The sequence below is a fragment of the Hyperolius riggenbachi genome, chromosome 1 (genome assembly GCF_040937935.1).
Source record: "Hyperolius riggenbachi isolate aHypRig1 chromosome 1, aHypRig1.pri, whole genome shotgun sequence".
Lineage (NCBI taxonomy): Eukaryota > Metazoa > Chordata > Amphibia > Anura > Hyperoliidae > Hyperolius > Hyperolius riggenbachi.
The window spans coordinates 586520951-586665129 of NC_090646.1; the positions used below are offsets into that span (position 1 = coordinate 586520951).

At 46.4% G+C, this 144179-nt stretch overlaps 1 protein-coding gene across 3 annotated transcripts; it reads left to right on the plus strand.

Annotated features, from left to right (window-relative positions):
- Nucleotides 1-14786: 14786 nt before the first annotated feature.
- On the plus strand, nt 14787-94017 carry LOC137558120 (beta-1,3-galactosyl-O-glycosyl-glycoprotein beta-1,6-N-acetylglucosaminyltransferase 4-like). Of its 3 annotated transcripts, none has more exons than XM_068271717.1 (3): nt 14787-14863; nt 57645-57749; nt 92465-94017. In XM_068271717.1, the coding sequence occupies exons 2-3, from the start codon at nt 57685-57687 to the stop codon at nt 93774-93776; spliced, it is 1377 nt and encodes a 458-aa protein (XP_068127818.1). In that variant the 5' UTR covers nt 14787-14863; nt 57645-57684; the 3' UTR covers nt 93777-94017. The 3 variants fall into 3 exon arrangements, with proteins under 3 accessions (XP_068127818.1, XP_068127821.1, XP_068127819.1); XM_068271720.1 differs by having other exon boundaries at nt 92468-94017; XM_068271718.1 differs by lacking the exon at nt 14787-14863 and adding an exon at nt 44973-45102.
- Nucleotides 94018-144179: the final 50162 nt, after the last annotated feature.

Sequence of the window (144179 nt, forward strand, 5' to 3'; positions counted from 1 at the left end):
GCTCAGGTGGCCATCCCATTGCTGTTTGTGCCTTTTCTGCAGGTGCCTTCGTAAGGCACTTGTTCCTACGTGAGTGTTGGCCTTTCCACGGCTCAATTTTTGTTGGCAGAGCGAACAGATGGCTTTGGTCCGATCTGAGGCACACACATAAAAAAATTTCCACACCGCTGAGCCACCCTGGGATGTGGGCACTATGGGGACCTCAGCAGCTGATGCTGAAGGGCAAGTTGGCTGGCTGTACATAGGTGGCGATACATGGTGCCGGACACTGCCACCAGCTGTTTCTGATGAAGAGCTGCCCCAGCTTCTTTCAGCAACTTCTCTCCTCCTACTACTCTCTGACTCCCCCTCTGAACTGTCCCCCTCTTCATCTCCTCTATTGGGAACATACAGAGGATCCCTATCATCGTCATCATCCTGCCCGGCTTCGCTTGCCTCAGAAAAATCCAAACGTGTAGGTCCATCATCCTCCTTACACGTTACATCCATAGTGTTGCCGCGTAACGCAGACATATGAGCTGGCGAAAATTCATCTGGCTGTAACAATGGCTGTGCATCAGTGATTTCACCACCACTAAATAATTCTTGCGAAGTGTCAAATGCAGCGGAAGTGGTGCTAGTAGTAGCGCTGGTGGCTGAGCAAGATGAGGTGTTCTGTGTCGCTAAATACTCAACCACGTCCTGACAATCTTGGGAGGTGATGGGACGTGCCTTCTTCCGAGCACTGTACTGTGGGCCAGGTCCACACGAAATTACATTTACACGACCTCGCGCAGACCTGCCGGGTGGCCTTCCTCTGCCTCTGGCACTACCTCTTCCTCTACCTGTTTTGTCCATATCGGGTATGCACGGAGTGGTATATCACACTGCGTGCACTCACGTAGGTAGGTGGGTTCACTTAACTGCACAGGTATGCGCACTGATGCGGTGGGTTCACTGAACAGTACAGGTATACAGTGGCGGGTTCACTGAACAGAACAGGTATACAGTGGCGGGTTAACAGAACAGGTATGCAGTGGCGGGTTCACTGAACAGGTATACAGTGGCGGGTCCACTGAACAGAACAGGTATACAGTGGCGGGTTCACAGAACAGGTATGCAGTGGCAGGTTCACTGAACACAACAGGTATGCAGTGGCGTGTTCACTAAACAGGTATACAGTGGCGGGTACACTGAACAGAACAGGTATACAGTGGCGGGTTCACAGAACAGGTATGCAGTGGCGGGTTCATTGAACAGGTATACAGTGGCAGGTCCACTGAACAGAACAGGTATACAGTGGCGGGTCCACTGAACAGAACAGGTATACAGTGGCGGGTTAACAGAACAGGTATGCAGTGGCGGGTTCACTGAACAGGTATACAGTGGCGGGTCCACTGAACAGAACAGGTATACAGTGGCGGGTTCACAGAACAGGTATGCAGTGGCAGGTTCACTGAACACAACAGGTATGCAGTGGCGTGTTCACTAAACAGGTATACAGTGGCGGGTCCACTGAACAGAACAGGTATACAGTGGCGGGTTCACAGAACAGGTATACAGTGGCGGGTCCACTGAACAGAACAGGTATACAGTGGCGGGTTGACAGAACAGGTATGCAGTGGCAGGTTCACTGAACACAACAGGTATACAGTGGCGTGTTCACTAAACAGGTATACAGTGACGGGTCCACTGAACAGAACAGGTATACAGTGGCGGGTTCACAGAACAGGTATACAGTGGCAGGATCACTGAACAGGTATACAGTGGCGGGTCCACTGAACAGAACAGGTATACAGTGGCGGGTTCACAGAACAGGTATACAGTGGCGGGTCCACTGAACAGAACAGGTATACAGTGGCGGGTTCACAGAACAGGTATACAGTGGCGGGTCCACTGAACAGAACAGGTATACAGTGGCGGGTTCACAGAACAGGTATGCAGTGGCAGGTTCACTGAACACAACAGGTATGCAGTGGCGTGTTCACTAAACAGGTATACAGTGGCGGGTCCACTGAACAGAACAGGTATACAGTGGCGGGTTCACAGAACAGGTATACAGTGGCAGGATCACTGAACAGGTATACAGTGGCGGGTCCACTGAACAGAACAGGTATACAGTGGCGGGTTCACAGAACAGGTATACAGTGGCGGGTCCACTGAACAGAACAGGTATACAGTGGCGGGTTCACAGAACAGGTATACAGTGGCGGGTCCACTGAACAGAACAGGTATACAGTGGCGGGTTCACAGAACAGGTATGCAGTGGCAGGTTCACTGAACACAACAGGTATGCAGTGGCGTGTTCACTAAACAGGTATACAGTGGCGGGTCCACTGAACAGAACAGGTATACAGTGGCGGGTTCACAGAACAGGTATACAGTGGCGGGTCCACTGAACAGAACAGGTATACAGTGGCGGGTTCACAGAACAGGTATACAGTGGCAGGATCACTGAACAGGTATGCAGTGGCAGGATCACTGAACAGGTATGCAGTGGCAGGATCACTGAACAGGTATGCAGTGGCAGGATCACTGAACAGGTATGCACTGGCAGGATCACTGAACAGGTATGCAGTGGCAGGATCACTGAACAGGTATGCACTGGCAGGATCACTGAACAGGTATGCAGTGGGCTGAGGGCTCACTGAACAGAACAGGTATGCAGCCAGGAAAAGCTAAGCCTAACTAATCTTTCCCTAGAGACAGACAGCAGCTCGCCCTACTCTCTCTAATGCAGGCACACGAGTGGCCGTAATGGCCGCCGCTGCCTGCCTTATATAAGGGGGGGGTGGGGCTCCAGGGGCTAGTGTAGCCTAATTGGCTACACTGGGCCTGCTGACTGTGATGTAGAGGGTCAAAGTTGACCCTCAGGTGCATTATGGGGCGAATCGAACTTCCGCAAAACGTTCGCGTGCGGCACCCGCACGCGAACCACCTAAGTCCGCGCGAACCACGTTCGCCGGCGAACCGTTCGGCCCAACTCTACAAAGAACCCTGCGCCAGCGGGCGACCGGGAAGGGCGGATGAACCCCTTGGCTAAATTTTCACGAATGTACTCCTGCATGGCCACTTTCTCTTAACCCTCCCTAAACACTGCTGAAAACAATGAGTTGACCAGCTAGCTAGCTGACCAGTAGCCCAATCAATCTGTGGAGAGTGAAGGTGCAACCATGGCATGCCAAGGATGACTGTGGAGGTGGTCATGTGTAACACAAAAAACTGCAGTTTCTCCTTATGTAGCACCCCTATAGTGACTTCCACCTCTGGTGTCTGAGACAGCGGATGATTACATTGCAGGGGGGAATCATCTACTGCTGTAACCTGAATGGGTGGTTTTACCGGGGTGAGCGGAATACCCAATTTCTTTGCAAATTCGAAATCCATAAAATTAGCTGCAGAGCCTGAATTAACAAAAGCCTCAGAAACCTCAGTTTTATCTTCCCACGTAACAGTACAAGGAAAAGTAACGGTTTATCTTCTAGGGGTAAAAGTCGCGCGCCTAGGGTGTTACCCCCTACAATTCCTAGGCGGTAGCGTTTCCCGACTTGTTAGGACAATTACGTACTCTATTACCCCCCTCTGCACAGTAAAGACACAGCCGCTCAGACATCCTACGTCTTCGCTCCACTTGGGATAGTTTCGACCAACCAATTTGCATTGGTTCGGGTGGAGGCGAGACAGGAGGAGGTGGAGTTACCGGAGGCGCAGCGTAGGACACCATTCTTACATGACTACTATCCCGGGTCTGTTTCTGATAGCGCAGCCTGCGGTTGACTCGAATGGCCGATGAAATGGCCTCATCGACTGTTTTAGGTTCACGCAGACTTAACATGAGATCTGAGACCTCATCTGACAACCCTGATAAGAAACAATCTAAGAGGGCATAGGTGTCCCTCCTGGCTGAAACTGACCACCTCCTAAATTCGGCTGCGTAATCTTCGACTGGACCCTTGCCTTGACGCAAAAGCTTGAGCTTCCGCTCAGAAGTCGCAGCAAGGCCTGGGTCATCGTAAATTACTGCCATAGCTTTAAAAAATTCATCCACTGATGAGAGAGCTAAGTCTCCGGTGGGCAAACTGTACGCCCATGTCTGAGAATCGCCTGATAACAAAGTCTTGATAAATGTGACCCTTTGGGCCACAGTTCCAGAAGATCGGGGTCTCAACTCAAAGTAAGATAACACTCTACTTCTAAAATTTCGGAAGTCAGATCTGTGACCAGAAAATTTCTCAGGTACAGGCAAACGTATGTCAGAGCTAGGAGGGGATCGCACCTCATCCACTGCTGTCTGGAGGGTTTGTAAAGAACCAGACAAGGCTTCAATCATAGTCTTGTGACTACCCAGCACTTGGTTAATGTTTTCCACCGAAGTGGCAAGTGCGCCCAGACGGTCAGTGTGTGCGTCCATTTGCATTTTGGTCTGGTGTTCTGTAACGATCGGTGTAACACAGAGAGGGTCTGATAACCAGTGAACTGCAGTATCACCGAGAATACAGAATATACCCGATTATTGGTGATTTGCAGTATCACCGATAATCAGATATATCTACTAACCTCTGGACACCTGAGATAACAAGTGAGTGTTAGATGCAACAGTATACTTTGAGTACTGCACAGAAGTATGTTCCTTCCGATGGCCTAGATTCTCCCGGGGGAGGAGCTAGGCTGAGAGTAGGAAGGACAGAGCGTGAGTGACACCAGTGAGAGGGTGTCACTAACAGGTCTGGGAACTGCCTCTAACAGTAAGGCCAGTTCTCAAGGTCGGGCAAGCCAGGTCGTTAACACACAGACAGATAAGGTACAGATTCAGGAGACAGATACGGAATCCAATAAACAGGCAGGGTTCGGCAACGGAGTATCGGAATAGCAAGGTACAGAATCAGGAGGCAAATACAGAGTCCAGGAACAAGCAGAGTTTGGCAACAGGATATCAGAAATAGCAAGGTACAGAATCAGAGTTCAGAGGAATAGTCAGGCAGGCAGAAAGTCATAACAAATAATACAGTTCAATATTCCTAATGCTAAGGTGTGAGTTCCTTGATAATCAACAACTTTAGAAACTATGCTAGAACACAGATACAGACAAGGTCTGAGTGCTACCATGTAGTGACCGCAATGCCAGACACCAGAGAAATGACCAGCATCCAGTATATATACTATAGCGCTCACCAGCGCCACCCCTAAGTGCTGGACCAATGGAAGGTGGTGAAAATGTCAGCTGACCCGCTTGGTCAGCTGACTCTTCTCTGGCTGTCATAGAAGCTCTGCCTCTCAGCGCGCGCGCGCGTCCTTCTGAACCTGTGTGGACTAGCAGTCCCAGCCACACCAGACATGTCTTGCAATGTATCCGCTGACTCGGGCGCTCCAAGCAAGCAGCGGCGCGTCCAACCACAATGTCAGTAGTATTGCTATGCGCGCAATCCGCAGCATCCAACGCGGACTCCGCCGCTCTGCCCATGCGTTGTGCCGCCATGTTAGACGCGGAAACAGCCGCCTCACTCTGAGCACTTGCGGCGGCTTTTCCGCGTTTCCTCACATGCACGTAATAAGAGACAGCTTTTCACCAGTAAATGCACATAATAAGAGACAGCTTTTCACCAGTAAATGCACATAAGGCAGCTTTTCACCAGTAAATATACATAATAAGAGACAGCTTTTCACCAGTAAATGCACATAAGAGACAGCTTTTCACCGGTTAATGCACATAATAAGAGACAGCTTTTCACCAGTAAATGCACATAATGGCAAACAGCCAGCGTCCTCAGTATATGTAGCCAGGGATATATGTGTAGCCAGAGGTATATGTCCCCAGTATATGTAGGCAGGGCTATATGTGCCCAGTATATGTAGCCAGGGGTATATGTGCCCAGTATATGTAGGCAGGGGTATATGTCCCCAGTATATGTAGGCAGGTGTATATCTGCCCGGTATATGTAGGCAGGGGTATATGTGCCCAGTATATGTAGGCAGTGGTATCTGTGCCCAGTATATGTAGTTGGGTATATGTCCCCAGTATATGTAGGCAGGGTATATGTGCCCAGTATATGTAGGCAGGGTATATGTGCCCAGTATATGTAGCCAGGTGTATATGTGCCCAGTATATGTAGCCAGGTGTATATGTGTCCAGTATATGTAGCCAGGAGTATATGTGCCCAGTATATGTAGCCAGGTGTATATGTGCCCAGTATATGTAGTCTGGTGTATATGTGCCCAGTATATGTAGCCAGGGGTAAATGTGCCAGTATATGTAGCCAGGGGTATATGTGCCAGTATATGTAGCCAGGGGTATATGTGACCAGTATATGTAGGCAGGGTATATGTGCCCAGTATAAGTAGCCAGGGTATATGTGCCCTGTATATGTAGCCACAGGTATATGTCCCAGTATATGAAATCAGGGTTATATGCGCCCAGTATATGTAGCCAGAGGTATATGTGCCCACAATAGGTAGCCAGGTGACCCCCCCCCCCAGCAGGAGGGGAGCAGCGCAGTGGAGACAGAGCTGTGGCATCAGCGGTGGAGAAGGGGGGCAATCTCCCCCCCCCCCTTCTCTCACGTTAGTGCTCTCCCTCGCTCGCTCTCCCCTCCTGAACTAAGTGCTGAGTGGCTGGCAGGCGGCAGCGAGCGGAACTTACCTGCGTCTCGTCGCCGGCACGGGATGATTTGCCGCTACTCTGGTCTGGTCCAGACCAGAGCAGCAGAACTTCCGGCGCTTGGAGCGAGACGGAAGGTAAGTCCCGCTGGCTGCCAAACGCCACTCAGCACTTAGATCAGGAGGGGATAGTCAGCGAGGGAGGGAGAGCACTAAGGTGAGAGAAGGGGGAGATTTCCCCCCTTCTCCACCGCTTCCCACAGCTCTTCCTCCACTGCGCTGCTGTCCTCCTGCAACAGGGCGGGCGGCCGACTGGCCGCCCTTACGGACGCTGCTGAATTCCTTACGGAATTCATGGGCAGCTTATTTTGTATCGTAAATTAACGGGCGGTTGGCAACACTGACGTATAGTCACGTAATTTTTCACTTTACAATACTTAACATTGACGTGAATCGCCTGAGAAATCAGTAAAAATGCTGCAGGACCCGCGTTTGGGGGAAAAAAGCTTATCGCTCAGGTCTACTCCAATACATTCACCAAGCGCTTTTCAAAGCGATGGTGTTTGTGTGTGTGTGTGTGTGTGTGTGTTTGTTTTCTGACCAAGGGATGGTTGTAATAACTGCTGTACTGATAGGTGTACTCTCAGTTTCCACATAAGCATGAGGAGGAACAAGATCTCATCTTATCAGTATCCTTCCTTCCTCAAATTCATACCTGCCACCAGCTCAGTGCCATAGCTTAAACTGATAGATCATGCTGTCAAGTTTTGTAGCCAGATCGAGGCCCAGTCTTTTCAGTCAGCAGGTGGGTGATTAATTTTTATTTTTATCAGAAGAGAATGCATCTTATTTGTAAATGACAACTGAAGCGAGAGGGATATGAAGGCTGCCATATTTTTCCTTTTAAGCAATGCAAGTTACCTGGCTGTGCTGCTGATCCACTGCCTCATACTTTTAGCCATAGACTCTGAACAAACATGCAGGAGATGTTTCTGACATTATTGTCAGATCTGACAAGATTTGCTGCATGCTTGTTTCTGGTGTTATTTAGACACTACTCCTCCCTTTCAATACCGACACGTATGAATTATACGTGCCTTGTGGCTAGGTAGTTGCAGTTTAGGCACTGATTATATGTTAGTAGCCCCATAACCTGTATAAGTTAGATGTGACGGTATTTAAAGGGATAAGGTGGCAACCCTGTACTGCAGCCAAATCAGCAGGACTGCCAGGCAACTGGTATTGTTTAAAAGGAAACAAATATGGCAGCCTTCATATAACTGTCACTTCAGTTGTGCTTTAGAAAGATAACTTGGTCATTAGTGGCTACCGAAAAGCCTGTATGTTACTGCTGACAACACAATAATAGATGACAACTTTTCTGCTTAGTGACTGAGAGATTGCTTAAATTCTGCATATTTATTGATGCTTTTCACTTGTTAGGCCTCATTCACATAAAGTAGAGCAGTTGGCAGTGCGATCAATTCACTACAGTGAATGGGTCCCTAAAAATGTATGCAGTAGTGCGATAGCGCAGCACACAGCAGCACATATGATGGGAACGGCAGAAGCGCTGTCTATGCACTTCTACCATTCTTGCATGTCGCACACTATACGCACTGCCGAAAAGCACAAGGCAACGCGTATAGTGGGAACAAGGCCTTACTCCTCGGCTGCTCCCAAGAACTGGTCATCATTTGGTTCACTTCTTTGGTCAGTAAAATTGTTGTCATTATTATGGTGAAAACAGTGGGATTTAATATTTCAACCAAGTCTAAAGGTGGGTACACACATCAGATAAAAGTCTTTGGAAAATGAAAGATCACAGACCAATTTTACCCCCTTCCATGTAGTATGAGAGTCATACCTACACAGTCTATTCTATTGAGCTGAACTCCCCATCAGACAGAAATCTTTGCAAGATGCTGCACACAAAGATGCTGTACACATGCAACAGATCAGTATCTGCAAAAGATCAGTTCCTGCAAAAGATCCGTTCCTGCAAAATGCATTCATAGTCTATGATATCTGCAGATCCTCATACACACCTTGTTTAACGGACAATCATCTGCAGATCAGATCCACCAGGATGGATCTTCAGATCTGCAGATGATTGTCAGATATTTGTCAGATGTCAGATATTTGTCTCTCAGGCCGGTTTCCCACTGCTCATTTCCTGTGGCCGAAGCGATCACGTGCACGGAAGCATATTCCAAAAATATGCTTCCACGGATTTGTGCCGTGTAAAACTTGCAGCGAGCATTTTAGATAACACGCTTTGCCATAGACTTGCATGATTTCCAGTCCGCCGCACGTTGCAATAGCTTGCATGGTAACATAGGTTTGCTATTGCGTCGGGGGTGCAGCGAAAACAGGGCCCACCGTGTCGGTATGAAAAGCCCCATAGACTAACATTGGCCTGTGGTGAGGTGGGGTAAAAATGCTGTGTGTATATGAGATCTGCAGGTACCACATACAAGCCGACCCGTGTATAAGCAGAGGTACCCACGTTTCCCTCAGAAACCAGGAAAAAGCGATTGACTTGCGTATAAGCCCCCTCCCCAATATATCCCCCGCCACAGTAGCCAGATGTTCCTCCAGTACAAGTCAGCCCTCTCCCTGTATAGCCAGATGTGCCCTAGGATCATACAGCTGTATCTCAAAGAAGCCACTAGATGGGATACATAGATATGAGGCACAGCAATTGCCACACAGGAAGAAATCCCCGATCATTGCACCGCTGACATTTTGCTTGCACATTCCGCTCCACAAGCCAGGGAACACAGGTAGTCTTGAGCAGAGCACTCTGCACACCATGTTGCAGGGGATGGAGGGCATGGACACAGCAGAGTGCAAGCTGGTAAGAGCAGGATCACTAGTGCACAATCCTTACGCTCCTCTGCCAATAACAAAACCTGCTCCACCATCTGTTTTGCTCCACTGACTCGCATACCCGAGGGGGTAACTTTTCAGCACATTCTTTATGCTGAAAAATGAGGCTTATACGCGAGTATATACAGTATTTCTTTTAACTTTTTTTTACACAGTAATGCGCAAAAAATAATGAATAGACTATGAAAGCAATTTGCAGGAACTGAACTTTTCTATGTGTACAGCAATATGCTAGGTACACACCATACAACTTTCTGGTAGATTTACCTGCCAGATCAATATCCAACAATGTCTGATCTAAATTTTTATTTTTATTTTATTTTTTTGTATAGTTTTCTCGATAAATGTACATAGAACTGAATAAAAATTGATCAGAAAAATTGATCAAAATTCAGATCGGACATGTTGGAAACAATCGATCTGGCAGGTAAGTCTGCCAGAAAATTGTATGGTGTGTACCTAGCATTAGAAAGATACACGGTTCGTTTCTGCCGTGCGTTTCTCCTCTCGATCGTTTTTGCCACTCGGTTCTGCAGTGGATTCTCTTATCTTCCGCTCGTTTTTCTTATCTTTTTTTCCATTCACTTCTATCAGAAATCGAGTGGCGAAAGAATCGAAAGGGAGATCGGACATGTCAGAAATTATCTATCGAACCATCTAATCAGCTGAAAAATGAACCGTGTATTCCCAGCATTAAACCTCCCTGACAAACCTATGAGATGGATTAATCCCTCAGTTTGGCCTGGTGCACACCAAAAAACGCTAGCAGATCCGCAAAATGCTAGCAGATTTTGAAACGCTTTTTCTTATTTTTCTGTAGCGTTTCAGCTAGCATTTTGCGGTTTTGTGAAGTGTTTTTGGTGTAGTAGATTTCATGTATTGTTACAGTAAAGCTGTTACTGAACAGCTACTGTAACAAAAACCGCCTGGCAAACCGCTCTGAAGTGCCGTTTTTCAGAGCGGTTTGCGTTTTTCCTATACTTAACATTGAGGCAGAAACGCATCCGCAATCCAAAATCTGCAGCAGCCCGGGAGTATGCGTTTCTGCAAAACGCCTCCCGCTCTGGTGTGCACCAGCCCATTGAAATCCATTACCCTAGCGGATCCGCACCCGCAAGCGGATCGCAAACAGCAGCCGAAACGCTCTGGTGTGCACTAGGCCTAAGCGAAGATTTTTATCTAATGGGTGTACTCAGTTCGAGATTAGACTGTGTAGGTTTGCTCTCATACACCTCATACATGGAGGTGGTAATATTGCGCTTATGCCTGGTACACACAATGAGATTTTCTGTCAGATTTACTGCCAGATTGATTATTTCCAACATATCAAGGGAGTATGTGAATAAATTATCTCAACCTCATGTGACAGCATCGTGTCTGTTTTGGTGTGGCTGGTCCACCGCCGCCACCTGAATATTTTAGACTTTTTAGCATATTTTATCCTGTTGGCGCCTCTGTACACCTTGATATCAAGTTTTCCACCCCTAGTGGAAGGGTGGTACACCCTCTTTTCTCCTATCTCCACAGAGCGACGTCTTAGTCCAGAGTGGGGACAGGCCTGTTCTCCCCACCTGCCTATACAGTAGTTGCCTAAAGAGGTAACCCTTGTTTGTAAGTATAATACTTACGTATCAATTTTCCTCCCTGTTCTAATTAGAGATGGGAAGTCCGGATCTTTTCAATGATTTGGATGATTCGAATCGGATCATTAAAAAGATCCGGATCTTTGATCCGGATCTCAAATCATTTTACTAGGGAAGCATTCGGGGGTGAAATGACTAGCAGGACAGGACTTTCCCTGCAGTGGACAGAGAAGGGGAGCAGGGTGGACAGACAGAGAAGGGGGGAAGATGGACAGAAGGGCAGGGAGTGGACAGAGAAGGGAGGAGGTGGACGAAGAGGGGTGAGCAGAGAGCAGACATGTTTTTTTGCACACATTACCCACATGTTGCAATCATATGCTTTAAATATATTAGACCTATATGTGCATCTGTATACTTTGAATGCAAACGTCTCACAGTGAAAGAAAGCATTCCCCAAAGCATTCCCAGAAGTGAAGTGCAGCTGTTTAGAGCAGTGCAGGAGGATCTTATTGCGCTGCAATCACAGTGCCTGCCCTGTCATTCTAGCCCAGCACGCTGTCTGCAAAGTTACTGAGCTGTGCTTCTGAGCCAAAACTTTCCCATTTGTTCACTGTGCACAACTACGGAACAGACAGCCTAAAATGAGCAGCACATTACAGCCAGTATGTGTGCTCTACACATATCTGACAGTGGCAGCCATGTCCCCTCTCTCATCTACCTGTCCCTGTGCAAGGCTGGCTCCCCTCCAACTGAGCGATCCATCTCTGCTCTGCTTCCAGGACCCCCCTGCCAGCTGAGAGCTCCTGGCTCCACCCCCTTTGTGAACTGAATCGTTCATTTTGATGATTCAGATGATTCGACTCACAAAAGAGATTCGGATCAAAGATCCGAATCGTTCATGATCCGGACAACACTAGTTCCAATACATACTACACTATATTGGGCTCTCCGTTTTCTGATTTATTTCCAACATGTCCGATCTGTTTTCCGATCAAATTTTTTTTTTACCATAGAAGTGAATAGAAAATCGATTGGAAATTATATCAGACATGCTGGAATTAATCGATCTGGCAGTAATTCTGTCAGCAAATCTCATTAGGCTTGATTCACTAAACTGTGATAACTCATATCACGTCCGTTTCTGTGTGCATTTTCGCGTCTGTGCGCGACCACAAATTATTACGCGCAATTGCACATGTTCACTCGAAAACAATCGCGTTTTTGCGTGAAAATTCACGATAGCGTGCAAACCCAAGAATTCAATCGTGAATTTTTACGCGAAAACGTGCAATTGCGCGTGATAATTCGTGGTCGCGCGCAAACGCGAAAATGCACACAGAAACGGCCGTGATATGAGTTATCACAGTTTAGTAAATCAAGCCTATTGTGTGTACCAGGCATTACCTCTTTCATTTTTCAAAGACCTTTATCTAATGTGTGTACCTAACAACATTACAGAAAACTGCTGACCAAGTACAGCTCTGTCTTCTCTCACCTGTCACTTGTGTACATTATAAGTGGAGTGTATCTGCGTGAAGCAGTGTACATTCTTTTCCGCACGATGAGTAGAGCAGAATGCAATACATGCAATGCATTATGTTATACACATCGGGCTTGATTCACAAAGCCGTGCTAATTCATAGCACGGTCGCGCTAGCGTTTTCAGCGTGTTATTACGGGCGTAACAGTTTTCACGCGCAATCGTGAATTTTCACGAGATAACTCAAATTTTTGTGCACAAAAGTTTGCGATTGTGCGTGAAAATCCGTGATTGTGTGTGTAAACCGATACGCGCGTAGTAACGTGCGCAAAATGCCAGCGCGACCGTGCTATAAGTTAGCACATACCACAACGGACTTTAATTAGGCTGCGGCGAGGTGTGGTAAATTTACCGCCTGGCCTTAGTGTAAAAGGGCCCTTAAAGTGTACCGGAGCTGACATAAATTAAATTTTTTTATATATATATATATATATACATACCTGAGGCTTCCTCCAGCCCCATTTGCACGGATCGCTCCCACGCCATCCTCAGTCTTCTCCCTCTCTGGTACTGGGTCCCATAACTTTCTCCAGTCGCGGGCAGCCTGCGCTCTTTATGTATCTCTCTGGCAGCTGCCGGAGAGATAAGAAGAGGGCACACTTTTGCGTAGACTACCAGTGACTGGAGGAAGTTACGGGACCAAAGAAGGAGAAGACTGAGGACGGCGACGGGGGAGCAATCCGAACAGATGGGGCAGGAGGAAGCCCCAGGTATGTATCAAACTTTTAATTTATGTCAGCTCTGGTACACTTTAAGGGCAACTGTAACCTTTAAAAAAACATATAGTGACCTAAGAGGAGGGGAGGCTCTGGATCCCTTAACCTTCCCGTTCCTCTCTGCGCCCCCTCGTTTCACTGGTGAACTCCCTGTTTCAGTCGTCAACTTTAATGTTGAAGAGGCCTTCGGGTCACCGAGTACTTCCGATGACGAACGGCTCCAAATTGCGCACACGCGACCACAGACTTGAGCGTTCGCAGTACGTAGCCACTTGTCTTGGAAGTAATCGGAGACCCGAGTACTTCCAAGGAGACTCGAAGGCACAGCCCGCGAGAGAGTTGGGAGAAGTAGAGATCAGAAGACGTCAGTGTGGGTGCTGCAGGAAGGGAAAGTAATTGGGGGTGCTGAGATAGGGAGAGGTCACTGTGAATGCTGGGGGAGGGGAGAGGTCACTGCTGTTAGGGAGACACCATCTTACCTGTTCCCACACAGCTGCAGGGATAGTTACATTAGAAATCCTGTATGGGACCTCTTTACTCCAAAGCGTCCCAGATGGGGAGGAGCTTCCTGCGGGTGGTGGGTGGGAATTATTGAAACCAGGGCCAGGCTTATTTTTCGCAGCCAATGGGGCCTTTAATGCGCACCCAGAGACACCCCACCCCCTCGCACGTGCCTGGGCAAAGGCATGTATAAGTTGCAGTTCTCATGCCCACCTCTCCCCCCCCCCCCCCCCATTCTCCTCTGTCCTCTTGCGCACTAGTGCCTGACTCCGATGGCTTTGGATTTTGGTAAAAAAAGGTGGGTGGGTGGGGAGTGGTTGGCATGACTGCAGCTAAAACATGCCTGCCCCCCCCCCTCCCCCCCTTTCCCATTTACAGTATTTACTTCGGCTCTGGGATCCTTTAAAAGGTTACAGCTGTCCTTTTAAAGGACAACTGAAGTGAGAGGAATATGGAGGCTTCCCTATTTATTTACTCTTCAACAATACCAGTTGCCTGGCAGCTCTGCTGGTCAATTTGGCTGCAGTAGTGTCTGAATGAAACCAGAAACAAGCATGCAGCTAATCTTGTCAAATCTGGCAATAAAGTCAGAAACACCTAATCTGCTGCATGCTTGTTCAGGGTCTATGGCTAAAAGTATTAGAGGCATGATAGCCAGGCAACTGGAAATGCTTAAAAGGAAATAAAAATGGCAGCTTCCATATCCCTCTTGTTGCCCTTTAAGAAAGGTGCTGCAAAGGTTCAAAAGAAGATGTGTGACGTCCAGAGTAAGAGGTTGTAAAGTGAAATGTCTATCCTCAGTCATTCACTGCCACAGGGTTTGTTAAAGCCGCACATAAAAATGCCTGGTAGAAATGCTGCAAAGACAATTGGAGAAAACACACCAAGGCATTACAGCAATTTGTTTACCGGAATGAATTCTTAACATTTTCAACCAGGAAGCAAGGCGACAGTTTATTAGAGCACCACACCTAGCAGCAGGTTCACTCCGCAATGCTCAGGACAAGGTTATGATCAATCAAACTTAAGTGACGGAAGAGAGAGATGTGAGCTGAGAGGTAAGAGCTAGACACTCGCTAACACTTTTAAGCCTTTAACTAACTTGTAGATTATTATTTTTAGTATTTATATAGCGCCGACATCTTCCGCAGCGCTGTACAGAGCACATGGTCTTGTCACTAAACTGTCCCTCATAATGGCCCACAATTGAATCCCTACCATAGTCATGTCTATATATGTACATAGCTCCAAACTGGCCCTTTTGGGAGCCTTGTCCCTCTTTCAGGACTTTGTCCCTCTTTCTATGTAAATATATATATTTCTCTACTAAAAAATGTGTTTGACTCTAAACTTTATCCCCATCCTTTAAATTGCTATATTACTAATTTTAAAATGTTAATATGAAGGAAAATGAACCAGGATGGAAAGTACCAGTGTGGTTTGAATTCTAAAACATTATTTTTCTTATGAAATCTTTATGGTATGTGTGACGGGGCGTGATCAGGGGTGTGGCTTATGCGTCCCTCTTTCTCATCTCAAAAACTTGGGAGATATGTATATGTAATGTGTAGTGTATGCATAGGCAAGTTTAGGGGGATTACAGCTTCCCAGGATCCCCCTCAAAACAAGGCAGTGCAGTATCTGGGGGCAGGCACAAGTTGAGACACCAGAACCGGCATCCTGCCTCTCACTTTCCTTCTCTACCAGTCCCTCACTCTCTTCTCTTTCTCCCACTCTTCTGTCTCTGTCTCACCATCTCTCTCCCACCCTTGTAACCCCTAAAAAAAATTTTTAAAAAAAAATCATTCAACATTATCTCATTCTAACTACCATTATGTATTTATATAGCACTGACATCTTCGCCTGACTGTTCTCAGAGGAGCTCACAATCTAATCCCGGCCATGTTGTTATTAAGTATTTATGTAGCACGAACATCTTCTGCAGCACTTCAACCACTTCACCTCAGGGTTGCCAACCCAATTTCTCATTTTTCCTGGACTAAATAGTCAAAAAATCTAGACACCCCAAATTTTAGATGGACAGGGGGTGGAGTCAAGGGCGGAGTCAATAGCAGGATTTTTAGATAACTTATTGTGAATTTCGGGAAAAAGAAATATAGCTGAAGCAGGTGATTACTGAATAAAGCTCATGTGAAACAGCCCTCCTGAACTGAGGAAAATTGTTTCCCCATAAAAGAAATGTGTTATACGCTACATCATAGTAATATGGTAGGACATTAGACTATGACTATGGTAGGATTAGATTGTGAGCTCCTCTGAGGTCAGTGACATGACTATGTACTCTGTAAAGTGCTGCAGAAGATGTCAGTGCTATAGAAATACATAATAATATGGTAGGACATTAGACTATGATAGGGATTAGATAGTGAGCTCCTCTGAGGACAGTCAGTGACATGACTATGTACTCCGTAAAGTGCTGCAGAAGATGTCAGTGCTATATAAATACATAATAATATGGTAGGACATTAGACTATGATAGGGATTAGATAGTGAGCTCCTCTGAGGACAGTCAGTGACATGACTATGTACTCAGTAAAGTGCTGCAGAAGATGTCAGTGCTCCATAAATACATAATAATAATAATATGGTAGGCAGGGCCGGATTTGTACTTTTTACCGCCCAAGGCCAACTATACCATCTGTATGGTTGTTATCTCTGTGTGCCCCAATGAGAATTCTCCTTACTTTCCATCATTGCTGTCACAGACAATAGCGATTTTAGTAATATACGTATAGATTATGAATTATGTTTTGAACTTTTATGTTATGTTTTCCATCTTGTTAATGATGGACTTATTGTGTCACCATGAGAGTTAGGCAGAGGTGAACCTGCAGGATAGAGCTTACAGGTCTTGCAGGGACGACACAAGTACAGGAAAGAGAGTTCAAAGGTTAAAGCTGTCCTTGTAGATAGGGATGGCTGCATAGAACAGCTTTACTGTCCCTCACTGAGCCGCCCCTAAATTTCTGGTGCCCTAGGCCATGGCCTATGTGGCCTTGCCAAAAATCCGGCCCTGATGGTAGGACATCACAGTATGACTATTGTGAGCTACATTACAGTACATTTGTGAGCTCCACTGAGCAGTCAGTGACATTACTATGTACTCTGTAAAGCACTGCTGAAAATATTGGCACTATATAAATAATAAATAAGCTTTGCAGATTGTTTACAGTCCATGGTTGCCTGTCAGACAGAAAATACGCTCATGTCCCTGAATTAATCAGTGCTGCCACAGTGGAGGTCTGTGTATATTATATAAATATATATATACATATATAATTTCTCTTTTCATTAATTTAGCAGTAATTGAACTGTTCCTCACCTCACCTCTCACAGACACTGCAGCAGGAAAACCCCTGAATGTAGTAGGGAACTGTGAATTTGCTCTGCATTTGATGCAGACATGAATGGCCTATATGTGACCTGGTCAGGACCTGGTCAGTGGTCACAGACAGCCGCCAGCCAGACCAGAGCAGCCCCGATGGAATGTGAGGAGAGGTGCAACAGCATTTACTGAGCCAGCTACTGTGCTGCATGCTGGCCAGCCGCTCCGAGGTGTAATGAGCCTGATTGTGACTCACTTGTCTGTGCACATGCTGTTCCAGTTACCTGAAGAATGCCACGAGGATAGAGGCAGCTGGAGGCGGAGCCAGACACGCTAGAGGACGCTAAGAGAGAGAGAAGCGATCTTACTGGCTGAGGAGTGAAGCTGAGTGATGTTTTGCAGCAATAGGGAGGAGCTGCAGTACATCACAATGGGACGCACGCACATTTAAACGGACACACACTGCAAAAATACGGACAGTAAGGGCCCGTTCAGACTGCAAAACGCGGACGGCCACGCATGCAGAACGCAACGCGTACGAACGCACGCCATCCGCGTTCGTATGCGTTGCGTGGCTGATCCCATCACTGAAAAGTGAATGGGACAGCCGCGCGTTTTTGTAAAATCTGCGTGCAGCATGCGTTCCCGGACCGCACAGGTCCGGAACGCATGCAGTGTGAACATCAGACAGTGCACTCTATGCACTGTCTGATGTCCTGCGTGTCGGCCCCCCGCACGCGTTTCCAAAACACGGCTGGAAACACGTGCAGTCTGAACGGGCCCTAAGGACGGGGCTATTTTGCCTAATTTTTTACGGACTGTCCGTGAATTGACAGACGCTTGGCAACACTGTTTCACCTCCAAGGTTTTTTCCCCTTAAACACCAGAACAATAGCACACCTTCTATTCAATCGCCTATAACTTTATTACTACTTATCACAACGAAACAATCTATATCTTCTTTTTTTTTCGTGACCAATTAGGCTTTCTTTGCGTGGTACTTTTTGCTAAGAATTATTTTATTCTAAATGCATTTTAATAGGAATAATAAGAAAAGAATGGGGAAATAAATTATTTCTCAGTTTTCAGCCATTATAGTTTTATAATAATACATGCTACCGTAATAAAAACCCACATTTGCCCATTTGTCTCAGTTATTGCAACGTTTAAAAATTTTCCCTAGTAGAATGTATGGCGCCAATATGTTATTTGGAAATAAAGGTGCATTTTTTCCAATTTTGCGCCCATCACTATTTACAAGAATAGGTGAGAGAGAACAAGAGAAATGCTGGCACTGCTGCAGTGGCTTAATTTATTGTAGCAAAAGTGAACATCGATGGTATCAAACCTTGTACAAAAATGCATAAAAAAGATGGTGCACATACCAAGTGAGGGAGGAGGCACTGTGGGTGGCAGTGGGTGCCGGGTTCAGGACGCCTGACAGCCGTTTCGCACACAGCTGCGCTTCTACAGAGGCTCAGTTCCCATTACGACTGGCTTCTGGATAAATAACGCTAGAGAGCCGGCGTGTGATGTCATGTCACGTGTTCACACCACCCTAATTTCCTCAATACGCATGCGTTCATCGTGGTGACGTCAAAACGTACGCGTACGTAAATTCACCAGCCGCTACGAATTTACGCATGCCATATTGATACATTCCACATTGGTCCTCTTCGACGATTGGTACGTTCGCTCTTTACCTGCCAGACACGATTAGTGGTGTACATGATGTGGTGACCTTACGGAAGGTTCTACGTGGGGGAGACCACAAGGTCCCTAAATGAACGCTTTAGGGAGCACCACGGTTGTTTGAAGTCAGGCAATGGATCCCCACAAGGGATCAGCACATGCGAGAGAAACACAATAGTGACCCCACCAAACTAAGATTTGCTGGAATAATACAAGTCCCCCCTGGATCAAGAGGTGGAGATAGGGAAAAGAGACTGAAAAGAGAATAAGTCATGCTGATCCTACAATCAGGAGCTATGGGACCATTGGGTCTCAATGATTACATGGATCTTTCATGTTTCTTAGATCCCTAGATACTCTCTACTGTTATTTGTCTATAGCCTTTACATGTATAACTCTTAATTGATATTGTTCTGATTTATACTGCTGTATTTCAATCATCTTAGCTTGGGCCGTCCCAGGCTTGACCCTCCTCCCACCACCCTCTATCCGCTTACCCCCTGCACGACTTTCTGTGCAGGGAGTACGCTTTTAGTTTAATCCCCCCCCTCCCTCATTTCCGCAGTCCGATGCACATGGACTGATCCATTCATGTACAATGGAACACTTAACACTGAGGGCCCGTTTCCACTAGAGCGAATCTGCATGCGTTTCCTGCATGCAGATTCGCATAGACAATACAAGTGGATGGGACTGTTTCCACTTGTCAGGATTTCTGAGCGTTTTTCTGTGCAAAAAAAAAAATCTGCACGGCAGAGCCATCAGAATTCGCATACTGCTATGCGATTCGCATACAATGTATTTAATAGGAAATTCGCATGCAGTTTTGGCATGCAAATTTTCATGCAAATTCGCATACGATTTCGCACAGACACAATGGGAAAGCACACAGGCACTGCCATGGTTAAATTCGCATACATAGTCATCCATGTGAAATCGTATGCAAATTCCGAATTGCCGGACGCATGTACCAATATGGCATGCGTACATTTGTAGTGTCAGGCGTATTTATGTACGCGTACGTTTTGACGGCAACACATGCGTATTGCGGAGATTAGGGCGGCATAAACGCGTGACGTCACATGCCAGTTTTCTGGCGCTATTTATCCAGAAGCTATTCGTAATGGGAACTCAGCCTCCGCAGAAGCGCAGGTGTGCGCGAAACGGCTGTCAGACATCCTGTACCCGGCACCCACCACCACCCACAGTGCCTCCTCCCTCACCTTGGTATGTGCACCATCTTTTTTATGCATTTCGTACAAGGTTTGATACCATCGATGTTCACTTTTGCTACAATAAATTAAGCCACTGCAGCAGTGCCAGCATTTCTCTTGTTTTGTTCTCTCTCACCTATTGATGTACTAACGACTACTGCTAGCTTGAACACGCTGATGAAGGGCATCTAGGAAGAGGCACACGCTACTCCACTAGTGCATGTTCCACAGTCATACTGTATCTGTACTGCATTCTAAGGCAAGAGAGTACAACGATAGGTTGGCACTAGATGCACAGACAGGCAGATCCAGGGGGTTGCAGGTGGACACTCCGTGCCTCCAGTCAAGAAGACAACAATATAACCAGTAGGAAAGAAATTATGTATCCGGGCACCAGCCAGCAGTAATGCTTAGATCACATCTTTATTGCATCCACCTGGAATTCCAAACAACGATATGTACAGTCGGCCTAACAGCCGTTTCGCAGGAGCACCTGCTTCTTCAGAGCTGTTGCCTCTGAAGAAGCAGGTGCTCCTGCGAAACGGCTGTTAGGCCGACTGTACATATCGTTGTTTGGAATTCCAGGTGGATGCAATAAAGGTGTGATCTAAGCATTACTACTGGCTGGTGCCCGGATACATAATTTCTTTCCTACTGGTTGTATCTGTACTGCAGTGCCAACCTACCGCCATCTTTCATATCTGCTTCACTATTTACAAGCTCATGATTTAAAAAGTAACAGTAATATACCCTCAACATACATATTAAAAAAAGTTCAGTCCCTAAGGTAACTATTTATGGTTTGTTTGTTTGTTTTTTTCTTATGTGATTTTTTTTTATACAAAAAAACAAAAACAATTTTTTTTCCAATTTTTTTTGTAGACTGGACATGTTAGACATTTCAGACCAATTTTATCAAGAATTGTATGGTGTGTGATGTATTGTCAACTACTTAATGTGCAGTTCCAATCAAATGTTTCTGAGCTTTCAATTATTTTATTCATGTGTGGTACATTGGTCAGATTTTTGAATTGTTACAATCAGTCAGAAAAATTGACTGACTGCTTCTTGAATTGAACAGATATTTAAAAAATTGTATGTGTGTGTGGCCACCTTAAGGCTATGTTTGGTGTATAGGTTAGTAGGTGTCTGCTCTGTAGCAGGAGGCAGTTGGTGTATAGGTTAGTAGGTGTCTGTTGTGCAGCAGGAGGCAGTTGGTGTATAGGTTAGTAGATGTCTGCTGTGTAGCAGGAGGCAGTTGGTGTATAGGTTAGTAGGTGTCTGCTGTGCAGCAGGAGGCAGTTGGTGTACAGGTTATTAGCTGTCTGCTGTGCAGCAGGAGACAGTTGGTGTATAGATTAGTAGGTGTCTGTTAAGTAGCAGGAGGCAGTTGGTGTATAGGTTAGTAGATGTCTGTTGTGCAGCAGGAGGCAGTTGGTGTATAGGTTAGTTGGTGTCTGTTGTGCAGCAGGAGGCATTTGGCGTATAATACAATACAATACAATAACATTTCTATAGCGCTTTTCTCCCATAGGACTCAAAGCGCTTAGGCTCTCTCAGATTCAGTAATTAGTAGGATGAAGTATTCACACAACAAAAGTTATATTTCTGCAAATGCCAGACTGAACAGGTGGGTTTTCAGTCTGGATTTAAACACATCCAGGGATGGGGCTGTCCTGATCTGTTGAGGTAAGGAGTTCCAAAACGTAGGGGCAGCATGACAGAAGGCTCTGGGACCAAAAGTTTCTAAGTGGACTCTGGGTATGACTAGATTATTAGAACCTGTGGATCTGAGAATGCGGGGATTGCTTCGCAGCTGTAACATATCTTTCATGTATCCAGGGCCTAGATTATTCAGGGATTTAAATGTCAATAGGCCGATCTTGAATAGGACCCTCCATTCTATAGGTAGCCAGTGAAGGGAATGCAGGACTGGCGTTATGTGGCAGTGACGGGGTTGGTTAGTTAGCAGTCTGGCAGCAGTATTCTGTATCAGCTGTAGCCGGTACAAGGCCTTTTTTGGAAGGCCAGTGTAGAGAGCATTGCAGTAGTCCAGTCGGGATGTGATGAAGGCGTGGACTAAGGTTGGCAGATCTTCTGGGGGTATGAGGTGCTTGATTTTTGCAATGTTCTTCAGGTGAAAATAGGATGATTTCACCACAGCAGAGATTTGAGTTCTGAAGTTTAAATCCCCATCAATTAGAACTCCCAGGCTACGCACATGATCAGAGCTGCGTAGATCCGTGCCTCCTATTCCCAGTGGTGAAGACTGCAAGTTAAGTTGTTTTGTTATCATGCTCTGCCCTCCAATCAGAAGGACTTCAGTTTTGTCTGAATTTAGTTTCAGCCAGTTGTCATTCATCCATTGCTGTAGTTCACGTAAGCAGGCGTTTATAGTTAGAGTTGGGTCTGTCACACCAGGCTTGAAGGAAAGATATAGTTGGGTGTCGTCTGCATAGCAGTGGTATGTCAGGCCATGTTTTTGGATTAGTTTTCCCAACGGTAGCATGTAAATCGTGAAAAGCAGGGGAGAGAGGATTGAGCCCTGGGGCACCCCATACTTAAGTGTTACAGGGGTGGACAGGAAGGGCCCCATAGACACTTTGTGGGTTCTGCCACTCAAGAAGGATTGGAACCACTGAAGTACTATGCCATCAATGCCGCAGTATTCCTGTAGCCTGTTTATCAAGATGTCATGGTCAACTGTGTCAAAGGCTGCAGAAAGGTCTAGCAGTATGAGGATCGAGCACTCTCCTCTGTCTCTTGCCATGAGCAGGTGGTTGCATATTTGGATGAGGGCAGTTTCAGTGCTGGTGTGCAACAGGTGTCTGTTGTGCAGCAGGAGGCATTTGGCGTATAGGTTAGTAGGTGTCTGCTGTGTAGCAGGAGGCAGTCGGTGTACAGGTTAGTAGGTGTCTGCTGTGCAGCAGGAGGCAGTTGGTGTATAGGTTAGTAGGTGTCGTGCAGCAGGAGGCAGTTGGTGTATAGGTTAGTTGGTGTCTGTTGTGTAGCAGGAGGCAGTTGGTGTATAGGTTAGTAGGTGTCGTGCAGCAAAAGGCAGTTGGTGTATAGGTTAGTTGGTGTATGTTGTGTAGCAGGAGGCAGTTGATGTACAGGTTAGTAGATTTCTGTTGTGCAGCAGGAGGCAGTTGGTGTATAGGTTAGTTGGTGTCTGTTGTGCAGCAGGAGGCAGTTGGTGTATAGGTTAGTAGGTGTCTGCTGTGTAGCAGGAGGCAGTTGGTGTATAGGTTAGTAGGTGTCTGCTGTGTAGCAGGAGGCAGTTGGTGTACAGGTTAGTAGATGTCTGTTGTGCAGCAGGAGGCAGTTGGTGTATAGGTTAGTAGGTGTCTGCTGTGTAGCAGGAGGCAGTTGGTGTACAGGTTAGTAGATGTCTGTTGTGCAGCAGGAGGCAGTTGGTGTATAGGTTAGTAGGTGTCTGCTGTGTAGCAGGAGGCAGTTGGTGTATAGGTTAGTTGGTGTCTGTTGTGTAGCAGGAGGCAGTTGGTGTACAGGTTAGTAGATGTCTGTTGTGCAGCAGGAGGCAGTTGGTGTATAGGTTAGTAGGTGTCTGTTATGTAGCAGGAGGCAGTTGGTGTATAGGTTAGTAGATGTCTGTTGTGCAGCAGGAGGCAGTTGGTGTATAGGTTAGTTGGAGTCTGTTGTGCAGCAGGAGGCATTTGGCGTATAGGTGTCTGTTGTGCAGCAGGAGGCATTTGGCGTATAGGTTAGTAGGTGTCTGCTGTGTAGCAGGAGGCAGTCGGTGTATAGGTTAGTAGGTGTCTGCTGTGCAGCAGGAGGCAGTTGGTGTATAGGTTAGTAGGTGTCGTGCAGCAGGAGGCAGTTGGTGTATAGGTTAGTAGGTGTCGTGCAGCAAAAGGCAGTTGGTGTATAGGTTAGTTGGTGTCTGTTGTGTAGCAGGAGGCAGTTGATGTACAGGTTAGTAGATTTCTGTTGTGCAGCAGGAGGCAGTTGGTGTATAGGTTAGTTGGTGTCTGTTGTGCAGCAGGAGGCAGTTGGTGTATAGGTTAGTAGGTGTCTGCTGTGTAGCAGGAGGCAGTTGGTGTATAGGTTAGTAGGTGTCTGCTGTGTAGCAGGAGGCAGTTGGTGTACAGGTTAGTAGATGTCTGTTGTGCAGCAGGAGGCAGTTGGTGTATAGGTTAGTAGGTGTCTGCTGTGTAGCAGGAGGCAGTTGGTGTACAGGTTAGAAGATGTCTGCTGTGTAGCAGGAGGCAGTTGGTGTATAGGTTAGTTGGTGTCTGTTGTGTAGCAGGAGGCAGTTGGTGTACAGGTTAGTAGATGTCTGTTGTGCAGCAGGAGGCAGTTGGTGTATAGGTTAGTAGGTGTCTGCTGTGTAGCAGGAGGCAGTTGGTGTACAGGTTAGTAGATGTATGTTGTGCAGCAGGAGACAGTTGGTGTATAGGTTAGTAGGTGTCTGCTGTGTAGCAGGAGGCAGTTGGTGTACAGGTTAGTAGATGTTTGCTGTGTAGCAGGAGGCAGTTGGTGTATAGGTTAGTAGGTGTCTGCTGTGTAGCAGGAGGCAGTTGGTGTATAGGTTAGTTGGTGTCTGCTGTGTAGCAGGAGGCAGTTGGTGTATAGGTTAGTAGGTGTCTGCTGTGTAGCAGGAGGCAGTTGGTGTATAGGTTAGTAGATGTTTGCTGTGTAGTAGGAGGCAGTTGGTGTATAGGTTAGTAGGTGTCTGCTGTGTAGCAGTAGGCAGTTGGTGTATAGGTTAGTTGGTGTCTGTTGTATAGCAGGAGGCAGTTGGTGTACAGGTTAGTAGATGTTTGCTGTGTAGTAGGAGGCAGTTGGTGTATAGTTTAGTAGGTGTCTGCTGTGTAGCAGGAGGCAGTTGGTGTATAGGTTAGTAGGTGTCTGCTGTGTAGCAGGAGGCAGTTGGTGTACAGGTTAGTAGATGTTTGCTGTGTAGCAGGAGGCAGTTGGTGTATAGGTTAGTAGGTGTCTGCTGTGTAGCAGGAGGCAGTTGGTGTATAGGTTAGTTGGTGTCTGCTGTGTAGCAGGAGGCAGTTGGTGTATAGGTTAGTAGGTGTCTGCTGTGTAGCAGGAGGCAGTTGGTGTATAGGTTAGTAGATGTTTGCTGTGTAGTAGGAGGCAGTTGGTGTATAGGTTAGTAGGTGTCTGCTGTGTAGCAGTAGGCAGTTGGTGTATAGGTTAGTTGGTGTCTGTTGTATAGCAGGAGGCAGTTGGTGTACAGGTTAGTAGATGTCTGTTGTGCAGAAGGAGGCAGTTGGTGTATAGGTTAGTAGGTGTCTGCTGTGTAGCAGGAGGAAGTTGGTGTACAGGTTAGTAGATGTATGTTGTGCAGCAGGAGGCAGTTGGTGTATAGGTTAGTAGGTGTCTGCTGTGTAGCAGGAGGCAGTTGGTGTATAGGTTAGTTGGTGTCTGCTGTGTAGCAGGAGGCAGTTGGTGTATAGGTTAGTAGAGATGTCCTGAACAGTTTGCCTGGCGGGTAGTTTGTGCGAATATCAGCTGCCCGCGGCGGGTAGCGGACACATAGCGCGTTCCACCTGCCTCCTATACCTCGTCATTGGGTTAAACTTTGACCCTCTACATCACAGTCAATAGACGATAAGGCTGCACTCACCCATGGACCCCCACCCCCCTATAAAAATGCTGCGGCATTGGCTATGTTCTCACTCTGCTGAACTTGCTATAGTTAGTGATAGGAAGGGAGAGGAAGGGAGAGACATTTAGAGATAGGGAAAGTGTTAGTTATGCTGTTGTTAGCTTGATCCTCGCTCAATGGTGTTAGCTTGCTCCTCACTCAATGTTTTTTTTGTGCGTGACCACAAACATAGATACAGCCCTGTCGCAGCTGAGCCTAGTTGCTGACTGCCAAGCCCAGCACACTCTGTATTACCATTGCATATCTTTTCACTGCGTTTGTGATTTGACTTACTAAAGTGTAGCTGTCTTTGTGGGTGACACTGCATAAATAGAACCCACAGACAGTTGCCAGGCCAGCTTGGATTTGTAGTCCTACACTAGCAGCACGCTGTATTATACCATTGCATATCTTTTCACTGCATTAGTGATTTAACTTACTATACCATAGCTCCCTTTTTGGGTGACACTGCATACAGCCCACAGAGAGACAGGGACAGTTAGCTAGGCTGTTCTTTATTGCTGAAACCACCCCCAAAATTTTCCCAGGGACTTTGGAGTGTATCCCCCTCTGGAATGCCCCCCTTCAGGTGTTAGACCCCTTGAAACATCTTTTCCATCACTTTTGTGGCCAGAAACAGTGTTTGTAGTTTTTAAAGTTCGCCTGCCTATTAAAGTCTACAACGAGTACAACGATTCGCAGACTTTTGCGGAAGTTCGCGTCCGCGGCCCGCGAACCTAAAATCTGAGGTTCGAGCCATCTCTATAGGTTAGTAGGTGTCTGCTGTGCATAGGTGTGTGTGGTACATTGGTCAGATTTTTGAGCATTTCCAATCAGTCAGAAAAATTGATTGCTATTCCTGAATTGAAAAGATATTTAAAAAAATGTATGGTGTGCTTGGCCACCTTAATATGTTTGTATACGTTAGCAGGTGTCTGCTGTGCAGCAGGAGGCAGTTGGTGTATAGGTTAGCAGGTGTCTGCTGTGCAGCAGGAGGCAGTTGGTATATAGGTTAGTAGGTGTCTGCTGTGTAGCAGGAGGCAGTTGGTATATAGGTTAGCAGGTGTCTGCTGTGCAGCAGGAGGCAGTTGGTGTACAGGTTAGTAGGTGTCTGCTGTGTAGCAGGAGGCAGTTGGTGTATAGGTTAGTAGGTGTCTGCTGTGCAGCAGGAGGCAGTTGGTGTATAGGTTAGTAGGTGTCTGCTGTGCAGCAGGAGGCAGTTGGTGTATAGGTTAGTAGGTGTCTGCTGTGCAGCAGGAGGCAGTTGGTGTATAGGTTAGTTGGTGTCTGTTGTGCAGCAGGAGGCAGTTGGTGTATAGGTTAGTAGGTGTCTGCTGTGTAGCAGGAGGCAGTTGGTGTATAGGTTAGTAGTAGTGTTGGGCGAACATCTAGATGTTCGGGTTCGGGCCGAACAGGCCGAACATGTCCGCGATGTTCGGGTGTTCGACCCGAACTCCGAACATAATGGAAGTCAATGGGGACCCGAACTTTTGTGGTTTGTAAAGCCTCCTTACATGCTACATACCCCAAATTTACAGGGTATGTGCACCTTGGGAGTGGGTACAAGAGGAAAAAAAAATTTAGCAAAAAGAGCTTATAGTTTTTGAGAAAATCGATTTTAAAGTTTCAAAGGGAAAACTGTCTTTTAAATGCGGGAAATGTCTGTTTTCTTTGCACAGGTAACATGCTTTTTGTCGGCATGCAGTCATAAATGTAATACATATAAGAGGTTCCAGGAAAAGGGACCGGTAATGCTAACCCAGCAGCAGCACACGTGATGGAACAGGAGGAGGGTGGCGCAGGAGGAGAAGGCCACGCTTTGAGACACAACAACCCAGGCCTTGCATGAGGACAAGAAGCGTGCGGATAGCATGCTTTGTACCACCATGCAGTCATAAATGTAATAAAGATAAGTGGTTCAATAAACAGGGACCACGCGGCAACGCTAACCCAGCAGCAGCAGCAGCAGCAGCACACGTGATGGAACAGGAGGAGGCGCAGGAGGAGAAGGCCACGCTTTGTGAGACACAACAACCCAGGCCTTGCATGAGGACAAAAAGCGTGCGGATAGCATGCTTTGTACCGCCATGTAGTCATAAATGTAATAAAGATAAGAGGTTCCATAAACAGGGACCGGCAACGGTAACCCAGCAGCAGCAGCAGCAGCAGCAGCACACGTGATGGAACAGGAGGAGGCGCAGGAGGAGAAGGCCACGCTTTGTGAGACACAACAACCCAGGCCTTGCATGAGGACAAAAAGCGTGCGGATATAGCAGCAATGCTTTTTGCCGCCATGCAGTCATAAATGTAATACAGATGAGAGGTTCAATAAACAGGGACCGGAAACGCTAAACCATCCCAGATGTTCATCGGTCATGTTACTTGGTTGGGGTCCAGGAGTGTTGCGTAGTCGTTTCCAATCCAGGATTGATTCATTTTAATTTGAGTCAGACGGTCTGCATTTTCTGTGGAGAGGCGGATACGCCGATCTGTGATGATGCCTCCGGCAGCACTGAAACAGCGTTCCGACATAACGCTGGCTGCCGGGCAAGCCAGCACCTCTATTGCGTACATTGCCAGTTCGTGCCAGGTGTCTAGCTTCATGCCCGGTTTCAGGTCCAGCGGTGCCAGCCACAAATCCGTCTGTTCCTTTATTCCCCTCCAAATTTCCTCCCCTGTGTGCTGCTTATCCCCAAGGCAGATCAGCTTCAGCAACGCTTGCTGACGCATGCCAACAGCTGTGCTGCACTGCTTCCACGATCCTACTGCTGCTGGTGCTGGGTTAGCGTTTCCGGATGAGGTACAGCTTTGAGATGCGTTGGAGGAGAAGGAGTCAGAGAGGTAGGTGCTGCTGTTGTTATCCAGTGGGAGGGACGGCGGTGCAGCTGTTTGCGGCGTGGGCAACACCCGCGCCGTAGCAGGTGAGGAATCACTGCCAGGCTCCACAAGGTTCACCCAGTGCGCGGTAAGGGAGATGTATCGACCCTGGCCGAACGCACTTGTCCAGGTGTCAGTGGTGAGGTGAACCTTGCAGGCAACGGCATTCTTCAAGTTTCGGGTTATTTAGCTGACCACGTGCTCATGCAACTCAGGCACTGCAGAGCGCGCAAAGTGGTAGCGGCTGGGAACCACGTAACGTGGGATGGCCACTGACATCATGCCCTTGAAGCTGTTTGTCTCCACCACTCGATATGGCAGCATTTCGCAGGCCAGAAGCTTGGCTATGCTGGCTGGCTGTTACTGCCACGGCCCGCGGGTCATTTGCTGGCAATTTCCTCTTGTGCTCAAACATCTCAGAGACAGACAACTCAACCGTAGCACTGCACACCGAAGGGCTGTTGGTTGTTGTGTTTGATGAACACTGGGAGACCTCAAGAGCACTAGTCCGGAAAGTGACAGTGTCAGCATCGTCTGATGTTTGTGAATGTTGTGAACCACGCAATGGCTGGGCTACTGCTGCTGCTGAGGCGGGTCTGGTGGTGAGTCTGGTGAACCCAAGGGAGGCAGTGTTGCTGGTGGTACGGTGGTACCCTGTCCTGCCGCGTTTGCCCACAGAGTGGGATGTTTGGATAGAATGTGGCGGCTCATGCTGGTGGTGGAGAGGTTGTTAATACTTTTCCCCCTGCTCAGGCGGGTCTTGCACACCTTGCAAATCGCCATGGTAACATCCTCAGTGCAGTCTTCAAAGAAAGCCCAGACTTTAACTGGCTGAGGACTCGGACCTCGTGCGTGATGTGCTGGTGCTGCTTAACCCACTGCTGGACGCTTGAGAGGTCATCCAAGTAATTATCTGGTCCTGTTCTTTTGGATCTGTGAGGGTTGTTGTCCTGGACAACATGGGCAGTATTGAGTGGGTTTTCTTGGGTGCTCCCCTGTGGCCTGTACGTGAACCGTCAGGGGAAACACCTCTTCCCTTGCCCCTCCCTCTTTCACCGGATTTCTTCCTCATTTCACTTAAAGTACACGCTGACTGGCAGCAGTACAGTGGCAGTACAGAAATGCTATACAGTGGTGGGTGAGCGGTGTACCACTATTGTCAGCAGTGACACAGAGCACAATGCTATACAGTGGCGGGTGAGCGGTGTACTACTGTTCCCAGCAGAATCAGAGTGGCAGTAAACAATGGTATATAGTCTGGCTGAGCGGTGTACACAGAGTGTCAGTAAACAATGGTATATAGTCTGGCTGAGCGGTGTACACACAATGCTATATAGTCTGCTATATAGTGTCAGTAAACAATGGTATATAGTCTGGCTGAGCGAGCGGTGTACTACTGTTCCCAGCAGAATCAGAGTGGCAGTAAACAATGGTATATAGTCTGGCTGAGCGGTGTACACAGAGTGTCAGTAAACAATGGTATATAGTCTGGCTGAGCGGTGTACACACAATGCTATATAGTCTGCTATATAGTGTCAGTAAACAATGGTATATAGTCTGGCTGAACGAGCGGTGTACTACTGTTCCCAGCAGACACAGAACAGTACACAGAATGCTATATAGTGTGGCTGAACGAGCGGTGTACCACTGTTCCCAGCAGACACAGAACAGTACACAGAATGCTATATAGTGTGGCTGAACGAGCGGTGTACCACTGTTCCCAGCAGACACAGAACAGTACACAGAATGCTATATAGTGTGGCTGAACGAGCGGTGTACTACTGTTCCCAGCAGACACAGAACAGTACACAGAATGCTATATAGTGTGGCTGAACGAGCGGTGTACCACTGTTCCCAGCAGACACAGAACAGTACACAGAATGCTATATAGTGTGGCTGAACGAGCGGTGTACTACTGTTCCCAGCAGACACAGAACAGTACACAGAATGCTATATAGTGTGGCTGAACGAGCGGTGTACTACTGTTCCCAGCAGACACAGAACAGTACACAGAATGCTATATAGTGTGGCTGAACGAGCGGTGTACTACTGTTCCCAGCAGCGACACACAATGACTGGGGGGGACCCTGGCTAGCGTGGCTGGAGCGCGAACTACCCTGCCTGCCTACCCAAAGCTAAACCCACAGACAAATGGCGGAGATATGACGTGGTTCGGGTATTTATTTACCCGAACCACGTGACAGTTCGGCCAATCAGAGCGCGTTCGGGTCCGAACCACGTGACCCGTTCGGCCAATCACAGCGCTAGCCGAACGTTCGGGGAACGTTCGGCCATGCGCTCTTAGTTCGGCCATATGGCCGAACGGTTTGGCCGAGCACCGTCAGGTGTTCGGCCGAACTCGAACATCACCCGAACAGGGTGATGTTCTGCAGAACCCGAACAGTGGCGAACACTGTTCGCCCAACACTAGTTAGTAGGTGTCTGCTGTGCAGCAGGAGGCAGTTGGTGTACAGGTTAGTAGGTGTCTGCTGTGCAGCAGGAGGCAGTTGGTGTATAGGTTAGTAGGTGTCTGCTGTGTAGCAGGAGGCAGTTGGTATATAGGTTAGCAGGTGTCTGCTGTGCAGCAGGAGGCAGTTGGTGTATAGGTTAGTAGGTGTCTGCTGTGTAGCAGGAGGCAGTTGGTATATAGGTTAGCAGGTGTCTGCTGTGCAGCAGGAGGCAGTTGGTGTACAGGTTAGTAGGTGTCTGCTGTGTAGCAGGAGGCAGTTGGTATATAGGTTAGTAGGTGTCTGCTGTGCAGCAGGAGGCAGTTGGTGTATAGGTTAGTAGGTGTCTGCTGTGTAGCAGGAGGCAGTTGGTGTATAGGTTAGTAGGTGTCTGCTGTGCAGCAGGAGGCAGTTGGTATATAGGTTAGCAGGTGTCTGCTGTGTAGCAGGAGGCAGTTGGTATATAGGTTAGTAGGTGTCTGCTGTGCAGCAGGAGGCAGTTGGTGTATAGGTTAGTAGGTGTCTGCTGTGTAGCAGGAGGCAGTTGGTATATAGGTTAGTAGGTGTCTGCTGTGCAGCAGGAGGCAGTTGGTGTATAGGTTAGTAGGTGTCTGCTGTGTAGCAGGAGGCAGTTGGTATATAGGTTAGTAGGTGTCTGCTGTGCAGCAGGAGGCAGTTGGTGTATAGGTTAGTAGGTGTCTGCTGTGTAGCAGGAGGCAGTTGGTATATAGGTTAGCAGGTGTCTGCTGTGCAGCAGGAGGCAGTTGGTGTATAGGTTAGTAGGTGTCTGCTGTGTAGCAGGAGGCAGTTGGTATATAGGTTAGTAGGTGTCTGCTGTGCAGCAGGAGGCAGTTGGTATATAGGTTAGTAGGTGTCTGCTGTGCAGCAGGAGGCAGTTGGTGTATAGGTTAGTTGGTGTCTGTTGTATAGCAGGAGGCAGTTGGTGTACAGGTTAGTAGGTGTCTGCTGTGCAGCAGGAGGCAGTTGGTGTATAGGTTAGTAGGTGTCTGCTGTGTAGCAGGAGGCAGTTGGTGTATAGGTTAGCAGGTGTCTGCTGTGCAGCAGGAGGCAGTTGGTGTATAGGTTAGTAGGTGTCTGCTGTGTAGCAGGAGGCAGTTGGTGTACAGGTTAGTAGGTGTCTGCTGTGTAGCAGGAGGCAGTTGGCATTTAATGGTACCCAAGGTTGGAGAGTGACGGATGTGTTGTGGGAGGGTATTCCAGAGGAGGGGTGAAGCATGTGCAAAATCTTGTATACAGGAATGCGAGGAGGTAATTCTAGAGGACAACAGAAGGTCATGTGCAGATTGCGATAGGGTTGGTATCTGGAAACTAGGTTACGGAAAAATTAAAGTAATCGCAATTGAAATCTCGATTTTGCTAAATGGTAGCCCATGGGACCTAGTGGCTGTTCCTCCTGTCTTTTTTTTTTTTTTTTGCAGCAGGAGTTGTCGCGTAAGCCATGGGGTTCCACGGCGGTCATTACAAGTGTGGTTTGGAGCCGCAGGAGTTGTTGCGTAAGCCATGGGGTTCCACGGCGGTCATTACAAGTGGTTTGGAGCCGTAGGAGTTGTCGCGTAAGCCATGGGACCTAGCGGTGGTTGCACGGCGGTCATTACAAGTTTGGTTTGGAGCCGTAGGAGGTGTCGCGTAAGCCATGGGGTTCCACGGCAGTCATTACAAGTGTGGTTTGGAGCCGTAGGAGTTGTCGCGTAAGCCATGGGACCTAGCGGTGGTTGCACGGCGGTCATTACAAGTTTGGTTTGGAGCCGTAGGAGGTGTCGCGTAAGCCATGGGGTTCCACGGCAGTCATTACAAGTGTGGTTTGGAGCCGCAGGAGGTGTCGCGTAAGCTTTGGGACCTGGCGGTGGTCCCATGGCGGTAGTTTTGGCGCCGCAGGAGGTGTCGCGTAAGATTTAGGACCTGGTGGTGGTTCCATGGCGGTCGTCTTGTCGCCGCAGGAGGTGTCGCATAAGCTATGGGACCTGTCGGTGATTCCATGGCGGTGGTTTTGGCGCCGCAGGAGGTGTCGCATAGGCTATGGGACCTATGCAAAATGGGTGGGATAGCTGAAATAGCTAGGGATATGGTTGCTAACATAGGATTGATTGGTTTTTGTTAAGACTGTAGTTGGTGCTGAAATGATTTCGATTTTCATGCAGAAATCCGTTTGGCTGGTTTTTGTTAAGCCTCTAATTGGTGCAGAAATTCCTATTTTCATGCTGAAATCCGGTTGTTTTCACTCTAAGCTTCTTCTAGGGGCTTCCTTGTGATTGGCTTACAAAAATCCGCATTCCGGCAGAACTACGCATCGCAATTCCGGAATTCCGTCGGATCGCTAAGGCAATTCCGTTCCGATGCGACGGAACGGAATCACCAATTTCCGACCGGAATTGCGGAAAACGGAATTCCGCGGAATGCGGTGAGCATCCCTACTGGAAACTAGTGAGGAGGTGTATAGGGGAGAGAGCTTTGTAAGGATAGCACGGTGGCGTAGTGGTTAGCGCTCTTGCCTTGCAGCGCTGGGTCCCCGGTTCAAATCCCAGCCAGGGCGCTATCTGCAAGGAGTTTGTATGTTCTCCCCGTGTCTGTGTGGGTTTCCTCCGGGTACTCCGGTTTCCTCCCACATTCCAAAAAAAACATACAGATAAATTAATTGCCCCCCCCCCACTAAAATTTGGCCCTAGACTACAGTACATATACTACACAATATAGACATATAATTATGATAGGGACTAGATTGTGAGCTCCTTCAAGGGACAGTTAGTGACAAGACTATATATACTCTGTACAGCGCTGCGGAAGATGTTGGCGCTATATAAATACTAAATAATAATAATAATAAGGGTTAAGAGTTTGAACTGGACCCTCTGGTGCACCCCCAACCTCGAACTACTACTCATTAATTGCAGGCCTTCATACTCGCCCAGAGAGTTCACCTCCTACGTCCTCGGGGGCGTGTATATTCCGCCTGCCGCCGATGTTAAAATTGCTCAGCGTGACCTCAGTGACACCATCACACAGTGGGAGACGTCCCTTCCAGACTCTCTGTTTATCATTATGGGTGACTTCAACAAAGCCAACCTCCGGCATGAGCTCCCACGCTACCTCCAGCCCGTGGACTGCCCCACCAGGAACTCCAGTACTCTAGACCAGGGCTTTTCAACCTGTGGTATGCGTACCACTAGTGGTACTTTGCTGTTGGCCAGGTGGTACACACCAGGTTTGTCTGCCACTTGCCATGGTCCCATCTTGCCTGCACAAAGTTCAGCTCCCCTCGCTCGCTCCTCGCTGTGCTGCCCTACAGCATACTTCAGACCTCAGATCAGTGGTGAAGAGACAGCCAGGCAATCGGTGCACAGTGACAGTGGGGTTACTGCTGGTCTGAGGTCGGAACTATTATGCAGTGCAGCACAGCGAGGACCTCTGGGGGCTAAAGAGGCATCCCCCTTCCTCCACAGTAGAGGGGATCCAGCGAAAGGACGCCCAAAGATCTCCTTATCAGCATATCCGAATACGCAGTAGCAGCTCTCCACTTTGATTCTGGTGGAAACAGCCGGGTGGTACTTCTAAATTTTCAGGTGATAAAAGTGGTACAATTAGTGGAAAGATTAAAAAGCCCTCCTCTAGACCACTGTTATACACCTCTAAAGGACGCTTACAAGGATGCCTCGTGGGCAGCTCTCGGTTCCTCTAACCACTGCCTCATCCATCTGGTTCCTACCTATAGACTGCGCCTTGAGTCAGCGAAACCGGTCCTGAGGTCCACCAAAGTGTGGTCAAATGAAGCCAAACTCCAACTCCAGGCGTGTTTTGACTGTACGGACTGGAAGGCGCTAGAATCACCGACTTAGATGAGTGGGCTGATACTGTCTCATCCTATATCAGCTTCTGTGAGGAATCCTGTGTACGCACCAAGTCCTTCAAGATTTACCCCAATGACAAACCGTGGTTCTCAAACAAGTTGCGCCAACTGTGGAGTCGCAAGGAAGCAGTTTACAGGTCTGGCTCCCTGGAGGACTTCAGAATGGCAAGGAACTCCCTCAACAGGGAACTCCGTGCTGCTAAATGGTCATATGCTGAAAGAATTCAGAACAATCTTCGCTCAAACGACCCTCGGGCTGTCTGGAAGGGCCTGAAGGCTGCCACCAGCTACAAGCCTCTTTCCCAACAGGCTACCCCCTGCTCCGAGCTAGCTGAGGAACTCAGTAACTTTTATTGCAGGTTTGAGGTTCCGGGCACCTCTGGGGGGCCGTCTACTCCTTACTCCCCCCCCTCTCTGCCTATAAGAGCATTGAACCTAGCTCGAGCACATGCCCCCCCTTGACAGTATCCGAGGACGTTGTTCTGCACCTCTTGTCTTCCTTGAATGCCAGGAAAGCATCTGGCCCTGATTGCGTGTCACCTGCATGTCTGAAGTCCTGCGCAAGTCAGCTGGCCCCTGTCCTGACCTCTATCTTCGCCAGGTCTCTCACCGAAGGGAAAGTCCCTACTCGCTTCCTTTATCATCCCCATCCCGAAAAAGCAAGGGGTTTCTGACCTAAACAACTTCAGGCCCGTTGCCCTAACATCAGTGGACATGAAGACCTTTGAAAGAACGGTACTGTTGCTGCTCAAGAATGTTACTCTGGACTGACTGGACCCTCTCCAGTTCGCGTACAGAGCAAACAGGTCCACTGGCGACGCTATCAACATCTGCCTGGAGTTTATCACTAACAACCTCGACAGGCCAAACTTATATGCTAGAGTTCTTCTCCTGGACTTCAGCTTGGCTTTTAATACCATCTGCCCCCGTATTCTGCACGACAATCTCACGAAGCTCAAAGTCCATCCAACCATCCGTCTCTGGATCACAGACTTTCTCTCGAACAGGTCCCAGGTGGTTAGGCTGGGCGACATATCCTCCAGACCCAGAGTGACCAACATTGGAGCCCCTCAGGGCTGCATCTTGTCACCATTTCTGTTCTCTCTATAGACGAATAACTGCACATCCACAGCTGACTCTGTCAAAATCATCAAATTTGCGGACGATACCACAATCATTGGCCTTATTAGTGAGAACGACGAGCAGGCTTACCGCAAGGAGGTAAACAGAATCTGCAATTGGTGTAGAGAGAATAGGCTAGTTCTTAACACAGCCAAAACCGTGGAGATGGTCATTGATTTTAGGAAGCATGCCAGCAACCCCCCTCCGATATATATCGAGGTCGCTAGGGTTCCCAACGTCCGCCTCCTGGGTACAACCATCTCTGCTGACCTGACCTGGAGGGCAACCACTACCACGACTCAGAGGAAAGCACAGCAAAGACTCTTCTTCCTTCGCCAACTTAAGAAGTTTGGCATGGCCCATGATCTTCTGAAGTCCTTCTACTCTGCTACGATCGAGTCAGTCCTCTGCTCATCCATCCTGGTCTGGTTCGCTAGCTGCACCGCCAGCGACAGATACAAACTCCAGAGGGTCATCAGCTCAGCAGAGAGGATTATTGGGAAACCTCTTCCCCCTCTAGATCTCATCTAGACTGCGAAATAGAGCAATGAAAATTGTGGGCGACCCCTCTCACCCTGGCCACAGTTTTTTCACTTGACTCAAACTGGGCCGGAGGTTTCGGTCCATCCCTGCTAAGACTACTAGGCGTATGAACATTTTTTTCCACACGGCCGTCAGAGTCTTGAACTCTGCCCATTCCGCTGATCGCCCCTATAGCCATCTACCGGACTAATATCTGACTTTGGCTGCGGCCGCTCTGTTTACTACCCTGCCTAGGTCGTACTAGAATTATCTTCTGCTACACGCTGCTGTCCCTGCTAGACCCGCAACTGACCTACTGCAAATGTTATATTACTCCTGTATCTGTTGTATTGTTCTGCTGCACTCTTGTTATGTTGTATTATTCCTGTCTGTTTGTACAACTCTTTCTTGCCAATCAACGTACCAAACCTAATTCCGGGCACGGTGCAACCGTGCTTGGCGAAATAAACAAATTCTGATTCTGATTCTGGTTATATGATAGCCAATGAAGAGCTTGACAGAGCGGGACAGCAGAGAAAGAACAAGAAGAAAGATGAATGAGACGAGCAGCTGAGTTCATTGCAGATTGGAGCGGTGGCAGTCTGTTATTTGGTAGTCCACAAAGCAGTATGTTACTATAGTCCAGACGAGATATTATAAGCGCATGTAGGGTCAGGCAGAGGCGAGAGAGGCTCCAGCCTCAGGGCGCAGTGTAGGAGGGGGCGCACAACTCACTCAGCTATCATACCCCTATTGAACAGAGAGAAATAAGAAAAGGGGATACATGGCAGTGACTGCAAGCCAGATAACTAGAGATTAAGGTGTTGGGGGCCCTGGGGCGCCTCGTTAGTCTAATAGCAATCAGTGTGTGATGGCTGTGGTGGGAGGGATGGAGGGGCGCACTTTGGTGTTTCAGCCTTGGGTGTTTGAGGACCTTGTCTCAGCTCTGAGAGAATGCATTAAAGGGGAACTGAAGTAAGAGGTATACGGAGGCTGCCATATTTATTTCCTTTTAATCAATACCAGATTGGCCTATTTCTGGTCTATTTCTCTGCAGTAGTATCTGAAAAACACCTGAAACAAGCTTGCAGCTAGTCTTGTCAGATCTGTCTTTAAAGTCTGAAACACCTGATCTGCTGCATGCTTGTTCAGGGGCCATGGCTAATAGTATTAGAGGCAGAGGATCAGCAGGGCTGCCAGGCAACTGGTATTGCTTAAAGGGCACCAGAGAGGAACCTTCATTAAAAATACAAAAAAGCTTTTATACATACCTGGGGCTTCTTCCAGCCCCATAAGCCTGGATTGCTCCCACGTCGCCATCTTCCGCTTCCTCTATCGCCGGTACCGGGTCCCGTCACTTCCGGCGGACGCGGCCAATTGTCCGCATCACAGGGGCTCCCTCTATACCCGTACGCATGAGGCTGCGCAGTATGCAGCCTCACGCGTACTTATATGGAGGGAGCCCCCTGTGATGCGGACAATTGGCCGCGTCTGCCAGCCGACTGTAATGACGGGACCCGGTAGCGGCGGATCCAGGCAGCGGAGGACGGCAGCGTGGGAGCGATCCGTGCGTATGGGGCTGGAGGAAGCCCCAGGTATGTATAACAGCTTTCCCCCCAACGTCTCTGGTTCCCTTTAAAAGGAAATAAACATGGCAGCCTCCATATACCTCTCTCTTCAGTTGTCCTTTTTGGCTGGATAGTGTAATGGTTAAGGGCTCTGCCTCTGACACAGGAGACCTGGGTTCGAATCTCGGCTCTGCCTGTTTAGTAAGCCAGCACCTATTCAGTAGGAGACCTTGGGCAAGTCTCCCTAACACTGCTACTGCCTATAGAGCGCGTCCTAGTGGCTGCAGCTCTGGCGCTTTGAGTCCGGCAGAAGAAAAGCGCGATATAAATGTTCTGTGTTTTCTTGTGTTTGTTTAACATTTTAGTTGTGTCTTGAGTGAGAAACGGTTGGATGTGAGATGTTTTTGAGTTGGAGATAACAGGAGGTGGTTAGGGAGTGAATGTGAGGAATGAGAGAGAGTCAAGTATTACCCCTAAGCACTATGCTTTGGGAAATGAAGTTATGGGAGTGTTTATTAACATTTTATTGTTATTTCAGGCAGAGTGGTGGACAGAGACGGTGGAAAAAAGATTAGTCCTGCTTTAAAACCCTGACATAATATTCAATAAAAACATGTTTACCTACTTTTTATATGCCATACGGTTATCATATTTGCATTTGTTCATAAGTATTATTATTCATTTAGAAGTTATAGGTTTCCAAAAGTACAGTTTTTTGCTTTGTGAGCTGACTTTGCATTTTATTAATAACTGGTTTTATTCATTGCTGTTTGCAGCCAGACACGCTTTCAGTGTCTCTCTGTCTCCAGCAGCTTCTCCGCAGTCAGAGAATGTGTCACATTCCTCACTTGATACATTTAAGTAAACACAATATAACATTATCTGAAGTTCGAATGCGGCAGCATTTCACTGCACTCAACTTTCAAGCTCTGTGTGTAACCCTTCCAATGCTGGTCTAGTAAAAAAAAAATGCTGGTTATATTCCACTTTAAGTTTTGTTTATTTTAAGAAGCGAGAGGACATGAAGGAGGATATAGCAGACAAGCAGTCAGGAACACATGTGAGGAGGGAGTTAAAGAGAACCAGAGATGTTTGGGGGTAAAGCTTTTATACATACCTGGGGCTTCCTCCAGCCCCATAAGCCTGGATCGCTCCCACACCGCCGTCCTCCGATGCCTGTATCCGCCGGCACTGGGTCCCGTACTTTCAGCCAGTCGACGGAAGTACGTGGCCAATTTTCCGCATCACAGGGGCTCCCTCCATATACTTACGCGTGCGGCTCCACACTACGCAGCCACATGCGTAAGTGTATGGAGGAAGCCGATGTGTATGCGTAAAAACGGTCGCATCCGCCGGAAGTGACGGGTCCCGGTACCGGCGATAGAGGAAGCGGAGGACGGAGGCGTGGGAGCGATCCAGGCTTATGGGGCTGGAGGAAGCCCCAGGTATGTATAAAAGCTTTTTCATTTTTTGTACTCTGTTCGTCTCTGGTTCCCTTTAGGGTCTGGGGCTGGTAGGTAAAGTTGTGTATCGTCTGCATATAGGTGGTATTGAAAACCAAATGAGTTGATTAAGTCACCAAGAACGTGCATGTAGATGGAAAAGAGGAAGGAACCAAGTACAGAGCCTTGAGGTAACTCCACAGACAAAGGATGAGGAGAAGAGATCTGATCCGAGTAAGGCCCAGTGCACACCAAAACCGCTAGCAGAGCCTCAAAACGCCAGAGGTTGTTGGAGCAGATTTCAGAGCGATTCTAGGCATGTTTCGAGACGTTTTCTAAACATGCCTAGCGTTTTTTGGAGCGTTTTTGTGTAGCAGATTACAAATATAGTTACAGTAAAAGCTGTTACTGAACAGCTACTGTAACAAAAATGCCTGGAAACCCGGTCTGATCTAGTGTTTTCCAGAGCGGTTTGAGATTTTCCTATACTTTACATTGAGGCAGAAACGCTTCTGCAAACCGCAAAAGTGCTGCAGGACCCACGTTTGCAGGATTGCTAAAAACCACAAACCGCTGGTGAGCACCATCCCATTGAAATACATTAGCCAAGCGTTTTCACAGGCGGAAGCGGTTTGGAAAACGCTACAAAAACTGCTCGGTGTGCACCAGGCCTAAGAGACTGAAGGACCTCCCAGAGAGAAAGGAATATAACCAGCAGAGAGCGAGTCCCTTTATGCCTACAGATGAAAGTATCTGTAGGAATAGGTGTGATCAATGGTATCAAATGCTGATTACAGATCAAGAAGGATGAATATAGAAAAATGACCTTTGGATTTGGCTGTAAGAAGATCAGTGACAACTTTAGTTGACTATGCTTGTTCGCTAAAAGAGCCAACATTGTTTGAGTACTGTTCGTGATAAAGCTTTTATTTGCACTAAAAAATGAATGGGTTTAGCCTCTTGGATAAACTTCCTCATACAGTACAAATGTTAGGAGGAGACTTGGAGCAAAAGTGAGCTGCATCGGACACATAGAATATTTGAAGATGTGAGTGTGAGCCTTCTAAAGCGGGGCACCTTCTAAGCTTAGCATTCAAACATTCATCGAGTTCCTGATCAGCTACACAAGTGAATATAAATGGAATCAACTTTTTTTAAAATTTATTAATAATACAAAGTGAATAAGTAAATCAAGAGATATACAGTAAGTATCTGTGTATGTGCAAAGCAATCCACCACCCTGCTGGTAAAGGTGGCCATACATATCTCAACTTGGTGGCCGATCGACTATCCGATTTGATGATAATTATCGAATCGGATGAAAATCGGTGCACGAAGAGCATGCCCGATCGACAATGCAACCAATTGCGGGTGTAAATTGTTTGCATGTATCAATCAGACAGGCTGCGAGATGTCAGGCAGTCATGGTCAATTGGAAACGCACGGTGGTAACGGCATGCGATATCACTTACGATCACGCTGAAACCCCAAGCACTACCTCTAGTGTATAAATGAGCTCCTCGTGTGCATTTACATACATTGTATACATTACCTGCCTGTGTGTCGCCCACCGTGCGGTGCCCATCTGTTTTCTGGTTCTTCCTCTTACATTTGCACCTCACATGCCACCTGTGTATTGCGTGTGTGTGATGTCACACACGCCATGCGCTAAACGTCGGTCTCCTGTGAGGCGCAAATGCAAGAGGAAGAACTGGTAGATGAGCACCGCGCAGTGGGCGACACGGGCAGGTAATGTATAAATGTACACGAGGGGCACGTTTATACAATAGGGGGGCAGTAGCGGACTCAGGCAATTCCCGAGAGATTTCATGATGAAGTCGATCAGAAATCGGCCTGCGGTGTATGGGCAGCTTACAGATCTTGCAGGCGTCGTGGAGGTCTTTGTTAAGTCCCTTTTATAGATGTGGTTGATCGCACGAGAACAAGGAAGCCGTCATATGCAATTAAATTGCCATTCATTTATAAACAACCTCACTCACAGAAATTAAAAGAAAAAGAAAACTGTTAGGCCCGGTTCACATCTGTGTTTTTTTGCGGAACGTATACTGTACAAACCGAACGGATGTGAAAGGATCCATTGTTAACCTATTAAACCGTTCACAGGCGTCCGTTGGTACGGATATGTTCTGTACGTTCCGATCCCCGGAACGAAAAATTGCTGCAGGCCCTAATTTTCTGGAACGTTCTGCCCAGCGGAATAGAACCGGACAAAAAATGCTGCAGCATTGGGAAACTGAACGTTTCTTCACATGGGGATGGGGGGATGTGACCTGTCCTAGCATTGACAAAGGGGACCTCTCTGGCCCCGAAACGATTGTAAGCATACGGTCAGATTATTGTACATGTGTGATGGGCCAAAAAGTGTGTGGATCCATACTTCTCTTCTGAGGACGCAAACCTGAGCTGCAGGAGGGTGAGGAAGGGTGCAGCAGCCGGGCGGGTGGGTGAGGGAGGGTAATATACATACCTGATGCTCTTTTGCAGCTGGCGGTAGAGGCTTCCATCGTCTTCCACGTCATGTGACTAGTCACATGATGCGCTGTGTAGTCACATCAGAAGAAGAGGAAGCCTCTACCGCCGGCTGCAAAAGAGCATTAGCAGTGAATCCAGCGCAGGAGACTTGGAGCAGCAGTGAGTAACTTCGGCGCCGTCAGAAGATGGAGCTGAAGTTACTTTTAAAACACAATAATTCGGCTTCCAGCAATTGAAGCCGAATTATTTCATTCCCCACCATCCATGGCGGCCTGGAGGGGGAATAGTATTCAACACAGCCGGGACTTGTGCAGCAGCAGCATCAGCCATATACCGGCTGTATCCTGCGCCCAACACATCCTCACAAGTTTGCCTCAGGCAGCAAAAAGTCTAGAACCGGCCCTGGCTGTGGTCACATTTTGGGAGGATTCACACGTATTAAAGCGAACCTGAACTCAGAACTTCCTCTCTGCTCTAAAAGATACGCAACAACATAACAGACAGTTGAAAAAAAACAAACAAACATTTCTTTGTAACAGCTGATACAATTCCTGCAATAAATCTGCATTGTCTCTACTTCCTGCTTTCATGGAAGCCGACATAGCGTTGTCATCCTGTGTTTACAAATTAGCTGCTCTGCCGAGACAGCAAGCTGACACCTGAGAGATCAAATTACAACTTGTGATTAGTCACAGATGAGGGGGAATTGGGCTAAACTCTCTAAATACATACAGGCTGTATTTCTCTGTTTTCCTTCTGTCCTGTGCAAGAGTTCAATTCCGCTTTTAAAATTTGCATATGAATGGTGAATGTGCGTAAACAAGTTTGCCGCACATCTAGTGAAAGTCAATAGAGAATCACACTTCTGCTAAAAGCTTTTTCAGATGGACAAAAAAAAAACGTATGTCTTGCAGCATAAATTTGCACACAGAGTGCGAATTCTCTTGACTTTCATTAGCTGAAGTAAAAAACTGTGCGAAAATTTGCATACATAAACTTAAATGTAAAAAAGTTCAGTTTTTCGCAATAAGTGTGAACCCTGCTTTAGAAATCTGCCGTTTACCTTTCTGCGTTTTTAGTGTTTGCAGTTTTTGATGTGTTTGTGGTTTGTTTTTTTAAATATATACTACATTTTTTATTTTTTATGGGAACAAATACAGCATCCTATCTGTTTTCTAAAAAAAACGGATAAGCTCCGCACTGTCCACTGAACGGACTGCGAGTTTCACTACTGAACCAACTTTTTCCGGACCTCTGAGCCAGCGGAACGGAAATGGAAGCTGAATTGCTGCATTGGGGGCAATGAGAAAACTGAATGATTCTTCACACTAGTGAAGAAATAGTCCGTTCCAAGGAGCAAAATTCACTTGTGAGGGCTACGGTGGCTCTGCACTGGTGACACATTCCGGGCCTCTTTCCGACATGGTGGCGTGGAGCAGCCTTGGGTGGCAGGTGTAAACTGCCTGCGTGCAGAGGGGCTGCCGTGGCCAGGCATAGCTATCTGCATTTCCCTTCTGTATGGAGAGCAGGCCCCATTGGGCCTTCAGGGTAGCACAGGATCAACGGTCACTTCTACTCCTTCCTCCACTTCCTCTGGCCTTGCGGTGACCGCCGCGTTGCATGGGAGATTGGCCAGTGCTTTGCTCGCTAATGATGCATTGCATGGCGGGTGATTTTTCTGATGCTTGACACGGTAGGAATGGGGCTCTGGGGGGTCTGGGAGGGATCAGTAGCGGAATGGAAACAGGTTTGTTTCCACGTATCAGTCTACCTCATAACGCGTAGTATGGACCAGGCTATATAGTATGCAGGACAAAATGCTGTACTATTTTAAAAAATGACACAGAGCGCGGCGCTTTACACTGCGACCGTTAGGCTACGCTTTCAATGGGGTGCCAGGTCAGTTTACAAACCAGACGTGCCATGCACGGCTACGAGAATTTGGATGCGTTCTGCGGGAAATTGCATTTTTTCCACCCTGCACGCGATTCCGATGTAGCCTATTGATTTTTATAGGCTGCGTTTCTGCATCTGAAATCGCGTGCGTATAACATCTGCAATTCCCATGTAGTGGAAAGGGCGCACAGACCTTCACTAAGGCTTTGTTCACATATAAAATCGAAATCGCTGATGGCCGCGTTTTTGAGTGATTTTTTTTTACTTCCCCCTCTCGTGCCAGGAGGGGGAAAAAAAATCACTCAAAATCGCTTTGAAAAGCGATTTACACAAAACCGTGTTTTCAAAGCGCTTTTGCAAGAGCAATTTCTTTTTTTCACTTCCTGACACATATCAGGAAGTGAACTCTTTGACCCGGAAAAGAATAAATACAGTGTATGTATTCTTAAAAGCGCGCATGCAATTGCCGCACAAAGCGATTTTGTGAGCGTTTTTCCTATACCTTCCATTGTAGCAAAATCGCCCTAAAAATATTACAGGCAGCGCTTTGCCGAGCGGATCTGAAACGAGCCCGCTCAGAGGTGAACATGGGGAATCATTGCACAAGCGTTTTTAGGGCGAATTGAACATTGCCGGGGCTCAAAAAAAAAAGGCAAAATGCCCTAGGTGTGAATGAGCCCCTCAGTGAGCTTTCATGTCTGTTTTCTGCTCTGCGCCAAAACCCAGATGATTCAAACAACTTTGCGCCCAGCCTGAATCCTTGCACACCTCCTTTCTAGGGCTTAGCAGATAAAGCTCCATTTTTAGAGACCATTCAGACAGAACAGCAGCAAGGAATTAGTGCATCCTGTGGTGTTAGCAGCTGCTAATCTTAGCTTTCAGTGAAGTCATGTTATAGAGTGGACGAAGTCATGTGTGGAGAAATCGTCATGCGTGATCACAGTGCTGCAGTGCTCAGAGCACGGCTCCTCCCTCGCTCGTTACTGCAGGTCTGGTGTGGGAGTGCTCTCATCACTGTAGCTATGTGTCTTCTACACCCACAGCAGCACTCCAGGCAGATGGGTGAATGGTATGTGCCTCCCCTTATCCGTCCCGGCTAGATGTGACAGCTGCAGCCAAGGCAGTCATACGAAGGAGGCTACTGGCCTGAAACCTCTGTATGTGTAATGCCAGGGAACCTTCTGCAACATCTGGTGAGTCAGTGTCTCTTCTCCAGCCTTATCTTCTGTTAGTACTGCTCTAATGAAAATTCAGGCACAAGCTTATCAGAAGATCTGGGTTCAATCCATGCCTGTGGTACAGGAAATATACATCTTCCGCTCAAGCTATACCTTCACATACATTTTTTCTTTTTGATGTTCTTTCACTCTAGCACTCGCTCTCAGTTCATCTCCTCTCATTCTAATGCTGAATACACACGATGCGTTTTTGCGTTCGTTTTTGCGGTCGATTTAATTATTTCCAACATGCTCGATCCGTTTTTCGATCGTTTTTGCCGTCGATTTGGCATCATTAACATGCAAATCGACGGCAAAAACGAACGAAATCTGAATCGAGCATGTTGGAAATAATCGAATCGATGCGACTCGACCGCAAAAACGCATCGTGTGTATTCAGCATAAGGTCTGTTTCACAGAAGCAGGAGATTTGGGCGCATGAGACAAGTGGACAAAAAGGGCGCTCCATTCACTCCCATTATAAATATCGTTTAATGGGCGCCGAACAGGGAAAAAAGGGCGCCGGAGATTATTAACGTTTTACAAACGGCGCCCGGAGATTTTTAATGTTTTATAACTGTGCTTGTGATGATTTACGTTTAGAAAATGAGCCCGTGACGAATAACGTTTAGAAAAACACTAAAGATATTTATCCTATTTAATTAAAACATTATTTAACATTTTAACCCTTACTGTTTGTAAAACATTATTATTCACAAAATAAAGCGATCAGTACGTAACGTAAATTGCAATATATTTTTTACAATCACTATTTGTAAAACATTTCTAAAACATTATTATCCACCCAAAAAAATTATTTAATTTTTTTTATTTATTAATGTTTGTAAAACATTATTATCCATAGGGGGTCTTAGGTTTAGGCACCACCAGGCGGGTCTTAGGTTTAGGCACCACCAGGGGGGTCTTAGGTTTAGGCACCTCCAGGGGGGTCTTAGGTTTAGGCACCACCAGGGGGGTCTTAGTTTTAGGCACCACCAGGGGGGTCTTAAGTTTAGACACCACCAGGGGGTCTAGGGGTTAGGGATAGGTACAGGGAGGGCTTTGGAGTGGTTAGTTTTAGGCACCACCAGGGGGGTCTTAGGTTTAGGCACCACCAGGGGGGTCTTAGGTTTAGGCACCACCAGGAGGGTCTTAGGTTTAGGCACCACCAGGGGTTCTTAGGTTTAGGCACCACCAGGAGGTCTAGGGGTTAAGGTGGCCATACACTGGCCCGATTCGCTACCGTTTCAACAGCAGATTCGATCACTACGATCGAATCTGCTGCCAATCGTTCGCGCTACACGCCGAATTTTGATCCTTTTCGTCCGATCCCGTCGATCGCTCCGTGCGGAAAATTAGCGTTGATCGCCCGCGGGTAGGGAGCACATCGCTAGCGACGTTCGAGTACCCGACGACCGACGCAATAGAGCCGCATACATTACCTGCTCCGCCGGCACGTCTACGCCCGGTCACCGCTGCTCCGTGTCTGCGCTGGTCTCCGGCGTGCTTCAGTTCCTCCTGCCCGGCAGGAAGTTTAAACAGTAGAGGGCGCTCTACTGTTTAAACTTCCTACCGGGCAGGAAGAAGTAAAGCATGCCGGGGCCAGAGACCAGAGCGGAGACGGAGCAGCGGTGACCTGGGGACTGGAGTCGCGCCGGCGGAGCAGGTAATGTATGCGGGCGGGGGGAGCGGCGGCAGGACCACCACCACCACAACAGATTGTGAACGGTTTCAGGCTGAAATCGGTTCACAATCTGTTTGCAGTAAAGGTAGCCATACGATCCCTCTCTGATCAGATTCGATCAGATAGGGATCTGTCAGTTGGTCGAATCTGATGACAAATCGACCAGTGTATGGCTACCTTTAGGGATAGGTACAGGGAGAGTTCTGTGTGAGAGTAGGGTTAGGTATAGTTTTAAAACGTCAATAGAATGATAGAGGCGCCTCACGTTATATCAGCTGGTGTTCTGTGAACAAGGATACACACTGCAGCCACTGGAGAGGTAAATCCTCAGCCTCCAAAGCTATAGATATGTCAACAAATGCAGCAGCGCTGTATAGTACACCCTTGAATGAAGTGGTTCCACCTCCAGAGATCCCAATGTTAGGCTCTTCCTCTCCTAAAAGTGCAGCTCAGTGCACAAAAAAAAGGGATATGGATTCTCTCAGTGGAATGACAAAATGACAAATTTTATTGGAATATATGGATTAAAAACAAAAGAGATCAACTCACATCTAGAGGGTCCTACTCCAGTAGGAACCCTCTTGGCAACAAGCGCTTCCCACTCCGTGTGGTACTACAAATAATAGCGATCAGTGTAGTCTTGCCCGCTCTCGTCCCGACTAGTTTCGGCTTTCCGCCGTCATCAGGGGATCCCCTGATGACAGCGGAAAGCCGAAACTAGTCGGGACGAGAGCGGGCAAGACTACACTGATCGCTATTATTTGTAGTACCACACGGAGTGGGAAGCGCTTGTTGCCAAGAGGGTTCCTACTGGAGTAGGACCCTCTAGATGTGAGTTGATCTCTTTTGTTTTTAATCCATATATTCCAATAAAATTTGTCATTTTGTCATTCCACTGAGAGAATCCATATCCCTTTTTTTTTGTGCACTGAGCTGCACTTTTAGGAGAGGAAGAGCCTAACATTGGGATCTCTGGAGGTGGAACCACTTCATTCAAGGGTGTACTATACAGCGCTGCTGCATTTGTTGACATAGGTATAGTTTTAGTACAATTTTAATAATACTAATCAACAGTTATTATGAATGTACTTATATTAATATCATTGTTATAAACAATATTTTCACATTTTATTATAATAATAAACGATAAATCAAGATTATTCATAACAATATATAATTATAATGTTTAAACAAATATTACTGGTTTTTTAACAAACGTAATTATAAGTTTCAGTTTAGAAACAGGGAAGATTAACGTTTTAAGAATTGCCGATTTCATACACATTATTTAATGATTTATAAATTCTTAAAACACTATTTGTAAACGAAATTCTACACAATATTTTTATAAACGATAATACTGCTTATCGTTTACACCACGCGCCCTTTTTTCCCAACGCCCTTTTTTGATGTACGCCTGTTTCACGCTGCAAGCAGTTTTCAGAAACTTTCTAATCACTGGCGATTAAAAAAAAAAAAAAGATTTGATTTATCTAATGCAATTATAGATTTCACACTAGAGCGATTTATTTTTCTTATAGGACCATTATCAGGGAAAAATTGCAAAATTTTAGATACATACATATACAGTGTTCTCCCCAGGCTCTTTAAGCCGGCTAGTTTTGGTGAGCACCCGGCTGTCATCTGCTCACCTCCTCCTCTGCTGTAAGCAGAGAAGCACCTGCCCTGCATACATCTCATCCACCCAGCTATTTTTTTTCATGCCACCCGGCTACTTTTTCATGCCACCCGGGCTGGAAAAAAAATTCTGGGGAGAACACTGCATATAAACTGTCGAGTAAAACGCACTGTAAACTATTTTTTTCCTATGTTGCTCTCACTTAGGATAGGTAGTAAAAAGCTGATAGATTTTTAACTAGTGCATCTCCTCATGGCAGATTCTCAAGGTGCGTACACACATGCGACTATATCGTTCCCCGATCTTTACCAACGACGATCGTTACAAAAAACGAACCACCAACTATTAAGGCAAACGACGAACGAGCCAAATCGCTACAAAAGAAAGTTCTGTCTCGGCGGATTTTAACCAACGATGATGGTTTGCAAAAGTAGTACATCGTTGGAAACGGTCGTTCGTACTAGGCTTGACATGCGCATTTCACTATTTCTCCGTGAAACTTCTCATTTTTATGCGCAGGCGCAATAGTTGCTTTATGTGATGTAACATTCGTTCTAACGATCAGATCGTTACACACCTTTTAAAACTAACTTTACTTAGGTCGTTCTTTCATCAATTAAAAGTTCGTTCGTCGTTCTCAACGAACGATCGTTGTCGCATGTGTGTACGTAGCATTAGTATTTCTTTTATTTTTTTATAAAAAGATTCTCTAGAAAGGCTCTATATAAAGATTTGAGCTAGCTTCTAGTTTGCTCACAATGTTACCAGTTGGACTGAGCAACTGCAGTTCAGTAAATGTTTTTGTAATGGAAAACATGAAAATGCTCTATGAAGAGATGGACTAGTCCATAACCTGTCAGATCTTTCAGAATTTCACTACCAAAGGTGCTCAATAACAGTACAATAGATGCGACCATTTGATTGGATCTTTATGATCGAATTTGACAGAAAACTACATAGTTTGTGGGAAAATTGACACAAAACTATTCTATGATAAATTGTAATACAGAATTTTGTCAATCGGAATGTTGGGTTTTACAATTGTATCTGAGGAGAGAGTTTCCTAACCAACCTGTTTATGGGAACAATTGATAATTACCTTCCAATCCCTTACGATCCCGCAAATCTGACAGAATGATCCCATCTGAGGAAAATATTGTACTGTTAAAGCACTGAAGCGAGATTTATTCTCGCTTCAGTGTCTCTTTAATGGGCACCTTCAGCAACAGTGACCTAGCAAAAATGTATGTATCCTTCATTTATACTCTGGGCGACGAAATATACATTTACATGTATGTGCAGTATGTTTACTTTTTATTTTATTATTTTTTTGTGATAGTTGTCACCTGTAACTAAAAAAATCTGTAACTAAAAAAAGTTCCCCTGGGGGGTACTCACCTTGGCAGGAGGCTATCGAGGCTTCCCCCGTCCTCCTGTGTCCCACGGCGGTCTCGCTGTGCCCCTCCGAACAGCGGGGATCTAAATATTTAGCTTCCCGGCTCCAGCGCAGTATCAGCTCTCCACACGGAGATAGGCCGATATAGCTGATCGCTCTACTACTGAGGCGCAAGTCTTCTGCCCCTGCATAGTAGAGCGGACCCAACAGAGATCGGCTATTTCCGCCTATCTCTGTGCTAAGAGATGCAACAACGCCCCCGCGGGAGCCAGGGAAGGTAAATATAGTAGGCCTTGTCAGGTGTGTCGAGCCGGGATTGCAGGACGCTTCGGGGGAGCCAGCGCTGGATTGCCTGCAGCTACAGGCATGGGGGAAGCCTCTTTGGGACCCTGAAGCTTCCCCCTCCCGAGGGTAACTTTTTTTTTTTATTACAGAGTCTCTGTAAAATTGCAAAACTGCTTCACATAGCATTTTTACAGTGACTGCAATTTCCCATCAGATAGATAATTTCTGACAGATCCAATCGGATTTCCGATCGTTTTTTTATCACTTTTATGCAAATCGATCAGAAAAACGGTTGGAAATCAGATCGGACCTGTCGGAAATTACCTATTCAAACCATCTGGCGGGATATTGCATGGTGAATACCAGGCTTAAAGAAGGGGGATAGGGGGGGAAATGAGTTGAACTTACCTGGGGCTTCTAACGGACCCCCACAGACGTCCTGCGCCGCGCAGCCACTCACCGATGCTCCAGTCCCCGCCTCTGGTTCACTTCTGGAATTTGCGCCTTTAAAGTCGGAAAACCACTACGTCTGCGCCCTGGCTCCCGTTGACATCACCGGGAGTGCCCAGTACGGTCTGTGCCTGCGCAGCAGGCATGAGCTCACGAGTAGTTAGGAGTACCTAAGGACTCAAATTCGTGATTTAAATTAGGCTTAATTGCCTCAGGTGTGCGGCTGGATGAGAAGGGGTTAGTCACCCATAAGTCTGTCGTCCTCCCTGTGCTCCAAACAGCTTGTACGCGTCCTATTGCACGCATTGCAAGCCTCACCACCGCGCACTTCCTCCTTCCGGCAGCATAATAACCTTTAAACAAAAAACATTTCTTTGTTACAGCGGATACAAATCCTAAAATAAATCTGTGCAGTTTCTACTTCCTGATCCATGGAAGCAGACATATTGTTTACAGCCTGTGCTTTCAAATGTGCTTATCTGCCATAGGCAGTCATGTGACACAGGAGGATGAAATTACAATTTGAGATTAAACACAAATGAGGGGGAATTAGACAGCCTAGACTCTCTCAGGGCTGGTGCACACCAAAAACCGCAAGCAGATCCGCAAAACGCTAGCAGATTTTGAAACGCTTTTTTTTATTTTTATGAGGCGTTTTGCTAGCGTTTTGCGGATTGCTGCTGCGGTTTTCAGTATAGTAGATTTCATATATTGTTACAGTAAAGCTGTTACTGAACAGCTTCTGTAACAAAAACGCCTGCAAAACCGCTCTGAAGTGCCGTTTTTCAGAGCGGTTTGCGTTTTTCCTATACTTAACATTGAGGCAGAAACGCATCCGAAATCCCAAAAATGCCTCACCCAGGCATTTTTCGTTTCTGCAAAACGCCTGCCGCTCTGGTGTGCACCACCCCATTGAGATACATTGACCAAGCAGATCCGCAGCCGCAAGCGGATCTGAAAACGCCCAAAAAGCCGCTCGGTGTGCACCAGCCCTCAATACATACAGGGTGCATTTCTCTGTTCTGTCCTGTGCAAGGTTCGGGTCCACTTTAAGGACCATCTCTAATACAAAGTAATGCACAGTAAGCAAAGATGCATCACTTTGTAGTCAAATGAAATTATGGTATTTAAAGAGAACCTGAGGTTAACCTTGGGTCAAAAGTTAAATACCTAAGGTGCCCAATACAATCAAATAGACGATCGATCGTCCGATATGATCGATTCGTCCCATTATTGTCCAAAAACCTGTTAACTAATATGATCCGATTAATGGAATTGATTTGTTTTTCATATCAATATGATCCAATTGGTTAACAGGTGGTCACAAGCGATCATTTCCGATCAATCGGATGATCCTTGATCCTTAGGTCAGTATTAATATTTGCTTCGGGACTTCTTCAAAAAGCACCAACATATTATGCAGTGTTACATGCTACAAAGAACCATTCACATCTACCATCAATCTAATGTCCCTACTATATATGATCCACTCCACTAGAGAAACATTTCATTAGGTGATCAATTTGATCTTCCTTATTGGCTGCTTTGTGATCTTGCCAGCAGGAGCGTTGCTAGGATCCTAAGAGATCCGGGGCACATTTGGACACTTCAGGCAAAAATGGGTGTGGCCACGCACCAGAATGTGGGTGTGGTTATGGGGGAGCGAACTTTACACAAACTTAATAGCAGTCTTACTAGGCCTGCCCGGAAGAGAAGATGTCTGCAGAATCTGGAGACCAAGCGGCCAGAGGCGAGTACTGCCACCCGCTTCCTGACTCTGCCTAGGGGACATCGGGAGCACCCGCGAATAGATCCGGGGCATGTGCCACTGATCTTTGGGGCTAGCAACGCCCCTGCTTGTCAGCATGCCTCACTTTTTGTTTATTCCAAAACAGGAGAGGTTTGAAAAGATTGTAAACAGACAATCAAAGAAGTAAAAATTGATCACGTGATTCTCTATAATCTCTCCTCCTGGGAGAACTGATCATCTATGGTGTTCATTGCCTTTTGAATAAAGTTTGATGGAGGAGCGTGAGCTCGTTACTTCTCTTTTTGAAAAACATAGTTTCTCTTTCTTTAGGCATCTTCTATTACGCGGTTCTTCAGAGGTTTATGTAACTAAGCTGCGGTCAACTTAAGCACGTCTCAAATGTATCATTGCTTCAAAAATTCAAACTATTTTCCCCCCTCCCCCCAATCCCTCCACCCCCACACCCCCGACATTTTACTCATTGTTGTGGTTGCTTTTGTGTTTTCCACTTGTCTGTACTTCAAGTAGTATTCTGTTGCTGTTGATTTTTTTAAAAAAAAATCCCCCACAGCTCTGTAAACCACAATGGATTTTTCAGTCGTTATTTCAAAATTCTTAACATGACTTTATCTGCAGACAACCAAATATCTAGTCTTCCTGCCAGCATAGTTTAGGTACCCACTAACGATACAATCTTGATTGTAAAATCTTACCACTTCTAAAGGGGCCCATACACTCAGCCGATTTTCTGGCCGACCGATCGATCCCGATCGATCGATCGATTGATCGTTTGCAAATCGGTTGGCCAATCGACCGATCGATGGCCGATTTCGATCGATTTCGATGGATTTCCATCGAACTGGCAGGGTGGAAAATTTAGGTCGATCTGATGAGATTGCTTATCAGTTTGCATTGGCCTTAATGGAAATCTGATGGCAAAAAAATGCCATCAGATCGAATTTCAATAGATTTCAAACTGAAATCTGTTGGAATTCTATCCTGGTAAAAAATGTTCTAAAAACGCATCAGATAGATCATCAGATGCATTTCTTATCTATCTGCTGCCAATCTGACAAATGTATGGGCACCTTTAGTAATATGAGGGGCTACCTATGGTATCTACTCAACATATATTCACTCAGTTTACCCTTGTACTGCATAGATTTGGTAAGATGGAACAATCAAGATTGTATCATTAGTGGGCACCTTAAAGCATACCTGAACTCATTTTTAACAATCCAGAACAGCCATTCTGGTATGTACCTTCATGGCAGACATACCTCCCTGGCAGGTCCTGTCCTCTTTACTGCCGCTCCTGGTCCCAGGAATCCTGTGGTAAAATATTTAACAAAATTGTCGAATATGAAAATACAGGAAGATGCAGACCTCTTTTTGTTTGCTCCTCCCTCTTCCATCCTACTACCACACTGCCTATTGCCAACCCTCATGAACCAGTTGGACGTGCAGTAACAGCCAGAGGGATGTGTTAACCTGGATAACCTACATTTTTAAAATTGCGGATATGCGAATCAGAAGCATGTAGCATGTAAACGGGATGCTGGAGGGGAGAAAGAAAATTCTGCCTCTAATACTTTAAGACTTAGATCCTGAACAAATATGCAGATCTGATGTATATACCGGTAACAAATCTGACAAGAGTAGCTGCTTGTTTCAGGTGTGTGATTTAGACCCTACTGACCAGAAAGATCAGCAGGATGCCAGGCAACTGGTATTGTTTAAAGGACATCAGCGGTGAAAATAAACTAAGCAGATAAACAATAGTATCTATCTATCCTCCTCCTAAAGCCCCATCTACACCATACAATTTTTTGTGCGATTCGATTTGATTAATCGATTCGATTCAATCTGACATGTCCGATCGAGATTCGATTCATTTTGCCATTGTTCTGCAATTTTCCACAGTTTTATTTTATATTTAAATTTAGTATTTAAGTTTTTACTGTTGCATTGTCTCTGCTCAATGATCCATTTATTAAAGTTCACCAGAGCTAACATCTATGAACTATTGATCCTTTTTATCTCTTTCCTGCTTTTATAAGCTATTTACTGCCCGGAAAGTGTTTTATGGCTGTAATTACTTATCAGTGAGTGTTATGCTACAGTCTGACCCAGTGCTGACCCAGACAGAAAGTGTTACTTGCGTACCTGATGTTTTAACTTTTTCAGGTATAGAAAGAAAAAAAAAGGAACACAGCCTAGTTATTTGTGTGCTTGGAACTGTACAGACACGTCTATCTCATCATGTCATATGTCACCTCAGTTGTCCTTTAAGGAAATAAATGTGGCAGCTTCCATAGGTCTCAGTCCTTGGGTTCCTTTTCTTTAAGTGTACACGAGGCGGATTAAAGTTTAAAAAAAAAAAAAAGTACATACTGTTGAGTTGACCCATTCACCATAATAATCAAATACGTCATTACATATATTGGTCACTGGATCACAAGCAGCCAGAACTGACAATTATTAAACTTTCTCTGCTATGCCTGGCCAAATTGCAGGGATTAATTCTTATTGGGCCTTCCTGAACCTTATCCGCATCCTGCTGACTAAAACTTCCATCAACCATAATAGAAATCGTATAAGTAACTTCATTCCACATGGGGCGACTGCATACCTCCACCAGCTTCAAAGGGGAAACTGATGCTATCTCTGGTAACTTCCACACAGCTGTCCTGCATGCGTGTGCAGCCAAACTCCAGGTAACCATGACAATCCATATTTCTAGTCATAGTTTTTATGGTGATGTAAACATGAATCAAACCATTTTTTGACAAGTTACACTGACTGATTTTCATGCAAATTGCGCACACAGCAGCTGAACAATAAAAACTGTCAGTACTTTCCAGTTTGATAATCATGTTTCATATCTGTGAATTTGCGACGCAATATTAAATGCAAATATACAATCCATTTCTTGATTTGACTGATGGGCACGGAGAGAGATCAGTTTGGCAAAAGTTCTGCCAAGATCTCTCTGGCCCCTCTGGACTGCCCCCAGCTTCAATTGCCGTAGGACTGGACTTTTGCTTGTCATAGCCACTCCCAGCTAGAGAGTGGGTAAAAACCCAGCGACTCACTCAGGTCCTTGTGCTTTGTTTATTACCTGTTGTTGAATTCCATCAATCGACAGGCCAGCAGGACAATGGTCAAATATCCATTTTTGGATTATTTCAGCACAAGACTTTGGGGCTGATTTTATAATCTGCTGCACGCAAGCAGCTGTCAGCATATCGTCGCTCTTCACGTATGTGCGATCTATCCTATTGCCGTGCGATATGCTGGTAGCGCGACCGCGATACTTCACTAGCAAGGCCGCTACTATGTTATTATTAAATTATTATTAATAATAATACTATTTACATAGCACAAACCTCTTCCACAGAACTTTACAGAATACACAGTCATGTCACTAACTGTGCCTCAGAGGGGTTCACCAGCTAATCCCTAATATAGTCAGATGTCCATTGTAGGCTAGGGCCAATTTAGGAGTATGCCAATTAACTTATCTGTATGTTTTTGGGGTTATGGAGGACAGCGCAGTGCATGAAGGAACCCACGCAGACACAGGGAGGACATACAAACTCTGTACAGATAGTGCCTAGGCTGAAATTCGAACCGGGGTCCCAGCACTGTAAGGCAAGAGTGCTGACCACTATGCCACCATGCTACCCAGCAATAGCAATATAAAACACTAAGTGAATCTAGAAAGGCCTAACCCTAAAATATAATGGTAAGGACCCTTTCTCAAGGCTGCCTAATAGAAAGACACAGAGCTCCATTTATATGGTGCACAGGCTCCCCTATGGCTAGCCACTTGGAGGATGGACTGGCGTTTCCCATCATCCCATTACATCACTTCTGCATACCTGTATCTGCCAGCCACAGCTAAATAAAGTATTGTGTACAATACCAACCACAACATTCCAGGCATAGGAAGCAAACCCACTGGGAAATAACAATGAAGACACATTAAACCTCAATGAATCTAAATTCTAAAGGGGAGGGGAGAGAAAGAGAGAGCTGAATCTGCTTATAAAAAAAAAATTAACACAGCATACTAAACCTCCTTTAAGTCAATTAGACTAATTTCTAGAAAGCACAAATGCCACATTCATGCCCCCAGGGAAAAGGAGATCCTGAAGGCTTCAGGTCTCTGTAATCCCACATTCAAACCACCGACTCTCGTGGAAACAGCTAGTTGTATTTTACTGGTAAAGGCAAATGCAGTCTGAAACAGCTGTCTGCAAATTGGATTATATGCCTATGTAAACTTAACAATAATAATAATAATACGAACATTTATATAGCGCTTTTCTACTGTCGGACTCAAAGCGCTCAAGAGCTGCAGCTACTGGGACGCACTCAGGAGGCCACCCTGCAGTGTTAGGGAGTCTTGCCTTGAACTCCTTACTGGATAGGTACTGACCCTAGCCAAGGTTCGAACCCTGGTCTCCCATGTCAAAGGCGGTGCCCTTAACCAGTACGCTATTCAGCCACTGCTAAGCCATAACCATGTGTTTTTGGAAACTTACCATATATACGTGTAGATAAGCCCTCCCATGCATACGTCAATTCCACACACTTTTGGCCTAAAAAATGGGCCAAAAGCTATGACCCGCCAATTGGCCAACCCTCCAATGTGCTGCTATCGCCCCCCCATGCAGAGTGCCGAGGTGCAGGGTGGGTGTACAAGCATGCTTTAACATCTTTTCCTACTTTAGGGCCTCGCGGGCCAAGCTCAATGTCTAGTGACCCTCCTCCCTCCCCCATACAGTTCCCTGGTGTCTAAAATGCCTCCTCCCTACCCTATATAGTTATTTTGTGTCTAGCAGTCCTCCCTCCCCTATACAGTTCCCTGGTGTCCAGTGGCCCCCTCTCCCATATGGCTTCCCTGGTGATCTAGGGCTTCACCTCCAGTATAGCTTCCTAGTTGGTCCAAAGTGGACCAAACATAATGCTAAATGGGGAAACCAACCACTTAGGGGCTAAATCTGATGGCTCTAAGGGCCCCACAGATAGGCCAACCTCACCACTTTACACCAAAATTTGGGTGTCAAAAACTCAGCCTATTTGCGGTGATATACGGTATATCCTGCATTATAACATCTTACTGGCTATCACTTTGTCACAGATGACTGTGTGTATCTATTTACAAGTGCAAGAGGTAACCAAGGTTCTATTTATATTCGCCCACATCTTTTATTATCTGCCATTTGGGCTATTTATAAATGGAGTGAGTGGCTGAACACGCTGCTCCCAGGACATTAGTTGATGCATGTTTTCCCTTTATTTAAAGGTAATGAAATGGAAATTGTGTCCAGATGAGATGAAGATGGATGAAGCCTCCGGCGTGGCATGGGTGTGACGACGGACCAGCTGCTAACAAGGGAGCCATGCCAAGGTGAACTAATGTACCGGTAATTGCAGAAACTATGCAGTACGTGTGTGTGTGTGTGCGTGCGTGCGTGTGTCTGTGTGTGTGTATGTGTGTGTGTGTGTGTATGTGTGTGTGTGTCTGTGTGTGTGTGTGTGCGTCTGTGTGTGTGTATGTGTGTCATGTGTATGTGTGTGTGTGTGTGTGTGTGTGTGTGTGTGTGTGTGCGTGCGTCTGTGTGTGTGTGTGTGTGTGTCTGTGTGTGTGTCATGTGTGTGTGTGTGTGTGTGTGTGTGTGTGTGCTTGCGTCTGTGTGTGTGTGTGTGTGTGTGCGTGCGTCTGTGTGTGTGTGTGTGTGTGTGTGTGCGTGCGTCTGTGTGTGTGTATGTGTGTCATGTGTATGTGTGTCTGTGTGTGTGTGTGATGTGTGTGTGTGTGTGTGTGTCTGTGTGTGTGTCATGTGTGTGTGTGTGTCTGTGTGTGTCATGTGTATGTGTGTGTGTGTGTGTGTGCGTGCGTGCGTGTGTGTGTGTCATGTGTATGTGTGTGTGTGTGTGTGTATTTCAACTTTATTAACAAGAATTCAGAAAGACAGTGATCAAAACAGTGCAAATCCAATGACATGGGGCACAAAGCTTTTTCGCCTTATCTATGTTACTTTTTAAAGCCCCCAAAGAGCAAAATTATAATATAATAAATGTAAGAAAAGGAATATTGAAATGAAGTTAATCAGGAGCAACTTACCGTACTTTGAGTGATTATTTTGCTTGTAAATGTGTTGAAAGGTTATTTTTATCAATTAGGTGATAAATAAGACATTTATGAGAAGTTTTGTGAATAGAGCCCAATGTATGCATGCATTTTTGAATGCCAATATATACCGTATATACTCGCATATAAGCCGACCCGCATATAAGCCGACCCCCAACTTTTCCCTGAAAAACCAGGGAAAAATGATTGACCCCCATATAAGCCGGGGGTAGGAAATGCTGAATTGGTGCAGCCCCCCAGTGTGTCCCAGTATAGCTAGTATAGTGCCCAGTATAGGTAGGTAGTGTCCAGTATAGCTAGTATAGTGCCCAGTATAGCCAGTATAGTGCCCAGTATAGCCAGTATAGTGCCCAGTATAGCCAGTATAGTGCCCAGAATAGCGCTCAGTATGGGTAGGTAGTGCCTCAGTTTAGCTAGTATAGTGCCCAGTTTAGCTAGTATAGTGCCCGGTTTAGCTAGTATAGTGCCCCAGTATGGCTAGTATAGTGCCCCAGTATGGCTAGTAAAGTGCCCAGTTTAGCCAGTATAGTGCCTAGTATAGCGCCCAGTATGGGTAGGTAGTGCCTCAGTATAGCTAGTATAGTGCCCAGTTTAGCTAGTATAGTGCCCAGTTTAGCTAGTATAGTGCCCCAGTATGGCTAGTAAAGTGCCCAGTTTAGCCAGTATAGTGCCCAGTTAAGCTAGTATAGTGCCCAGTTTAGCTGGTATAGTGCCCAGTTTAGCTAGTATAGTGCCCCAGTATGGCTAGTAAAGTGCCCAGTTTAGCCAGTATAGTGCCCAGTTTAGCCAGTATAGTGCCCCAGTATGGCTAGTATAGTGCCCCAGTATGGCTCGTAAAGTGCCCAGTTTAGCTAGTATAGTGCCCAGTTTAGCTAGTATAGTGCCCCAGTATGGCTAGTAAAGTGCCCAGTTTAGCCAGTATAGTGCCCAGTTTAGCTAGTATAGTGCCCAGTTTAGCTAGTATAGTGCCCAGTTTAGCTGGTATAGTGCCCAGTATAGTGCCCAGTTTAGTATAGTGCCCAGTTTAGCTGGTATAGTGCCCAGTTTAGCTAGTATAGTGCCCCAGTATGGCTAGTAAAGTGCCCAGTTTAGCCAGTATAGTGCCCAGTTTAGCCAGTATAGTGCCCAGTTTAGCTAGTATAGTGCCCAGTTTAGCTAGTATAGTGCCCCAGTATGGCTCGTAAAGTGCCCAGTTTAGCCAGTATAGTGCCCAGTTTAGCCAGTATAGTGCCCAGTTTAGCTAGTATAGTGCCCAGTTTAGCTAGTATAGTGCCCCAGTATGGCTCGTAAAGTGCCCAGTTTAGCCAGTATAGTGCCCAGTTTAGCCAGTATAGTGCCCAGTTTAGCCAGTATAGTGCCCAGCATAGGTAGGTAGTGCTCCCCCCTCCCCCCGCGGCCGCCGCTGCTATTACCTGCTTAGGCAGCGGCCGCTTCCTAATCCGCGTTCCCCTTCTGTTTCAGAGTCTATCACAGCAGCTGCTGCTGTGACGATGCAGGGGGCAGGAAAGAGCGGTTTCCCTGGTAACGGCGATATAGGGAGCCGCGCTCTTTCCTGCACTCTGCATCGTCACAGCAGCAGTGCCGGGCGCGCTGCTGTGATACACTCTGAAAGAGAAGGGGAACGTGGATTAGGAAGCGGCCGCTGCCTAAGCAGGTAATAGCAGCGGCGGCCGTGGGGGGAGCGGGGAGGGGGGGGAGCGGGGCGCGGACCACCCACCACATAGACCACCAGGGAAGACTCGCATACAAGCCGACCCCCCAACTTTTGACCCCCTTTTTGGGGGTCAAAAATTCGGCTTGTATGCGAGTATATACGGTATATATAAATATATAATTTTTTTGTCATGAAAGGATGGCTATCCCTTTCCTACAGGAAGCATGGGTCAGTAGGATTGACTATTGATACCGTGAGCTGGAGTAAAAGCTTCTCCTTAGATTCAACATTATAGATCATAAATGGCAAACTCTGACCCGTGGGCCAAATCTGTCCCGCAGAGCTATCAAATTTGGCCCACAAGTGTTTCCCCACTTTGCATTATGTTTGGCCCACTGTAGAACACCAGCGAAGCTACATTGGGGGTGAAGCCCTAGATCATCAGGGAAGCTATATGGGGGAGAGAGGGGGAAAGCACTAGACACCAGGGAACAGTTTAGGGAAGGGAGGGGGGTCACTAGAAACCAGAGAACTGTATAGGGGAGGAACCAGAGCCACTAGACTCCAAGGAATTGTTTAGGGGAGGGAGGACCACTAAGCACCAGGGAACTGCATTTGGGGGGGGGGGGGGGAGACTAGAGACCAGGGAACTATATAGGGAAGGAAGAGGACCACTAGACACTAGGAAATGTATAGGAGTGGGAGGGGGCCACTAGACACTAGGGAACTGTATAGGGGAGGGAGGGGGCCACTAGTCACCAGGGAACTGTATAGCGGAGGGAGGGGGCAACTAGACACCAGGGAACTTTTATAATGGAGGGAGGTGGCCAGTAGACATTGAGGTTGGCCCGTCACTTGGTCCCAATTTTCAATTTCGGCCCACTTTGTTTCTGAGTTTGACAACCCTGCCTTACATTGAAACCAGATGCTTTTTGTAAGAATCCTGCTAGTGTCATGTGATGTGGAAGTATGGAATTAGTGACAGATGTAGCCCCCAGGACTGGTGAGACTGCACCAGCAGAGCCATAAAGGTGACTAAGATACTTTTAGGTACAGACTACAATGGTTAATTTGCATATATTCAGCAGTGATGCACTGCAACATCTCAAGCTCACTCCAACCTGAATTATCGCAAATACTTTCTGTATTAAGAAGGCAAGCTTTTGTTTTACATAAGATACTTTTGACTCTTGGCTGGTTATATTAGAGCAACGCAGGGCTGAACTACAGCAGTAATTAACGACTGCAGTTCTGGATTTGAACTGAAATATTTGTAGCTGTCATGACTTGTCTTGGATATCTGTAGAGCTGAAGCGGTGAATATGCATTCTGGATATCCTTGGCAAATTGTTTAGCAAAAGTGTGACTTTGACATCTAGGCCTCTGGACTTATCAATGTAAGTGGGGGTGGTATGTGATGAATGGTGGGCTTTAATACTAATACAGTGTTCTATGAAGTGTAGGCTTTTTTTTTTAAAGACTCGTGTCTCCAGGATGTATATAATGCTGTTTATGGAGGATTTTTGTGGTTAATAAAACATTTAAGTTATGAACAATGTAAGAAGTTACCACTGCTGCATTTTGCAGCTTAGGAAAATCCAGAAGCTTGAATGAGCTGACTCTAATTTAGAAGATGATAAAATCTCATGTTCAGCTTCAGTGTATTTTATCCTGTAGGTCACAGGAGTTGAGCTCAAGGCCTGCAGGCTGAATGTGGCCCTACTTGCCATATTATGTGACCCTTGAGAGCTTTAAAGTCATTGGGAACTTCAAAAAAAAAGAAAAATCAGCCAGATACTTGCCTAAGGAGAGGGAAGGCTTTGGGTCCTATAGAGCCCAGGTTCTCAACATGTGGTACGTGTACCCCAGGGGGTACTTCTCATGGGCTCAGGGGGTACTTAGGCTTGATGTATTTGAAGTTTAATAAATGTATAGTTTCGGAAAATAATAAATCCTATATAAACAACAGCCAAACTAGTATTTCAGCTATTTAAAAACAATAGCAAATGCTTGGAAACGGTTTATAAACAATTATCATGTACTACTATTACATGTATTAGTATCAAGGGGTACTTGAGATGGTCTTTACCATATCAGGGGGTACTTGGCTAGCTAGCACAGGATTTCAAAAGGGGTGCATACACATGAAATGCTGAGAAACGCTGCTATAGAGCCTTCCCTCTCCTCTCCCGGTACCCTGGTTTAAGTGGTGGCTGCCCCATTTGCATCTCCCGCCATGGGGGACTTCATAAGTCTACAGTAGCCAGAGTCCTCCAGAAGACCGGCAACTCTGTACTGCGCCTGCGTGATAGTTCTGGATAACTGAGACACTACTGTATTGGGATGGGGGTCATATCATGCCTGAGATAGCATATTATCCCTGCGGCTGCAGGCCATCTAAACAATGGGTGGGAAAATTAGGAATTATGAACCGGATTTCAAATAATATTTGATTGTGGAGTATACAAAACTGGGATGCTTACAAAGAAGCAACAGTTTGGAAGGTTTACTGAGCTTAGGAAAAAAAATAAGTTACCCACTACTAGAGGATAAGACTAAAGGGAACCAGAGACGAAGCACCCTCATTTATTTTACCATATATATCAGTGGGAACATTAGAGAAAACACTTACCCTGCTTTCTGCTTCATTCTTCACTGCTCAGCCTGCTTGTTATCAGCCCTGATAAAATCCCCGACTGAGCATTCAGTCTGGCTTTGCTCAGAAATCATCATAGCTGAGTCATTGTAGCAGAGCCAGAAGGGGGTAGGCTTGGGCTTGAAAAGACATCAGAGAAGACAGACTCAGCTATAATGATTCCTGAGCAAAGCCAGACTGAATGCTCAGTCAGGGATTTTATCAGGACTGATAACACGCAGGCTGAGCAGTGAAGGATGAAGCAGAGAGCAGGGTAAGTTCTAATGTTCCCACTGATCTATATGGTAAATACATGAGGGTGCTTCATCTCTGGTTCACTTTAAGCAGACGAAAAGCCTAATGAAGTTTTTAAACATAAGCGTGCTAGGCCAATATCATAGTATAGAATTTTTAAAGTGTTTCTTCCTACTGTTCTGAAGGTCAAAGGAACCTGGTTATACAGAATAGGGGCTTGCATCATGTATAATATACAGTTAGGCTAGTTATACACCAGGACGTTGCGTTTAGGGGACGTTATAGGGCACATAACGTGCCCCTAACGCAACGCCTGGTGCTCTCTGGTGTGGACGTCAGAGTGAGTCGCGTTGTGCAGTTCACTCTGGCGTCCGTGATGCCGTGATGCGTACTCTTGGACGCATGCGGCATCACGTGGTCCCGCCCGGCCAATCGCCGCACAGAGCGGCCGCTCCAGGAAGTAAACACTGCACGTCACTGAGTGCAGTGAATATTAATTAGCCATGTGTCCGGCCGCTCTCCCCTCCTCCCTAACATGACTGAGCATGTGCAAACAGTCCAACGCGGCTTAGCCGCGGAGAACGCGCAGCATGCAGCAGTTTGCTGCGTTACAATGTAACGCAACGTGGGCAGTGTGAACAGCCCACTTATGTTACATTGCTGTGCGTTGGGGGAGCGCTACAGGCTGCACTAACGTGCGCCTGTAACGTCCCTGTGTGCAAGAAGCCTAAAAGCATAAACATCAAAGCAATGAATGTCTAAATGCTTGATGCACATTTCATGGCCAAACTCCTATTAGGGCCCGTTTCCACTATCGCGAATTTGCATGCATTTCCTGCATGCAAATTTGCATAGGCAATAGAAGTGGATGGGGCTGTTTCCACTTGTCAGAATTTCTTTGCGGTTTTCTGTGCAGGAAAAATCTGCACGGCGGAGCCATCAGAATTCGCACACCGCAAAGTGCATGCGATTCGCATGCAATGTATTTAACAGGAAATTCGCATGTGTTTTCGCTATGTGAATTTTCCATGCGAATTCGCATACATTTTTGGCAAAAACCAATGTAAAAGCACACAGGCACTGACATGGTTAGAATCGCATACATTCAAACATACAAAAAAAGGTATGTGAATTTGCGGTAAATTTCGTATACAAATGCATGCGAATTCGTTTGTGCATTTTCCGCGACAAATCCGCACCGCACAAGTGGAAACGGGCTCTTTGCGGTCTATGGTGGCGCCGGCTACGCCCAAGTCTCCTGCACTGGATTGCCAGTGTTTGCACAGACAAGTGTGCTCTAAGCCTCAGCTTATTACACTCACTCTGTCTCTGTCTATCTCTCATGAAGCAGAACTGGCTCTGTAGACTCCTCTGGCAGCATCAGTACAGTAAACAAGACTGGGGGGGGGGGGGGGGGGGTAGAGAGGCTGGGGACAGGGTGTTGTACACAAGACCCTGCTGAGCACTGAATAGGGACTGTCAACAAAACTTTGTATTATTCCTTATCAGTTGCTGAACAGATGCAGTCATTAGAACAATTGTGCAGAGAGCAGAAAGTCTCTCAGGACAGGGAAAATAAACTTCTCCTGCCATGGGGCACTCTACAGCTTCTGGGCCCCCCTGCAGCTGCATCCCTTGCAGGGTCTATTGTTACGCCCCTGGGTTAAAATGCTCACTAATAATACAGTTTTAATTGTATATCTTACAATTTTGATGTAATATGATGGACTACCTAAAGTATCCATCAAAAGTGTGTCCATTTTTAGTGCACCCTTCTACTACCTAGTTTTGATAAGATTGTACAATCAAGGTTGTATCACTGAAGAACACCTTAAAGCCTCATCTACACGCATAGATGAGGCTCCGATGTTGCTTATCAATCGAGCCGCTGATGCGGCTTGATTGATAAGATCTGACAGGTCGGATCTTGCTACCACCGATTCCCTGCTCGTTCCCCGTGAGGGGACAATGGCAGGGAATCGAGCGGAAGATAAGCGGCGTGGCGCGGGGACGAGCGGGTATCGAATCTGGCGCGGGCGTGCGGGGACGTGGAATAGGCGATCCGGCGGCTAATCGAGCCGCCAGATCGGGGCCTCATCTACGCGTGTAGATGAGGCTTAAAGGTGCCGTTTTAACGGTACAATTTTTTCACCAAATGCGATCTTTCAATGGTATTTTTACGATCGTATTGTATAGAAAATTTGCTGTTTAAGAAGGCAATCGATAGTGAACGATTCTTTGGTCGATTGCTTTATAGGATGAAATCGATCTGAAAGTTGGGAAATCTGACTGAATTTGAAGAATTGTTCATTAAATGTGAACATTCGATAATTGCCTTCAGATTACTTAAAGGTTACCACAGCTGAAAATAAGATTGCGGCAGTGTGTGGGGGATTACAAGTAAATACCTTTAACTCCTCCTGCCCCCCTCCGTCTGCCTCCGTTCGTCTAATATACCTCCTGGTGTCTGGCGTCTTGATTGACTCCCCACCCGGACATACTGCGCCCTGTGTGTGCAGTATGTCCTTCCCTCTTTACTTCTGGCCGGCGCATAGCGATCGGCTCAGAAGCACGCTGATCTCTCTGCCTCCTCCGGGCTGCGTGTGTGCTCCACTACACCAAGCGTCACATGCTAATCATGTGATGCTTAGTGTAGTGAAGCGCACACGCAGCCCTGAGTAGACAGAGGGGACAGAGCCAGCCTTTGGGGGGGGGCAAGTGGGGCAATCGCCCCAGGCCCCGCGCTTGAAGAGGCCCCGCACTGCGGGCCGCCGATCGCTCGCTCACCTGACCGCTCGCTGCCCCACTGGCTGCGTGCCCGTGCGGCCAGCAGGAGAGGAGCAGAGAAGAGGGAGAGCTGTGCGGACGGCGGGGAAGGGGGGCCATCTCCCCCCTCCTTCCCTCGCCTTAGGGGGCTCTCCCTCCCTCGCTCTCCCCTCCGGAACTAATGTGCGGGTGGCTGGCTTGCAGCAGACGGAACTCACCTCCCTCTCGCTCTAGCGCCGGAAGTTCAGGTGCCGCTGCTTTGGTCTATACCAGACCAGACTAGCGGCAAATCCATCCTGCGACGAGACGGAGGTAAGTTCCGCCCGCTGCCAGCCAGCCACCCGCACATTAGTTCCGGAGGGGAGAGCGAGGGAGGGAGAGCCCTGAGGTGAGGGAAGGAGGGGGGAGATGGCTCCCCTTCCCCACTGTGCCTACAGCTCTCCTTCCACTACGCTGCCCCCCTCCTGCTGGGGGCACACCTGGCTACCTATTCTGGGACATAAACCTCTGCCTACATATACTGGGACATATACCCCTGACTACATCTACTGGGGACATATACCCCTGGCTATATATACTGAGAACATATACACCTGCCTACATATACTGGGCACATATCCCCCTGGCTACATATACTGGGGACATATACCCCTGTCTACATATACTGGGGTCATATACCCCTGCCTACATATACTAGGCACATATACCCCTGTCTACATATACTGGGGACATATACCCCTGCCTACATATACTGGGCACACATACCCCTGTCTACATATACTGGGGACATATACACCCTGGCTACATATACTGGGCACACCTATACCCCTGGCTACATATACTAGGCACATATACCCCTGGCTACATACAGTGGGTTGCAAAAGTATTCGGCCCCCTTGAAGTTTTGCACATTTTGTCACATTACTGCCACAAACATGCATCAATTTTATTGGAATTCCACGTGAAAGACCAACACAAAGTGGTGTACACGTGAGAAGTGGATTGAAAATCATACATCATTCATTTTTTTACAAATAAATACCTGCAAAGTGGGGTGTGCGTAAGTATTCGGCCCCCTGAGTCAATACTTTGTAGAACCACCTTTTGCTGCAATTACAGCTGCCAGTCTTTTAGGGTATGTCTCTACCAGCTTTGCACATCTAGAGACTGAAATCCTTGCCCATTCTTCTTTGCAAAACAGCTCCTGCTCAGTCAGATTAGATGGACAGCGTTTGTGAACAGCAGTTTTCAGATCTTGCCACAGATTCTCGATTGGATTTAGATCTGGACTTTGACTGGGCCATTCTAACACATAGATATGTTTTGTTTTAGACCATTCCATTGTTGCCCTGGCTTTATGTTTAGGGTCATTGTCCTGCTGGAAGGTGAACCTCCGCCCCAGTTTCAAGTCTTTTGCAGTCTCCAAGAGGTTTTCTTCCAAGTTTGCCCTGTATTTGGCTCCATCCATCTTCCCATCAACTCTGACCAGCTTCCCTGTCCCTGCTGAAAAGATGCACCCCCCAAGCATGATGCTGCCACCACCATATTTGACAGTGGGGATGGTGTGTTCAGAGTGATGTGCAGAGTTAGTTTTCTGCCACACATAGCGTTTTGCATTTTGGCCAAAAAGTTCCATTTTGGTCTCATCTGACCAGAGCACCTTCTTCCACATGGTTGCTGTGTCCCCCACATGGCTTGTGGCAAACTGCAAACGGAATTTCTTATGCTTTCTGTTAACAATGCCTTTCTTCTTGCCACTCTTCCATAAAGGCCAACTTTGTACAGTGCATGACTAGTAGTTGTCCTATGGACAGAGTCTCCCACCTGAGCTGTAGATCTCTGCAGCTCGTCCAGACTCACCATGGGCCTCTTGACTGCATTTCTGATCAGCGCTCTCCTTGTTCGACCTGTGAGTTTAGGTGGCTGGCCTTGTTTTGGTAGGTGTACAGTTGTGCCATACTCCTTCCATTTCTGAATGATCGCTTGAACAATGCTCCGTGCGATGTTCAAGGCTTTGGAAATCTTTTTGTAGCCTAAGCCTGCTTTAAATGTCTCAATAACTTGATCCCTGACTTGTCTTGTGTGTTCTTTGGACTTCACGGTGTTGTTGCTCCCAATATTCTCTTAGACAACCTCTGAGGCCCTCACAGAGCAGCTGTATTTGTACTGACATTAGATTACACACAGGTGCACTCTATTTAGTCATTAGCACTCATCAGGCAATGTCTATAGGCAACTGACTGCACTCAGATCAAAGTAGGGCCGAATAATTATGCACACACCACTTTGCAGTTATTTATTTGTAAAAAATGTTTGGAATCATGTATGATTTTCGTTCCACTTCTCATGTGTACACCACTTTGTGATGGTCTTTCATGTGGCATTCCAATAATATTAATTCATGTTTGTGGCAGTAATATGACAAAATGTGGAAAACTTCAAGGGGGCCGAATACTTTTGCAACCCACTGTATACTGGGCAAATACAGTGATGTGAAAAACTATTTGCCCCCTTCCTGATTTCTTATTCTTTTGCATGTTTGACACACTTAAATGTTTCTGCTCATCAAAAACCGTTAACTACTAGTCAAAGATAACATAATTGAACACAAAATGCAGTTTTAAATGATGGTTTTTATTATTTAGTGAGAAAAAAAACTCAAAACCTACATGGCCCTGTGTGAAAAAGAAATTGCCCCCTGAAACTAATAACTGGTTGGGCCACCCTTAGCAGCAATAACTGCAATCAAGCGTTTGCGATAACTTGCAACGAGTCTTTTACAGCGCTCTGGAGGAATTTTGGCCCACTTATCTTTGCAGAATTGTTGTAATTCAGCTTTATTGGAGGGTTTTCTAGCATGAACCGCCTTTTTAAGGTCATGCCACAACATCTCAATAGGATTCAGGTCAGGACTTTTACAAGGCCACTCCAAAGTCTTCATTTTGTTTTTCTTCAGCCATTCAGAGGTGGTTTTGCTGGTGTGTTTTGGGTCATTGTCCTGCTGCAGCACCCAAGATCGCTTCAGCTTGAGTTGACGAACAGATGGCCGGACATTCTCCTTCAGGATTTTTTGGTAGACAGTAGAATTCATGGTTCCATCTATCACAGCAAGCCTTCCAATGTCCTGAAGCAGCAAAACAACCCCAGACCATCACACTACCACCACCATATTTTACTGTTGGTATAATGTTCTTTTGCTGAAATGCTGTGTTACTTCTACACCAGATGTAACGGGACACACACCTTCCAAAAAGTTCAACCTTTGTCTCGTCGGTCCTCAAGGTATTTTCCCAAAAGTCTTGGCAATCATTGAGATGTTTTTTAGCAAAATTGAGACGAGCCTTAATGTTCTTTTTGCTTAAAAGTGGTTTGCTCCTTGGATATCTGCCATGCAGGCCGTTTTTGCCCAGTCTCTTTCTTATGGTGGAGTCGTGAACACTGACCTTAATTGAGGCAAGTGAGGCCTGCAGTTCTTTAGATGTTGTCCTGGGGTCTTTTGTGGCCTCTCGGATGAATTTTTTCTCTGCGCTCTTGGGGTAAGTTTGGTCGGCCAGCCACACCTGGGAGCGTTCATCACTGTTCCATGTTTTTGCCATTTGTGGATAATGGCTCTCACTGTGGTTCGCTGGAGTCCCAAAGCTTTAGAACTGGCTTTATAACCTTTACCAGACTGATAGATCTCAATAACTTTTGTTCTCATTTGTTCCAGAATTTCTTTGGATCTTGGCATGATGTCTAGCTTTTGAGGTGCTTTTGGTCTACTTCTCTGTGTCAGATAGCTCCTATTTAAGTGATTTCTTGATTGAAACAGGTGTGGCAGTAATCAGGCCTGGGGGTGACTACAGAAATTGAACTCAGGTGTGATAAACCACAGTTAAGTTGTTTTTTAACAAGGGGGGGGGGGCAATCACTTTTTCACAGAGTTTTTTTTCTCACTAAATAATAAAAACCATCATTTAAAACTGCATTTTGTGTTCAATTATGTTATCTTTGACTAATAGTTAACGGTTTTTGATGAGCAGAAACATTTAAGTGTGACAAACATGCAAAAGAATAAGAAATCAGGAAGGGGGCAAATAGTTTTTCACATCACTGTATACCCCTGGCTACATATACACCTGCCTACATATACTGGGACATATACCCCTGACTACATATACTGGGGACATATACCCCTGACTACATATACTGGGCAAATATACCCCTGGCTACATATACTGGGCACATATACCCCTGGCTACATATACTGGGCACATATCCCCCTGGCTACATATACTGGGCACATATCCCCCTGGCTACATATACAGGGCACATATACACCTGTCTACATATACTGGGCACATATACCCCTGCCTACATATACTGGGGACATATACACCCTGGCTACATATACTGGGGACACCTATACCCCTGGCTACATATACCGGGCACATATACCCCTGGCTAAATATACTGGACAAATATACCCCTAGCTACATATACTGGGCACATATACACCTGCCTACATATACTGGGGACATATACCCCTAACTACATATACTGGGGACATATACCCCTGACTACATATACTGGGCACATATACCCCTGACTACATATACTGGGCACATATACCCCTGGCTACATATACTGGGCACATATACCCCTGCCTACATTTACTTGACACACATACCCCTGGCTACATATACTGGGCACATATACCCCTGGCTACATATACTGGGCACATATACACCTGCATACATTTACTGGGCACATATAACCCTGCCTACATTTACTGGGCACATTTAACCATGACTACATATACTGGGCACATATACCCCTGACTACATATACTGAGCACATATACCCCTGACTACATATACTGGGCACATATACCCCTGCCTACATATACTGGGCACATATACCCCTGCCTACATATACTGGGCACATATACCCCTGACTACATATACTGGGCACATATACCCCTGCCTACATTTACTTGACACATATACCCCTGGCTACATATACTGGGCACATATACCCCTGCCTACATTTACTTGACACATATACCCCTGGCTACATATACTGGGCACATATACCCCTGGCTACATATACTGGGGACATGACAGATTAATAAGAATGATACATATACTGGGCACATATACATCTGCATACATTTACTGGGCACATATAACCCTGCCTACATTTACTGGGCACATATAACCCTGACTACATATACTGGGCACATATACCCCTGACTACATATACTGGGCACATATACCCCTAACTACATATACTGGGCACATATACCCCTGACTACATATACTGGGCACATATACCCCTGCCTACATATACTGGGCACATATACCCCTGGCTACCTGTTCTGGGGTCATCTATACCCCTGGCTACCTGTTCTGGGGACATCTATACCGCTGGCCACCTATTCTGGGGACATCTATACCGCTGGCCACCTATTCTGGGGACACCTATAGACCTGGGGCTACCTATTTTTGGGGAACCACTGCTGTCAGATTGAGTGTATTTTGGGGAACTGCTGCCAGGTGAGAGGTGTCTACCATATTAAAGGGGCATTCTGCCTATTTATGTGAAATGCTGTCTATTTATGTGCCTCATGACTGCTGAATTTGTCTTGTTGGGGGCCTCATGATTGCTGAATTTGTCTTGTTGGGGGCCTCATGATTGCTGAATTTGTCTTGTTGGGGGCCTCATGATTGCTGAGTTGGTCATGTTGGGGGCCTCATGATTGCTGAATTTGCTGAATTTTGCAAGACAAAAGTTACTACAACAATGTGAATTTTGTGAAACATGAACCTTAGAATTTCCAAATTAAATGAAGCATGAGCTCCCCCACCCCCGCACTTAAAACCACCATGCAAATGGTGGAGCCTCTCTCACCTCTGCCTTGGCTTAGTGGCCTTTACCTGACATAATTGTTTTCAAACAATAATAATAAGGAATACTGCATTAACGTGGCCCATGAAGCCCATGAACGTGGCGATACGGTATGCGGCCTACACTTATGGCTCTAGGCCCTGCATGTGACACTCGCCCCAGGCCCCGCATACTCTAAGGCCGCCTCTGCAGAGGGATCAGCGTGCTTCTGAGACGATCGCTATGCGCCGGCCAGAAGTGAAGAGGGAAGGACATACTGCACACACTGGGCACAGTATGTCCGGGTGGGGGGGGGGTCAATCAAGTCGCCGGACATCGGGAGGAATATTAGAGGAACGGCGGCAGACGGAGGGGGGCAGGAGGAGCTAAAGGTATTTACTTGTAATCCCCCACACACTGCCGCAATCTTATTTTCAGCTGTTGTATCCTTTAAGATCATTCAAATAGCATTGAAAGATCACATGTAATGAAAAATTGTACCGTTAATGGGCACCTTTAGATCGATGAGCTGACAGATGAAAGCAGTCCCAGTTTATTCAAAGTCTTTGGAAAATGAAAGTTCACAAACCAATTTTACCCCCTACTATGTAGTATGAGAGCCATACTCTAGTCTACACAGTCTATTCTATTGAGCTGAACTCCCCATCAGATAAAAATCTTTGCAAGATGCAGTACACAAAGATGCTTAAAGCCCAATCTACACGATACGATTCTTTATACAATTCGATTACGATTCTATTTACGATCCTATTAAATCCGACATGTCCGATCAGGATTCGATTCAATTCGATTTGCCATTGCAAAACAATGGCAAATCGAATTGAATCGAATCGAATCCTGATCGGACATGTCGGATTTAATCGGATCGTAAATAGAATCGTAATCGAATCGTATAAAGAATCGTATTGTGTAGATTGGGCTGTACACATTCAAAAGATCAGTATCTGCAAAAGACCAGTTCCTGCAAAACATCCGTTCCTGCAAAATGCATTCATAGTCTATGATATCTGCAGATCTCATACACACCTTGTTTAACAGACATTTATCTGCAGGACGTCGTGGGACATTACCGCTGCACGGGGCTGATAGAAGCCCAAGGTAAGTGTCCGTTTTTCTCTTCCACAACCCCCACAGAACCCCTTTAAGTCTGTTTTTTTAAGTGAGAGGACAGGGGCTGTATATGCAGTGTATGGTCAGTTTCCACTGGCCATACACCGCATGGCCACTGCGGAATACGCAGTGTTTCCCCGCATCTGAGTTGCACTCTGCCTAGATATTCTGTCAATAGCATGCCGTCTGAATCGTACGCCGGAGCTACTCTGGATGGCATGCTGCGGTTTACCGCGATGCGCATCCGAATCCCTATTACAGAGATTTGGCTGTGGCTTTGTGGTAATTAGCCTTTCAGAGCAGGGCCAGTCTGAGGCAGAGGTGAGAGAGGCTCCAGCCACAGGGCGCAGTGTAGGAGGGGGCACAAAACTCATTCAGCTCTCATTCCCCTATTGTGTTTGAAGCAGAAAGAAATAAGAAAATGGGATGCATGCAAGGGACTGCAAGCCAGATAACTAGAGATTAAGGTGTTGGGGGGGGGGGGGGCTCTTATTCTAATAGCAATGGATGTGTGACAGCTGGGGTGGGAGGGATAGAGGGAACCACTTTGGTGTCTCAGCCTTGGATGCTGGAGTACCTTGTCCTGGATCTGCTTAAAGAGACTCTGAAGCGAGAATAAATCTCGCTTCAGAGCTCATAGTTAGCAGGGGCACGTGTGCCCCTGCTAAACCGCCGCTACAGCGCCGCTAAACGGGGGTCCCTTCACCCCCAAACCCCCCACTGCAACACTTGGTCGCAGACTTGGTCGCTCCTGGAGGCAGGGCTAACGGCTGCAGCCCTGCCTCCAGTCGCATCTATCAGCGGCGCATCGCCGCCTCTCCCCCGCCCCTCTCAGTGAAGGAAGACTGTAGTTGTAGTTTTACAAGATGGCGGCCATGAGTTTGTTTACATGACGTCACTCTAAGCGTAACATACGCTTAGAGAGACGCATGGGGGAGGCAACAGCCAGAAAAAGCTAAGCTTCCGAGAAAAGCCGTCGCTTTTTCAGCGGGGGGAGAGGAATCAGTGATCGGGCACCATAGCCCGATTCACTGATTGCCTGGCTAACGAACTGCGCGCCGGGAGCGCGCATGGTTCCTGGACGTAGTTTCTACGTCCAGGAACTAAAATAGGTTAAAGGACAACCGAGGTGACATGTGACATGATGAGATAGACATGGTTATGTACAGTGCCGAGCACACTAATAACTAAGCTGTGTTCCTTTTTCTTTCTTTCTCTGCCTGAAAGCGTTAAACATCAGGTATGCAAGTGACAGTTTCTGTCCGGATCGGACTGGGTCAGACTAAAGCATAACTCACTTATAAGTATTTACAGCCATAAAATACTTTGCTGTCAGTAAATGGCTTCTGAGAGCAGGAAAAAGATAGAAAGGGTCAATAGTTCAGAGATGAGAGGGCTCTAGCATACTTCAGTAGAGGTATCATTGAGCAGAGACAATGAAACAGTATAAACCTAAAAACTAGATTTAAATATAAAATAAAACTGTGGGGTATCTAAAAAATACCTTTTAAGGTAGAGGAGGAGGATCAATACAATTGTTTTTATCATCAGTTTATTTTCACCTTGGATGTCTTTTTAAGAGAAGGAAAGTTGTGCCTATTGGGCCTCTTTCACCTGGCGGAACTGCTTGCCTGTCGGGCAGTTCAGGCGCCTATCTACCAAGCACCTTCTGGCAGCATTTGACCCATGGTGCTGTTACCCCGGCAGCAAAAATAGGCATCACATTGCATCAGAGTGCAGCTGTGCTCAGATGTAACTCATTGCATCGGCCACCTCTGCATTGCCCATGCCAAGCGCTAGTAAGCACCTGGCCAGTACTCGGAAACAGCTGACAGGTAGTGGACACCACCTTTTGCCTCCCTCTAAATTTAGCCTAATAATGTTTGTTAACCTATGCAGGTACCGGATACTAATAATTATCAAGGCTGGATTTATACTTTTTGTGCCCCTAGGCCAAGTATGTTTGGACTCAAATTTCTTGTGCAGCAGCGCCCCTCCAATTCCATGTGCAGCCCCCTCTTCAATGTGTTTCATCCATGTACAGCAACCCCCTCCCACTCCATGTGCAGCCCCCTCTTCCATGTGTATCATCCATGTACAGCAGCCCCCTCCCATTCCATGTATCGCCCCCTCTTCCATTTGTAACATCCATGTACAGCAGCCCATTCCATGTGCAGCCCACTCTTCCATGTGTATCATCCATGTACAGCAGCCCATTCCATGTGCAGCCCACTCTTCCATGGGTATCATCCATGTACAGCAGCCCCCTCCCATTCCATGTGCAGCCCCCTCTTCCATGTGTATCATCCATGTACAGCAGCCCCTCCCATTCCATGTGCAGCCCCCTCTTCCATGTGTATCATCCATGTACAGCAGCCCCTCCCATTCCATGTGCAGCCCCCTCTTCCATGTGTAACATCCATGTGCAGCAGCCCCCTCCCATTCCATGTGCAGCCCCCTCTCCCATGTGTATCATCCATGTACAGCAGCCCCTCCCATTCCATATGCAGCCCCCTCTTCCATGTGTATCATCCATGTACAGCAGCCTCTCCAATTCCATGTGTAGCCCCCTCTTCCATGTGTTTCATCCATGTACAGCAGCCCCCTCCCATTCCATGTGCAGCCCCCTCTTCCATGTGTAACATCCATGTGCAGCAGCCCCCTCCCATTCCATGTGCAGCCCCCTCTTCCATGTGTATCATCCATGTACAGCAGCCCCCTCCCATTCCATGTGCAGCCCCCTCTTCCATGGGTATCATCCATGTACAGCAGCCCCCTCCCATTCCATGTGCCGCCCCCTCTCCCATGTGTAACATCCATGTACAGCAGCCCCCTCCCATTCCATGTGCAGCCTCCTCTTACATGTGTATCATCCATGTACAGCAGCCCCTCCCATTCCATGTGCAGCCCCCTCTTCCATGTGTATCATCCATGTACAGCAGCCCCCTCCCATTCCATGTGCATCCCCCTCTTCCATGTGTAACATCCATGTGCAGCAGCCTCCTCCCATTCCATGTGCAGCCCCCTCTTCCATGTGTATCATCCATGTACAGCAGCCCCTCCCATTCCATGTGCAGCCCCCTCTTCCATGGGTATCATCCATGTACAGCAGCCCCCTCCCATTCCATGTGCAGCCCCCTCTTCCATGTGTATCATCCATGTACAGCAGCCCCTCCCATTCCATGTGCAGCCCCCTCTTCCATGTGTATCATCCATGTACAGCAGCCCCTCCCATTCCATGTGCAGCCCCCTCTTTCATGTGTAACATCCATGTGCAGCAGCCCCCTCCCATTCCATGTGCAGCCCCCTCTCCCATGTGTATCATCCATGTACAGCAGCCCCTCCCATTCCATATGCAGCCCCCTATTCCATGTGTATCATCCATGTACAGCAGCCCCTCCCATTCCATGTGCAGCCCCCTCTTCCATGTGTAACATCTATGTACAGCAGCCCCCTCCCATTCCATGTGCAGCCCCCTCTTCCATGTGTATCATCCATGTACAGCAGCCCCCTCCCATTCCATGTGCAGCTGCCTCTTCCATGTGTATCATCCATGTACAGCAGCCCCTCCCATTCCATGTGCAGCCCCCTCATCCATGTGTAACATCCATGTGCAGCAGCCCCTCCCATTCCATGTGCAGCCCCCTCTTCCATGTGTATCATCCATGTACAGCAGCCTCTCTCATTCCATGTGCAGCCCCCTCTTCCATGGGTATCATCCATGTACAGCAGCCCCCTCCCATTCCATGTGCAGCCCCCTCTTCCATGTGTATCATCCATGTACAGCAGCCCCCTCCCATTCCATATGCAGCCCCCCTCTTCCATGGGTATCATCCATGTACAGCAGCCCCCTCCCATTCCATGTGCCGCCCCCTCTTCCATGGGTATCATCCATGTACAGCAGCCCCCTCCCATTCCATGTGCCGCCCCCTCTTCCATGTGTATCATCCATGTACAGCAGCCCCCTCACATTCCATGTGCAGCCCCCTCTCCCATGTGTAACATCCATGTACAGCAGCCCCCTCCCATTCCATGTGCAGCCCCCTCTTCCATGTGTATCATCCATGTACAGCAGCCCCCTCCCATTCCATGTGCAGCCCCCTCTTCAATGTGTATCATCCATGTACAGCAGCCCCCTCCCATCCCATGTGCAGCCCCCTCTTACATGGGTATCATCCATGTACAGCAGCCCACTCCCATTCCATGTGCCGCCCCCTCATCCATGTGTAACATCCATGTGCAGCAGCCCCCTCCCATACCATGTGCTGCCCCCTCTTCCATGGGTATCATCCATGTACAGCAGCCCCCTTCCATTCCATGTGCAGCCCCCTCTTCCATGTGTATAATCCATGTACAGCAGCCCCCTCCCATTCCATGTGCAGCCCCCTCTTCCATGTGTAACATCCATGTACAGCAGCCCCCTCCCATTCCATGTGCAGCCCCCTCTTCCATGTGTATTATCCATGTACAGCAGCCCCCCCATTCCATGTGCAGCCCCCTCTTCCATGTGTATCATCCATGTACAGCAGCCCCCTCCCATTCCATGTGCAGCCCCCTCATCCATGTGTATCATCCATGTACAGCAGCCCCCTCCCATTCCATGTGCAGCCCCCTCTTCCATGTGTTTCATCCATGTACAGCAGCCCTTTTGTTTCATGAACAACTGTCTTGAGCATCAGTTTCCTTTTCTTCATGTATTGCTCCCCATTTTCACCTTCCTCTTTCATATGTAGTAACCCCTCCTTCGTGTTCTGGTGCCCCTTGAGCTGCAGCTGCCCAAGACCCTGGCCTTTGTGGCCTTTCCAGAAACCCGGCCATGATAATACAATAAAGATACAGTTTTTAAACTTTTGGGGTGACTCATACAAGCCAAACTATTTAAACCCAAAATGAAATTACTGATGTTAACCCTTGGTAAAGAGGAACTATTACACTGTAGGAGGGGTTTCATCACACTCTCAGCCATACAGAGCCCCCTTATGATCTATCTGAGAAAAGGTAATAATTTCTCATCGGAAAGGGGGTATCAGCTACTGATTGGGATGAAGTTCAATCCTTGGTTACAGATTCTCTTTAAAGAGACACTGAAGCAAAAAAAATTATGTATTATTGTATATGTAGTACAGCTAAGAAATAAAACATTAGGAGCAGAGGCATAAGTCTAATATTGTTTCCTGTACAGGAAGAGTTAAGAAACTCCAGTTGTTATCTATGCAAAAGAGCCATTGAGCTCCATAACTTTCAAAGTCGCAGAAAGCTCTGTCTTCTGAAGCTTGTTATCTCAACTTGCAGTCGTATTTTCTTTTTCTCTGCAGAGAAGAGTTCAAAAGTTCACTTGCCTGCCGAGTGGTGTGTAAACTGCAAATATTAGAGAATGATGCAATGCTATATAGAAAAAAAAAAAAAACTATATACAGTGGTGTGAAAAACTATTTGCCCCCTTCCTGATTTCTTATTCTTTTGCACGTTTGTCACACTTAAATGTTTCTGCTCATCAAAAACCGTTAACTATTAGTCAAAGATAACATAACTGAACACAAAATACAGTTTTAAATTATGGTTTTTATTATTTAGTGAGAAAAAAAAACTCCAAATCTACATGGCCCTGTGTGAAAAAGTGATTGCCCCCCTTGTTAAAAAATAACTTAACTGTGGTTTATCACACCTGAGTTCAATTTCTGTAGTCACCCCCAGGCCTGATTACTGCCACACCTGTTTCAATCAAGAAATCACTTAAATAGGAGCTATCTGACACAGAGAAGTAGACCAAAAGCACCTCAAAAGCTAGACATCATGCCAAGATCCAAAGAAATTCAGGAACAAATGAGAACAAAGTACTGTAATTGAGATCTATCAGTCTAGTAAAGGTTATAAAGCCATTTCTAAAGCTTTGGGACTCCAGCGAACCACAGTGAGAGCCATTATCTACAAATGGCAAAAACATGGAACAGTGATGAACCTTCCCAGGAGTGGCTGGCCGACCAAAATTACCCCAAGAGCGCAGAGAAAACTCATTCGAGAGGCCACAAAAGACCCCAGGACAACATCTAAAGAACTGCAGGCCTCACTTGCCTCAATTAAGGTCATTGTTCATGACTCCACCATAAGAAAGAGACTGGGCAAAAACGGTCTGCATGGCAGATATCCAAGGTGCAAACCACTTTTAAGCAAAAAGAACATTAAGGCTCGTCTCAATTTTGCTAAAAAAAAATCTCAATGATTGGCAAGACTTTTGGGAAAATACCTTGTGGACCGACAAGGCAAAAGTTGAACTTTTTGGAAGGTGCGTGTCCCGTTACATCTGGCGTAGAAGTACCACAGCATTTCAGCAAAAGAACATCATACCAACAGTAAAATATGGTGGTGGTAGTGTGATGGTCTGGGGTTGTTTTGCTGCTTCAGGTCCTGGAAGGCTTGCTGTGATAGATGGAACCATGAATTCTACTGTCTACCAAAAAATCCTGAAGGAGAATGTCCGGCCATCTGTTTGTCAACTCAAGCTGAAGCGATCTTGGGTGCTGCAGCAGGACAATGACCCAAAGCACACCAGCAAATGCACCTCTGAATGGCTGAAGAAAAACAAAATGAAGACTTTGGAGTGGCCTAGTCAAAGTCCTGACCTGAATCCTATTGAGATGTTGTGGCATGACCTTAAAAAGGCGGTTCATGCTAGAAAACCCTCAAATAAAGCTGAATTACAACAATTCTGCAAAGATGAGTGGGCCAAAATTCCTCCAGAGCGCTGTAAAAGACTCGCTGCAAGTTATCGCAAACGCTTGATTGCAGTTATTGCTGCTAAGGGTGGCCCAATCAGTTATTAGGTTCAGGGGGCAATTTCTTTTTCACACAGGGCCATGTAGATTTGGAGTTTTTTTTTCTCACTAAATAATAAAAACCATAATTTAAAACTGCATTTTGTGTTCAATTATGTTATCTTTGACTTATAGTTAACGGTTTTTGATGAGCAGAAACATTTAAGTGTGACAAACGTGCAAAAGAATAAGAAATCAGGAAGGGGGCAAATAGTTTTTCACACCACTGTAACTGAAAATAAAAATATGAGAATATTATCTTTGCTACTAATGTTCTAGTAATTATCTGTACTACACAACCAATTCATTATATATTTTTTTCGCTTCAGTGTCTCTTTAAGGTCCCTCATGGGAAGCGGGAAAAAAGGGCGCAGGCAGCTAGTGGACAAAAAGGGCGCCGCCATTCACTCTCATAATAAATAACGTTTAATGGGCGCCGAGCAGGAAAAAAGGACGCCGGAGTTAAATAACGTTTACAAACGGCGCCAGGAGATTTTTAATGATTTATAAGTGTGCTTGTGGTGATTTAAGTTTATAAAATGCACCCGTGCCGAATAACGTTTATGAAAATACTAAACATATTTATCTTATTTAACTAATTAAAACATTATTTAAAGTTTTATCCCTTACTGTTTGTAAAACATTATTATTCACAAAATAAAGCGATCAGTGCGTAACGTAAATTGTAATATATTTTATCCCTTAGGCTTCTTGCACACCAAGACGTTGCATTAGGTGGCACGTTAAGGTCGCATAACGTGCACCTAACACAACGTATGGTGCTGCAAGAGCCGACGGTAGAGTGAGCCGCGTTAGGCGGCTCGAGTCCTATAATGTCTCCCAGAGTGGCGCTGATTGGCCGCATCACGTGGTCCCGCCGGCCAATCAGCGCCCGCCAGTGCAGTGAATATTAAGTAGCCATGTGCGCGGCTACTGTAGCTGGCTCTCCCCGCCTCCTCCGCCCCCCACTGCGCATGTGCAAACAGTCTAACGCGGCTATAGCCGCTCCAACGCCGTAGCATGCTGCACTTTGCACAGAACGTGCAGCGTTACATGTAACGCAACGTGGGCTGTGTGAACAGCCCACTTGTGTTACATTGCTGTGCGTTGGGGGAGCGTTACAGGCGCACTAACGTGCGCCTGTAACGTCTTGGTGTGTAAGCAGCCTTACTGTTTCTAAAACATTAGTCTACACACAATACAGTGATCACTAAGGAGGGTCTTAGGTGCAGGCACCACCAGGGGGTCTTAGGTTTAGGCACCACCAGGGGGTCTTAGGTTTAGGCACCACCAGGAGGTCTAGGGGTTAGGGATAGGTACAGGGAGGGTTCTGTGTGAGAGTAGGCTTAGGTATAGTTTTAGTAAAATTTTAGTAATACTTACTAATGTTTTACAACACTTATTACGAACATAGTTATATTTATATCATCGTTATAAAGAATATTTTCAGATTTTATTATAAGAACAAACCATAAATGAAGGTTATTCACAATAATATACAATTATATTAAACATATATTATTGATTTTTTTAATAAACGTAATTATAAGTTTAACTTTTGAATCAGGAAAGATTAACGTTTTCACAATTGCCAATTTCATAAACATTATTTAATGATTTATAATTTTGTAAAACATTATTTGTAAACGAAATATAGCACACTATTTTTATAAACGCTATTAATGATTAATTATTAATTAGCGTTTACACCCCGCGCTCTTTTTTTCCGGGCGCCCTTTTTGTACGTACGCCTCTCATGAGGGAATACTAGGCAAACCAGGTGTGCACAACAAATACCATTATCTAATCAATGCAAGATCAGTGTTAAGGTGGCCACACACCATCCAATTTTTTAAATATCTGTTTAATTTACGAATTGCAATCAATTTTTCTGACTGATTGTAACATTTAAAAAAATATGACCAATGTACCACACACCTATGTTCAATCTTTCCCCAATTATGATTAAAAATGATTGGAAACTCTGAAAAAATTGCTAGGGTGTGTTCACAATCCAGCACACACCATACAATCTTTAGAAAGATTGAAGAAAAATATCTGGCATTCCGGATCGATTAAAATCGAAGAAAACGGGAAATGCGATCGGATTTTTCAGTCAAATAAAAAAAAGCTTTCATTTTTTTCGGGAGATCCAATAGTTTTTATCGATTTGCTGTAAAATCGGATCATTTTATTGTATCGTGTGTGGCCTCCTTTAAACATGTTAAACCATCTTTGAATTCTATGCAGCGATGGTGCAACGCATCCACCTGAAGTAGCCAACGTGATGTTAAAACCATGCAGAGCAGACACTTCACTGACCCGCTCTGCTCTGCACCTAACCTTAGTGGATGTTGTTTTGTAAATTATCTGCCACATCCTTTTTTATGATAATAAATGACATGAGAGGAGCAGAGAAGGACCGGCCGGAGAACTTTCATGCTGCAATACAATGGATAATTTCATAATTGGAATAAATGTGATTAAAAATAAGGTCTTTATGGACTCTGTCATATACCTCTCTGCACAATTCAACTGCAATCCTTCCTTATCTTATGCGCCGAAGGGCTGGCGCACACCTAATAGCGCTAGCGTAATCGCAAACCCTCAGCGTTTTTAGAAGTGATTTTTCAGAGCTATTTCTAGGCATGACCTAGCGATTTTCTACTTATGCCTAGCAATATTTGGTGCGTTTTGGTGTAGCAATTTTTTCTTTTTTTTTGTACAGTAGAGCTGGAAGTGTACAGCTTTGGTTTAAAAAAATGGGAAATTGCTCTGTTCTAGCGCTTTTGAGAGTGATTTTCCACTTTCCTATACTTAACATTGAGGCTGAATCACCTCAGAAATGCTGCAGGACCCGCGTTTGCGTTCGGGAAAAAGAAATCACATCGCTCTGGTGTGATCCAACCCATACAAATACATTAGCCAATCGCTTTTCAAAGCACTAGCGTTTTTGAAAAGGGCTCAGAAGCGCTGTAGGTGTGCACCAGCCAGCACATTTACCTTTACCCAGAACCAGATCATACACAAAGCAATTCTAGGCAGTTGCCTAGGGCCTGGAGAGAATCTAGGGGAATGCTAGCTCCCACCAAATCTTACAAAAAATAAAAAGGCAAATGACCATCAGCGGTGGTGGGCAAAAACTGCTATCTTGCCTAGGGCCTCCTTTCATCTCAATCCATTTTTGCCATTACCGATTCCTGAGACAAGTGACTGTTCCTGAGACTGCTTGGGGACTAAGTAGCCACATTTTAACATGTTTGTCCATAGGTACAATAATGTATTATATTAAAACATGTCCCTATCTGGTGTGCAACCCGACTTTCAGTATTATGGTGACCAGGTTGTAACTCAGTGTGCAGTGGCGTAGCTAAGGAGCTCTTGGGCCTGAAGCAAGTTTTATATAGGGCCCCCCAAGCACTCTATACATAACAATTTGATATGGTGCACCAAAACCTGCCAATGGCAACTACAGTGTCAGAGGTGCAAGAAGGGGATGGGGAACAGATTGTTAATGATTACCACTATTCAAAGCATCTATAGAAGTGATTATTATGAGCACAGGACCAATAGAGAGCTAATACTACAGTTGAGGAAGGTCTGGCTCAAGGGCCCCTATGCGGTCGCTACCTCTGCACCCTCTATTGCTATGTCCCTGTCAGTGTGCTGAAACTGCCCCTCCAAATTTCCCACACAGGAAGTTTAAGGGGACATTATCAGGTGCTTCCACTTTGTGTTAGCCAGGAAGAATAAGATATAGTAACTGAGGAAAAAAGGAAGAGGGACTTTTTCCTACCACACAATGCTTACATTTTTATTAATTTAACCACCTTAGCGTTATGGACGAGCTCAGCTCGTCCATTACCGCCAGAGGGTGCCGCTCAGGCCCTGCTGGGCCGATTTTGATGTAATAAAGAGCAGCACACGCAGCCGGCACTTTGCCAGCCGCGTGTGCTGCCCGATCGCCGCCGCTCTGCGGCGATCCGCCGCGAGCAGCGGCGAAAGAGGGTCCCCCCAGTCGCCTGAGCCCTGCGCAGCCGGAACAAATAGTTCCGGTCAGCGCTAAGGGCTGGATCGGAGGCGGCTGACGTCAGGACGTCGGCTGACGTCCATGACGTCACTCCGCTCGTCGCCATGGCGACGAAGTAAGCAAAACACGGAAGGCTGCTCATTGCGGCCTTCTGTGTTACTTTTGGCCGCCGGAGGCGATCAGAAGAACGCCTCCGGAGCTCCCTCTAGTGGGCTTTCATGCAGCCAACTTTCAGTTGGCTGCATGAAATAGTTTTTTTTTTATTTAAAAAAAACCCTCCTGCAGCCGCCCTGGCGATCTTAATAGAACGCCAGGGTGGTTAAAGGACAACTGTGGTGAGAAGAATATGGAGGCTGCCATATTTATTTCCTTTTAGGCTGCTTTCACAGTGGGACATTACAGGCTGACGTTACAGCAGCCTGTAACGCAGCCCACCGCACAGTAATGAAAAATCAATGGGCTGTTCATAGTGCCCACGTTGCGTTACATTGTAACGCTGCACGTCAGGTTAAAGTGCGGCATGCTGTGCGTTATACGCGGCTAAGCCGCGTTAGACTGTTTGCACATGCTCAGTAATGTTGGAGGAGGAGGTCTCCCCTCCTCGGCGGAGACCTCCTCCTCCTCGGCCAGCCACATGGCTAATTAATATTCACTGCACGGTGTGACGTGCAGTGTTTACTTCCTGGAGCGCCGTTCTGTGCGGCGATTGGCTGGCGGGACCACGTGATGCGGACGCAAAAAAGGTGCACCAAGAGCTGCATAACGCAGCTCTAGGTAGCGTCCTCCACCAACACCACCAGGCGTTGCGTTAGGGGCACGTTATGCGACCTATACCGTCCCCTAAATGCAACGTCCTGGTGGGAAAGAGGCCTTAAACAGTACCAGTTGCCTAGCAGCCCTGTGCTGATCTATTTGGTTGCAGCTAATCTTGTAAGATCTGACAATGTCAGAAACACCTGATCTGCATATGCTTGTTCAGGGTGTATGGCTGAAAGTATTTGAGGCAGAGGATCAGCTGGACAGCCAGGCAACTGGTAAAAGAAAATAAATATGGCAGCCCCCATATTAATCTCACCTCAGGTTCACTTTAAGGAAAAAAATGAATCTGTACGTGCACATCATGTACTTGGCCATAACCCCTTACCTGCATTTATGGCTATGCAGGTGTGTGCACACCCTCAAAAGAATGTGTACGAGTGCTTGTTAAGTGCCATGAATAGTACCACAAGTATCATTTAGTGCTACTGTAAATCAATGTTCAGTGCTAAGTGACTATTCAGCTTTTTTTTTTTTGCGTGTTTTGACCTCATTGTTGGGATGGGCAGGGAGTGTAGTCAGATATGGTGAGGGGGCATGGCCACATGGTACTTCAGTGCATAAGGCTTGCAGGAAATCCGGTTCCTGCAAGCGTGTGATGTAATGTGAAAGAAGCCGAAATCTTGGGCACTGGCCACATCCCCCAGTCCAGGGCTCAGCATTACCTGCTCTCTGCAGTGTGTGCTCTGGCATGATGCTTGTGGCCCTGCATTCCAGGGCTTGTCTAGTCCCAGTCTAGCACCACCCATGGTCATTCCTGACTTCTATCCAAGGTTTTCTTTCTACCTCATAACTAGAAATGGATTTCAGTTTTGGGATAGCTTCCAACTGTCCCTCTTCTGGAAGGACAGTCCCTCTTTGGGAACCCAGTCCCTTTGTCCCTCTTTCTTCCTCAGTTGTCCCCTATTTCAGGACTGATTTACAGAGGTATGTAAATATATGCACTTTTCTACTGAAAAAATGTTCAATTGACCCTAAACTTTATTCCCATCCTTTAAATTGATATATTTCTTATTTTCACATGATATTATGAAGGAAAATGAATAAGGATAGAACGGACCAGTGTGGTTTGAATTATAAAAAAACATATTTTACTTATGAGATCTTTAGGATATGCGTGACTAGGGTGTGTCGGGGACATGATTAGGGGTGTGACAGGGGCGTGGCTTAAGTATTATTCAGGATTGCTTACAGTGAACTTGAGGTAAGCGTGATGTGGAGGCTGCCATATGTACTTCCTTTTAAATAAAACCAGTTTCCAGGCAGTCCTGCTGATCTTCTGGCATCAGTAGTGTCTAAGCACCTGATCTGCTTGTTTGTTCAGCGTCTATGACTAAAGTATGAAGGTGCACACAAATGATACAATCTTGATTGTATAAGAAGGACTATTGAAAGTATCCATTCAAAGTATATTCACTCAGCTTACTCTTCCACTACATAGACTTGGTAAAATTGTACAATCACGATTGTATCATTAGTGAGTACTTTAGAGGCACACGATCAGGGACCAGGCAGGCAACTTTCACTGTTTCAAAAAAAAAGGTGACAAGCAGCCAACCGTAGCAGAATTTTTAATCTACCGCTATATATTCGATTATAAACAAAGACTTGTAAGCTAAAATTGGCCTCTTGTTGCACATTTCAGTTTGTATTTTATTCGGTGCAGAGATTGGAGTGGAGCATTCACTGCAGCCACCCTTTCCATCTGTACTGGCATTGTGTACATGTTAGAGAATGCAGTAAAATGTTACCCCCCCCCCCCCCCCCCTTCAACCACTCCTGTTGCTAGTGTATCTGCTTCCAGAGAATGCAGTAGATTTGTACATCTCTTTCCCCCACCCCTTTACTAACTGTTGCCCCTAGTGTCCCCACAGCCAGAGAATGCAGTGAATTGTTACATCCCCCCCCCCCCCCTCCTTTTCACCAACTGCTGTCCCTAGTGTCCTCGCATCTGGAGAATGCAGTGGATTGTTACATCCCCCACCACTTCACCATATGCTGTTCCTAGTGTCCATCCCCACATCCAGAGATTGCTGTGGATTGTCACATACCCCCACCCCCTTGCCAACTGCTGCCGCTAGTGTCCCCACATCCAGAGAATGCAGTAGATTGCTACATTTCCCCCACCACACACACACACACACACACACCTTCACCAACTGCTGTCCCTAGTGTCCATCCCCACATCCAGAGAATGCAGTGGATTGCTACATTTTTACACACACACATACACACACACCACACACACAGACACACACCACACACACACACCACACACACATCACACACACACACACACACACACACACCACACACACACCCACACACACAGACACACACACACATCACACACAGACACACACACACGCCACACACACACACCACACACACACACACACACACACCACACACACACCATGCACACACACACACACACACACACACCTCACACCACACACCTCACACCACACACACACACACACACCACACACACACCACACACACAGACACACACACAGACACACACACACACCACACACACACACACACACACACACAACACCCACACCTTCACCAACTGCTGTCCCTAGTTTCCTCACATCCAGAGAATACAGTGGATTGTCACATCTCCCCCCCACCCCCTTTGCCAACTGCTGGCGGTAGTGTCCCCACATCCAGCAAATGCAGTGGATACGCTGCCATTTCTCCCCTGTTTATTTAAAAAAAAAGTGTAAACAGTTTTATGGCCCGTTGCTCCCAGGTTTACACTATACTTGTCTGTTAACTAGTTAGAGGTTAGGGTCCCTTCCAAAAGGATGGTCTCATCACGGAGGAAGGGTCCAGTATCAGTGGCGTAACCATAAGTGATGCAGCCCCTGCACCCGAGGGCTCTCCCCTCAGCACTCCTCCTCCAGCATCAATCAGTGGCAGCTGGCCACGGGCAGGAACATATGCCTTCATGCTTTCCACACGGCGGAGGTTCCGCTCTCTAAGGGCTTGATTCACAAAGCGGTGCTAACCTACTTAGCACGTCTAAATTCTTTAGACGTGCTAACCAGGGTGCTAAGTAGGTTAGCACCAGATTTCTCAATCAGATCGCTCGCAAAGTCCTATGCGCGTGCTAAGTCCCGTAGGCTTTAATCGGCACTTCGCGCGGAGCGCCCTGCGCTCTGTGCAGTGTGCGCGTAAAGTGTTACCCGCGAAAAGCTTGTTTAGATAGGCTAAGGGGGTTTTCACAGGCGTGCTAACAGTTAGCACCGCTTTGTAAATCAAGCCCTTAGTGTCTTAAGCTACTTCCTGTTTAGAGATCGGACCTCCGCGTTGGATGGAGGTATGTGTTCCTGTCCACCACCTGCTGCAACTGATTGATGCTGGAGGGGGAGCGCTGAGGGGAGAGCCCGATGTAGGTGGCCACGCTCTCCCCTCATGCTGTGACCCCTTCTGCCCCCCAAAACTGGACCCCCTGTCCAGTATGGAATACTTTGCATGCAAACTGTCTTGGAATCTAGCATCCTAAATTAATGTTGATTTAATGTATATGTGCTGAATGCTAGATGTGTATCCTGCTTATAATTGGGCTCTGCATGCCTATGCTGGTAGACATTCAGATGCGGCTGGCTTTGGGAAGCTCAGCCACATCACCCTGCTGTCTAAAAAAAATGTAAGTTTTTACCTTATGGCTAGCAGCTCCCACGTGATTTTTTTTTGCTTGCATTCTGCTTCTAACAGAGATTAGGGCTGTAGCGCATAATTTGTAGCATCCGTTTTGAATACAAGGTGGGTATGTTGGGCTCTGCATGCCTCTGTTGGTAGTCATTCAGATGCGGTCTGGCCTTGTAGTCTCCCTCCCACTATTGGTATTGAATTCACTGGATTGCTATATACCCCCCCTTCCCCCACTACCACCACTTCCCCACACCCCTGTCACTAACTGCTGCCCCATAGTGTCCCCAAATCCAGAGAATGCAGTGGGTTGTTGCATCTCCCCCCCCCCCCACACACACACACACCTCTTTGCCAACTGCTGCCACCAGCATCCTTAGTTCCAGAGAGTGTCTTTTGCCCTCATCACCCTGCAAAAAAAGTGATTTCACCCTTGATGTTCCCCTTAATGTATGCTGGGGAGGTAGTGTAACCGGGCTCTTCTCTACAGCCACTCAAGTGTCCCCCATCTTTCTCTGTGTCTCCACTTTGTTGCCATTTAACTCCAGCCCCGCACTGCATCCTGCACTTCATAGCCAGTATGGACATACTGTATATATCTGCAATGAAGAGCAGAGTATGGCTGGAAATCACTAGCTACAAAGTGGAGAAAGATGGAGGACCCGTGGAAGACGGCAGCTGAAGAGAAAAGCCCAATGACCTGGAATGAAGGTACACTATCTATCTATTTTTGTATTGGGGGACACACAGCAAGTAGATGGGAAGGGGGGGGGGGTGAATACAGAAGAAACTGTCATGCTCTTTACAAGTGAAGACATTAGTGGCAGTAAACGGTGAGGGATGCTGGGAGGTTTAACACTCTGATGTGCCTTTTTCATTAGGGGCAGCAGGCAGAGGCGTAAATACAAATCATGGGGCCCCCAGCAAAACTTTTATGGGGCCCCCGTAATGTCTACAACCCTTTCCTTGTCCCCCCTTGGTGAACCACACAACATGGGCGCCCATCATACAAGGGTCCTAAAACAGGTGTGGCCATCTTCACACCCATAACAAGTGTAGCCACAAAACACCTGATCTGGAGTATCAGAGAAAGGGAAGGTAAAAAGGTTGTGGCTTCTACTACCTCTGACCTCCCACCGCAGGGGGATGCACCTCCCTAGTTACACCTCTGGCAACAGCAGGTGACGAGGGGGAGGCTTTGGGGGAACACTCTACTGAACTCTCTGGAGTACAAGGGTTCCAGTGGCAGCAGGCTAGTGGTGAGGAAATGGTATGACGGTGGAGTGACAGCAAGGGAGTAAAGTCTCCTAGCTTATAGTTTAGTCAACCATTTTCCACTTCTATTAAGTATAAATAGGGGTCATGGTTTATCCTTGCAGCAGAGTAGCTGCTTTGTTCCCTGGTGCTGCTCTTATGAGGTAAGCATGTGTAATCTCTCATGGGCTGCTGGCTGAAGGGCAGCAGGGTGAGCAGGACTTCCTTTTTGGTTGGGCCACAAAGGCCCAGGTGTTGAGATGCTGCTGCCCAAGAGGGTGGCAGGACATGGAAAATTGGTTGAATATGGAAGAGAAGCCTGTAGCTGCTTTGTTCCCTGGTGCTGCTCTTATGAGGTAAGCATGTATAATCTTTCATAGGCTGCTGGCAGAAGGGCGAGAAGGTCTTCATGTACTGCAGCAATGGGAGCCCTGTCTGTAAGCATCTAAGACAGGATTGTCAAACTCAAATACAAAGTGGGACGAAATTATACACTGGTGCCTAATCGCGGGCCATCCTTGTCTACTGGCCACTTTCCTCCCTTATACTGTTCCCTGGTGTCTATGGGCCCCCTCCAACCCCTATACAGTTCTCAGGTGATTTTTTCCCCCTACCTCCCCATGGCTTCCCTGGTGTTCTAAGGCTTCAGCTCCAATATAGCTTTCCTGGTGGTCTAGAGTGAGCCAAACATAATGCGAAGTGGGGAAACCACTTGAGGGCCATATTTAATGGCTCTGAGGGCCAGATTTGGCCCGCGGGCCGGAGTTTGACATCTGGTTGGTATGATCTAAGACGAATGTTACAAAACTGAAAATTATCATACTAAGGTAACTCAATGGTAAACAGAAAATATTAAGGAGAAAATAAGTACTAAAACATGAAGAATCAGACTAGTTATGTCATAAGCTAACCATAGTCCTTTTTGGAAGTTGCTTGAGAGACAGACACTTTAGCTAGATTCTAGCATACAATCCATCATTTGATAAGACAAACAGTTCATACACCACACCACACCACACCACACATTATTAATGGATTTTAATGAGAACTGTTAATTAATATTCTTTAGCTTGCCCACGCCTTCCCTCAATCCCTTGCTCCTGACTTGCATATTGTTGTTATTATTATTGATTGGATTTATAAAGTGCCAACATATTATGCAGCACTTGACTATAAATAGGGATATACACACAATATAAACAAGGGGTGACAGACAGAGAGGTAGTACACGGTTATACAACAAAGCACAAGGTTATACATGCAAACGGGGTACGAGATGCATGATCATGTGATTTTACAGAGACCCAGCAATTCAAGTCCGAGCTAGTCCATGGGAAGGGTGTCATTGGGTGGTGGTGGCTGCAAGATAGAGAAGAACACACTAAAGGGGCGGGGGAGAGACACATAAGGTAAAGCTGTGGAAAAGGTTCTCGGCTGAGAGAGTTAAAGTGTTAGAGCTAAAGTAGATGGGGGGGGGGGGAGAAGGGGGCGGGGTGGTAGGCCATTTTTAGAGAAGTGTGTTTTGGGGGCTTGATTGAAGTTGTTGAAGGAAGGGGGTCTGAGTGGGGTTGGGAAGGAGTTTCATAGGGTGGTGGCGGCTCTTGAGAAGTCTTTAAAGAGACTCTGTAGCAAAATTTTCAGCCTTATTTCTTCTTTCCTATAAGTTCCTACACCTGTTCTAATGTGCTCTGGCTTACTGCAGCCTTTCCTAGTTGCACAGTGGCTGTATTATTTCTGTTATATAATCTAATCTTCTTTCCTCGGCTCTGTCGGGCTCAGGCACTCAGGCTGGAATGTGCTGGTCTGCTTGTGATAGGATCGAAGCTATACACACCCTCTCCAGGCCCCCTCCAAGCTCTGTATGACTCACACACTGAGCTACTTTCAGCCTATCACATGCTGTTAGCAGCCATGTCTTTTGTTTGTAAACACTGCCTAAAACTGGCAATTACAATCCAGGAGTGCAGCAGGGAGTGGCAGAAACAGCACAGAGGGGCCCAGGAGAACATAATGAATAGAATGGTATGCTTTTTATTGTAAGAATTTTAGAGTACAGATTCTCTTTAAGGCATGCATGAGAGAGAGAGAAAAGTGTGGGACATCAGGCAGAGATCACTGGAGGGGGCAGGTATATATCTGTGGACGAGCTCAGAAATGTAGGTTGGGCAGGTCTTGTGCACAGATTTGTAGGCCAGGCACAGAATCTTAAAACTGATTCTAAAGCAGATAGGGAACCAGTGTAGGACTTTGCAGAGGGGAGAGGTGGAAGCAGAGTGGTGGGAAGAATTGTTGTCTAGCTGCTGCATTTAAAGAGAACCTGTAACAAAAAAAAGTTCCCCTCGGGAGGGGGAAACCTCAGGATCCCAATGAGGCTTCCCCCTCCCCTGCAGCTGCAGGCAGTCCAGCGCTGGCTCCCACGAAGTGTCCCGGAATCCTCCCTCGACAAGCCTGATAAGCGCTGATTTATTTATCTTTCCTGGCTCCAGTGGGGGCGCTGTTGCGGCTATCCGCACGGAGATAGGCGAAAATAGCCGATCTCTTTCTGGTCCACTCTACTGCACAGACGCAGGAGACTTGCTCCTGCGCAGGAGACTTGCTCCTGTGCAGTACAGCGGCCGACAGCTATTTCCGCCCATCTCCAAGCGGAGAGCCGATACTGTGCCAGCGCTGCAGCCGGGAAGGTAAATATTTACATCCCCGCTGTTCGGGGAGCTTTATCACCGCCGCCGTGGGACCAAAGAGGATGGGGGAAGCCTCAATAGGATCCGGAGGCTTTCCCTACCCCAGGTGAGTACCCCCCAGGGGAGGTTTTTCTCATTACAGGTTTTCTTTAAGACTGATTAAAGGGGTGCAATGCAGTTAGAGGGGAAGCATGACAGTAGGGCCTCCCCTCTCAAACCCCTTGCGTTAGGGGAATCACAAGGTCCCGCAGCAGCAACATGACTGCCACAAATTAAAGTAACGCTGCTGATATATCTTTTACCAATAGTGGGAGGGAGACTACATGCAAAATATATTTACCTGGACAAGGGCTTTGGTTGAGTGCATTTCTTTAACCTGCTTCCTCACAAAGAATTTATCTTTTAGCAGAATGAAGATACTGAGGTGCTGCTCTACATTCCGTGTTCGCCAGAAGCTCTGGTTCTTCATCTGCGCTTTGTCTCTACCAGTTGTCTTGAAGATTATGATTGTTGAACTGATCCCTCCAAAATCCCAAAGTTATTTTGTGGATCCCAATCTATATTTCTCTGTTGTTACCAATAGTGGCTTACTGTTTGACCCATCAACTAGTGTTGACTGTACTGCCATTTTTGAGCTTAAGCAATCAGAGATTCAGAAAAGTGTTCAACTTAGGAAAAGGCATATCTACGACCTGAAAGATGAAATGGTTTCAGAAATGACAAAGAATTGCACGACTTACAAGAACCTACGTGAGTATCATCACAAGGTTTTCTCCAAAGAAGAACTGGAGTTTCCGATTGCTTATTCTATGGTTGTACATAAAAATGCTATCAACGTTGAACGTCTATTGCACACAATATACAGTCCAGCCAATGTGTACTGCATCCATTATGACCTAAAGTCATCTCCAGAATTCCAAAATGCCATGACCAATTTAGCCAGCTGCTTTCCCAATGTTTTTATTGCATCTAAACTTGAAAAGGTGATTTATGCCCATTTTTCTAGACTGCAAGCGGATCTTAATTGTCTGTCTGATTTGCTGTCCTCACCCGTGCAGTGGAAATATGTTATTAATTTGTGTGGGCAGGACATGCCAATCAAGTCGAACTACGAACTTGTGTCTGAGTTGAAAAAACTCAATGGAAAAAACATGCTTGAGACTATTAGACCATCACATTACAAGAAAAAACGTTATATGTATCACCACAAGCTAATGTTTTCATTTCGTCTTGATTATATGATAATGCCTCTCAACACGTATCTTAAGAAGACGCCACCACCTTTTGGTATTGAGATGTTTTCTGGAAGTGCCTACTTTGTTTTAAGTCATGCCTTCATTAAGTATATTTTTGGTAGCCCGTTAGTCAAGGAATTTGTAGAGTGGTGTAAGGATACTTTTTCTCCAGATGAACATTTCTGGGCCACCCTTGTACGCCTACCAGGCGTTCCGGGGGAGATTCCAAGGTCTCAGGATGATGTCACAGATTTTGACAGCAAAACTCGTCTAGTAAATTGGGTTGGTGAAAAGTTTCCATGCTCTGGTGCTTATCTTCGTGGTGTTTGCATTTATGGCGCGGCAGAGTTGCAATGGCTTATAAAATCAGAACATTGGTTTGGAAATAAGTTTGATCCAAAAGTAGATCCTGTGTCTGTTGAGTGCCTGATTGGAAAGCTCGGAGAACTTCAAAGAGAGGGGGTTTCTAAGTCAGCAAGGTGACTGGAATATTCTTCTAGAGAACAGTGGATTTTTATTCTTTTCAATTCGAAACCAGAAATAAAAAAACAATAAAAGTCCCTGCACCTCATTTGACATTTGATATGAGCAGAGTGAAACTCTACTTTAGCAAATAACTACCAGTGTGTCCACTGGTGACTTTTTTTATTCACTTGAACCTTCTCTGGTGCTTCTGAACCTTGCTATTTGACCAAAGCACATTGGGGCTGATTCATGAAGCTGCACTGTTATAGCAGCACAAGCTCCATGACAGCATTGCAAGCTAAATTCAAGGCTGCACGCTACGCTCACTCTTGCAGCATACCGTGACTTCCTTAGTAACACACGCTGTTTACATAGTAAATATGTTAATTACAAAGTAACTGTTAACATAGTAGCAGCCCCTCTAGTAATGTATCACGGTGGTGATACTTCACTTCAGCGGCCGGCATTTAAAGGAACGCGCATTGCTATGTAAGCAGCGTGCAGAACTAAGTAGGGCACGCTACGCTGCTAGGGCGAGTGTACAGTGCAGCCTTGAATTTAGCTCGCCGTGCTGTCATGGAGCTTGCGCTGCTGTAACAGCAGCTTCATGAATCGGATCGCATATACACGACCAATTTTGATTAACCAATGTTTGCCCAATTTACCACCTCCACATAGCAAGTGCTCCTGGGAGCACCTCTCCCAGAATCATTTTGTGTTTTTTAGGCTGTGTTTGCATTTTTTGAGGTTGTTTTTGTGTTTTTAAGATGGTGGTAGGCTGAATTTGATACAGAAACCCACTTAGCAGACTCCTCCCTCCCTCTCCTTGACCCTCCTCCAAGCTCCCCCCCCCCCCCCCCCGCCCCATTGAAAAGATATGTGGCAGCGCCACAGGGAGCCTCGTACTGCAAACTCACCTTCCAGACTCCACACGATTGTCCCTGCCACCGGGCTGCTCTGTCTCCAGCACTTCACTACTTCCTGTTTAGCGGCTTCCGGGCTCTGTGCATGTAAGTTGGTGTATCACACAACCGGATGCGAGAAGGGGGAAGACGGAATGCTGTAAGCAGCCCGATAGGTGATGTGGAAAGGCTGCTAGACATCGCTGGAGGCTCAGTAAGTATTTTAGGGGGGCAGGTTTATGTGTTTTAGGCCGGTTGCTTGAGTAACTAGCGAGCACATGTATCCGGCATCAGGCGATCCCTGCCGTTGCCGGATACTAGAGACTCTATTGTACTTTGAGCTCAGAATACAGGTGTCATTTGATTGTTGCAACTGCAAAATGGACGTCCTATTTGCACTAAAAAGTTTTAAATCATCCATTTTGCATGAAGTGGTTAACATGTAAATAGCATCTCCCTTAAGAGTGTTCTGCTGTGCAGACCACCTGTGTTATGTTAATGATTTGTTATTAAGAATAAGGAGATACATATACCAATACAGCATATAGACATTAAAGTGCCCAATTCTCATATCATAGAAACATTGAGATGATGAATGCTATCTCCTAGCAGAAAACTTAGTAGAAAAAGTGATTTGGGGCCAAAGGGTTTTAACAAGCAAAGTTGAAAATCAAGTGAACTCAAGGATAAAAAATGTCATTTAATTAAGCAACAAACAGTGAAACGAAGTTATCAAGAATCAGGCCAAAATGAGAAAAAGATCAGGAGATTATACAAATGAATGATAGTGTAATGGTTAAGGGCTCTGCCTCTGACACAGGAGACCAGGGCTCTGCCTGTTCAGTAAGCCAGCACCTATTCAGCAGGAGACCTTAGGCAAGTCTCCCTAACACAGCTACTGCCTATAGAGCGCGTCCTAGTAGCTGCAGCTCTGGCACTTTGAGTCCGCCAAGAGAAAAGCGCAATCCAAATGTTATTTGTCTTGTCTGTATATGTGAACAGCAGGTTGTCATTCGAACAGAACAAGCCTTTTTATTATATGCATACTTTGTCTAGGGCGACCAGGTTACGTCAAGATGGATCAAGAAATAAGAATTGGTTGGATCAAGAAATAAGAATTGGTTGCTAATATTTTCTCATATATCATTGTCTTATACGTTTTTATTAGATAAATTGCTGCTTTTCCAGTTTGCTGTAAGGTAATATCGTGTTGCCATGGCGTGTTATGCTGATTACTTCCCACTTAGGAGTCAAAATTATCATTCATTTCTTTGTTAATGGAACTAACAGTTTTGCATAACAATTCCATAAGGTACAGTATGCTAAAAATAGTTCTGTGGTGCCCCCAACCAGAGCCGGTGTTCTGATGGGCATTATGGGGTTAATTTATGACCTGCATGACTTTGCACATGCTCAGTAGGCTACAGTAGCATTTGCATGCTATTCTGTCGGGTATGCTGAACTGTTGGAACACCGGCCTTTGGGGGTGGCAAGTGTGGCAATCGCTCTGCGGTGGTGGGGAGAGCAGGCATAGTATTAAAACTCACCTTTCTTCCTCCGATCATCGCAGCTTCCAACTCCTTCCTGTCCCGGCATCTGACGTATTGGTAACAGCGCCCCCTGTGATGATGTGACCACATGTCACCACAGGGGGCGCTGTTACGAATACGTCAGATGCTGAGAGAGGAAGGAGATAGAAGCTGCGATGATCGGTGAGTTTTAACTACTATGCCCGCTCTCCCCACCACTGCAGCCACCTACCTATCTAACCTGCACTGCAGGGCACCTACCTATCTACCCTGTACTGCAGGGCACCTACCTATCTAATCTATACTGCGGGGCACCTACCTATTTAATCTATATTGCGGGGCACCTACCTATCTAACCTGTACTGCAGGGCACCTACCTATCTATACTGCGGGACACATACCTATCTAATCTATACTGCGGGATACCTACCTATCTAATCTATACTGCGGGGCACCTACCTATCTAATCTACAGTGGCTTGCAAAAGTATTCGGCCCCCTTGAAGTTTTCCACATTTTGTCATATTACTGCCACAAACATGAATCAATTTTATTGGAATGTCACATGAAAGACCAATACAAAGGGGTGTACACGTGAGAAGTGGAATGAAAATCATACATGATTCCAAACATTTTTTACAAATAAATAACTGCAAAGTGGGGTGTGCGTAATTATTCAGCCCCCTTTGGTCTGAGTGCAGTCAGTTGCCCATAGACATTGCCTGATGAGTGCTAATGACTAAACAGAGTGCACCTGTGTGTAATCTAATGTCAGTACAAATACAGCTGCTCTGTGACAGTTTCTGAGGTTGTCTAAGAGAATATTGGGAGCAACAACACCATGAAGTCCAAAGAACACACCAGACAGGTCAGGGATAAAGTTATTGAGAAATTTAAAGCAGGCTTAGGGCTTGATTCACAAAGCTGTGCAAACTGTTTAACACGGGTGTGCTAAACAGTTAGCACGTGAAGTGCCGTTCGCGGACTTTTGTGTGCGATCACGGACTTTTGTGCGCGAATCATGGCAAATTGCGCGTGCAAAAGTCCGAGATCGCGCGAATTGCGGCACTTTGCGCGCGCAAAAGTCCGCGAACGGCACTTCACGTGCTAACTGTTTAGCACACCCGTGTTAAACAGTTTGCACAGCTTTGTGAATCAAGCCCTTAGGCTTCAAAAAGATTTCCAAAGCCTTTAACATCCCACAGAGCACTGTTCAAGCGATCATTCAGAAATGGAAGGAGTATGGCACAACAGTAAACCTACCAAGACAAGGCCGTCCACCTAAACTCACAGGCCGAACAAGGAGAGCGCTGATCAGAAATGCAATCAAGAGGCCCATGGTGACTCTGGACGAGCTGCAGAGATCTACAGCTCAGGTGGGGGAATCTGTCCATAGGACAACTACTAGTTGTGCACTGCATAAAGTTGGCCTTTATGGCAGAGTGGCAAGAAAAAAGCCATTGTTAACAGAAAGCATAAGAAGTCCCGTTTGCAGTTTGCCACAAGCCATGTGGGGGGGGACAGCAAACATGTTGAAGAAGGTGCTCTGGTCAAATGAGACCAAAATGGAACTTTTTTGGAACACTATGTGTGGCGGAAAACGAACACTGCACATCACTCTGAACACACCATCCCCACTGTCAAATATGGTGGTGGCAGCATCATGCTCTAGGGGTTCTTCTCTTCAGCAGGGACAGGGAAGCTGGTCAGAGTTGATGGAAAGATGGATGGAGCCAAATACAGGTCAATCTTGGAAGAAAACCTCTTGGAGTCTGCAAAAGACTTGAGACTGGGGTGGAAGTTCACCTTCCAGCAGGACAACGACCCTAAACATAAAGCCAGGGCAACGATGGAATGGTTTAAAACAAAACATATCCATGTGATAGAATGGCCCAGCCAAAGCCCAGATCTAAATCCAATCGAGAATCTGTGTCAAGATCTGAAAACTGCTGTTCACAAACGCTGTCCATCTAATCTGACTGAGCTGGAGCTGTTTTGCAAAGAAGAATGGGCAAGGATTTCAGTCTCTAGATGTGCAAAGCTGGTAGAGACATACCCTAAAAGACTGGCAGCTGTAATTGCAGCAAAAGGTGGTTCTACAAAGTATTGACTCAGGGGGGCTGAATAATTACACACACCCCACTTTGCAGTTAATTATTTGTAAAAAATGTTTGGAATAATGTATGATTTTCGTTCCACTTCTCACGTGTACACCACTTTGTATTGGTCTTTCATGTGGAATTTCAATAAAATTGATTCATGTTTGTGGCAGTAATGTGACAAAATGTGGAAAACTTCAAGGGGGCTGAATACTATTGCAAGCCACTGTAAACTGCAGGCACCTATGTAATCTATACTGCGGGGCACCTACCTATCTAATCCATACTGCAGGCACCTATGTAATCTATACTGCGGGGCAGCTACCTATCTAATCTATACTGCAGGCAACTATCTAATCTATACTGCGGGGGCACTTATCTAATCTATACTGCGGGCACCTATCTAATCTATACTGTGGGGCAGCTACCTATCTAACTTGTACTGCAGGCACCTATCTAATATATACTGTGGGGCACCTACCTATCTAATCTATACTGCGCGGCACCTACCTATCTAATCTATACTGCAGGCACCTATCTAATCTATACTGCGGGGCAGCTACCTATCTAATCTATACTGCAGGCACCTATCTAATCTATACTGCGGGGCAGCTACCTATCTAATCTATACTGCAGGTACCTACCTATCTAAACTAAACCTATAGTCTCCTCCGGCGTCATAGTAACAGACCTCAGATCAGCGCGACAGAGAAAGGGGAAAACTCTACCCGTGCCCACTGTACTCTAAAGTCAGAAGTGACGTCGTCATTGGTCACTTCTGCAGTCAAGTACAGCCGGCCTGGGTATCTTGTGCACCCTCTGTTGCGCTGATCTGAGGTCTGTTACTATGACGCCGGAGGAGACACAACTCACCCTGCACCTGCCCTAGCCTGCACTGTGCGCCAGCCTGCACCCTGCCTTCAGCCCCAGCCTGCCTCCAGCCCCAGCCTGCCCCCTGCATCCAGCCCCAGCATGCATCCAGCCTCAGCCTGCACCAGCTGTGGCTACCTAATATTTAGGGGCACATCTTGCTACCTTATACTGATATATATATATATATATATATATATAGGCACATGGCTATTTTATTCTTTCATCTGGGGAGCATGGTTACTTAATTTATGCATGCAAGGGTAGACTTTGCTACTATATTGCCTTAGTGACCTTTCGACCAATAAGCAGGAAGGGCATGGGGGGTGGGGCACAATGCCACTGTTTGCCATAGGCGCTATATTACCCAGATATGTCTCTGCCAGTGGCATATTTAGAGAGGTGCTGACCATGGCTCGTGCCATGGGCAGTATGCTTGCCCGGCTCCACTTCCGCGCTGTTTCAGCTATGCTCCGGCTGCCTGCCCTCTCCTTCCTCTCAGTCATCTGCCCTGTCTGACTCTGCTCCCCCCACCCACGCTTGCCTGTGCTGGGCCGTCCGCCTCCCTAGCAATACTGACAGACCGCCTCTCAGTTCAGTGCTACGAAAGAGACAGAAGAGTGGCCAGCAGCTCACAGTGACCGCAGGTGCGTTTCAAATGCAGGAAGTGATGTCATTAGTAACTTCCTGCACTTCTCTGTCTCTTTGGTCGCACCGAACTGAGAGGAGGTATGTCATTATTGCTGGGGAGGCGGACGGCGCAGCGCAGGGGAGGGGGTGTCTATACTATGGGGTACAATTGTCTTACAATACCTGGGGGGGGGGATTTCTATACTATGGGGCACATTTGGCTTACTATATGAGGGGGGTTCTATACTATGGGGACACATTTGGCTTACCATACTGGGTGAGGTATCCATACTATAGGGGAGATATTTGGCTTACTGTGCGGGGGGAGGGGGTGTATCTATACCATGGGGGACACATTTGGCTTACTAAATGGGGGGAGGTTCTATACTATGGGAGGACCCATTTGGCTTACTATACTGGGGGGAGGGTATCTATACTATGGGGACACATTTGGCTTACTATACTGGGGGGAGGGTATCTATACCATGGGGGACACATTTGGCTTACTATACTGGGGGGAGAGTATCTATATTATGGGGGGCACATTTCACTTACTATACTGGGGGGAGGGTATCTATACTATGGGGGGTAAATTTGTCTTACTATATGGGAGGGTATCTATACTATGGGGGGCACATTTGTCTTAATATATGGGGGGGGGGTAACTATACCATGGGGGGCACATGTGTCTTACTATACTGGGGGCGTATCTATACTATGGGGGACTCATTTGTTTTAATTGTATGATGAGGGGGATTGCTCTACCTTGAGGGTGAGAAAAAATGCTGCTGTTATAGGAGGAGACTCTGATGGGAAAAGCGGGGGGGGGGGGCAATTTCAGTGTTTGCCATAGACACCATTTTACCCAGATACGTCTCTGAGCGGCACTAAACTGTTAGTGGGGAGGCCACTTCTGCATTTGTTAGAAAATTGTCAAGGATGCACCAGTCTTATGTAAATAAAACCTACCGTGCTGTTTCAGTATTCAGCAGGGTAAGAATTTCTAAAACTGAATGTAAACGCTCCTGACCATAAGAGGCACGTAGATTTAGAGGACAAAAAACCAGGGGAAAAATATATACTAAACCTGGTGCCATCCATGGTGAAGGGTATCTTATGGATTATGTCCCCTTTGTACCCGATGCCCCATTGTACCTCTTGTGTCTCCCTGTGTCCTCCTCTATGCCCCTTTTTGTCTCCTCCTCTATGCCCCTTTTGTGTCCCCCTTGTGTCCTCCTCCTATGCCCCTTTGTGTCCTCCTGTGTCTTCCTCTGCATGGGCACAGTACAGGGAGTACCCGACATTGCAGCAGGTGGGAGGTTTGTATTGGCAGGCGTTCACAAGTCAGGAACTCCCTACGTTTGGACTATAAGACGCTGTGACTTTTTCCCCACTTTTGGGGGGAGAAAAAGCGAGTCTTATGCTGGGAATACACGGTAAGTTTTTTGCTAAGAATCGTTCCGATAGATGCCTTCGATGATAAAATTCTGAAATGTCCGATGTTCCGCTCGATTCTTTTCCACTCGATTTCTCATAGAAGTGAATGTAAAAAACATTAGAAAAATAAGTGGAAGATTAGAGAATAGAGCAGAAAATCAAATGGCTAATAGAGCAGGCGCCGAATCGAACGCGCAAAACATAAACGTGTAATCCCAGCATTATAGTCCAACAAATACAGTAAGTTGCAGTTTTTCACAACCTTGGCAGCAGTACTGTGAAATATAGATTGCCATGAGACTATCTAGAAGCGCACACCTTGCTGCCCTATCCCTTTTCAGAATGCAATTTCCCTTTATATGCAGATGGGTTTGTTTGCTATGGCACAGAGCTTCACAGTTAATCAATGATCTTTTATTGTTCTGGTGTGGAAAGCTAACGGAAAAGGGAAGTATGATTGATTACTGCACTTTGAACATTAGATATTATGTTGAAAACTGGCATCCAGTTATTTATTTCACCCTATTGTGAATGGGTGATGTGTTTTTGAGAGTGAGATAATTTTGGGGTTTTTTATTTTATGACGTTCTAAATTCGAATGGCAGCTTTATTGGTAAGAGTGGTGAAGGAGAGGAATAAAGGGGCGTTTTTATCCCATTTAATCTCTAGAAGACCCCATTGTAGGGCTACTTGAAAAAGATATACCGGTAATGTAAAAAAGCACTGACATTTTAAAAATTATTTTTTCATAAAAAATGTGTATACAACAAAAAAAAACACAGGAAATGTCAATTACATTCATCTTCAATAATAAAAACATTTTTTGCAAAAATTACCTCATTTTCATGTTTTTATTTTATTTTACTTTAGCACATTACGGGGAAGGCTGGTTTAAAGACCCAGACACGTGCAGGAGGGGGGCTCTGGGTGCCCAAGCACCCCCCCACCCCCTTTTAAAACACCCATAAAAAGGCCCCTTTGGCTGAGAAAATACACCCCGGAAATGATAAGCCCCGCCTACCAACTGCAGGAAGCTCCTACCCCATCTGTGACACTTTAGAGTACAGAGGACCCATACAGGAATCCTGGTGTAACCATGCTCACAGCTGTGTGGGAGCAGGTAAGATAGTGTCCCCCTGACAGCAGTGACCTCTCTCCTCCCCCAGCATTCACAGTGACCTTTCCCTCAACCTTGCACCCACAGTGACCTCTACCTGTCCTTCACCTAGGACCCATACTGACCTGTCCCTCCCCAGGATTAGCAGTGCAGTGGTCTTGCCTCCCCCAGAACCCACAGTGACCTCTCGCTCCTCCAGCACCCACACTGACCTTTCCCTCCCCCAATGGCACCCTTCCTTCCCCCAGCAGCACCCATTGTAACCTCCCTCAGCAACTAAACTGACCTCTCCCTCCCCCAGTGGCCTCCCTCCCCCAGCATCCCCAATGACTTCCCCTTCCTGTAGCACCCACACTTACCTCTACTTCTTCCAACATCCACCCACACCCCTTCCCCCACATAGCTGCCACCCAGTACTCACACTTACATGACACCAAGTACCTGCACCCAGGCTTGACATTGCACGCAGTACTCAAACCTGCATACAGCCTCCACATGCCACCCACTATCTGCACCAAGCACCCATTTAACCAGTACCCACACCCAAAGTACCTGCATTTAAAACCCATGTGACACCCAATGCCAGCACCTAGTACAGGCATGGCACCAAGTATTCCCACCCATTTCACACGCAGTACCTGCACCCAGAACCCACATGCCATCCAGTACACGCACCCATACTTCACATGGCACTAAGTACCTGTAATCAACACCCGCATTACACTCAATCCCCACCCATAGCCAGAACCCACGTGATACCCAGCACCCACATGACAACCAATGCCCCCCTAGCCAGAAACAAGGAGGGGGGACAGTGCGGCCACAGGTGACAGGTCCGACTGACTCCACACCATTGAATGCAGCCAGCGCCTGTGTGACTGAGTGTACATGTCAAGCGGAGGGGCTCAGGGGGATGATATGGGACACTTGGAGAGTCAGAAGTGGAGTGAAGGGCACATGTCACTGCAGGGCATAGGGGGTTGGGGAGAGGTCCCCCACCACTTGTGGGTACTACTGTGCATTTTGAGGGGGAGGGGGGGCACGAGGCCCCTTTTTTAAATTTGAGCACCCCCCCATTTAAGGACCCTCTGCACGGCTCTGCTAGACATGTTTTCCTAGACTCTCAGTGGTGGAGCTTGTTTTTACTTGCATAAAACTCCTTCATTATTTGTTGACATCAAATAAATCTGTCTGAGGAGCCCAGACAAAGGCTACTTATTATTGGACCTGTACCACAGGCTTTCCTTGCTACAGGCTGATAGTAGCAAAAAAGTTTCTGTACCGTGTTAACTTGCTACAGGCTGCAATCTTGAGAGAATTTCAGTCTATGCCTACCTCCTAACTATCTGAACAGCAAGATGATACAATCCAAGCATCACCTTCACTTAACAGAATTTGCTAGGAAAGATACTCATTCACTGTTATAGTTTCAGTACTTGTGGCCAACCATCACTGAAATCATTTATTTAATGGACCACTATCACAAAAAAACTGTAAAATATAAAGTACCTGTATGCACATACATATAAGTACATAGTATATTTCTCCCAGAGTAAAATTACTTGTTTTCTATGATACTGTCATTTACATTGCATAGCAAAAATTTGATAGGTTTTGGACTGTCCCATCTCCTCGTGGGAGATCCTCAAAATGTCCTTTATACTTTACAAAAGCACTCCCTGAAAAGGATCTTTACAAAGGTTTGTTTGCACATTATTTTGCCAGCTTGACTGAGCAACTGCCATTCAGTTAATATTCTTGAAAATAAAAATAAAAAAATCTCAGACACTCCTCCCCCCCCCCCCCCCCATGAGAGAATGAACTAATCAAAAACCTGCCAGAGCTGTCAATTTACATGTATTTTAAATTTTACAATATTTCATGATAGTTGGTCTTTAACTTTTTACTGCATTTGCCCCCCTTGATATCAAAGTTTGGCATAAATCTAATGATACAGTACGCTCTTATCTGTACACCATCTTTTTTTTTACTTCCCTACCTATAGCCACCATAAGGCCTTGTTCACATTACAAATTGCCAGTGCTATTGCAAGCGCTGAGCGATTTATTGAGCTTTTTTCAAAGCGCTTTTCCAGTGGCGTAGCTAAGTAGCTCTGGGCCCTGATGCAAGTTTTATATAGGGCCCCCCAAGCACTCTATACATAGCAACTTGATATGGCGCACCAAAACCTGCCAATGGCTACTACAGTGTCAGAGGTGCCAGAAGGGGGTGGGGAACAGCTTGTAAATGGTTACTACTATTCAAAGCATCTATAGAAGTGAATATTATGAGCACAGGACCAATAGAGAGCTAATACTACAGTTGAGGGAGGTCTGGCTCAATGGCCCCTATGCGGTCGCTACTTCTGCACCCTCTATTGCTACGCCCCTGTCAGTGTGCTGAAACTGCCCCACCAAATTTCCCACACAGGAGGTTTAAGGGGACATTATCAGGTGCTTCCACTTTGTGTTAGCCAGGAAGAATAAGATATAGTAACTGAGGAAAAAAGGAAGAGGGACTTTTTCCTACCACACAATGCTTACATTTTTATTAATTTAAAGGACAACTGTGGTGAGAAGAATATGGAGGCTGCCATATTTATTTCCTTTTAAACAGTACCAGTTGCCTAGCAGCCCTGTGCTGATCTATTTGGTTGCAGCTAATCTTGTAAGATCTGACAATGTCAGAAACACCTGATCTGCATATGCTTGTTCAGGGTGTATGGCTGAAAGTATTTGAGGCAGAGGATCAGCTGGACAGCCAGGCAACTGGTAAAAGAAAATAAATATGGCAGCCCCCATATCAATCTCACCTCACGTTCACTTTAAGGAAAAAAATTAATCTGTACGTGCACATCATGTGCTTGGCCATAACCCCTTACCTGCATTTATGGCTATGCAGGTGTGTGCACACCCTCAAAAGAATGTGTACGAATGCTTATTAAGTGCCATGAATAGTACCACAAGTATCATTTAGGGCTACTGTAAATCAATGTTCAGTGCTAAGTGACTATTCAGCTTTTTTTTTTTGCGTGTTTTGACCTCATTGCTGAACCTTTCTCTGTTTACTACTCCCAGCCGGTGCAAGGATAGGAGGATTGAGAATGGAGTCATAGGAGGGAGAGGGGATGGGCAGGGAGTGTAGTCAGATATGGTGAGGGGGCATGGCCACATGGTACTTCAGCTAATCCACATTTCGAAGTCACACCGCAGAGCATAAGGCTTGCAGGAAATCCGGTTCCTGCAAGCGTGTGATGTAATGTGAAAGAAGCCGAAATCTTGGGCACTGGCCACATCCCCCAGTCCAGGGCTCAGCATTACCTGCTCTCTGCAGTGTGTGCTCTGGCATGATGCTTGTGGCCCTGCATTCCAGGGCTTGTCTAGTCCCAGTCTAGCACCACCCATAGTCATTCCTGACTTCTATCCAAGGTTTTCTTTCTACCTCATAACTAGAAATGGATTTCAGTTTTGGCATAGCTTCCAACTGTCCCTCCTCTGGAAGGACAGTCCCTCTTTGGGAACCCAGTCCCTTTATCCCTCTTTCTTCCTCAGTTGTCCCCCTTTTAGGACTGATTTACAGAGGTATGTAAATATATGCACTTTTCTACTGAAAAAATGTTCAATTGACCCTAAACTTTATTCCCATCCTTTAAATTGATATATTTCTTATTTTCACATGATATTATGAAGAAAAATGAATAAGGATAGAACGGACCAGTGTGGTTTGAATTATAAAATAACATATTTTACTTATGAGATCTTTAGGATATGCGTGACTAGGGTGTGTCGGGGGCATGATTAGGGGTGTGACAGGGGCGTGGCTTAAGTGTCCCTCCTTTCCTATCTCAAAAAGTTGGGAGGTATGGTTTTGTGGTACATACATTAACATTTTCACAACTGAAAATATTATTCAGGATTGCTTACAGTGAACTTGAGGAAGGCGTGATGTGGAGGCTGCCATATGTACTTCCTTTTAAATAAAACCAGTTTCCAGGCAGTCCTGTTGATCTTCTGGCATCAGTAGTGTCTGAGCACCTGATCTGCTTGTTTGTTCGGCGTCTATGACTAAAGTATGAAGGTGCCCACAAATGATACCTTCTTTATTGTATAAGAAGGACTATTGAAAGTATCCATTCAAAGTATATTCACTCAGCTTACTCTTCCACTACATAGGCCTCAATTCACTAAGCTTTATCAAACACTTTATCAAACGTTTGATAATTAACCTCATGGGTAAAATCTAATTTTGAATTCACTAAGGTGTTATATATTTATTGAATGTTTTATTGATAAAACATTCAATAATCTTTATCACCTTAGTGAATTCAAAATTAGATTTTACCCATGAGGTAAATTATCAAACGTTTGATAAAGTGTTTGATAAAGCTTAGTGAATTGAGGCCATAGACTTGGTAAAATTGTACAATCACGATTGTATCATTAGTGAGCACTTTACAGGCACACGATCAGGGACCAGGCAGGCAACTTTCACTGTTTAAAAAAAAAGGTGACAAGCAGCCAGCCGTAGCAGAATTTTTAATGTATATTCAATTATAAACAAAGACTTGTAAGCCAAAATTGTCCTCTTGTTGCACATTTCAGTTTGTATGTGTATTCAGTGCAGAGATTGGAGTGGAGCATTCACTGCAGCCACCCTTTCCATCTTTACTTTCATGCTGTACATTTTAGAGAATGCAGTAAAATGTTACCCCCCCCCCTCCCCTCCTTCAACCACTCCTGTCGCTAGTGTATCCGCTTCCGGAGAATGCAGTAGATTTTTACATCTCCCCCCCCCCCCCCCCCTTGCTAACTGTTGCCCCTAGTGTCCCCACAGCCAGAGAATGCAGTGGATTTTTACATCTCTCCCCCCCCCCCCCCCTTGCTAACTGCTGCCGCTAGTGTCCCCACAGCCAGAGAATGCAGTGGATTGTTACATCCCTCCTTTGCCAACTGCTGGCAATGTCCAAACCACCGGAGAATGCAGTGGATTGTTACATTACCCCCCCCCCCCCCCCTTCACCAACTGCTGTCCCTAGTGTCCTCGCATCTGGAGAATGCAGTGGATTGTTACATCCACCACCACTTCACCATCTGCTGTTCCTAGTGTCCATCCCCACATCCAGAGTTTGCTGTGGATTGTCACATACCCCCACCTCTTTGCCAACTGCTGCCACTAGTGTCACCACGTCCAGAAAATGCAATGGATTGTTACATCCCCCACCCCTTTGCCAACTGCTGCCGCTAGTGTCACCACATCCAGAGAATGCAATGGATTGTTACATCCCCCCACCCCTTTGCCAACTGCTGCCGCTAGTGTCACCACATCCAGAGAATGCAGTGGATTCTTACATCCCACTATTCATTAGCTAACTGCTATGCCTAGTTTCCCCACATCCAGAGAATGCAGTGGATTGCTACATTTCCCCCACCACACACACACCTTCACCAACTGCTGTCCCTAGTGTCCATCCCCACATCCAGAGAATGCAGTAGATTGCTACATTTCCCCCACCACACACACACGCACAATCACACAACACACACACACACACCCCTTCACCAACTACTGTCCCTAGTTTCCCACGCGCACACACACACACACACACACACACACACAAACACACACACACACAAACTGCTGTCCCTAGTTTCCCATTCCCACGCACGCGCACACACACACCCCTTCACCAACTGCTGTCCCTAGTTTACACACACACCCCTTCACCAATTGCTGTCCCTAGTTTACAGACACACACACACACACACACACACACACACACACACACACACACACACACACACACACACACACCTTCACCAACTGCTGTCCCTAGTTTCCTCACATCCAGAGAATACCGTGGATTGTCACATCTCCCACCCCTTTGTCAGTTGTGGCGGTAGTGTCCCCACATCCAACAAATGCAGTGGATGCGCTGCCATTTCTCCCCTGTTTATTAAAAAAAAAAATGTGTAAACAGTTTTATGGCCCGCTGCTCCCAGGTTCACACAATGCTTGTCTGTTAACTAGTTAGAGGTTGATATTTGACATCTAGATCTCCACGTCTTGCGCCCTTGCGGCGTTTACTTAATTTACGCAAAGTGATGAAGTGTTGACATATTGCACATACTGCCTTGTGGTGTTATGTTTGGTTTTTTCCTTTTCCTTTCCCTGGTTCCTCACCTGCGTGTGTTGGAAATCAGGAACTCCGTTCAATGTATGTGTCTTTTTGTTTTAAACTAAAATTTAATAAAAAGAATTTATAAAAAAAAAAAAACTAGCTAGAGGTTAGGGTCACTTCCAAAAGGAGGGTCTCATCACGGAGGAAGGGTCCAGTATCAGTGGCGTAATCATAGGCGATGCAGCCCCTGCACCCGCGGGCTCTCCCCTCAGCACTCCCCCTCCAGCATCAATCAGTGGCAGCAGGCCACGGGCAGGAACACATGCCTTCATGCTTTCCACACGGCGGAGGTTCCGCTCTCTAAGTGTCTTAAAGCGGAATATAACCCTGCATTTCAACTTTGCTCTAAAACATTATTTACAGTATATTATATGCAACCAGCATTTTTTTTTTTACTAGACCAGCATTGGAAGGGTTACACAGGGCTTTAAAGTCCCTAGAGATTCCTGCAGACACATCCGAACTTGAGTTAGATACTTTTTGTTTACAAATATGTATCTAAGTGTTTATTGTGACTCATCTCTCTCACTGAGAAGGAGTTGGAGGACAGCCAAAGAGTGTGTAACATTTCTAAATATATACATATAACTAAATAGAATGTAACTATCTGAACGTCACTTAAACCTCTGTGTTTAACCCTTCCAATGCTGGTCTAGTAAAAAAAAAATGCTTTTTGCATATAATATGCTGTAAATAATGTTTTAGAGCAAAGTTGAAATGCAGGGTTATATTCCGCTTTAAGCTACTTTCTGTTTAGAGATCGGACCTCCGCGTTAGATGGAGGTATGTGTTCCTGTCCGCCGCCTGCTGCAACTGATTGATGCTGGAGGGGGAGCGCTGAGGGGAGAGCCCGATGTAGGTGGCCACGCTCTCCCCTCATGCTGTGACCCCTTCTGCCCCCCAAAACTGGACCCCCTGTCCAGTATGGAATACTTTGCATGCAAACTGTCTTGGAATCTAACATCCTGAATTAATGTTAATTTAATGTATATGTGCTGAATGCTAGATGTGTATCCTGCTTATAATTGGGCTCTGCATGCCTATGCTGGTAGACATTCAGATGCAGCTGGCTTTGGGAAGCTCAGCCACATCACCCTGCTGTCTAAAAGAAATGTAAGTTTTTACCTTATGGCTAGCAGCTCCAACGTGATTTTTTTTGCTTGCATTCTGCTTCTATCAGAGATTAGGACTGTAGCGCATAATTTGTAGCATCCGTTTTGAATACAAGGTGTGTATGTTGGGCTCTGCATGCCTCTGTTGGTAGTCATTCAGATGCGGCCTGGTCTTGTGATGCATTTCTCCCCTGTTGAACTCACTGGATTGTTATATACCCTGCCCTCTCCCACTACCACCCCCCCCCCCCCACACACCCCTATCACTAACTGCTGCCCCATAGTGTCCCCAAATCCAGAGAATGCAGTGGGTTGTTACATCCCCCCCCCCCCCCACACACACACACACACACACACCTCTTTGCCAACTGCTGCCACTTAGTTCCAGAGAGTGTTTTTTGCCCTCATCACCCTGCAAAAAAGTGATTTCACCCATGATGTTCCCCCTTAATGTATGCTGGAGAGCAGTGGCGTAGCTAAGAAGCCATGGGCCCCAGTGTAAGTTTAGCATTGGGGCCCCCCAAGCATGCTATAGGTAACAATTGATACAACACACCTAAACCAATCAAGGACAACTACAGTGTCAGAGGTGCAAGAAGGAGATGGGAAACTGTGTGTTCATGATCACTACCATTCCAATCAACTATAGAAGTGATTATTATCAGCACAGGACCAACAAAGAGCTAATACTGTGTTTGAGGGGTGGGCCCCTCTAGCCCAAGGGCCCCGATGCGGTCGCTACCTCTGCACCTCCTATTGCTACGCCACTGCGCTTTTCCCTGCACTTTGAGCTTAGAAAAGCACTTTTCTAAGCGCTTTTGTTGAGTGATTGAGGAATTCTTTGACCCGGAAAAGAATAAATGCAATGTATTTATTCTTAAAAGCGCTCAGGAATTCGCTATACAAAGCGCTTTTTCAAGCATTTTGCGATTTCCCTATACCTGCCACTATACCAAAAGCGCTCAGAAAATGGTACATGTAGCGCATTTGTGATTTAATGAAATCAAAATGCTTACATGTGAACTCTCATAGGGAATCCTTGCCCAAGCGCTTTTGGGGCGATTTCTAAAATCGCCACTGCTTAAAAAAAATCTGCAAATGCTCATAGTGTGAACAAGCTCTAAATGTGGAGAGCAATCCAATAGCCTCATCTACTAGTGCTCGCTGTCTGAGGGTGATATTTCATTCTGAGCTCTTATTTAAAGAGACTCTGAAGTGAGTGTAACAGCATTTGATTATTGTAAGGCATTATAGCTAGTGCTAAACCGCCGCTATCCCGCGTCAAAACGAGAGGTTTATACCCCCCAAATCCCCTCTGCAAAATCCACGACTTTCTTGGTCGTGGATTTTGCTGCTCATGGAGGCAGAGCTAATGGCTGTAGCTCTGCCTCTTAGCGCGTCAATCGCCACACGGATCTCCGCCTCGCCCCCGCCCCTTTCTGTGAAGGAAGATTGAGAGGGGCGGGGGAGAGGCGGCAATCAGCGGGGATTGACGCGCTAAGAGGCAGAGGAGGGGATTTGGGGGGAGAGGCGTTGGTTTAGCACTATGTAAGGTTCTTTACAATAATCAAATGCTGTTTCACTCGCTTCAGTCTCTCTTTAAAGCAGACCTGAAGTGAAAAAAACTTGTGATATAATGAATTATATGTGTAGTGCTGATAAGGAATAGAACATTAGTAGCAAAGAAAAGAGTCTCATATTGTTTTCCAGTACATGAGGAGTTAAAAAACGTAAAGTGGATCTGAGATGAACTTTTATTCATTGCATAATTGTGTTCCTTACATATAGTTTATAGGGCATTCCTCAAGCCCAATACTTTTTTTTGTTTTTTTTTGTTTTAATACTCTAATTCCCTATAAACTAAACAAGCCTCGCCCACAGCTTCTCCAAAACACCAAAGCACTCAGACCCATAGCAAGCGCTTATGGGAGCTCAGTCGGGGCAGGAGGAGGAGGAGGTTACTAGCCAGAGATTTCAGAGACAGAGGGGAGGGGGGAGTGAATTTTTCACAGGCTGAGGGCTGGAGATGCAGTTGCAGCTTGCCTGTGTAATGATGACAAACAGAACATGGCCGCTCTCATTGTATCACAGGAATACATCATCATAAACTGTTGAAGCTGTATGCAGCCAGATTTGATGTGTAAACTATCTAAACTTTAGATAAGCTATATAGACAAGTTACTTGTTATTGTTAGTTTTTCATCTTGGATCCGCTTTAAGTTGGTATCTAGGCAAAAGAGCATATCTTAGCTCATTGACCCACTGGGTCGAATACAGTCCTGTTTTCTGAAGCTCTTAAACAGCCAAGAAACATTGAGAGACAGCTTCAGATAAGGTTTTACTGCAGGAAAATTCAAAGGGCCATTATTTCTAAAAAAAAAATATAGATATAAGGCAGACTACTAATGTTCTATTCCTTATCCGTACTATACATACAATTCATTATATAACAAGGTTTTTTCGCTTCAGGTCTGCTTTAAGCCAGTGGTCCTCAAACTAAGGCCCGGGGGCCGAATGTGCCCCCTGAGACTTTTTTACCGGCCCTTCACTCACAGCAGTGCTGGCACCACGTTTACATATGGAAGCCAGCAAGAAGTAATTTGCCGGCTTCCAATCCAATTCCACATCAGGTGACACTGCTGTCCAATTGTATGGCAGGTATTCACCTGGGTATGCTTCACTGTCTGGTGCACAAAATCATTGTGGTAGTGGGGTGGTTAGAGGTAATATAAAAGCAGTGTGTGTGGGGGTAGATAGTTTGCAGTACTTGCAATTACTGGGGAAAGGGGGTTGTTTTGGGGGGACTTTTGAAAATACAGTATGTATTTTGAATACTGATTGCTTTGCGTGTAGGGGATGGTGTTTCAGGCACTGTTTACACTACCTAGGTTCAATGTAATGTTTTTCTACATCATTTTATGTACACTCCGGCCTCCCAGCAGTCTAAAGTATGTTGACCCGGCCCTTGACTAAGAAAGTTTGGGGACCCCTGCTTTAGTCCTTATGTTACCTAATTAACTACTATCCTCAGGATACAGTTCAGATCCTACATCTTAGGGAGATTTCACTCTTCGGGAATCCTTACTGATTTCAGAAAGTCCTGAAAAGGATAAAGGTGGCCATACATGTATCGACTTGGTGGGTGATTGCCAAGAGCATAACTGATCGACAATTCAACTAATTTCAGGCCGAAATTGGTAGAATGTATCGTTCGGCATGCTGGGAAATCTCAGGCCAGCGTGGTCGATCAGGTAGGTGTAGCAGTAACGGCATGCGAAAATCGCAAACCACAAACTCGACAGAACCCCGTCCGCTGTCCCTCTGTGCAATTATACTTTACCTGTCCTCCGCTGTGTCCGGCGTACTTCTGCTTTCGTGTCCCACGTGACTACCAGCTTATAGCATGTGGGGCGCCAATGTGGAAGTACAGTTGACACTCGGGGACGGCGTATAAATGCACAGAGGGGTGCATACAACATTTGGGGGGATGCGGCCGAGGGTTGGCAAAGTGGCCTCACATGGTCAATTCTCAAAAGATTTCACGATGAAATCGATAGGGAATCGGCCTGTGGTGTATGGGCAGCCAACGGATCTCTCTCTGACCAGATAGATATCTGTCTCTTGGTTGAATCTGACCATCATCACTACTTGTATGGGCACCTTAAGTGTATCACAGAATACAGGTAGAGATGGCCCGAACTGTTCACCTGCAAACAGTTCCCCTAAAATTTCCGCTTTTCGTGTTTTTGGCGATCTGCAAACATATGGCGTGTTCGACCCGCCCCCTGTACATCATCATGGAGCCAAACTTTGACCCCTTACCTCACAGTCAGCAGACACATGGCAGCCAATCAGCTAGCACCCCTTCCTGGACCCCCATACCTCTATTAAAAAGCAGTTGCAGTGGCCATATTGGATTCATTCTCTGCTGACTGTAAAGCCCCATACACACACTCAACAGTGGTCTTTTATGTAGCACATTATCAAACAACTTTTGTTGTGAAAAAAGTTGAAACAACCTCAAAAAAGTTGCTTGCTATTGTTCACACAACTGATAAGACGTCAATCCAACAGTTGGATTGACGTCTTATCAGTTGTGTGAACAATAGCAAGCAACTTTTTTGAGGTTGTTTCAACTTTTTTCACAACAAAAGTTGTTTGATAATCGTGCTGCATAAAAGACCGCTGTTAAGAGTGTGTATGGGGCGTTTGTGAGAGCAGAGTCAGACTTGCTGCAGATAGGTCGGAAAAGCATTAGCTAAGCCGTGTGTTCTTGTTCCTCACATGTTGTAAAAGCACCACAAACAGGCCTTTTGAGGGCTAGTACATCGGTCTTCTGTGGTATTTTTGTGTGTGTGACACTCCACAGCCCACTGACCCCAAGAGCTGTGTACACACTACTGATGTTGCTACATTAAGTTGCACACACAGTACCATTACAGTGCATTATTTGTAGGAATATAATGTGATTTGATTTCTGCCCGACTTTGCGTCAACTCCGTAATTTTTGATGGGACTTTTGGCATGGACAATTTGGGCATGGTGTTACACACCCTAAAACAACTTTTCCATCACTTTTGTGGCAAGCAACTGTCTTTGTAGGTTTTAAAATTCACCTGTCCATTGAAGTCTATGGCGGTTCTCTGGGTTTACATGTTCGCGAAAATTTGCGGAGGTTCGCGTTTGCTGTTCGCAAACGGAAAATTCTATGTTCGCGACATCCCTAAATACAAGATCTCCTTTATATGGGCAGTACAGCTCCAAAGTGCCAGGGAGCAAACAATAAGACTTATTATTTGACCCATTTTTACAGGCGGAATGTCCCCAGAAGTAAAGAATGTACCCTTACAGGTCTGTATAAAAAACAAATGCCTCAGGAGTGATGTCATCCAGACAAGCCCTGCTGAGAATCTGTAAAAACACCATTCACACCACCATTAAAACCTGGGTGCTGTAGATGCAATAACTGCAGCATTTTTAACGCTCTTCTAATTGCAAGAAACAAGGTCAAACCTTGTAAAAGGTACACAGGAAAAATGTGGCTGTGGGATGTGATAGAACTGTGATAGAACTGTTATCACTTATCTGCTATTATCTAATTGATACTCTTTTGCTTGCTCACATACATACTTACATAGACACAGAGAAATAGAACATAGGTATTGATATATTCATATAATCCTACTATTAGGGCAGTTTGCTCGGCTCAGGGACTGCAAGGCATACACACTGAGGCTTAGCAGAAGGTGCTTCATAGGCTTATAGAGAACTCGAGGCGGGGTTCTTACAACGCAATCCCCATACAGAGGCTGGGTCTGCCTATAGAGCCCAGCCTCTGTTGCTATTTAGCTTCCCCCAAGCCCCCCCCCTGCGCGCTGTGAGACCCCATAAAACACAGCCGCGCTGTGTGGCTGTGTTTACCTCACTAATGTCAGTCTCCACTCTCCCCCGCCTCCTGAATCGCTCCTGTCCCCGCCCGCATCCCTTCCCTCCAATCAGCGGGGAGAGAAGGGACGTGGGCGGGGACCGGAGCGATTCAGGAGGCGGGGGAGAGTGGAGACTGACATTAGTGAGGTAAACACAGCCACACAGCGCGGCTGTGTTTTATGGGGTCTCACAGCGCGCAGGGGGGGCTTTGGGGGAAGCTAAATAGCAACAGAGGCTGGGCTCTATAGGCAGACCCAGCCTCTGTGTGCAGATTGAGTTGTAAGAACCCCGCCTCGGGTTCTCTTTAAGGACACCATATTGTCCATTTTAAGTAAATCATATATACTTTGTATCTTCATATGATAAGATGGGATGGAATATTAAAGGTCGCTGCACAGATATAATCTTTTGAAGCCTAAACCGCAAGCTTATATCTGTTGTCACACCTATGATACATTTCCCCCAATGGCCCACCACATGTCCTGGGTGCACAGCCAAAGAGTGCCACACTTGTTGACTGGTTCTGATATTTCCTGTAACAGAAGTTTTAGATATTTTTTATAACTTTAAATGTTTCCCTATAAGATGTATAATGACTGCGCATGTGCCTTTTGTGGTTAATGTCTATTTAAGCTGAGCATTCAATTAAACACGAGAATTAAACGCGTCATTCTGTTTACTTATACCAGACAGCACTTTTGTCCGTGTATTATTCATGTGAATGGAATCTTTGCATGCCAATCTTGGATCAAATGATAGACCATTAATTGTTATTTGTTAATCCTAATAGTGTTTAAGTTAAAATACACTTACAGGAGCCATGTTCCACTTGTTATAGAACGTAATCTGAAACACGAGTTTGCCACCCTCACAAATCCCAGTAAAACTGGAGGAAGATTTAGCCAATCACAGACACCAGATCTGTGAATTAAAAAGATGAGTATTATTTAACACATACAGAGGCTCAGCAAGCAACAAGGACAATATAATTTTGACTAGAGATGGCTCCGAACCTCCAATTTTAGGTTCGCGAAGGTTGAACGTGAACTTCTGCAAAAGATCACGTTCGCGCGAACCGCAATAGACTTCAATGGGCAGGCGAACTTTCAAAACTACAAACTACATGTTCCAAGGGGTCTAACGCCTGGAGGGGGCATGGCGGAGTGGGATACACGCCAAAAGTCCCCGGATTTGATGCACAGCAGGGTTTTAAAGGCAGAAATCACATTGCATTGCTAAATTGGAGGCATAAAGTGCTTTAACCCTCCTGGCGGTATAAAAAAATACGCCAGGAGGCAGCGCGGCAGTTTTTTTTTTATTTTTTTTTTTCTATATCATGTAGCGAGCCCAGGGCCCTTCGGCGATCTCCGATCAGGAAATCCCGTTCAAAGAACGGGATTTCCTGGAGGGCTTCCCCCGTCGCCATGGCGACGGGGCGGAATGACGTCACTGACGTCGGGTCGTCATTGGGAGTCCCGGGCCACCCCTCGGCGCTGCCTGGCACTGATTGGCCAGGCAGCGCACGGGGTCTGGGGGGGGGGGCGCGCGCCGCACCGTAAAGCGGCGATCGGGCGCGCGGGCGGCGGCGATCAGGGTGCTGGCGCAGCTAGCAAAGTGCTAGCTGCGTCCAGCAAAAAAAAAATTAAACAAATCGGCCCAGCAGGGCCTGAGCGGCACCCTCCGGCGGCTTACCCGCCAAGAAGGTTAAAACAGCTTGCGTGTGTATACAACAATCAGGTAGAGTTGGGCCGAACCTCCAATTTTATGTTCGCGAACCGGGTTCGCGAACTTCCGCGGAAGGTTCGGTTCGCGTTAAAGTTCGCGAACCGCAATAGACTTCAATGGGGATGCGAACTTTGAAAAAAAAAAATTTATGCTGGCCACAAATGTGATGGAAAAGATGTTTCAAGGGGTCTAACACCTGGAGGGGGGCATGGCGGAGTGGGATACACGCCAAAAGTCCCCGGGAAAAATCTGGATTTGACGCAAAGCAGCGTATTAACCACTTGCCGACCGCCCCCAGCCGATGGGCGGCGGCAAAGACTGGGCCCAAACGACCGCAATACGCCCATCGGCGGGGGCGGCTGCGGGAGTGGCTATGCGGCGATCGCGTCATTCGTGACGCGATCAGCCGCCGGGGACTGGCTCGTAGTAACCCGCCGGCCGTTCGGAAGCGCCGGCGGGTTACTAGCACCCGGATCGCCGCATGTACATAGTATAATGGGCTTTGTAATGTATACAAAGCCTATTATACTGGCTGCCTCCTGCCCTGGTGGTCCCAGTGTCCGAGGGACCACCAGGGCAGGCTGCAGCCACCCTAGTCTGCACCAAAGCACACTGATTTCCCCCCCCCCTGCCCCCTGATCGCCCACAGCACCCCTCAGACCCCCCCCCCCTGCCCACCCCCCAGACCACTGTTTGCACCCAGTCACCCCCCTAATCACCCATCAATCACTCCCTGTCACTATCTGTCAACGCTATTTTTTTTTATCCCCCCCCCCCCGCCCACTGCCCCCTCCTGATCACCCTCCACCCCTCAGATTCTCCCCAGACCCCCCCTAGACCCCCCCCCCCCCCCGTGTACTGTATGCATCTATCCCCCCTGATCACCTGTCAATCACCCGTCAATCACCCCCTGTCACTGCTACCCATCAATCAGCCCCTAACCTGCCCCTTGCGGGCAATCTGATCACCCACCCACACCAATAGATCGCCCGCAGATCCGACATCAGATCACCTCCCAAGTGCAGTGTTTACATCTCTTCTCTTCTCTAAACACCCACTAATTACCCATCAATCACCCATCAATCACCCCCTATCACCACCTGTCACTGTTACCCATCAGATTAGACCCTAATCTACCCCTTGCGGGCACCCAATCACCCGCCCACACGCTCAGATTGCCCTCAGACCCCCCTTTATCAATTCGCCAGTGCAATATTTACATCTGTTATTCCCTGTAATAACCCACTGATCACCTGTCAATCACCTATCAATCACCCCCTGTCACTGCCACCCATCAATCACCCCCTGTCACTGCCATCCATCAATCAGCCCCTAACCTGCCCCTTGCGGGCAATCTGATCACCCACCCACACCAATAGATCGCCCGCAGATCCGACATCAGATCACCTCCCAAATCCATCGTTTACATCTATTCTCTCCTCTAAACACCCACTAATTACCCATCAATCACCCCCTATCACCACCTGTCACTGTTACCCATCAGATTAGACCCTAATCTGCCCCTTGCGGGCACCCAATCACCCGCCCACACGCTCAGATTGCCCTCAGACCCCCCTTTATCAATTCGCCAGTGCAATATTTACATCTGTTATTCCCTGTAATAACCCACTGATCACCTGTCAATCACCTATCAATCACCCCCTGTCACTGCCACCCATCAATCACCCCCTGTCACTGCCACCCATCAATCAGCCCCTAACCTGCCCCTTGCGGGCAATCTGATCACCCACCCACACCAATAGATCGCCCGCAGATCCGACATCAGATCACCTCCCAAATCCATCGTTTACATCTATTCTCTCCTCTAAACACCCACTAATTACCCATCAATCACCCCCTATCACCACCTGTCACTGTTACCCATCAGATTAGACCCTAATCTGCCCCTTGCAGGCACCCAATCACCCGCCCACACACTCAGATTGCCCTCAGACCCCCCCCTTATCAATTCGCCAGTGCAATATTTACATCTGTTATTCCCTGTAATAACCCACTGATCATCTGTCAATCACCTATCAATCACCCCCTGTCACTGCCACCCATCAATCACCCCCTGTCACTGCCACCCATCAATCAGCCCCTAACCTGCCCCTTGCGGGCAATCTGATCACCCACCCACACCAATAGATCGCCCGCAGATCCGACATCAGATCACCTCCCAAGTGCAGTGTTTACATCTTTTCTCTCCTCTAAACACCCACTAATTACCCATCAATCACCCCCTATCACCACCTGTCACGGTTACCCATCAGATTAGACCCTAATCTGCCCCTTGCGGGCACCCAATCACCCGCCCACACCTCAGAACGTCCTCAGACCCCAGCCCTGATCACCTCGCTAGTGCATTGCTTGCATCTATTTCCCCCCTCTAATCACACCTTGAGACACCCATCAATCACCTCCTGTCACCCCCTAGCACACCTACCCATCAGATCAGGCCCTAATTTGCCCCGTGTGGGCTCCTGATCACTCGGCCAAACCCTCAGATCCCCCTCAGACCCCCTTCCGATCACCTCCCCAGTGCATTGATTGCATCTATTTTCCCCTCTAACCGCCCCCTGAGACACCCATCAATCACCTCCTGTCACCCCCCTAGCACTCCTATCCATCAGATCAGGCCCAAAACATCCTGTCATCTAAGAGGCCACCCTGCTTATGACCGGTTCCACAAAATTTGCCCCCTCATAGACCACCTGTCATCAAAATTTGCAGATGCTTATACCCCTGATCAGTCATTTTGAGAAATTTGGTTTCCAGACTACTCACAGTTTTGGGCCCGTAAAATGCCAGGGCAGTATAGGAACCCCACAAGTGACCCCATTTTAGAAAGAAGACACCCCAAGGTATTCTGTTAGGTGTATGATGAGTTCATAGAAGATTTTATTTTTTGTCAAAAGTTAGCGGAAATTGGATTTTTATTGTTTTTTTCACAAAGTGTCATTTTTCACTAACTTGTGACAAAAAATAAAATCTTCTATAAACTCACCATACCCCTAACGGAATACCTTGGGGTGTCTTCTTTCTAAAATGGGGTCACTTGTGGGGTTCCTATACTGCCCTGGCATTTTAGGGGCCCTAAACCGTGAGGAGTAGTCTAGAAAACAAATGCCTCAAAATGACCTGTGAATAGGACGTTGGGCCCCTTAGCGCACCTAGGCTGCAAAAAAGTGTCACACATGTGGTATTGCCATACTCAGGAGAAGTAGTATAATGTGTTTTGTGGTGTATTTTTACACATACCCATGCTAGGTGGGAGAAATCTCTCTGTAAATGGACAAAAAAAAAAAAATCTTCTATGAACTCACCATCCTCCTAACGGAATACCTTGGGGTGTCTTCTTTCTAAAATGGGGTAATTTGTGGGGTTCCTATACTGTCCTGGCATTTTAGGGGCCCTAAAGCGTGAGGAGTAGTCTTGAAACGAAATTTCTCAAAATGACCTGTGAAATCCTAAAGGTACTCATTGAACTTTGGGCCCCTTAGCGCAGTTAGGGTGCAAAAAAGTGCCACACATGTGGTATCGCCGTACTCAGGAGAAGTAGTATAATGTGTTTTGGGGTGTATTTTTCCACATACCCATGCTGAGTGGGAGAAATATCTCTATAAATAGACAATTGTGTGTAAAAAAAATAAAACAATTGTCATTTACGGAGATATTTCTCCCACCCAGCATTGGTATGTGTAAAAATACACCCCAAAACACATTATACTACTTCTCCTGAGTACGGCAATACCACATGTGTGGCACTTTTTTGCAGCCTAACTGCGCTAAGGGGCCAAAAGTCCAATGAGCATCTTTAGGCTTTACAGGGGTGCTTACAATTAGGCACCCTCCAAAATGCCAGGACAGTGAACACACCCCACAAATGACCCCATTTTGGAAAGTAGACACTTCAAGGTATTCAGAGAGGAGCATAGTGAGTCCGTGGCAGATTTCATTTTTTTTGTCGCAAGTTAGAAGAAATGGAAACTTTTTTTTTTCTTTTTTTTTGTCAGAAAGTGTCATTTTCCGCTAACTTGTGACAAAAAATAAAATCTTCTATGAACTCACCATGCCTCTCACTGAATACTTTGGGATGTCTTCTTTCCAAAATGGGGTCATTTGGGGGGTATTTTTACTATCCTGGAATTTTAGCCCCTCATGAAACCTGACAGGTGCGCAGAAAAGTCAGAGATGCTTGAAAATGGGAAAATTCACTTTTGGCACCATAGTTTGTAAACGCTATAACTTTTACCCAATCCAATAAATATACACTGAATGGTTTTTTTTTTATCAAAGACATGTAGCAGAATAACTTTCGCGCTCAAATGTATAGGAAATTTTACTTTATTTGAAAAATGTCAGCACAGCAAGTTAAAAAAGTCATTTTTTTGCCAAAATTCATGTCTTTTTTGATGAATATAATAAAAACTAAAACTCGCAGCAGCAATCAAATAGCAGCAAAAGAAAGCTGTATTAGTGACAAGAAAAGGAGGTAAAATTCATTTAGGTGGTAGGTTGTATGACCGAGCAATAAACCGTGAAAGCTGCAGTGGTCTGAATGGAGAAAAAGGCTCTGGTCCTTATGGGGCGAAAAGACTGTGGTCCTCAAGTGGTTAAGGGCAGAAATCATATTGAATGCGAAATGACAGGCCTAAAGTGCTTTAAAACATCTTGCATGTGTATACATCAATCAGGTAGTGTAATTAAGGTACTGCTTCACACTGACACACCAAACTGTTCACTGAACAGAACAGGTATGCAGTGGCGGGTTCACTGAACAGAACAGGTATACAGTGGCGGGTTCACTGAACAGAACAGGTATGCAGTGGCGGGTTCACTGAACAGAACAGGTATACAGTGGCGGGTTCACTGAACAGAACAGGTATACAGTGGCGGGTTCACTGAACAGAACAGGTATGCAGTGGCGGGTTCACTGAACAAAACAGGTATGCAGTGGCGGGTTCACTGAACAGAACAGGTATACAGTGGCGGGTTCACTGAATAGAACAGGTATGCAGTGGCGGGTTCACTGAACAGAACAGGTATACAGTGGCGGGTTCACTGAACAGAACAGGTATACAGTGGCGGGTTCACTGAACAGAACAGGTATGCAGTGGCGGGTTCACTGAACAGTACAGGTATGCAGTGGCAGGTTCACTGAACAGGTATGCAGTGATGGGTTCACAGAACAGGTATGCAGTGGTGGGTTCACAGAACAGGTATGCAGTGGTGGGTTCACAGAACAGGTATGCAGTGGTGGGTTCACAGAACAGGTATGCAGTGGTGGGTTCACAGTACAGGTATGCAGTGGTGGGTTCACAGAACAGGTATGCAGTCAGGGACAAGCTAAGCCTAACTAATCTTTCCCTATGAGAGACAGTGCAGCAGCTCGCCCTACTCTCACTAATGCAGGCAGGCAGTGGCACACGAGTGACCGTAATGGCCGCCGCTGCCTGCCTTATATAAGGGGGGTGGCGCTCCAGGGGCTAGTGTAGCCTAATTGGCTACACTGGGCCTGCTGACTGTGATGTAGAGGGTCAAAGTTGACCCTCATGGTGCATAATGGGGCGAACCGCCTGCGGGATGCGAACGCGAACCACGGAAGTTCTCATGGAACCGTTCGCAGGCGAACCGTTCGGCCCAACTCTACAATCAGGTAGTCGGGCCGAGTCTAGCTCCAGTGGGGGCCCGATTCAAAATTAACTTTGCCCCCTGCCCCCCCCCCCCCCCCCCCCCGCCCGACCACCGATGGTCCCCTCACCACCCTTTCTCCATCTGACTGAATGGCCAGCTGAGCTCCCCAGTCTTCGGTAGTTTCCCCCCTTGTATAGATGGCCAGAAATGTCCCCCTGGATTTAGTATCAACCCCCAATATAAATAGCTAGATGTGCCCCCATGAATAGATAACTTCCCCCCTCCAGTAGAGATAGCCAGATGTGCCCCCCACATGATTAGGTAGCCCTCTTCCCCCAATATAGATAGCTAGATGTGTCCCCCAGGAATAAATTTCCTCCCTCACCATATGCAGTGAGGTGGGCATCTCAACAGAAGGGCAGAGGGTACTAATCACCTGTCAGCTTTGCGGGGAAGTCCAGAAAGACTTCTCCACTTCACTCGGTCACAGCGTCTCCTCTATGACTCCTATAACGATGCAGTACTTAGTGGCAGAGAGGAGACACTGTGACTGAGTGAAGTGGAAAGACTTTCTCGACCTCCCTGCAAAGCTGACAGGTGATTAGTACCCTCTGCCCTTTCATTGTGCTGCCCACCACACTGCGTATAGGCGAAGGGGGAGCACTCCGGGAGGCCCTGCCCCTTCACATGCCTGCCGCTGCCTAACCTCATTCACCCCTCAACACGTGCTGCATATCTGCGGCCAACCAAATCAACTTGCCTGGGGGGGGCCCTGTGGACTCTGGGGCCTGGGGGCACTTGACCCTTTTGCCTGCATTGTAGCGCCGGCCCTGCAGGTAGTGTAATTAGTATACTGCTTCACACTGACAGACCAAACTCACTGTGTAACGCACCGCAAACAGCTGTTTGTGTAGTGATGGCCAGCACGGCCTGGTGCACACCATGTGCAGGTGATGGCGATTTTCAAGCCCATATGGTCGGGCTGAGGTAGCTCAATGACAGAACAACAGTGACTGAGTGTCCAACTGATCGAATTTGGTCTGTCCACAATGAAGCAACAACCTTATTATCTTTGGTGTGCCACCCCCCGAGACACTCATATAGCCAGCGGTCATTGCTTCATTGTGATACGCAAGCCCCTTCACAAGGCAAGGTAACGATCACGAAGGGGAATTGACACGTGTACATGCCTTTTGTTTTGTTCTTGCAGCCGCAGTGCAGCCAGAAAAATTTGGCAGGCATGTACACGCATGTACACGCACCAGAAAGACTATTATAGCGGCCGCTGCTAGCAGCGGCCTTAAAATTTCAGGAATCCACCTGGAGTCCTGGACCATGTTGGTGGTGGCGGAGAAGGCAGTCAAGCGGCCTGCAGGCAGAGATGTTGTGTGGAGGGATTGACTTAGTCGTGGGGCAGGCAGCAGCAGCAGGCAGAGATGCTGTGTGGGGACTGACTTAGTCTTCGGGCAGGCAGTAGCCCTCCGGGATCCGTGCCTCATTCAATTTGATAAAGGTGAGGTACTGAACTCTTTTTTGACCTAGGCGACTTCTCTTCTCACTGACAATGCCTCCAGCTGCACTGAAGGTCCTTTCTGACAGGACACTTGAGGCAGGGAAAGTCAGAAGTTGGATGGCAAATTGTGACAGCTCTGGCCACAGGCCAATCCTGCGCACCCAGTAGTCCAGGGGTTCATCGCTGCTCAGAGTGTCTACATCCGCACTTAAGGCCAGGTAGTCGGCTACCTGCCGGTCGAGGCGTTGGTGGAGGGTGGATCTGGAAGGGCTAAGGCGAGGCGTTGGACTAAAGAATGTCAGCATGTCTGACATCACCATGAGATCGCTAGAGCGTCCTGTCCTTGCCTGCGTGGACCTGGGAGGACGAGGAAGATTACTGGCAGTGGCACCTTTATTCCATTGTGCTGTGACATCACCCTTAAAACGCACTATAAAGCATAAAACTTCAACTCCAAAAACACTGCGCTGACCAACTTGAGAGCATCTATATATACACGGTGGTGCGCTCCTTTTAAGTATCCAAAAATCTAAAACTTATAAAAGGCAATAGCGCTCCTGCTATGGACACAGTTCTACATGTAATAGACACAAAGTCCTATAATTCCACTTTGTCTACTTCTGTGCCAGACTTGTATCCCAGATTCATTTGGAATGACCACCATCACCTCACCCTCAGAAGTGGGCACTCACCCTTAGAAGATGACCCTCGGCTAGATGGGTCACAATCGCCTCTGGGATAATTTTCAGGCTATCCCCTGCCTATTCTGGCTCCTCTTAGTGATTCTTTGCCAAACAGTGTATCCACAGCAATCACCCCAAATAAAACAAATGGTCCTTCCCATAGCGTAAAACCGTATGACAATCCGTGCTCGCTTTTGGGTCCACACTCCGGTCTCCCCGCACGACACGCCGGCTTACTTCCGCATCTGCAGCCACACCCTACTAGTTTCGTCACAACTGACTCATCAGGAGCTTGAGCAGATGCTTCCGTATTGCATACTTGTAGCCATGTATTGCCCCGCCCTCATCCCTCCCACTATGATCGATTTAACTCTCCTGCCGCTTCCGCATTCTAGCCACCATGGAGCGCAAACAGGCCACTTCCTTACTAACGCGTCCTTCCCCCAATAGGAGCCAATAGGAGGATCACACGACATAACCCTTCTATCTACCTACATAAAATTTCTGCATGAGATTGAGTTTACAGGTACATTAAACAACGGATTATTTTATATGCTGCTAACACCCAGTTACAGTGGCTTGCAAAAGTATTCGGCCCCCTTGAAGTTTTCCACATTTTGTCAAATTAGTGCCACAAACATGAATCAATTTTATTGGAATTCCACATGAAAGACCAATACAAAGTGGTGCACACGTGAGAAGTGGATCAAAAATCCTACATCATTCCAAACATTTTTTACAAATAAATAACTGCAAAGTGGGGTGTGTGTAATTATTCAGCCCCCTGAGTCAATACTTTGTAGAACCACCTTTTGCTGCAATTACAGCTGCCAGACTTTTAGGGTATGTCTCTACCAGCTTTGCACATCTAGAGACTGAAATCCTTGCCCATTCTTCTTTGCAAAACAGCTCCTGCTCAGTCAGATTAGATGGACAGCGTTTGTGAACAGCAGTTCTCAGATCTTGCCACAGATTCTCGATTGGATTTAGATCTAGACTTTGGCTGGGCCATTCTAACACATGGATATATTTTGTTTTAAACTATTCCATTGTTGCCCTGGCTTTATGTTAGGGTCATTGTCCTGCTGGAATGTGAACCTCCACCCCAGTCTCAAGTCTTTTGCAGACTCCAAGGGGTTTTCTTCCAAGATTGCCCTGTATTTGGCTCCATCTATCTTCCCATCAACTCTGAGCAGCTTCCCTGTCCCTGCTGAAGAGAAGCACCCCCAGAGCATGATGCTGCCACCACCATATTTGACAGTGGGGATGGTGTGTTCAGAGTGATGTGCAGTGTTAGTTTTCCGCCACACATAGCATTTTGCATTTTGGCCAAAAAGTTCCATTTTGGTCTCATCTGACCAGAGCACCTTCTTCCACATGTTTGCTGTGTCCCTCACATGGCTTGTGGCAAACTGCAAATGGGACTTCTTATGCTTTTCTGTTAACAATGGCTTTCCACTTACCACTCTTCCATAAAGGCCAACTTTGTGCAGTGCATGACTAATAGTTGTCCTATGGACAGATTCCCCCACCTGAGCTTTAGATCTCTGAAGCTTGTCCAGAGTCACCATGGGCCTCTTGACTGCATTTCTGATCAGCACTCTCTTTGTTTGGCCTGTGAGTTTAGGTGGACGGCCTTGTCTTGGTAGGTTTACAGTTGTGCCATACACCTTCCATTTCTGAATGATCGCTTGAACAATGCTCTGTGGGATGTTCAAGGCTTTGGAAATCTTTTTGTAGCCTAAGCCTGCTTTAAATTTCTCAATAACCTTATCCCTGACCTGTCTGGTGTGTTCTTTGGACTTCATGGTGTTGTTGCTCCCAATATTCTCTTAGACAACCTCTGAGGCCATCACAGAGCAGCTGTATTTGTACTGACATTAGATTACACACAGGTGCACTCTGTTTAGTCATTAGCACTCATCAGGCAATGTCTATGGGCAACTGACTGCACTCAGACCAAAGGGGGCTGAATAATTACGCACACTCCACTTTGCAGTTATTGATTTGTAAAAATTGTTTGGAATCATGTATGATTTTAGTTCCACTTCTCACGTGTACACCACTTTGTATTGGTCTTTCACGTGGAATTCAAATAAAATTGATTCATGTTTGTGGCAGTAATGTGACAAAATGTGGAAAACTTCAAGGGGGCCGAATACTTTTGCAAGCCACTGTATATTGAGCCAGCCAACCTGGCCCACGCAATCAGGGGCATCATTTCTGCATATTAATCCTACTATTTCACATAAGATTGCTTTAAAACTACATACACATTAGAGACGGCCCGAACCGTTCGCCGGGCGAATCTCTCTGTGCCCTGTAATGCTTCCGGGTCGCTATGACCCGGAGTAGTACGCCTGCGCTGGCCCAGCGGTGCGCGTCCTATATCGCGCTCCTGTTGCCGGGCACTCTCTGCGCATGAGCGTGACGTCACTCTGCACATGTGCAGAGATGCTGAGACGTTCACTGGCGAACGGTTCGTGAACCGTTCGCGACATCTCTAATACACATATCCAATCCATATTGTTTCAATGATTACAATTTGCATAAGTGTTTTTACATTTTTAGCGTGCGGAATTGACACCAGATCCACCCAACCTTAAAGTGAAACCCCCCATCAAACCCGAAAAAACACCAACCCCCCAAAAAATTCAGTCAGCAGATAAACTTCCCCCCCACCGTGCCTTTGATTGTCCCATCGATTTGAGATCTGGTTGTATGCCACCCAGGGGTCACCTCTATAACCTGTCTGGGCCTGAGAAACTAGCTATGCTAGAATACATCAGAGAATACTTGGCTAAAGGGTTCATCCGTCCCTCCCGATCACCAGCAGGGGCAGGTTTCTTTTTTGTAAAGAAAAAAGACGGAGGCCTCCGTCCTTGCATTGATTATCGAGGCCTAAATAAGATCACAGTGAAAAATCGTTACCCTTTACCCTTGATTGACGATTTGTTCACACAGGTGACCAACGCCAAGATTTTCTCAAAGCTAGATCTAAGAGGTGCATACAACCTAGTGCGTATTAGGGATGGTGACGAATGGAAGACGGCCTTCAACATGCCCGACGGGCACGAGTACCTGGTGATGCCCTTAGGGTTGTGTAATGCTCCGGCCGTCTTCCAGGAGTTAATTAACGAGGTGTTCAGGGAAGTGTTGGGGAAGTTTGTCCTGGTCTATTTGGACGATATACTGATCTTTTCGTCCAATCTCACTGAACATCGCAGGCATGTCAGGTTTGTGCTAGAAAAGCTAAGACAGAATCAGCTTTACGCCAAACTGGAGAAATGCCTCTTCGAAGTAACCTCGGTTGCCTTCTTGGGGTACATCATCTCCACCTCTGGTCTTTCAATGGACCCAGGGAAGGTCTCTGCTGTCCTGGAGTGGCCTCAGCCTGTTGGACTGAAAGCACTCCAGAGATTTCTGGGGTTTGCCAACTATTACAGAAGGTTCATTAAGGGGTACTCTACCATCATCGCTCCCCTCACCAGTCTCACCAAAAAAGGGGCTGACACTCATCACTGGTCAGCAGAAGCTCATACGGCCTTTTCCACCCTAAAGAAACTGTTCTGTTCCGCACCTATACTGAGACATGTTGACGTCACCTTTCCCTTCATTGTAGAAGTTGGTGCTTCAGAGGTGGGGGTGGGAGCTGTATTGTCTCAGATATCAGGCTTGCAGGGCAAGCTCCACCCATGTGCCTACTTTTCCCGTAGATTTTCACCTGCAGAGAAAAATTACGACATAGGCAACCGGGAGCTTTTAGCCATTAAGTTAGCTTTTGAGGAATGGCGACACTGGCTCTAGGGTGCAGAACACACTATCACAGTTTATACAGATCATAAGAATTTGGAGTATATAGAGTGTGCTAAGAGACTTAGCCCTCGCCAGGCCCGGTGGTCCCTGCTCTTTGCAAGATTTAGATTTATATTTACATATATATACTTCTGGTAGTAAGAACATCAAGGCCGATGCCTTATCCAGGTGTTTCGAACCTGAGACAGTGCAGCCTGCAGCCCCTGAGACCATCCTACCTCAGAAGGTAGTTCTGGCAGCCACTGAGACCTGGAAGGATTGGACAGTCACTTTGAGTCCTTAACAACAAGATATCCCAGAGGGGAAGCCTGATGGGGTCATGTTTGTGCCACTGCCTTTCCGTTTGCAACTCCTACAACTGTTTCATTCACACAAAAATGCTGGTCATCCTGGGGCCACCAGAACTCAGGATCTACTTGCTAGATGTGCCTGGTGGCCTACATTGGCAACAGATTGTAAGGAGTTTGTAAGAGAGTGTGCCGTGTGTGCAAGGAGTAAACCCTCTCGTCTGGCCCCTGTTGGCACTTTACAGTCCTTGCCAGTCCCCAGTGAACCATGGACCCATATCTCCATGGATTTCGTGGGTGAGCTCCCTCGATCTGAGGGCAAGTCAGTCATTTGGGTGGTAGTGGACAGATTCAGTAAGATGGCTCATTTTGTCCCTCTGAAAGGACTCCCCTCGGCCCAGGAATTGGCTGATCTCTTCATTCAGCACATTTTCCGGCTGCATGGCATTCCGGAGAATGTAGTGTCAGATCGGGGAGTCCAATTTGTTTCAAAGTTTTGGAGGGCCTCCTGCCATCAATTAGACATGGATCTCGCATTTTCATCAGGCTACCACCCACAGACCAACGGCCAGACCGAGAGAGTTAACCAATCCCTGGAACAGTTCCTCAGGTGTTATGTTGCAGATGCGCAATCCGAATGGGTAAAATTTTTGCCGTTTGCGGAATTTGCGCACAACAATCTAAGAAGCTCCTCTTCTGGGTTTTCACAATTTCAGGTGGTGTCGGGAAGATCACCCAAGTTTGCTCCCTTGCCGGTCGCATCTACACCCTTTCCGGCTCTGGAGGATTGGCAAAGGGCCCTGAGGGAGATTTGGGGAATGGTTAAAGGGATCCAAGCAGCTCTTGGCTTCAAATAGCTGCAAGGGCTGCCATTGTTCAGAAGCTCAACCCCTGCTGTTTTACAACTAGCATTGTCCAGGCTAGGTGTGAAATTTTTCAACTGTAACTGATGTTTTCTGTTTGAAGTACAATGGGGGTTTGTTTGTGGTCAATTAAGTCTAAAGAGGTGATTTCTTATCTGTGTTCCACAATCTCCTGCTCAGGGACCACAGGTCCTTTACGGACAAAGTGGCTATTTTAACCCAGTGTTTCTCAACATTTTTTTGGTATGTACCCCATTTAAAACCCTGTACTCACCAAGTACCCCCTAGCATAGTAAACATTATCACAAGTACCCCTTGAAAAATATATATTTAATCGTAGTACATGATAATTGGTTCTAAACAATTTCCAAACATTTACTATTGCTTTTAATTTGCTAAAATACCAACTTATTTTCATTTAAATTAGATTTATAATTTTCTAAAACTCTAAATTTGTTATTCTTTGTTAAGTATATCAAGTCCGAGTACCCCCTGGAACCATCAGAAGTACCCCCTGGGGTACACGTACCACACGTTGAGAACCTATGTTTTAACCCTTAGATGTAAAAAATGAGGTAAAATTAAAGTTTTTTTTAATAATAAACCACATTTTTAGAATGCATTTTTAATTTGCTATAGAGCTGCCCTGGGTGTTAAAAATGATGCTCGGTTCACTTTAAGAGGAACCTGGGGAAAGCTTTTCAAACCCAGAAAAGACAGGCAGATGAAAAACGGTCTGTAGAGTGGAAATTCTCTCCAGGTGATTTGGTGTGGGTGTCCACTCGTCATTTGGCCCTGAAGCAACTGTCACCCAAGCTGGGCCCTAGATTTATAGGACCTTTTCCAGTGGCCAAGAAAATCAATAATGTCACTTATGCGATTGATCTCCCAGCCAGTATGAGAGGTGTGAGATCATCCCATGTGTCTCTTTTAAAGCCAGCAGTACACGTGGATTCCTCTTCTCTCAATCCCCCCCCCCCCCCCCCCGTGTTGGTGGATGACCAACCAGAGTATGAGATTGAAAAGATTCTGGATTCTCATCTGGTGCAGAATTCTGTGCAATACCTGGTCCACTGGAAGGGATATGGCATAGAGGAGAGATCTTGGGTGCCAGATTGTCGCATGCACGCGGAGGAATTAAAGAAAGAGTTTCATGACTTACATCCTGGGAAGCCTGGTGGAAAGTGTCCGGAGTCCACTCCTCGGGGGGGGGGGGGGGGGGTACTGTAATGGATTGCGGAGACACCGCCGCGCGGTCTAACAGTGAGGCGGCTGTTTCCGCGTTCAGACCGGCGGTTTCTCCGCAGCAGCATGCGTCTGGTTTGTCTGAACCTAGTAGTGCACACAGATGGAGAGCTACACGCGCGCGCGCTGCAAGACAGGCTCTTTATGCCAATAGGAGAGGGGTCAGCTGATCGGGACGATCAGCTGATCCCGGCGTGGCAGGGGATTGGCTGAAGGGAACTGGGCGGCGCTGAGGAGCGCTTTGCTATATATACTCCTTGCCTGTCAGTTGCTAGTTGTCTGGTGTTGCGAATGCTTATGTATTAGCACTCAGACCTTAGTCAGATCGTTCAGTGTGGTTGAACCAGGAGGACCTGGGAATCCACACTTAGACAGATTACTGTGTTACTATTGTGTTATACTTCAGACTAGTTCCAGGGTGTTGAGACCACGGACCTCACACCCAAGACTAGGGATACAGTGTTATTATTGTGTTATACTTCAGACTAGTTCCAGGGTGTTGAGACCACGGACCTCACACCCAAGACTAGGGAGACTGTGTTATTATTGTGTTATACTTCAGACTAGTTCCAGGGTGTTGAGACCACGGACCTCACACCCAAGACTAGGGATATTGTGTTATACTACAGACTAGTTCCAGGGTGTTGAGACCACGGACCTCACACCCAAGACTAGGCCTTGTTTGATATCTGTTATGACCTATTGCTTTCCTGACTCTCCTTCTGCTTTCTGATTTGGTACCTACGCACATCTGATTACCTGTTGCCAACCTTGCCTGTCCCTGGTTACCGAATCAGCCTTCTGTCTCTGTACCTTATCTGCTCGTGTGTTGCTGACCCGATCTGTCCGACCCTTCTGGCTGTCACCCACCCCCTGGGCGTTCAGTCCATCTGCAGGGACCCCTGTCTCTCAGAGGGACCTCTTTGCACAACAGTCAGGGACTCATACTCTAGGAGTCCTTTGACTGCAGTAGAGCCTGACTCTTATGTTAGAGTCATCTGCTCCTCAGGTGATTCTACTCATTACTGTTGCACCAAACACTTACACGTTTTCAGGTGTCCAGAGGTTAGTTATACTTGTATTATTGGTGATTCTGCAGATCATTAATAATCAGGTATAAATCTGTATTCTTGGTGATACTGCAGATCACCAATAATCAGATTCTCTCTGTGTGCTGACACCGATCGTTACAATATCCAACTAAGTTCAGTATCAGACGTAAGAATGTCCCAATACTTACCTATTATCTGCTGTACCGTTTTATATTGTTCATTATAGTCTGAAATGAACACTATTTCATAGTTATTACCTTCTCCACCCCTTCTATTATCCTGCAGAAGCTCGCTTCTGTCTTTACTTCTGACCTCCCTGAGTTGGTTCTGTAAAAATTCCTCATTATACCCCATTTCCTTAAATCTATTTATTAAAACGTGTGCCTGTGAATCAAAATCCTTCAACCCAGTGCAATTCCGTTTCAACCTCATCAATTGTCCCCTGGGGACATTTTTTATCCAATTAGGATGGTGTCCACTCTGAACTGAAATATACCCATTACGTTCCGTTTCTTTAAAGTAATTTTTTTATACCACACCACCCCTTCCACAATTGAAAATGACAAATCCAAAAAATGTATAGTTTCTATATTGGCTTCATATGACAGTGTTATGTTTACCTCATTATTATTCAAAACACTCATATACTATGCCAAAGTGTCTTCAGTGCAGTCCCAAATAATAAACAAGTCATCAATATATCTTTTCCAAATCAACACCTCACTTGAGATCTCTTGTGCTAAAACTTCTTGTTCCCATTTACTCATAAAGAGGTTGGCTAAGCTTGGGGCGAATCCCGCACCCATAGCACACCCTTTTGTGTTGTTTATAAATTTCACCCCTGTGTCAAAAATAATTTTTCTCCATCACAAACTTCAACACTTTCAGGAGGAACTTTATCTGGTCTCCAGGTATTACACCTTGTTGTTTCATAAAGTATTCAACAGCTTGAATCCCTTTATCCTGGGGTATATTTGTATATAACAAGGATACGTCGGCGGTGACCAGTAAGGCCCCCTACCTCCCCGGCGTACCCTCAAAACATTGCAATGTTTTGTGTCTTTCAGGACATGTGGCAGGGATTCAACCTATGGTTGCAGAAAATTGTCCAAATATTGCCCCAAACAGTGGGTCAAAGAGTCTATGCGGCTGACATTGGGCCTCCCTGGTGGATTTTGCATATCTTTATGTATCTTAGGTATTTGGTAAATAAGGCGATTGTGACCCATCTAGCCGAGGGTCATCTTCTAAGGGTGAGTGCCCATTTCTGAGGGTGAGGTGGTGGTGGTGTAAGGATTCCTCCTGTGGCGTGTTCTGTCCACTGCGGTGGAGCCGCAAACAGACAGTTCTGGCTTGTCAGCCTGCATTCGGTTGTGCATTCGCAATGAGTCACATTGTCATTTGCAATTGCTCTGCAGTTCTGGGCAGCTCTGAATGCTGTCATCATTCCACCAATGGCTTACTACAGCTGAACTGCAGCCAGATAGCCCTGGATTTCCTGCATGCATGTTGTTGCATAGGACTGCATGCATTGGTACAGATAGTCTTTTAGCTAGCAAATGGTAACCATTGGATTGAATGATTACCATTCAGCTGTGTGGAGACTTGCATGCTTGCATCCATTGGCTGATGCCAGCATAAAAGTCTGCCTCCCCTTTTAGACCTCACCCGTCATAGTTTCAGCTCTGTCTAAGCCTTTACTGGGTCCTTTGAAAATGTGAAATATATTCCTTCTAGTTCAGTTATCTTGTGGAGCTACGATTATATATTTCCCATGGGGACATATATACGTACTCCTTCTAGTGCAGAGATTTTGTATTGTTTGTATTGCCTAGTTAGTTCGCTGTATTGCTCCAGTCCAGATCTAGCTAGTGTCCCTTGCTTATGTTATATATTGGTTCATCGCCAATATATACATATTCTAGTCAGCGTTTGTAATTTTCATTGTATTCGTGTTACGGTGATATATCAGTGCCGCTGATATATACGTACTCAAACTGTTGATATCCTGTGTTCAGCTAGTCAGTTTTTAGCACGTTTTGGTAGGTTGTGCTTAGCGTTATCACCCGTGCTTAGCTAGCCTAATCCTGTCCTTGCAAGGTAGCCATTGCTGCGGTTGCTAATCCTGTCCTTGCAAGGTAGCCATTGCTGGGGTTGCTATTGGTTACCTCACTCTTGTCTTTGTGAATGCTTGCTGTCACTGAGGCAGTGACTAGATTAGCAAGCATTCATTCTGTCAACCTCTGTCCTTCTAGTCCTGTCCTTGCGAGATAGCCATTGCTGCGGTTGCTATTGGCTACTTCACTCCAGACTGTCTTGTATCTGTCTGAATGTTTGCTATCGCAAGAGCAGCGCAACATCGCACTGCGCTGCCATTGCGTCTTATCAGAAGCCCAGAGCTGCAGTTGCTCTGGGCAGCCTGTGTAGCCTCTTCCATTATCCAGCTCTTAGCCTTGTTGTGCTGGGTGGTCAGAAAGTATGACCCCCCAGCATTACAGGTGGTCATTCCAAATGAATCTGGGATACAAGTCTGGCACAGAAGTGGACAAAGTGGAATTATAGAACTTTGTGTCTATTACATGTAGAACTGTGTCCATAGCAGGAGCGCTATTGCCTTTTATAATTTTAGCACTGTAAAGCATAGTTGCCAGCTTGTTGTGCAAGTGCTGCATCCTTTCTGCCTTCTGTAAATTTGGAAACCTCTCCGCCATTTTGTGCTTATACCGAAGGTCTAGTAGCATTGCCGCCCAGTACAGGTCATTCCCCTTGAGTTTTTTTATACGGGGGTCCCTCAACAGGCTGGAAAGCATGAAAGACCCCATCTGCACAAATTTGGATGCTGACCTACTATCCATGTCCTCTTTCTCTTCCTCAGTGATGTCAGGTAAGTTCTCCTCCTCCCCCCAGCCACGAACAATACCACGGGAAAGGTGAACAGCACAAGCCCCCTGCAACGCCTGCTGCGGTTGTTCTTCCGCCTCCTCCTCAAAAAAACCACCTTTCTCATCTGACTCCTCTTCCCCAGACGACTCTTCCTCCTCCCCCCTCCTCTGCTGCCGCAGGTGTTGATGACAAATCTTGTTCTGGTTGTGATGGTCCCCACAAATCTTCCTCCTCTTCCTGTTCACGCTGCTCTACAGCTTGATCCACCACTCTACGCACGGCACACTCTAGGAAGAAAGCATATGGGATCAAGTCGCTGATGGCGCCTTCACTGCGACTCACCAGGTTTGTCACCTCCTCAAACGGACGCATGAGCCTGCCGGCATTACGCATGAGTGTCCAGTACTTCAGCAAAAGAAAATCCCCAACTCCCCAGAGCCTGACCTTTTACCGTAGGTGTACAGATAGTCGTTGACGGCTTTCTCTTGTTGTAGATGGCGGTCAAACATGAGGAGCGTTAAATTCTAGCGAGTCGGGCTATCGTAAATCAAGCACCTCACCGGCAAGTTGTTTCTGCTAAATATCGTCCAACTGTGCCATGGCCATGTAGGAACGCCTGAAATGCCCGCACACCTTCCTGGACTGCTTCAGGGCCTCCTGTGAGCCTGGGTACGTTGTCACACACCACGTTGCTGATCTCCAGTTGGTGTGGGGTCAGCCACTGATCCACCTGTTTGTTCAGAGCAGCCAAGAGAGCTGCTCCAGTGTGACTATGGGCTTTGAGGCAAGACACGTCCAAGATGGCGTGACACCGTCGTACCTGGCATGCAGCATAGGCCCTGCAGAGCTGGAGGTGTGTAGTTGGAGAGGAGATCGCAGCACCAGTAGAGTGGCATTGCCACTCAGCCGAGGAGGAGAACGACGACAGCGAAGAGGATGTAGTAGGAGGATAAGGAGAGGAGGTGGCAGCAGGCCTGCCTGCAAGCCGTGGAGGTGTCACAACTAGGTCTGCTGCACAGCCATGTACTCCCTGCTTGCCAGCGGTCACCAGGTTGATCCAATGTGCTGTATAATTAATGTATCTGCCATGACCGTGCTTTGCAGACCAGGCATCCATGGTCAAATGGACCCTTGACCCAACGCTGTGTGCCAGAGACGACACCACTTGACTTTCAACATCACGGTACAAATTGGGTATCGCCTTTTTTGAGAAATAATTGTGGCCTGGTATCTTCCACTGCGGTGTCCTAATCGCCACAAATTTTCGGAAGGCCTCAGAGTCTACCAGCTGGTATGGTAACAGCTGGTGAGCCAACAGTTCCGCCAAGCCAGCTGTCAGACGCCGGGCAAGGGGGTGACTGGCAGACATTGCCTTCTTCCACTCATAAAGATTTCCTTCACGGACTCCTGGTTGCTGTGGGCAGAGGAGCAGGAACCGCTTAAGGTGAGAGGCGGAGTGGAGAAGGGTGGCTGTGAAGGTACAACGGATAAAGCGGCTGAAGATGCTGCACCTGAAGGAGGAAGAGGAGGCAGAGGGTGACTTTGCTGTTGTGTGCTTCTTTTCCTCAGGTGGTCATCCCATTGCCATTTGTGCTTTTTCATCATGTGCCTTCGTAAGGCAGTTGTCCCTACGGGGGTCTTAGTCTTACCACGGCTCAATTTTTGGTTGCAGAGAGTACAGATGGCATCGCTGTCATCTGAGGCAGACACACACAAAAATGTCCACACCGCTGAGCCCTGGGATGATGGCACTGTGGTGGTGGTGGCAGCAGCTGACCTTGAAGGGCATGTTGGCTGGCTGTCCATAGGTGGCGATACATGCCACCGGACACTGCTACGAGCTTTTTCTGATGATGAGCTCCAGCTGCTTCTTTCAGCAACTCGTCTCCTCCTACTCCCCCTCTGAACTGTCCCCCTGGTCATCATGTCTATTGGGATCCCACGTGACATCTATGGCAGTATCATCATCATCATCATACTCCACAGCTTCGCTTGTATCAGACATCTCCAAATCTGCACCAACAACAGGTACTTCATCATCCTCACACCTTACGTCCATACTGACGCCTAACATATGAAGTGGTGTAACTTGCTTAGCGCTTTCATCTTGTTGTAACAATAATGGCTGTGAATCAGTTAATTCCCCACCAAATAACTCCTGCAAAGTGTCAAATGGAGCGGATGTGGTGCTAGTAGTAGCGCTGGTGTCTGTGGAAGATGAGGTGTTCTGTGTTAAATAGTCAACTACGTCCTGACAATCTTGGGAGTTGATGGCACGTGCCTTGTGAACACTGTACTTTGGTCCAGAGCCACACAAAATCACGTCAGCACGACCTCAAACAGGCCTGCTGGGTGGCCTGCCTCTGCCAGTTGTTTTGTCCATATGGGGGGGATGAAGTGAAAGGTTTGTACTGACTTGACTAATACAATTTGCAGTCACACAGGTGCAGTGAAAGGTATACACTGAGTGCTGGTATAATACAATGTGCAGTCACAGACGCAGTGAAAGGTATGCACTGACTGGTATATAAAACAGTTTGCAGTCACACAGATGCAGGAAAAGGTATGTAGTGACTGCTGGAATAACAATGTGCAGTGAAAAGATTGCAGTGACTGCTGGTATAACAATGTGAAGTCACACAGGTGCAGTGAAAAGGTTGCAGTGACTGCTAGTATAATAATGTGCAGTCACACAAGTGCAGTGAAAGGGATGCAGTGTTTGCTGGTATAACAATATGCAGTCATACAGGTGCAGTAAAAGGTATGCAGTGACTGATGGTATAACAATTTGCAGTCACACAGGTGCAGTGAAAAGGTTGCAGTGACTGCTGGTATAACAATGTGCAGTCACAAAGGTACATTGAAAAGGTTGCAGTGACTGCTGGTATAGCAATGTGCAGTCACACAGGTGCAGTCAAAGGTATGCGGGGACTGCTGGTATAACAATGTGCAGTCACACAGGTGCAGTGAAAGGTATGCAGTGACTGCTGGTATAACAATGTGCAGTCACACATGTGCAGTGAAAAGGTTGCAGTGACTGCTGGTATAACAATGTGCAGTCACACAGGTGCAGTGAAAGGTATGCAGTGACTGCTGGTATAACAATGTGCAGTCACACAGGTGCAGTGAAAAGGTTGCAGTGAATGCTGGTATAACAATGTGCAGTCACACAGGTGCAGTGTAAGGTATGCAGTGACTGCTGGCATTACAATGTGCAGTCACACAGGTGCAGTGAAAGGTTTGCAGTGACTACTGGTATAACAATGTGCAGTCACACAGGTGCAGTGAAAGGTATGCAGGGACTGCTGGTATAACAATGTGCAGTCACACAGGTGCAGTGAAAGGTATGCAGTGACTGCTGGTATAACAATGTGCAGTCACACAGGTGCAGTGAAAAGGTTGCAGTGACTGCTGGTATAGCAATGTGCAGTCACACAGGTGCAGTGAAAGGTATGCAGTGACTGCTGGTATAACAATGTGCAGTCACACAGGTGCAGTGAAAGGTATGCAGTGACTGCTGGTACAACAATGTGCAGTCACACAGGTGCAGTGAAATGGTTGCAGTGACTGCTGATATAACAATGTGCAGTCACACAGGTACAGTGAAATGGTTGCAGTGACTGCTGATATAACAATGTGCAGTCACACAGGTTGCACTGACTGCTGGTATATAAAACAGCGTGCGGTCACACAGATGCAGTGAAAGGTATGCAGTGAGTGGTATATAACACAGCGTGCGGTCACACAGATGCAGTGAAAGGTATGCAGTGACTGGTATTATACAGGTAGTCCTCGGTTAACGAACGAAATAGGGACTGTCCGCTCGCTCTTAACCTGAATCTGTCCTTAAGTCGGGACCCCCGTTTTAAATGCAGAGTAAGTGCATCGGAAGGTAGATAGAAGACATCTCACCTGATCCTCGGCGGTAGAAGGTCCCATCGTGGTGCCCGGAAGCTGCGCAGCCCGTCCTCTTGCTCCGTCCACCGTTCCCGGTGTCGGCTTCACAGGCGTCGCATAATGACGCAATTAGGAAGCGCCGCCACTAGGGGGCTTTTCCTGATTGCGTCATTATGCGACGCATAAGAAGCCGCCGGGGAACAGTGAACGGAGCGAGAGGATGGGATGCGCAGCTTCCGGGCACCACGATGGGACCTTCTACCGCCGAGGATCAGGTGAGATGTCTTCTATCTACCTTCCGCTGCGCTTACTCTGCATTTAAAATGGTACAGAAGAGGTAGTCCCCGGCGGCGTGACGTCATTGCGACGGGGCGGAGCTATGGTCACGGCGTTCGTATCGGTGGGTCGTTCGTAAGTCAGGCGTTCGTAAACCGGGGACTACCTGTAATATAATGTGCAGCAGTCACACTAGGCACTGAATGTGCTGGACCTGGCACAGTATAGCAATTAGCAAGTGCCAACTGCGACAGACAGGGCTGTATATGCAGTGTCAGTGGGCCACACAAAAAAAACATCACAAGAACATTAGCTCTCAAAAGAGCTGTTTTGGGGTGCTTTTCATCAACAAATATCAGCAAGGAGCAAGCTAACAAGAGCCTAACCAAGCTTTCCCTATCTCTGCAGCAACCTCTCTCCCTTCTCTCACTAATACAGCAGCACACAGAGTGAGAAAATGGCTGACGCAGCTTATATAAGAGGGGGAGCTCCAGGAGGGAGGGCAGCCTGATTGGCTGCCATGTGTCTGATGACTGTGATGTAGAGGGTCAAAGTTTAGCCCAATGAAGTAATATAGGGGGCGGGTCAAACTTGCATAAAGTACGCGTTTCGACGCGAACTTGCGTTGTTCACGTGAACAAGTTCGCGTTCAAACCATTCGGGCCATCTCTACTCCTGACAAAGGAAGAATGTTGGGATTATACATACAATACTTTGCGTTTCCAAAGTTTGTATTCCACCTTCTTAACATATTTTATTGATGAGAGATATACTGTCATTTGTGCCTGTATCCAGTTACATTACAGAGGTTAGCATGTACTTTCACTTACCAACCATTTTTCTAGTGCTGCAAAGTATGTAATGTGGCTGGAACTCCAGGCTGTCCCTTTCTGCTTGCCTGATAACCTCTCTTTTTAGGTTTGAAATGAATGTCTAATCTGAGGTCTGATTGGTGTAGATTGATGGGAATGGATGGACTTCCACCAGATAGGAGTTTGTATCCACAGCAGTAGAGACTTTTCTTCGGCAATAGACTATTAAGGCCTGGTGCACACCAAGCGTTTTTGGTAGCGTTTTCAAAACCGCTGCCACCTGTGAAAACACTTGGCTAATGTATCTCAATGGGATGGCGCACACCTGCGGTTTGAGGTTTTTAGCAAACCGCAAATGTGGCTGCTGCAGAATTTTTACAGATGCGTTTCTGCCTCAATGTAAAGTATAGGAAAAGCTCAAACCGCTCTAAAACAAACGCTAGATCAGAGCAGTTTTCCCAGAGTTTTTGTTACAGTAGCTGTTCAGTAACAGCTTTACTGTGACAATATATGAAATCTGCTACAGAAAAACACTCCAAAAAACGCTAGGCATGTTTAGAAAATCTCTCTAAACATGCCTAGAATCGCTCCCCCCCCCACCCCCCACGCACACACACGACAGAAAGTGCTGCTTGGCAGAGAGCCCTACAGCACATCTTTGCTCTGATAGAAGGTATACTGTCACCCAAAACAATCACTCAAGTTAATTTCAGTAAACACTTATGCAAAGTGTGCACGTTGCTTAATCTAAAGTGAAGATTTACAGGTGTATAGAAGAAGGCTGACGAGTATATCTGAATCATTGCTACAAACAGGTTAAGCAGGATTGGTGCGCAGACAAATGAAATGCCATGCACTTTTGGAAATTTTTACATGTAGCGTGTTTAAAAATGTCAATGAAAAAATAATGCTGTGATGAAATCAGAAGCAGAGTGATAAGACTTTTTTTCTCTGCATCTCTCTACGTTTCAAATGACGTCACTTCTACTGAACAAAAAATAAAAGTGAATTAAAGAGTTGCGATCTTCTGTTATCGGAATATAACATAACCAGCATAGCTGACAACAACGCAGCAATTTTTGTTTTTTACTTACATTTTTGTCAAGAGGATGGTGTGTGTGTGTGTGTGTCTGATGCACTAAAAGCCATTAGATCAGGAATTAATGGGAGGAAAAAGCGTAGCTGATGATGCTCTGTGTTGCTATGTGGGGGACGACAGAGGGACAAGACGGTGCGGCGGGTGCGTGACATCATGGGTAAGCGAATCGATTGCGCGTCATGGGTCGGGACCACTGTATACATGCCTGATTATCGGCTGAGGTGGTCATTTTCATTTTTCATTTTGTTAATGTATGTGGAGCAGTTAAAATGGCGCAAGACATGTCTTGTTTAAAAGGGTACCTGGTATTATTAAAGCGGAATATAACCCTGCATTTCAACTTTGCTCTAAAATATTATTTACAGCATATTATATGCAAAAAGCATTTTTTTTTACTAGACCAGCATTGGAAGGGTTAAACACAGAGGTTTCAAGTTCCGTGGAGAGATATGCAGAAGTTCAGATTGTTACATTCTATTTAGTTATATGTATCTATTGATAAATGTTACACACTCTTTGGCTGTCCTCCAAGCTCCTTCTCAGTCAGAGAGATGAGTCACATTCAACACTTAGATACATGTATGTAAACAAAATGTATCTATTTCAGCTTCGGATGCGTCTGCAGAAATCTCCAGGAACTTTAAAGCCCTGTGTAACCCTTCCAATGCTGATCTAGTAAAAAAAAAATGCTGGTTGCATATAATATACTGTAAATAATGTTTTAGAGCAAAGTTGAAATGCAGGGTTATATTCCGCTTCAATATATCATAGCGGTACCCTTTTTTAAAGTGTTCCAGAGACGAAAAAATAAAATATTTATACATACCTGGGGCTTCCTCCAGCCCCATGCACATACCCGCTTCCACGCCGCCGTCTTCTGCTGCCTGCAGCTCCAGTACCAGGCCGCCGGAGAGATACGTAGAGGGCGCACTTCCTCTTGCGCAGACTGGCCGCAACTGGAGGAAGTTACAGGACCTGGAATCGAAGCTGCAGGTAGTGGAGGACGGCGGCATGGGAGCGATCCGTGCGCATGGGGCTGGAGGAAGCCCCAGGTATATATAAATCTTTCTTATTTTTTCATCTCTGGTTTCCTTTAACAAGATGTTGGGGGTTAGGGTTGGGAGGGTGCAGAGGTTAAGTGCAGGGGTTAAGGTCAGTTGTACACTGGGAGGGTGTCTAAGGTTAGATGCACACCAAAGGGATCAAGGGTTAGGCACCACCGGGGGGAGGGGGTATGTTAACCACTTCAGGTTCTGGGGTTTTTACCCCTTAAGGTTTCTAACAAATTTGTCATATCAGCTGTGTCACTATTGATACAGCAATAAGTTTTCATTACCTATGCCATCAAACTGATACATTTTCAGGATGTTCTAGGCTTTCTTTCAGTAATATTTTTTTCCAAGTAATTTTTAATTTCACCAGCACTTATTAAAAAAAAATTAGGAGTAAGCTAAAAAATTACGATTTTTTTGTAATTTTTTTTGTCCTTCCTAATTTTTACATGACAAGTGCCACAATTGTAAAACACAAGGTACGTCCAAAAAACATTACGAGGTTAAGGGTTGGGCACCACCGGGGGGAGGGTTAAAGAGACTCCGTAACAAAAATTGCATCCTGTTTTTTATCATCCTACAAGTTCCAAAAGCTATTCTAATGTGTTCTGGCTTACTGCAACACTTTCTGCGATCACAGTCTCTGTAATAAATCAATGTATCTTTCCCCTGTCAGACTTGTCGGCCTGTGTCTGGAAGGCTGCCAAGTTCTTCAGTGTTGTGGTTCTGCTATGAACTCTCCCTTTCAGGCCCCTCTCTGCACACTGCCTGTGTGATATTTAGATTAGTGCAGCTTCTCTCTGCTCTCGTATCTTTTACAAGCTGGATAAAGTGTCCTCTGAGCTGGCTGGGCTTTCACATACTGAGGAAATTCAGACAAGGGCAAAGCTGTTTGCAGGAATAAAAGAGCAGCCTGAAACTTCAGTGCATGAGAGCAGAAGGGGGAAAGAAACACACAAATGATCTCTTGAGATTCAAAAGGAAGGGTGTATATAGCCTGCTTGTGTATGGATGTATTTTCTATGTGTGGACATACTGTACATCAACCTACTTCCTGTTTTGGTGGCCATTTTGTTTGTTTATAAACAAACTTTTTAAAACTGTTTTTAACCACTTTTAATGCGGCGGGGAGCGGCGAAATTGTGACAGAGGGTAATAGGAGATGTCCCCTAACGCACTGGTAGGTTTACTTTTGTGCGATTTTAACAATACAGATTCTCTTTAAGGGTTGGGCACCACCGGGGGAAGGGGTCAAGGACCACCAGCAGAGTGTTCTGTGTGAGATTCAGGAGAGGTTGGGTCATAGTTAAATATCGGTAAATATTACTGATGTCAAAACAATGTACAACACAAGTTAATCACGGTGCCCAGTCTGCACACATAGAACATCACTCTCAGCACCTTCAGACATAAGGCTGAACAGGTTAGTTCAATCTGGTTGATCTATATTCACTCGGCACATTGTTCTATACGGCGCCGCTCAGCAAACGGCAGCGCACTGGTGGTCCATGCGACTCTCTCTGTACTTCTGCCTACGTCATCTGCTGGGCAGGCCAGCCACAACACTGCGTACAGCCAGGGAAGAGGAGGGTACAGAGATCTTGTGCAGACAGCGCCTAAAGCTAGAGGCACGCACCATGGGGGGGGATAGGGATCACCACACACAGTTTGGGATGAAGAGCACACCTGGCTGATCTAATACTGGGGGGCTAATCATATGCATCACGCACATGGGGAGACAGGGGTTTTTTATACTCGAGTCAGTTTATACTTACCTTTTGCATGCTGATCCCTCGTTGTGTACCTCTGATCGTGACATGTTCCCCAGAAATTGGAGTTGATTATGCTGCGTGACCCTGACATCATCAATATCTGGTGACAAACGATTTTTTTAGCGAATTGAACACAATAACCTGCTGGGAATTCTGAAGACCGATGGGCACCGCACGATGGGTGACACAGGGCAGGTAATGTATAAATACACACACAAGGGGGTATATTTATACACAGGGGGACTGCGTCCAGTCAGCAGACGTGGCCGATTCCTGAGAGATTTCAAGCTGAAATTGATCAGGAATCGGCCTGCAGTGTATGGGCAGCCGATAGCTCTCTCTAATCAGATTGAGATCTGTCTCTTGGCCGCATCTGCCCATCATCACTAGATTTTGGGGGGTTAATTTTGAAATTTGATTTTGATTTTATTTTTATATAGCTTTTATTATCCTTAAAATGTATACTAGACCCTTACTAGACACATTCTGGTATGTTACAGAAAAAAAGG

Excerpts from the sequence above, each read along its gene's own strand:
- LOC137558120 (XM_068271717.1), top strand. The coding sequence starts at position 57,685 with ATGAAGCCTCCGGCGTGGCATGGGTGTGACGACGGACCAGCTGCTAAC. Across the intron at positions 57,750-92,464 it reads AACAAGGGAGCCATGCCAAG|CAGAATGAAGATACTGAGGT; the intron begins GTGAACTAATGT and ends TTTATCTTTTAG.